General features: G+C 42.3%; 2 protein-coding genes across 8 annotated transcripts; one reads left to right on the forward strand and one right to left on the reverse strand.

Annotated features, from left to right (window-relative positions):
* Positions 1-10,257: 10,257 nt before the first annotated feature.
* ebf3b (EBF transcription factor 3b) lies at positions 10,258-79,457 on the forward strand. Of its 6 annotated transcripts, none has more exons than XM_056394620.1 (16): positions 10,258-10,990; positions 11,279-11,435; positions 11,738-11,801; positions 12,146-12,201; positions 14,139-14,212; positions 16,095-16,163; positions 50,809-50,890; positions 53,054-53,195; positions 58,009-58,142; positions 58,286-58,412; positions 69,222-69,310; positions 74,358-74,423; positions 74,659-74,830; positions 75,263-75,448; positions 75,875-76,042; positions 77,400-79,457. In XM_056394620.1, exons 1-16 carry the CDS (start codon positions 10,860-10,862, stop codon positions 77,429-77,431), a joined length of 1,749 nt encoding a protein of 582 aa, XP_056250595.1. In that variant the 5' UTR covers positions 10,258-10,859; the 3' UTR covers positions 77,432-79,457. The 6 variants fall into 6 exon arrangements, with proteins under 6 accessions (XP_056250595.1, XP_056250599.1, XP_056250597.1 ...); XM_056394624.1 differs by having other exon boundaries at positions 10,259-10,990; positions 75,875-75,964; XM_056394622.1 differs by having other exon boundaries at positions 10,259-10,990; positions 53,054-53,171.
* Positions 79,458-87,142: 7,685 nt separating this feature from the next.
* mgmt (O-6-methylguanine-DNA methyltransferase) lies at positions 87,143-107,206 on the reverse strand. Of its 2 annotated transcripts, none has more exons than XM_056394628.1 (5): positions 107,113-107,206; positions 104,383-104,528; positions 95,413-95,573; positions 90,849-90,988; positions 87,143-87,968 (listed from the first exon to the last, which is right to left on the reverse strand). In XM_056394628.1, the coding sequence occupies exons 2-5, from the start codon at positions 104,517-104,519 to the stop codon at positions 87,840-87,842; spliced, it is 567 nt and encodes a 188-aa protein (XP_056250603.1). In that variant the 5' UTR covers positions 104,520-104,528; positions 107,113-107,206; the 3' UTR covers positions 87,143-87,839. The 2 variants fall into 2 exon arrangements, with proteins under 2 accessions (XP_056250603.1, XP_056250602.1); XM_056394627.1 differs by having other exon boundaries at positions 87,144-87,968; positions 104,383-104,531; positions 107,113-107,194.
* Positions 107,207-144,179: the final 36,973 nt, after the last annotated feature.

Consider the following 144,179-nt stretch of genomic DNA (forward strand, 5'->3'; position numbering starts at 1 on the left):
TTTACACACTATCAAATGGGGTTTGCAGTGGTTTTTACTATGGCTTCAACCTCTGACTAAATGGAACAAAATGCGTATTTGTCTGATGAGGCAGTGTAGACATTACTCGCTGGATACAATAAGTACGACATACTTTTCATTTTAAAGCATTAACTTTGTGGGTACAGATGCTATTAATTGCCAGTTCGGAATAAAGGATGTGAAATGCCACTTTTTAAATTCGAGGAAATTATGAAAAGAGGCGTTTTTCAAATTTAGTTTAATTTTAATTGCATTCTAAAATGTCTTTCCTCACTACATATCATTCTTAGAAATAAGAGTAAAGAAAATGCTGTCTTGATTAATAGTGCACTACTAAAAAACAAAAGGAACTGTTTGTGTTCATTGTCACAGTGTGAAGGAGAAACATTTGACTAAAGCCTAATTTGTGATTTAATAAACTGCACAGCCTAATTGTTGTATACATTAGATTTTTCACATTTTTACAAGTTCAGTGTTGTGGCTGTGACTGTGCGTGTGTGAAAAAGAGTGTGTGTGCTGCCGTGCCGTAGCTTCATCAGGTATAAGGAGAGGTGTTGACTTTATTCCGAGCCTCCAGTAACACCACTGACTCTGATAGTTCCCCATCCCTGTGGGAATTCATTATAAGACAGCTAGAGGCTGCTTGTGGATGGTTACTGTGCTGCCCGTATGTTAACTTGTCGCTATCGCGCAAGGCAAACATGTGGTGCAGCTGCTTTCTCTGGCTGTGGGCAACCTGGAGAGATTGATTGGTGAGCCTTCTGTTTTATCCAGGATCAGGGCCACATTCAGTAGACATGGTGCCTCCGGAGAAGCAGCCATTTCCCCCAGAAAATATGGCTCATTACCAGCACAGACAAAATGAAGGTATATTGACTTTTTAACATCTTACAACACACCTATTCCTGAGCCGTTTAACAACAAGCGTTTGTTATCCTGGAAATCTTTACTTTATGTTATTCTCATGTAACTGAATACAAAGACGGGTCTGATTTTTTAACATCAGCTCATCATGTTCAAGTTTCTTTTGACAAACTCAGACACAGCTAAGTACTGATTCCATCTATTTCAGTATGAATTTACACACCGAGGAATCCACATAAATACCCATACACATGCATGCCCCCCCCCCCAGACACACAAACATACCCTTCCCCCACATTTGGTCCATCAGACAGTTTTTAACACAAACCATTGGGCAGTGGATGTGTCTGCTCTGCTCAGGGGCATAAGCTCTGTCCAGACCCTCAGTCTTAACACACACACACACACAAACAGCAAAGACAAACACAATCAATTATTCAAGACTCTTGTTTTGGCGCATGTGTTTTTTTTTTTTTCTTCTTTTTATTTCTGTTCTGTTGTTTCTATAGCATCCTCTGGCAAATTAACAGCCAGGAGGCCCGATGAGTGAGATATGAGGCCTGATGACTTGAGGTCTGTGTATGCCTTTGTAATTTAGATGGCAGAGTATAATTTGCATGCACAGCCTTCAACATTGTCTCATTGTCTGAAGGAGATTATCCTCGCGGCTCTCCACAACTGAGGGTTGTCAGAGACCTGGCTTGGAAGACAAACCTTTGCCTCCTTGTTTATTTCCCCCATGAGTGGAAATTTTCGGTGTGGTCATTCAGTGTAGTTAAACCTCACACTGAAGCACACAAGAGATGAGTGCAAATAGTACTCTATCCTTTACTTTTTTTATTATTATTTTTTCAGTTCTACCTCTTTGCTAAGGCTCTATGCCTTCATATGTGAGATGCAGTGTATAGTGTATATTTTACATACAGGGACTGTCATTCTTCAGTGTGCAAATTTGTGCACTAGATGGCACTATGGCACTTATTATTCAATGCCAACAGATAATTTCCATTTTGGAGGATAAGTGTGTGCTGCTGACACAAGGGATGATCACAGACGGCTTGTTTTCCCCGAGCTGATGTTGATGGTATCATGAAGAACTCCATATGCACTTACATTTATTAATTAACTGTTTTGACCTTTAAGCACAAAGCAATTGTTCTGACTGTCAAAGTTCCACGTGAAATATACATAAAAGAAAATCCAGAATTTTTAGCCGCATGGCTCGCCAAAGTTTTCGGCTTATCTCCGTGAACACTCCAACTTGACAGATTCTGAGAAATTTTGTTAAAAGCTCAAGCCAACATCAGAAAAGATATACCCTCACGAATCAATGAAAACTGAAAAGAACCACATTGAGGGGATATATTAGATGTGAATCCTTGCAGCGATGATGTCCTTGTAACAGATCATATTGTAAATAAGATGGGTTAAATTGCACTTGTAGCTTCCCTTCAAACATTCGGGGCTATTCTCTCGGGGGGACAAGAGAGTGCTGCAGACTCTTCCTCTAATAACGCTAGACAATGAGATCCCAGCTCATAACATAGGCCTCCACTATATAGAACAAGTATTGGGGGCTTAGCAGCTAATAAAGTGGCAAGTCTTCAAATCCATGTCAGAAGAGCAGAGTGCCACAGGGACCTTTCATAACACTTGTATGTGCAGGTTCAACTGCAGTGTAAAGGTTACACATCCACATTGTACTGATCTAACCTGATGAGTTGCCTTAAGCCTCACAAATTTCAAGGCTGTGTTTCTTATTTAAAGAATCAGAACTGAATAATTCTCCCACTCTCAAAAAGATGACAGGGGTATGGAATGAATGTTTGAGATGCCTTACAAAATCTACTGTGTATCCTCTGTGTGCGTGAAGCATTGACAAATCAGAAATCTCTCGCTCTTTTTTTTTTTTTTTTAAATCTAATTAAATTCCGATTTTGTTTTATATCTGATAAGCTTGCTTTGCCACACTTTTTGTGAAGGTAATTTTATTTTTCAAAGTGAGCGAAAAATCATAATACACATCAATTTTGTTAATTGAATCACACTGCCCTTTGAGTTCACAAAACACAGTCTCAGTAATTAGCCTTGATTGCCTAGTCTGTGTTTCATAAATGGTCTCTCCTGCTTTCTCTCTAGTGAACCTGTCCTTCACTTGAGCACAGACACTCCTCCAGCATTTCCACCCACTTTGTTTGTGAGTCTTTGATCCACAGTATTCCAGTTAAAGTTACACCCATGTGCTGCAAGTTGAAACTTTCAGCATTGTTGCTCAGGGGAACCTTATACCCGTGGCGCCTTCTGCTTTTGTCCTTCCCTTTAGCAACAGAACTCTCCTATGGTCCCGGACAAAAGACTACTCACGACACCATTTTATGATCTCTGTGATGATACCGTTTCCTTCTCCTGCTCGCATGTTACCTCGGCCCGCTCATCTAATCTGAAATGTTAATGTCAAAGAACGTCATTAAGGGCTCTCCCTCGGGACAGTTGTTGATTTGGCGCAAAGGACAGTGAAGTAAGAGAGGAGACATCCTTTATCCTGAGATGCATTTTAACTGCAAACAACATAACCAATTTAAAACAGGACTTTTTTTTCTATATGGTGCGTAACACCATAAAAGTGGAAAAAGTGCTGCCACCAAGTTTATAATTGAATCATAAAACCAAATCTCTAATTTCACTTTTTTTCCAATTATATTGATGTGCACTATCAGCGTGGACTACACTCATAATGCTCACTGTGTACAGTGGATGATTGTGTGTGTGCACATGTATACTTAATCTACATATAAATTTGTTTGTGTGTTCGTATGTGTTAGAGTTACACATGTATGTCAAGTCTAATTGAAGCAACATTAAAAACCATCTTCAACAATAACAACGTAATCTGGTGTATAAAACACTCAAAGGCAAGGACAACAAATACACTATATTAAAGTAGAGTGTAAAGTGCTGCGATGTCTTGCCTCTCCAGTCTGTCTAATCACTATGTGAGTGAAACATTCATGGTACACTAGATCAGTTCAATATTTAATTTCTCAACAAAGACTACATGATGGAACAGATGCTCAAACTTTGTATGTTTCTCAGGAGAGCAAAACTCACTTTCATGGAAGCTATTGAGTACAGAGATTCTGATTGTGTACAAGCTTTGTGTTGACTTCTCTGGGCTCTTCACCTATGCACTAAACACACAGTCATGGATAAAAAGATGTTCAAACATACTAAGTGTGCATAGTGAGTCAGTGCTCAAACCATGGACTGAATACATCAATTGTTTACATCCAGGGGCACTGAAAACTCATGTGTGGAACCACATTAGTGATGCACCAAGGTTGCCCTTTGCCTCCACGTCACATTTCAAGTGAAAATTTGACTTGGCATGTTTACATAGGATTTCTTCATCTCCCTTTTAAACCCCTATGGGCAAGCTGAAGGTGAGGGGAACTAAGATTATTATCCCCTGTTTCTCTGAGGAGCTTTTCTTTATGCACACCCTCACAGATGTCGACATTTGGTTAGGCGGTGTACATAGAAGCCCCAGATTATCTAGCGCTTCAGGAAGTCTGTTTAGCTAAAGTTAGGAGTGGTTACTTTCCTGCACCTTCCTGATTTACCCTCATGTTTTGTAACATAGAGACCCCTGTGCTTAGTCATACATCTGTATTAAAGAGTGTGGAAGAGGAATATATTGCTGTCCATTCAAAACCAAAGGTCTTAGTTGTAATGATGTTCACATCAATAGGCTCCACTTGTGCAGACGTAGACCTAGTCACAGGAAGCGTAACAGATGGTGTACTATATGTCATAATGCTATAAAATCCAACAGGAATTGACAATTGAAATCCCACCCCGGAGTTTGCCTCTTTTAGCTTTGGCATAATCTTCTCAGGATTTCAATTGCAAAGTCAAAGAGAATAGTCTAGCACATGGGGACTAGTTATCTGGGGCAAATGCGGTCTAAGGTTGACAATGCAAAGGCTATGTTTATGTGCATCACACTTGCTATACTGAATGTTTCCCAGAGTGCAAGAACATCCTCCCCTGAATTCTATTCCTCTTCCCACGTCCCAGTGCTGCCGTGGAAAGTAGGCCAAGTGAGCACCAGGGCGTTGCTTTTTTAAGATGATCAGTTTGTCAGTGTGTTTTTGTGTGTGCTCAGGACGGCTATTCATGTGGCTTGACTCTGTAGAACAAAGACCAGCATTATACAATTTGCAGCACTTCCAATAGCAAGGAAAAGGGAGAGGTTGGAAAATAGGGACAGGACAAGTGTGGATGAAACAAAGACAAAATCTGGCTTGTACTCTAATTCATTTACTTCCTCTTTTCCACCTCTTTGTTGCAGCAAAAAGGTCCCTTGCCAGTAACACTCCTCTGCAGGATCATACTGTACTCTATAGCTGGCATGGAGTATTTTTAGCTATTGCTGTGCAGCTTTCACCTTGACTCTCTCTCTGTCTTGACATCATAATTAACATTTCTGTTAATAGTAGCACAGTTCAATATTAATAAGGATCTCCGACTAAAGTCAAAACTCTGCTGTAGTTTGCACTGCGCTGCTCATATATGAGACATCTTGCCAATCACCATCGAATCTGTATCTCCTTAATGATGTGGAAGTAAATTGGAGGCACTGATGCAACATGTTGAAAATATACATTTTAATGTGAGTGGGGTGGTCTGACTATAGGTTGCCAATAGCTCCATCACAGGGGTCAACAGGCAAATTAAAGTTCTCTGGAGTGCTGAGGCAAAGGCTGCTGCCTGTTTGCTCATGCACACGCACATGCGCTCTGAAAGAACCAAGGTTAAAGCTGATGCCTCTCATTTTGGAGGCCACGTTGCCCGATGCAACATGTGCCCATATCATACTTACTGATGAGATGTTTAAACGACCTTTTAAAGTCAGATTTTTTTTTCTCCACACGTTTTCTTTTTTTTTCTGAGTGGCACAGTCCGTTTGGCATTTGAGCGCATATATTAGGGCTATAAGTTAATATGCTGCGATTTATGGCTGAATAATCAAATTTACCCCACTCCCATCAGCGCCACTGAGAAATGTGAGGCGGTGAGATAACTTTTTTTTTTAAATAAAGAATTTTAGATAGGCCTACAAAACAGTGATGGACACAATCAAGACGGGGCTGCATGAGAGCGAAGGTATCCTGGGTATTTGGTCATGTGTATTTTGGTCTAAATTTCCAGGGGATATTTTAGATGTTAATAGCCCTGAAGTGGTCTCGGTTTCTTATTTAATTTCTCTCGCCTTCTTTAAATGTAATTCGCCCACAGACTGCGCCGCGAGGCTCTAAACCGCGCAGAAACTCTCTCATCATTTCCACAGCAGAATGGAAATGCAAATTGTGCGCACGGGCAATGCCCTTGACAGAACTCACCACTGCACACAATTAACATGAGCACTCTGACAGAAGTTAGTGACGAAATGTGAGGTCACACCAGCTGTGTGCCACATACTGTGATTGTGTTTATTTGTGACAAAGCCCACATTAAACGCATCAAAAAGATGCACAAGTGGACTGTAATAAATAATAATAATAATGATAATAATAATAATAAAAAATAATAATTATAAAAGTGACAGTTTAATTTGAAGTTATTTTGCCGCCTGGAAAACACACACTCTGTTCCTTATAAATATGTATTTTATCCATATGTATTTTTTTAATCGAATTTAATTTTTTATTCTCGTGTGCACGCTGCTCAACAATCTTTTAAGAATGCTCCTGCAAAATATTATGATTATATATAATTATTTGAGATCATTTGTCCCACAAACAACATGAGAACAATTTTTCGGTCGCTCGGGTGGGGGGGCTGGAGATGTGGTGGAGGGGGGTGGGGGTGTTAGATAAACCTATGTTGAGATTTAGCTATCTTGTCACTGAGGAGCACAGCTGCCTCATATCGACACAATGATCTCAAGTGTAACCAACGAGGGGCGCTGTCCGTCTATCAGCGCTGTAACTGGGGCTTGACACGAATAGCCTCGAATGATTGATCTCATCACTCTTGGCCATTTGTGTTTTACCCCTATAATTAAAAATAACGCGTAAAGTGTGTTTTAATATGATATTTGAATATGTCATATCGAATACCGCACGTGCATTTATTATGGCACAACGTTAATAGCTCCTGGAAACAAAGTTTGCAAGGAGACATTTATTATAATGTGGAAGCACTAATTTAATTTAAGAAAATCAAACAATTATAAATATTGTCCAATGTATCCCCACAAGTGAGAAAAGTCTCAATGAATGAGAATAAAATGAAGCTGATCTTTTAAAATGCAGCCACAAGTGACAGAAAATTGAAAACAAATGGCTGTGCATCTCACTGCAAATTAGTTTGCTGTTTGTTTGTTTGTTTAATGTTTGCGCGGAATCTTGCACATGTCACATCCGCATAGATAAATAAATAACAAAATAAATAAGAAATAAATAAACAAACAAATAAATACAATTTAAGTTCTACCACATACTCAACATATTAAAAGTATAAACAATAGAAGTAACAATGTTGCAGTAAACAGCAGGCCTGAGTGGGCTGATATGGAATTTGAAATGATAACTGAGGGCGTGTTTGATTGATATTTAAAAAAAAAAAAAAAATCACTTTAAAACAGCCTCTGTGATAAAGCCGTGAGCGGACTTGCTTGGTGGGTGCTAATAAGATTTCTTCTTCTTCTTCTTTTTATTTCTCCGTTTGCCAATCAATCCATTAGGAAACAATGCAGGTGAGCATAATGAAAGTGTTGTCCCAATAAAGTGCATCGATGGACAGCTGGGCAGCGGCCGGCTGATTGACTTTGCCTTGACATCTGGGAGGCCCGCTGGCCCCTGGCACGCGTATAGGCTGATGTCGCCATTTACATGCAAATTTAAGGAGATCATGAGGGCCTCGCCCCGTAAATTCACACAAAAAAGAAGACGTCACCCTCAATACGGAGGAGGCTCGTTCCGTCGAGACGGGAGGTCTTCGAAGTCACCGTGTACATTTTTATTGGGAGCCACGCGTCCCGAGGAGTTTGGTTTTATATCAATGGTCAGGCCCAAATCTTTGGGGGTTCATTCATTGTGGCCAGTGAATAGAAGCATGAGATAACAGCCCCCCGTGTCATCAACCGGTCATTTAAACGAGCAGTCAGCCTGGCTCAGTGCGGCCAAAGATGCAGAGATCATGCAGGCAAACAGTTTGCACTTGTTTCCCTGCTTGTCACCCATCACTTACCTTCAGCGTGCTGTTGAGAAACAGCTTTTTTTTTTTTAATTCGAGAAATGATAAAATGTGACTATAAGATCCTCTAATTCCACGCCCGTGCAAAGTTTTCATGCACGCAGCCACTAAAACCAACGGGGATCAACATTTCCTTTATTTTGATGCTAACATTTCACCTAATGATGGAGAGCGCATTTTCCACGGTGTAAGCCCACCACGCAGATGATCCCACAGAATGAGCTGAGACGGATTCAGGCTCCGCGCCTCAGTGTGTGGAGCAGCTGACTCCCTCTCTCCACGTCCAGATGGCCCCTGCACACAGATTTGCATTCATTTTCCTCTAATATCTTCTGAAATAGCGGGGCAGCTGCATTTGTTGTCAAATACGGTTTAAAACTCCCTTTCAGGACAGCATCGTTACCTACGTGACGGGTGTGGAGATCCATTTTCCCTCTCCAGTCAACAGTATCAGATCTAAGAGGATTTGTCTCAAAGTCTCCTAATTTGATAATCAGATTTAAATCGCCTTGGTGCGTGTAATCAGGGGTTAAGTTCTAATAAGCGACTTGAAACTGTGCAAAAAAAGCTCAGTGAGTTCTGTGCAAAAAAGATATTTGCAATCTCGGTAGAACAGACAAAAACATTTACAACATGCGTGTCGGTTTGTTTCATCTAAGAAAAAAAAATTAACAAAGAGCCCCCCCCCCTCCCCCTTTGAGTTTCTCCTGATATTTTTTTCCACAAATTGAAACTTGGATTTCTTTTAAATAATAAAAAAGTTAAAAAAAAAACAAAAAAAAAAACCCACACCCTCATTTTGTGACTGGGCAATTTGGCAATAGATTGTGTAGAGGTGAAAGCAACAGCTTATAATTCACTTATCTTTGGCAGCAGCTATTAACCCTCAGCACCAGCTAGATAGATTGCTCAGGATATAGCACACATCTCTCTTCCTCGCACCCTCCCCTCTCTCCCTCCATCCTCTCCTCCTTTTCACCACTAATGAACCGGATTGCTTGCTTGCTCCTCTCGGACGGAGTCGGACATGTAGGCAGTTGGCTCTTTAAAAATGATTTAGATGTTTCTGATTATTACTGATTTTACGGGACGTGCATGAAATAAAGAAGACACAGAACCATGGCTTTTCCTGAAGTTTGTTTAATGTCATGAGACACGGTGGCTGTGCTTTTTTTTAGCCCATAAAAAAAGAAAGTCAGGAGGTCTGACTTTATCTCCTGCAAATGGCACAGCGACGTGACTGATTAGTTTTGACATTAATAATATGGATGCTAAGACACTATGTCTGATTTTCAAGCCTTGTTTATATTTCATGCTTCTCGCAATAAATAAAGAAACGAGCTGCATCGCGACTGACAGCCAAACAAGTGAGAGTCAATCATCTGTTGTTAAAATTCTCAATGAGAAGTTGATATAAATTAATAGATTTATAAACCATGTCTGATTCTGAGAAATCAGCCTTATGTTAATTACATTTTAATTACAATAAAATAAGCTGCAGCGTAAGAGTTAAAAGTGCACAATAAAAATATATATATATCAGTAATATGAGGAAACATGATCTGCCATTATTGAAATATGATTTATGGCCTGTACATTCAGACAGCTATTGAGATGCTTTCGATACATTAGTGAACAAACAATCTCATCAAGCCAATTTGTAATCATAATAACAAATTTAATCGAATAAATATATCAAATACTATTAATTTTAATCCAATAGGCTATAATAAAACTAATCACGGAAATTGCAATCATTAGGCCAGCTAAAACCAATAAGCAATGAATCCTGAATTTCGAGTTATTATTATGTATTATTTTCTTTTATTATTATTTTTTTTTCCTCATTATGTGTGATGGTTACACCCGGTTGAATTTTCCATATCGTTAAAAAAATCAAACTCACCACATATAGGGCCTAAGCAAGAGGAAAAGTGGAGCGAGTGAGTGTTCTCAGGCTGCTGCACTATAGGGCTGTACCCGTACAGTGGAGCGCCACTGCCTGACAGGAACCGTCAGAGCACCATATATGGTCAAAACCACGCCCCTTCAGCGTCATATTCTGACAGCGCCTCTCCCGTGGGTTTAGAGTTTTGGCTCCCGGGAAAGATTTCAGTCCTCGGGGAAAGAGGGCTTAGTTTTGCATGTTCCCATCCATCCTGCACGACGCGAAAGGGCCCCTTATCCACCTCTCCTGTGTACTAGGAACACCTCCACTGGTGATCAGCCTTTGCCTGTGTTTGTCTTGTGGAGAAGCAGCAGCACCTTTTCAGGAGTGGGTTTTTTATTCAACAAGAAGTCCTGAAGGTTTTGGATGCGGTGCTTCAGGGATGTGGGCACTTTGAGAGCAGCATCACCCACAAACACAAACAACTGCCATCGATTTTTCTGTGAATAGCACAAAAAAAAAGAGAGAGAAAAAAGAAAAAGAAAAAACAAAGAGGAACAATAGCAACACAAAAAAATCTTGTCTATTGAACAATTCACTTTTCCAGTCTGTGGATACCGCTCTAACTAAGTACAGCACTTTGAGAATTGTTCACATCGGACGGACTGAAGAGGGAGGCAAGACCTGTGGACCGGGTTTTCCCTCGCAAGTCTGAATCGGCTCTCGCTACTTATCCCGTGAAAAAAAAAACCCTGAAGGATAACACGCTTGGACGTTTATTTCCCTAATTTCGCAGGAGGCTCTTTTTTCACGCAAATTGTCCTAAATGTTTGGGATTCAGGAAACTATACCGCGGGGTGGGACGACGATGAAGGAGGAACCGCTGGGTGGACTGAACTCGGTCCGCTCCTGGATGCACACAGCTGGGGTGGTGGATGCAAACACAGCCGCCCAAAGGTACGCATGCCAAAAGCATCTGATTTTTCTCACGCATTCCCTCCTCATCATATCGACCCCTCAATCCCCTGAATACTCTGTATCAATTACGGTCTCCCAATAAATGCCCCCCCTTCGGCTTTCCCTTCTTTCATTACATGAGATTACCCATTATTGTGACAAATCAAGAAATCTCCCCCGTACTCGAGCGTGCTTCTGCATCTCCAATGTTTCCATCAGCTTCTCCATCATCTAGTATCCCCGGTGTCCGGTGCTTAACCGAGATGGTCTCTTGTTTTCTCCCCGCAGCGGTGTCGGCTTGGCACGGGCACATTATGAAAAGCAGCCCCCTTCCAACCTCAGAAAATCCAATTTTTTCCATTTCGTCCTGGCGCTGTATGACAGACAGGGTCAGCCCGTGGAGATCGAAAGGACAGCTTTTGTGGACTTTGTGGAGAAAGAAAAAGTAAGCGGTGTATTTTAGAAATACATGCACCCCCTGAACATAATCAGCACATGTATCGAAATTATGTTCTCTGAAATGGCAATGGGTTACTAAGGGGAAGTCACGTGTAATATTGATTTTTTTAAAAACTCAATTCCTTGATGACAGAGAGTCGTTTTAACAACTAAAGCTGTTTCTCTTCTTTTGCACAAAAACTATAAATATATATACACACACACATATATTTTAACACGCAGACATGTGGTGTATTGACAGGCAGTTGTTTTGTTGATGCTAATTTTCACAAACTGTTTCTTCTGCAGGAACCAACCAGTGAAAAAACTAACAATGGGATACATTACAAACTACAGTTATTGTACAGCAATGGTGAGTTCAAATGCCATTCATATTTTTGCAAACACGTGCAAACATATCAAATATGAGTTTGTCTGCCTGCATAAAACCACTCATAATAATACTTCTAATAATAACAACAGTAATAATAATAGGGTTAACAATAAGAGTGATAATGATAATATTTATAATTATAATAGTAAAAGCAGTCTGATATTTTTTTTTAATCCAGTAAGATTCTGGACTCTTTGTTTTTTCTAATGACATGTTACCAAACTTTTTTTCCGAGGGCTTTCTTCTCTCTTTTTTTTTTTCTTATTTATTGTCAACAATTCCTCAAAATTAACCAGTGCTCTTGTGTTTTCTCTCCCCTGCAGGCGTCAGAACAGAACAGGATCTTTACATACGGTTAATCGATTCCATGACGAAGCAGGTAAGAGCTGCTGTTACACTTGTGTGTCCACGCACGGTGCAACTCTTGCTGCACATCCACGGTTACACTTGTGCAAAACCTTAACACGCCATGCAAATTGTCACCCCCTGAGATAACATGCACCACAAAAAAAAAAAAAAGAAAAAAAAATTCTTGCAAAATATAGTGGTAGGCGAAAAATAAAATCAAATTACCGGTGTAACAAGAAGAGACAGTCTCCATTTGGACTGTTTATGTTTGGCCATATCATATTGCAAGACTCCAAAGTCGATTTTACTCTGCTTGAGTTAGGCTTCTTTGTAGGCTCAGTTTGTCCAACATTAAAATTTAAACGCTACGTCTGCTCCATATGATCTTATCTGGCTTTTACTGCACAGAGCCAGAGGTGACGCTCTAAAGATATTTTAAAAAATTGCATAACGTATTATATTTATAAATATTAATATTAATCTATTTTTGCTGAGGTGCATTTCACTCATCATCCTCACAAACAGCTGAGTGACTTTTCACCCAGAGCCCAGCGCAGCAAATGTTATTATTCTATGTCTGCACGCACGTTTTAAGCCAACGCAGAGGTTTGTAAACTTAATTATATTTAGGGGAATAAAATCAGGCGTCCTCACTTCAGCTCTCCAGCCCATGTTTTGTGTTGAAACGGAGGGTTTAAGGTAGAGTCTTCTGAATAGAGCCGTGAAGCCTGGGCCACTGGTCACAGACAACATTCCTGTGCGAATGATCCGAGTCAATGACGCAGAACAAGCAATTTATGGATTTCTGTTTCTACAGCTGCAAATAGCGACATAAATCAAACCAATATAGATAATCGCCCGGCTCCCAGAACAAAAAAAAAAAAAAGAAAGAAAAAACACACACACATCAGGTCAAGTAGGACAGCTTAAAAAAAAGAAAAAAAAAAAAAGACTGATGCGACCTGGTTCAGATATGTCACTTTTTCAAAGTCACTCTCTCTTATTCGCCTGAAGCGAGCCAAAAAAAAAAAAAAAAACACATAGAATTTATTCATGACAGCAAAACATAAACAAACATCACGCTGCTTATTTATTGTATTTTTTTATTTTTGTTATTTTGTATATTTATATATATATGCATATATAGGATATAGTTATATTTGTAAGTATTTTGTCAATAATGTGATGCTTTGCCTGCGTCTACACTTGGTGCCGGTTCAGTACGAGGGAGTGAAGAGTCTATCCTTAGAAATGGAAGAAGGAGGGAGGGATCGAGGGAGGGAGAGAAAGAGAAGAGCGGCAGAACTGATAGCTCCACGCCATCTGTTTCAGCCAATGCTCAAAAATTACTCAACCGTACCGCCAGACACCGCTTTTTATCCACAGAAAGATCATTGTTAGCGGCTCAAAATAAACAACAGATTGCCCATTAACACTTTCCCCCAAATATCCCCAGATTATAAGCATATTGATGACACTTCTATTGGATCTCTCCTTATGAAAATCTCTCTGTCTCTCTTTCTCTGTCTGTCTGTCTGAGCCACAGGATATTATCTAGATTAATAAAAAAAACACAATTTATTATTATTATTATCATTACTATTATTGTTACCATTCATTTTATAATTATATCTTTTATTATTACTGCCACTAAAAATATTGTTGCTACTTTTATTATTGTTGTTTCTGTCAGTTATATTTTTTTGTAATTGTTTATTTGGGTGAATGTAATAGATATTTAGATAAATTCATATGATTTATCACAGTGTGATTATCTTAACCAAAGTCTTACTCAGCCTTTGCACTCATCTAATATATTGTTTTGTCCTAACATCATGTGTGTTCCTGCCCTGATTTATTTCATAAAGTTCAAGAACAGCAGCTATGTTGGTCTAATTAGTTGTGAATTAATGTGTTTAAGAGATGACTGTGTTTTCACTTTTATTTCCATCTCATTTCCTTTCTAAGGCCATAGTTTATGAGGGCCAAGACAAGAATCCAGAAATGTGCAGAGTTCTTCTTACTCATGAAATTATGTGCAGGTAAGCATTATTATATTTATTATTATTATTTTGTTGTTGTTGTTCCTCTGTCCATTTTTGCAGATCCAATCTAACCCCCCCCCCTCCCACCCACCCCCCCCCCCCTTCGATAAGTTTTTGACACTCATGATGTGATGCAGCAATCCAGACTGTCCTGTGGTCCTTCAGCAATCACTTACACATGCACACACACACACACACACACACACACTCACACACACACAGACAGACAGACACTCACACACACACACACACACACATACACACACACACACACACACACACACACACTCACACAGAGAGAGAGAGAGAGCTGCTGTCATTTCTAACTTTGATATGATGTGATTCAACTTTGATATGAATATGAATATGACAGTGAGAACGCACTGACTGTCTTTTGCAGTGAATTGAAACTCAATGTGTAATAAACAGCCAGTGACACAGTACATAAGTTATGTTTTTAATTTTTAGTTTATTTATTTTTATATTTTAAGAATTGTATGTCATCATTTGCGTCTGCCAGAGACAATGTGTTCTCTGTTTAGTTATGCATAGACGCTGCATGCTATGTATCAGTCTTTTTTTTTTTTTTTTTTTTCTTTTTAGCACAGAGTCAGTTCTCGGTTGATCCCACCTGTCAACAATGATCAGCGAGCCTTTTAGCGTCATTTAACCACATAAATCTCCACCTCTCATATTGCGCTGCTATTCAGCGGTGTCATTGATACTAAAAGGAAAAACGCCTTTTGTTGTTATTGTTGAGCTCAGCATGAGCTTTGTGAACATTGAATTCGGATACTGTCGGTTAACCTCTCTTTTGTTGCACCGGTGCATTGTTCAAGTTACTGGTTGAGAGCAAGTGCAGCATGAGAGCTGAGAATGATTTGTCTTTTTCCATGCATAAACTCATCACTCACGCTCAATTTATACATGCATCCATCACTTATTTGTGACACGGTGAATATGCTTGTGCTCTAGAGGTAATATTTTTTTTAGTCAAGAGGAAGTGCGTTTTGCTGCTGAATGAAGAACTGCTTTAACTGCTGCCTATAATCAGATAAGTAGGTATATGTAATAAGAGCAGTTATAATAAGAATAAGCGTTTAATCTCAGCTTATTTTTTATGCTTGTAATACAGTAGTTTTGAATGATATTTTTTGCTCTAATACTTTGCAGCACCTTAGCTATAAAACACATCTTTATTATTGCTGCTAGAAAGTCATGTAAATCAGACATATTTAAATAGCGTGTGGTTGACTGACAGTAGCTTTGCACACAATCTTTGTTATTCTGTCTGCACCATATGGCATAAATCAATCCTATTCACATATGTTTATATGTTTTCATTTCACATAGAAGCTGGGATGATGTATTTGTTTATTTTTGCAGTTTTGATTCAAGTTCTAATCAAAGAAGCGAAAGGCGGCGAGCTATAGGCTTAGGGAGGAGATGGCTGAAACATGTGGTGGAAGATAGATTAGTGCTTTTGAGGCCATAATTGATAAATGCCCCGCAGAAATATTGGTTGAGGGTGGCACCTTGCATCTCCCTCAGAAATAGCAGCTTGGCAATTAGAGGTAAACAAAAGCTGAAGCTGTGAAAAGTGACTCCCCTGCCTCCTGGCCCAATCCCCACTCCCCTCCCCTCCAACACTAAGCCAAACAACACAACATGTTGTTTTCACCATTTTTATCAGCCATCAGCATCAATGGAATGGATAGATTGGGTGGAGGAAATCTCATGGCAATTTTTATCCCTGATATCAAAACCACTCCAAGGCACTTCATAAATGTATGTGCTTTTGTGTGCATTATTTATTTATTTTTATTTATTTAGCAAAGTATTGCTTGTTCTGACACACACCCTGTCTATGTTCCTATAGCCGATGCTGTGACAAGAAAAGCTGTGGAAACAGGAACGAGACCCCATCAGACCCTGTGATCATTGACAGGTAGGTTTGTGTGCAGCTCCTTCTGTGTTTGTGAACGGGAGGGAACGAGTGAGTAAATGAATGAGTGAGTGTCTGACTGACTAAATGGATGAGCAGGCACATGGATCAGCTAGTGAACAAATGAGTTCCCTCCCGGTGTGCCAGACGGCCCAGTTGGGCTGACTTGCATCTTATAGCACCACAGTGTGGGAACTGTGGGTGATTCTGTGTGAGTGGCTGAGGGGCGTCTTTCCCAGGTACCTGTGCACTGAGGGGCGGTCACCACCTGGATAGGGTTTGTTCAATCACAGGTGGCTCAATCACTAGAGGATCATGCTGGGAATACACCTAATTAGCTTAGGCAACTTCGCATTTATTTGGCTGGCTTCCTTTCTTTGTTTACGACAGTGATGCTTACACTGTCAATAGTTGTTTTTCATTGACTGTTTCCTTCTCTCAAGTTAGCTGTGAGCTAGATGCCATTAAAGTTTCGTTTTAGGAGGGATAAACGTTTTATGTCTGCTGTTTTGTTCTGCACCTTCAGGAAAGATACATCTGCCGCATTTTATATTGCCCTTTATCACTTTCTAAAGAGGGAGAATAAATGGTCTTCTTTCAGGCATTGACATTTTTCTTACACTGTGAAACTATATGTCCTGGTCAGTTTGAATATGTTTAGGTAGGTGTGTGTGTGTGTGTGTGTGTGTGTGTGTGTGTGTGTGTGTGTGTGTGTGTGTGTGTGAGAGACAGTGTGCGTGTATGTATGTGTGTGTGTGTGTGTGTGTGGTGGATATAGGGGCGAGGTAGGGGGTTTCATTTGAGCGTCGATCTCAATGTAACTCTCACCACGTAGTAGGGAGAGACAGCAATGCTAATGTTTGACTAGCCGGAATCACTGTTTGCTTAGTGGAGAATGCCTGGTATCTGACAGAGGGGACAACTCTCTTATTAGTAATCAAATAGGGCTGAGCAGTTGTTGCTGCCACTCCACTCCAGCGGCTTCTCATGCATCAGGAAGTAGGAGCTGGCTGCCCTGGGAGCCTGGATGGATTACCAGAGCTACTGCTGTCTGAACTCAAACTCACACAGACACACACGCAGATAGATGCAGATATGCACGCACAGAGGAGGACACAAGCACGCAGACAGACAGACACCCACGCACACACACACGCACGCATACACGTCCTCATATGCACGCATGCTGCTTGTATGTTGTCTTTTCTGTTGCTCTGGTTGAATGTTTATATTCTGTCTGACAGTCACGGTGCATGCCCAAGAAAAAGTACTGACGTGTTTAGGACAATGTAAGGACAGAGTTTTTTTTTTTTTTGCTGTATCTGGGACCAAGTGGATTTCTTAATTTATTAGTCAGGTGCAGGGATGATAGTGCAAACATTAACATATAACTTGAGACGTCTACTTTGCCTAATTTCTGCTGCTTTCATGTTTTGCTTTGTGTCGCTCTGCTGCCTTTTACTGCTTAGAGTTTCGCACACCATTGTTCTTCAATCTGCAGGACAAAACATGTAACATAAGTACAATAAGCAAAATGAATGCATGGAGAATTAAAGTCAAGAAGAGGGGTGGGAAAAAAAAAGAACAGGGAAAAAAGAAGCGGATGGATATTGTAAGCTCAACTGGCTCAGGGAGGGCTCGGATTTTCATTGTGATGAGTCTGAATAGGAGTAGAGTATCCCTTTCCTTGCACAATGAGCGGCTCTGTTGAAACACAAAAGCATATGTTCCTCATTAGACCCTCCCATTGTCTCCATGTCGTAACTATGAGCCCGTCAGCTCACCCTAACAGACCCACACAGGTTCCCAGTGACTGCAGGAGGCTTGCAGAGAGGGGTGCTTGTGAGAGGTTGCAGGGTTTAGCGTGAGTTACGGACATGACCAGAGCACACTGTAGGTTTCCCTACGTAAGATTATTTACTGCAATTACTTGACTATTCCCGCTGTGCATATGGGTAAGCTTTTAGTGAAAGCGTCCATGTTTTACAGCCATTTCTGTTACAGCTGTCATTTTCTCATGCACATCATTACAGGCACCTGTGCTGCGGTCGCTGCTGGCAGAAACTGATTATTTCCAATTGAGTAGAACATAGCTGAGTGACATAAACCTAGAGGAGAGGTTTGATTGTTGAATCAGGCATGTCTCATCTGTCTACAATTACAGTATGAAAACCAGCTAGCACAGCCACATTTCCTAGAGAAACAGTAGCATGGTCGAACCTTAAGAAACAGATTTGGAGTGAATCATTGATGGCGTTCATTCGCTGTAACATTTTCCCAGATGGTAAGAGGGGAAAGCGCACACAGCTAGCTGGCATCTAGCAAGACATTAACTGGCGTTCCCATGGATCTGGCATATCCAACGGAGTTTGGGAAACTTATCATTCCAAATGTGTCCTATTTTCCTGCGGTCAAGCCAGACATCTGTTTACCCTATTTTCTCTCAGAGTTTTGATACAGATTTTCACTCAGATTTTTGAAGAGGAAGGATTCTCTTAAAAAAAAAAATAGAAAAAAAAAAAAGTTGGTTAGATATAGGCCCAACAGCTGTCACAAAGTTTCAGCACTGCTTGGTCTTTAAATATTTCAGCACTTACATTTGATGCCCTTGCATTATTCAGACTCATTTTTGGATGAAGAAAGGCCCTATTTTTGTTGCATTTGGGTGGGTTTATATGTGTTGTGACTCAAATTTCATTATCTTTTGGGGAAAGTCAGTATATTATGCTTTACAAAAAAATGTATTGTCTTCAATAGTATGAGCATACCTTTTTTTTTTCTTTCTTCCAACATCTAACCAGATTAAAAATGTCAAACTCGGTTGCTGCTTACATTAAATAAAAGAAGCAGTAATTTATTTTATGATTAATTGTAGCACTGTTGCTATGACCACAGCACTTTGCAGTTTGGTGTAATCATCTCTCCCCTTTATAAATCCAGCAGTGCTACAGATATCACATTTATAAGTTAATGGTGCCTTAAAGTAAGTGGGGGTGCAGGTTTATTCAGTCGGTAATTTGAGTCTTTAGAATTATAGTGATGAGGTACCAATATCTGATTAGATGGTTTTCCCATTTACAGTGCATGTAGTGTATAGCCAAACATAACTCAATTTGCGATGACTCCCCTGGTCTGGTATCTGTCTTCACTCTCTTGCATATTGACTTTGTCTTCTCTTGTGTGAAAGATTAGATACATTGTTCAGGCTCACACATGGATTTTGTAATAAGACAGCACATGTTGTTGAAAGAGGAGAGAAAATGACTCGTTCTGTGTGCCGGGGTTCAAAGGTCACGTTTTACTCTGAGAAGCTGGAGCAATTTATGCAAGTCGAATTGAGACAGTCAGAGAGCGAGAGAGTGCGTTATCAGTGTGTATTCTACCCATATATGAATTTCGAATTTAATGTATGTTCATACAGTTTAACATCCTGTGTCAATTTACGCTGCCATTCAGAAACAGATTCTGGACCAGAGCTAAACATGTCAGCTCCATTTATTCCAGCGGCCACGGCACTCCCTTTTACTTCCTGTCGCAAAGGTCAAAGAGCACTGACCTTTGGAGTGCAGCCCAGCCACTGAATAATTCATGACATTGACTTGTATTTCCCCTTATTTTTTTCCCCTTGTCTCTTTTTTTGGTCAGCACACATGGTTGTGCTGTGGGAGGCTTTTATTCATTTAGCTCATTTATAAAGGCCTCCCCGCACCTGTTCGTGTGTTAATGCAATTAAATTTTGGCCTAATGTAAATTTTGCTTAGCTTTCCGTTATGTCCCTCATTAGTGAGCCTGTATTTTCTAAATGACTTTGCGTTATCGTTCATTTGTGGAACACCTACGAGGTCATTTCCCAGAGTGCACTTGACTTGTTGTCAAGTTGTTTACCAGAAACAAAGGGCTGCAGTCTTAGAACGTCTCACATGTGGTTCCCTCGGCCTTCTAAGAAACAAATCGGAAAATTTGTGTGCTCCCATCTGGTTTTTGCAAAACCGTGATTACCTCCAAAAGCTGAACAAATGCCAGTATTTATAAGGTCAGCCCTTTATGTGGAAATGTGATGTAAATGAGAATCAGCGAAAGGGGACATTAAACAAAATTAAATTCATTGTCTCCTTTAATGTCATTTACATTTTTGGCTAAGCCCTGGACTGTCAAAGAGGATTTCTAAAACCATTTTAATTGCACATCAGCATTGGAAAAGAGGGTGTGTTTTCACTGAGCGGCTGTCTTGAAAACCTGCAAAGAGAAGTCTGTTTATGAAGTACCTAAATGACATGTTTTCACTGCATCTGCAGAGGGGCAATTAAGATGGCACTCAGTAGGTAGTGTTAATCTAGCATTGTGTTCGCACCATCCATAATGAAAATGATGCAGTGGATGGGGTCACTGTTGTTGTGATTGAGAGTTGATTGCTGCAGGTGTTCCTTCTGGATTTTTTGCATTATGCCACTGAGCTCTGGGACCTGCGCTGCGGTGTTTCTCGAGACTTTACAGTGAGTCATTTAAAGCTGTTAACTTGTATAGGAAATGCTTTTTGTCTACATTTACACACGCGTGCACACACCTTTTATTTGTGGCTTAACAACATATCCACAGTGGTGTTTTATTTATGGCTGCGTTTGGTGTAATTCATGTGACAGATGTGGGTTTTTGACGCCCATGGAGAAATGGGAGAATAAACTGGCCACCCCTGCCTAAGTCGACATGATGTTTGAGTGAAGCCTGTCTCCTCCTGAGCCAGAGTAGGAAGAGCAGGAAGTGTTGAGAGCGAAAGCTGTACTTGGCAGCTCTCCTTTGGCTTGCACTTGCCGAAAAATGAAACCCAGACCCTCTCTGCAGCCTCAGAGCCAGAACCTCCTTCCCAGTGCTCCAACATCCAGGATTGGGTAATACTGTTCACTAAGCAAAACATTACCTCAAATTATTCTCGCCCTGTTTTCTATTCCCTCCTCCCTCATGTCGGTTTTATCGCAGTTTGTAAATGTCAAGACACGTACAAAGACGCACAGTATAAATGATATTTTCCAAATTATGCTCACATGTTTGGGTTCACATGAGTGGCGGCTGAACGTAACGTGGTGCCTGACGTTCCCGAGGGAGACCCACCTCACTAGGGTAGGATTCCCCAGTGGCATCAGCTAATGGCAAGACTTGACAACAGCAGAGAAGCCGGGGGTGTTGTGTTTTACTAGCGCTGAGCAGGGGTGATGACTTTAACATGTGTGCAGAGAAAGACGGAGATGTTTGTGTGGTGTGTGTGTGTGTGTGTGTGTGTGTGCGCGCGCGCGCGTGTGTCTCTGTGCGTGCATGCACTCGCATGCATGTGTGTGCTACCGCACTTATGTGTGTGTGTGTGTGTGTGCTGTGCTAAAGAGAGAGGTGTGCAGTACGAAAGAGTGGTGCGGGCCAACAGAGCGACGGATTCGGCTCCAGCTTGACGGCAGTGAAAGACGAAACATGGTTCCACATGTGTTGAGAAAGAGCAGTCCATCTGTCCATGGAGACAACCCCTCCCCCCTTCACCACCCCCTTCTCTTTCCCTCTTTCCTTCTCTTCCTCTCCTTCTCTCGCTCTCCCTCTCCCCCCACTCTTTTACTCCCCTGGTTCACTGCTGACAGAAACAAGGCCAGAGCTGGGGTGATGGGATGAATGCTGGGCCAAGAGCAACACTGGACCTTGTATACACACACGGTTACACACACACGGTTACACACACACACACACACACACACACGGTTACACACACACACACACACACATCCTGAAGAGAAATAAGAAAGGGTTATCAAAGATTTTTTTTTTGGTGTACCTTTTTATATGTTAAAGTTTACTATCTTCAGTTGCATTCACTGACTTGGTTTAGCGCTGCATTAATGCAACTGAAATGCAGCTGTGGGGAAATGCAAGTGATTTATTTTGATATTAGGAAAGAAAAACCGTCTATTAAGATTTGTTCACTTTTCCCTGACACTCTGCTGCAATAAGCCACCACGGTGAAAATCTTACATTATTGAAATTAAATCTGAAGTAAATAAAACATGCCACTCTTTCTCAAATATTTAGCAGCTCTCCTTTATAATTAAACTTCGTGGCTGTTTTGAAGATGTTGTTTGGTTTCTTAAAGCATTAATGACGCAAGAGCTTTGTCAAACAGCTCCCGATTCTGTGAATCACATTTAGGTCACTCAGGCCAATGTTTTTTTAGCCATTTTTTCTTTTGAAAAAGGGTCTCCTTTCTTTCTCTTGGCATGTTCTCACTCCCATTCAATCCTTATTAGGTTTCCCCTAATTGTCAAACAAACTGTTGGGTCAACCTCAGTCGTATCTGGCCGTAAAACAGCACATTAGGCCCTGGTGAGGGATATATGTGGTATTTCATCGGAGACGGAGTAATGCTGGGGTTTTATGGTTAAGTACCAGTTCACGCCCACGCCATTTGTTTCGCATTAGAGTGGAGGTTTTGTAAATCAGATCAATATGTTCGCTGAGATGTGATTCCTTGTCGGGATCTCCCGAGTCGTTCTTTCCTCAAGTATTTTTCTTAGGGGACTGGTTGTCGATGCACTCTCTTCCACTCCCCTTCCTATCCTTCCCTTTTTTCCCTACCTCTGTCAGTCCCTCCCTCCATCTCCACCCTCAATCTATTTCCATTTTCTGAATGTAGCAATTTGTAGTGTGACACGGGCAAGATTAGGATGGGAAGCAGTCTGAAGATTTCATCGGACATGGTCCTGCTCCCGCTGGTGTGAGGTCACAGGACAAAGATGGGGGAATTCAGGGATAGGGTCATCAGTTACCTCGGGGAAACGAGCTGGTCTGCTGGCTGCTCTGTTGGCCCCAGGGGTGCCTGGGATGTATCGGAGGAGAAGCCCCAGAGAAAGAGCCCTGAACCAGTGTCATTTATTAAAAGTGACAAGTTATTTCTAACTATAGCTCTGTTTTTATTGTTTTACAATGCTGTCATTTGGAACAGTGCCCCTCTGTTCAGGAATCACAAACAAATGATGAATGAACGAGGCGACCTGCTTTTTTAACATATACACATGCTGGATGCACTTTGGCGACACGTGTGCCGTTAAATTATATTATGAATTTTGTCGGAGGTGCTTGAATTAAACAAATGTGCAAGTTTAATAAAGATCGACTGTACGATAAGTGTAATACAAATATTTCACCATTCACCAGTTTTCTCCAGGACATTTGTTCAGTAAATTAATAACAGCTTACAGTATGAATCTCAAGCTGACCTCCGCATAATCAGTTCCAGAAGTCCCACAGAACATGACCACGCTGTGGTGCATGTGTGCACAGAGAGTAGAGGCTCAGCGTCTATTTTAGTGGTTGAGTTGGTTTGACTTTTTTTTCATTCCGGAGTTTCAGTATAAAAAAACATAAGATTCATGCTAATAATGGAGTATTTATTCAATGTTTGACCAATGCTCTTCATTGAGGGTCACTAAGGTACTCTGCTCCCCCTCTTTTTTTTTACTGCCTGCCCCAACTGCGTTAATGATATATGACAGAAATTTCCTTGTGCTGGTTCAGTGGCAAGAAAGGTCCTGGCTAGTCTATATCAATCCATCTGACTTATGTTCCCATGTCTTGAATTACCGCTTGATGGAAACCTGCTGCGGGCTTCTTTTGCCAATTGAAATCAGATCTCCTCCACAGCCTGGTGTGATATTGATCCATATTCAACACCCAGGCTGCCGATCGATCAGTATTGATTTACAATAAAAAACACTCCTCTGCTTGTTCAGCACTGCGATCGATACTTTAAAGCAAAAGAAAAAAAAATAAATGTAAAAAGAAGAAAAACAGGATTGTGCTTTTTTTTCACCATGCAGTGACCAGCTGGAATATATAAAAATGTGAGGAGATGCTTCATTTCATTAGAGGTGTATGACTTTAAGTGACCAAACCTTGACCACACCGGCAACCAGCAACGACGTCTCGTCTGCAGTGAACAATGATCCGCTCCCGCCATGTGAGACAAACCAATAAAAATGGTTTAACGGGATGACACTTCTATAAGGACTCATTTATTGAAGGAGGTGTGTCTGTTTCTGAATTAGTGGCACATCTGCACTGCAATGGGGAGTGCTAAAACTGTCATATCAAATCTATCTGAAAATTGAAATGGAATGCTAAAAGTGGTGGTTCAAGCCCGAGCACTTTAGCTTGATTTCAGCGTGTTAACACGATGACATGATTTCCTGTGGTTTTGATATTAATTCGTGTCTCATTCTCCATCCCGCCCGCACACACATGCCGGGCCTCTGCCTCCCACACGGTCATTATTAGGGCTCGGTACAATCCTGAACACACTGAAACACAATAAGGTGACCAATTCAGGTCCTGTCCAGATCCACTTTTCTCCCTGTCACATCTTAGTCTTAATCTCTCGGACTTCCTCCCCTTTGCCAAGTAAGCGTTCCCATCCAGCAGGTCCCACCGCTGGCCCGGGCTGCCAACATCTGAAAGTTATTATCCCCAATCTCTGACATCCAGGAGTTTACAGTTATATAATGATGGGGAAAACCACACGTCCCCAGAGGCAGAGAACATTTTTGAGATGCCTCCCCATCTGTTTTGGGGGAGCTGCCCATTTTGGGCCAAACTCAGAATGGCAGGCAGGCCGATTTTTTTGTAATCTTTTATTTTCTACCACTGGAACAGGCCAGTCTGGGAGTCATTATATGGGGTGATAAAGCAAATCCAATTGGGTCAGGTTCCCCTCCACACAGTGCTGGTGGCACCAGCTCTCCCTGCCTCGCTGCTCGTCCCTGACTGTGTAAGTGGTGGTTGTTTGTTTGTCCTAGAGAGGCTGGGCTGGGGGACTAATGCAAGCCCGGGGGCCAGCCAGGTCGGAGGCGACGGTAAACCCGAGCTGCCTGGTGTAGCAGTGCTCCCTCGCTGCTGGCTTGGCCTTGTTTGGACTGCAGCTCCGGTTTGCTTTCTTAGAGGGAAGCTGAGCCTCCGTAATCATTGAGCCTTTCGCTCGGGTGGGGAGCACCGCCGAGACCAGAGGGAGTGATGACATAGGTCCGCAGAGGCCTGGCCCGGTCCACCCCTGCTGCTCTTAGCATATTTATTTTCTCTTCTCATTGTATGGTTTAAGTCACACCATATTATGTTCGGACCCTATGCACGTGCATAGGCACCCAGATGTGATGAGGTGCACGGCGTAAAGCTGTAGGCTTTGTTTTTACTAATAACGCCGGGGATTAGTGACTTGCTGACCTCAGTGTAATCTTTATTAGTCTGTTAACCATATACTCTAGTTATGAATAACTGATGTTAGAGCAGTGACACAGACATGCAGTTCGCGACAACACTAAGGGGGAGCCAAATTGCACGCTGTTATTAAATCATTATGCGACAGATTATTTTATGTTACGTCTAGATAAATGTATGTTTCTGCTAAAGTGTTCCAAAGTCTTCCAGATTTAGATAATTTAAGACACCCATTTTGCCCCCTGGGCACTCCTCAAAAATGTTTTATTCAACATCACCACTCTGTTCTGTTTTGTTACGTTATTGAAATGGGTTGTCGATTCGAATAGAGTCAACCTGGTGGGCCAATCTCATTGTAGCCAGTGGAGAGTGAAAGCCATCTCTGCAGTATAGGCTCACCAGAACACACACAGAGATTGGACGAGGGGGGCAGTGAGAGCGAGAGTGCCTTCTCCAGATGGAGATCCCAGATATGGGGGAAAATGTCCGGGCCATTTTCCAGGGTTTCCATAATGGGAATCTACCCCTTGCTTGCTTATTAAGTTGTGCACACAAGGAGGAGTGAGGAGAGAGATGGAGAAGAGGGGAGATAAGGGCAGGCGAGGCGAGAGATGGACAACCTGCGCGCCGTCACCTCTCTGTTGTAAGTGTCAAGCAGACCCTGTCGGAGAAATCACAGGTCATGTGGATAGATGATTGTCAAAGCACCACATTGATATAAGGGCTTTCCTTTTTTTTCTTTGAGCCGCGGAGGCGCATGATAAGATTTGTTTTTGTTTTCCGTTGGAGAGGGAGAAAGTATGACATTCAGGTCAGGAAGGTCGGCGCTGAGGGTCACAGGGTCGCAGCCTTTTTGGTACCTGAGTAACCTCACATGGCTAAGCCATTTCTCAGGCTCCCTGAAATGATGGTGGGGTGTGTAGAGGAGGGGGGGTTGAAGGGGTAGGCAGGAGAGTGATCTATCAGCGGCAGCCGCAGACATGCAGACAGCATGGCAGCTACTGCAGCTAAACAGAGTGAGACAGATAGGCAGAAGTCTCTCATACGTAACACCAGGAGCTTTAAGAAGACAGTTCTGAGTGTTATGGATGCTTGACATTGACCTCTTAGAGAGAGATGGTGTATTTATCAAGGTTGTAGGACAATGGTGTATTTGTTTGTAAATTATTTAGTTCACTGGGTGAAATGCTGCTTTCCTCACATAACACTTGCCACTTTTGTAAGATAAGAACAATCTGTTTCTACTCTGCCTTTTGTGCTTCTTGTCAGCTGTTTTCTACAAGGCTTAGAATTTAGGTGATCATATTTTTGAGCACTGTCAGTTCTATGAAGTCAAATCTCCTTTAAAAAGAGAAGAGGAAAAAAGCTCTGAAGCTTACATTTTTCTCGAAGAGAAATATTTGTGTACAGATAGGCCTGTCATTCTGTGAAACAACATTCATGATTCTTTTATTGGTGCTCAGCCATCACCCCCTCTCTTCCTCTGTGGAAAAAAAGGGCTAGTCTACAAAGTGGCTTTTTGTCGTTTGAGAGAAGTAAACTTCATCAGGTCGACGGCGAGGTGTGCTTCACATGTCACTCAGTCGAGCTCCCTCCTAATGAAATGCTGCATACAGATTTCTGCCTGCGGGCTCAGGGGGATAAGACCGTGGTAACAGAATGAAACAAACCCCTTCCCATTCCCTTCACTCACACAGACACACAAACACACACATATGCAAAAACATACACACACATTCACACAGCCACACACACACACACACACACACACACACAACACACACACACACACACACACACACACACATGCACACACACACATGCACACACACATGCACTCTTGCTGGAGAGCATCCATGTGAGGAGATCCAAATCTGCAATTTATTCAAATATTGATATTTCTACTTGTCAGGAGAAAGGTGCCTTGAAATTTCCTCTGAGTACTCCTGTCAAAAAAATAGCAGGAAATATGTCAGATAATTCATAAATGGAGTTCAGCGCTGCAAAGTCAGTTGGGAACAGCAAAAATATATATGCTTGTCAATGAAGAATAGGAGCAATATTACAGAGCCTGCTGCTCATTCTTCCATCATGTCAAGCAAACAGCTTTTGCAAACCCATAAGTGTATGTTTCTCAGTCTGTGTATTTGTGTATATGCATGTATATTTGTATATGTCCCTGTGTATGTACATGTGTATGTATATTTATGCATGTGAATGTGTGTGTGTGTGTGTGTGTGTGTGTGTGTGTGTGTGTGCTTTGGCAATGTTGTGACTCCTACTTAGATGTGTTTGTTATCTTTTTCCATCAAGACACCCCATTTCCCATCCTGAAGCAGCCAATGGGAATGTGTCTTTTTTTTTTTTTTTTTTGCAGAGGTCCGTAACCGGACGCTGGCCTCCATGTGGTTTGAATTAGGGCCCCCGAAACTGTGAAGGACGCCTCGAATGACGTGAGGCACTTGCAGACCAAATTCCATTCTGCTGAATGGTGGAGAAAAGAGTTCTCCGGAATCCTCCGAGATTTTTTGGCTCTGGCCCGCCAGCGATTAAAACAGGGCGGAAACCAATAACTCAATGAATCATGGGGCAACGTCCCATGAAATCTCTTACCCCTCTGTCACACCCTCATGCAAACCCAAATCAACTCAAACTGTGCTGATTAGTCTTTTTCCAAAGTGAAAAAAAAAGGAAATCAGACAAAAGTCTTGTTCTTTTCTCCTGTTTATTGAGCAGAACTTTCAACACATTGAGCAGAAAAGGCGCTCTTTCCCCTGCCTCGCCGCCCTGTTATTTACCTTCATTTTGACAAAGTGTGGGCTCCCTGATGATGCATTGCTTGACCATGTTGTGCCAAGGCAAGACAGAATAGGGCTCCACATATCTCCTGCGGTCATGTGATGCCATAGTTCATAGCAGTTGATGAGATGTAGTTTGGCACAGCTTGGGACCCATCTGGGAGATGCAGATACGCAGACAGGAGAAGTATTTTACAGCAATGCATCTGCACGCTTGAAGAGCTATTTAGCATATGCTGCTATATGAGAGAATTTGCGTTGCTGTTGCCAGCTGCAGATTAGTCTTCATTTCTCAAAAACCTGACAGAACAGCTGATCCGTAGTCGAAAACCGGCTAGAATTGTCCAAAATATGTTTTATGTCACTGCTGCGTGTTATTGAATATTTGACTTCATTACTTCTGCATTACGTTGAATTATTTTTGTTAAATAATACAGTGAAAAAAACACTGTGTAATTCCATTTTTTCTTGTACCACAATAACAATGTCAAGCAGCGCAGTAGTGCTGCTGCCAGCACTGGCCGGTTTGTTTCTCTTAGCTCTAGCAGAAGTCAAAGCCCATGCTGCTGCTCTAACTCAAGTGGCTGATGTGTTAGGCCATCTAGGGCATGGTAGGCGGTTGACAGTCCATGCAGCCTGTCTACCCACAGGACATCTCCACATAGTGTGTCCACAGTGGGGCCAGTGCTGTCATCTGGGCCCACTATGGACCACTGCTCTGCTGACAGTGAGAGGGTAAACGTTTACCACCTCAATCCCCCATTAACTCGGTGAAGGCGCTTCGATCCTCTGTGAAAATAATGATATTGATTGGAGCTTGGCTCTACAAACGAAACGGTTGCAACTAAAAGAGGGATGGGCCCTTGCATTAGAATATGGGATTTTCGAGGATAAAAGAGTGTTTGGATCTTGTTATATTTTTCCTCTCCTCCATCTCCCTCTAGCTTTCCCCCACCTCCTTGTCTCCTCTCTTTCTGCATTTTTATGTGTGTGCATGTAGTGTGAGAGCCTGCGTGTCTCCTAAGATTACCCTCCGCTATCCCCGCAATCAAACAACAAATGACAACATCATTGCTCAGGCCTTTCAAAATACGACACAAAAAGTGTGTTGTAGCTACATTAACTTGCAACAACCCCCTAATAGACCCTTGTGGGTTTTGTATCTCTCCCCCTTCTCTCGCCTCTCTTCTCTCTGCTAGGCTGTCACATATCCACCCCCCTCACAGTGCGAGCCTCCGAGCCTCGGTGGAGATCAGGAGCTCCCTGTCGGAGGTGCTTTGTCACGTAGCCCAGGGAGCGTGGAACTCACCCAGAGCTGTTGAACAAACACAAGCACAGGGGCTGTCAATAGCAGCTCCGCAAACTAATTGCCTGTCAAATGAACCACCCTCGTTAAGCTGCCCTCACACACACACACACACTCACACGTGCGTGCGTGCACTGTGACATTCATACGCTCACACACAGGCACGCACACCCACACGCAGAGCCGATTTGATTCAAAGAGTAGTGATACCTTGTTAGAAGAAAAGACACACGAGTGGCACTTCTCTGTTTGCCGTCTTGTTTCTGCGATCGTTACCGGCGTGTGTAGTGCAGCCACCGTGAGATTGCCTTTTTGTTATTATTAAGGGGAACATAGCATTGTATAGTATAGCTGATGTAATCCAAACACATCCCACGCACCCTACAGTATATCAGCTGGCGTAATATTTCAGTTTTTAAAACCACTCATTAGATGGTAGCAGAGCTCCATACGCCAAATGTTATTGTTTTTGTGTTTGTTTTGCTTTTTTTTTCTGTAGTCATTAGGCGGTAGCAGTGGAGTGCCCAGCGCCTTGTCTGGGTGCCTGTAACAGTGCTGTCGGATTGACACAGCTGGGGAGAGCAGCTTGAGGCTGCACGCTCAGGAATACACAGGGGTGTTCAAAGCCCCTCTCTGAATCCTGATCAGAGCGCTGCCCCGGCCAACTGATGGCCTATTAAATATACATGCGCAGAGGTCAGAGCTGGAGGTCCCGGCTTCCTCCCAGCCATGTGCACTTAAGCGGAAGGGCTGGGCAACAATAAAACCTCCTCTCGCTCCAGCGAGCTCTCCCCTGACACCCTCACCTCCAGTGTGTACGTCAAGTACAGTGCTCACCTAGCGCTATATTACAACTGCCTTTGTGAAAAGGCCAAATGATGCATTTTTTACATGGTTATTATATATTTATATTCAATAACACCAAGGACCACTCTTGCGTCTGTCTGTCTCCCGTTTTTTTTTCTATTGTCACTGATAAATAGCCTTGCTCGACACGAGCGTACACCGAGTTTGAAGTGAGTCCACATCCGTCGTCTTTGTAGTTCGCCAGAGATTGAGACAAGAAGGTAGAGGGAAGAGCCCCATAATGGCCAGTCATGATTAACATATTCAGAGTGACACTCTCTCTGTGTTCGTTCGTTAAGCCCGGTCTGTCTGACTAATGAAGTGGAGCGGCAGTTTATCAATTAACCCAGCACTGAGCCATTTGTGCTGGGGATAACGTTCGCGCTGGGTGTCACGGTGATCCAGTTTGGTGCCCTTTAACCTCAGCGAGTGTCCAACAAGGCAGGACTGTGTGACAGTGACAGCAAGACACACAAGTCCACAACTGGAGATCCTCTAAACAGGATTTGTGCCTGCTGTTCACTGGCAAAATGCAGAGAGAAGGGTGTGGATTGATTGGGTAATAGGATCACGAAAAAAGATCTGTTCAAACTAACATTGGGGGTTTTCAGCATTCTCAGACTTCGCATAGATCATAGCAAACAACTTAGTGCTGTCTCTATTAAAACAAGCCCTCCCCTGCCATTATCTTTCCCCCCACTGCTCCTTCCTCCATTTCACATTGTTTGTGTTCATTAAGACATGGGCGACCTGCCTTATCCACACATCAGACCTAGCTCTCAAGAGTAATTGCGATGGTCTCGCAGAGGATAATGTGGTTTAAACTCAGTATAGCCTGTCTATTAGGAGAGACATGATGGCAACCACAAATAATAAAGAACTATTTATTCCTCTCTCTGTGACGCTAACTAGGTAACATATCAAGCCAGCACCGCTAAGGGTCTCTCTTACTGTCAGATGTGGCACCCTTCATCCATTCCCAATGGCCCTTGCCTCAACATCTCTGCTCTTCATTTTCTACATGAGCTTGGTCATAAATGCACACACACCTCATATATATTTGATAGTTAATATTTATCCTCGCTAGGGAAGTGCACTTTACATGTGGTAACATACGATTACCTGCAATTCTTATAGCAAAGAAACAAAATCGATATGGATATATAATTCATGACGGAGGGGCTATCAGTTTTTATGGCTCTCTATCCAGGCTCATTAAAGTTTTATCGTAATTGACTGCAAGCAAGAGTTTTTAAGGCATGTTTCTCCCTCACTTTCTACCTTTAATAATTAAGTAAAGTTTAATTGGTTGTATTTTGAATCACCTAGTGGATGATAGGAGTCTCCCAAATTCAGGACCATGAATTATATAGTGATATGTTATGCATTAACCTGTCAGTTTGTTCGTTTGTTAAGGCAGAAAAGTATGGTCCCGGCCCCACCCCCAAATCACATCCAGAAATCGACTAACTGGCCGGGCCCTTCAAAAAATTCCTTTTTATGTCTTTCATTGCCGTGTTAATGTAGTGACATGACGCTGTCACTCACAATGCTCCCATCAACCGCCAGCCCCGAATCGACTCTGCTGATTGGTGGTCAACTTGTTCTCTTGAAGGGAGATTGACAGACGGAAAATTGCACTCTCAGATTTCACCCTTCATTCGTTGCAGTTGTTCTTCCACTCGTCAACTCTCCGCCATGCCTGAGACAGACAGAGGCTTTATCCATTAGCTGTTGGCTTGGCGGGTGGGTGGGCAGATTGAGGCGGGATGGAGGAGGAGATGGGGGTAGGAAGACAATCCTACATTTGAGCACTCTGAGGGAAAATCAATCATGTCATCATAAGTGAGAAGTATGGATGAATTTCATCAGCTGGTTCCTGTCCTGTTCACGCCGCTGGCTTTCTGACTGGCCTGTCCCTCTGATTGGCTTTCTCAATGACCCTTAAATCCGAAAAGGGAGAAGATTTTGAAAACACTTTAATAAGAGAAATCGGACAGTAGTTTCAGGGTTACTATTTCCCACTTTGCCTGCTGCTACACTGTGGGAAACCTCAAGTGGTTTCTCTTGACAAAGTGGTAATAGATTTACCATATGATTTTGCGCCAAACCAGCATCAGGCAGTTTTGTAAGAAAATGTTTCTCAACTATTTTCCGTCCACTGCAGATATGATGAAGTGTTATAAAGGGCAGCAGCACTCTGCCACTGAAAATTTATTTTATAATTTTCCCCATCATCTCACAAGGTCACCGATGAGCACTAAAAGCATCATAGGTATAGGGTGTGAAGCAATCAAAAATGGATGAAAGTGAAGACATGGAAATCACAGATGAGAAATTGACAGCCGTTTACAGCCTTGTTGTTGATGTGAGTGACAGAGTGAGGGAGAAAGTGAGAGGGGAACGAGTGAGAAGGAGAAGGGGAAAAAAAGGCAGAGTTAAAGTGGTGATAAATTTAATGGAAAAATCAAATACAAAACAGATTCATTCCTCTAAACTTGATGCTTCAGTCGTTCTTTTCTTGGCCTGTGCTAAGCCTTAGAATAAACTGTCACTCCTTATCGATCGCATCTGAATTGTTACCGAGATTTCTGAAAAGTAGTCTTGACACACACCCCGCGAATAGTAATCTTGGGAGATGAGAACATCCAGACTGAAAAGCTAACACCCCTGACTTAAAATAAAAGAGGATTTTCTTTTCTCCCCCTTTCAAATCCAAGCTAATACACTTTGGTGAATTACAAATTCAGTGATAAATATGTTGCAGTGAAAGACGTTGCCCTTGTTGGATTTTATTGTCTTTGCTAGTAACTGTGAATGAAGGGGGGTGGGGGTGGGGGGGTGGGGGCTTACTATTTTGTCATGGGGAATGTTTATAAACAGCAACTGAGCATGAAATGTTTGTACACGATTTGTTTGCCATTTGTGATGGAGATGACATGATCAAAAAATCAATTCACTTCACATTTGATTTCCAGCAAGCTGTAAAATGACTGCTGTCGACAGCACCCACCGAAATTCATGTATCATGGTATGGTTCATTATATTCCGATGGTGTATTAATTATGGCTATAGATAGAGAGCTCTGCTGTGAGCGGTAGCCTAGCTGCTGTGTGCCAGGGGGAGCTAGCCTGAGGAGGAAAGCTCTGCCTGTATCCACTCATCCCTCAGCTGACAGACCTGCTCCAGGAGAAAAGGATTTCTCCGGATTGAGTGCCATTTTCTCTTCTTTAACAAGGAAATTAGTGTGTAAAGGAGATCTGTCAGGATAAAGTGCAGCTTGACTGCTGCCGCCCTCCCCTCCTCTCTGTCTTTCTTTCCCGCCCTTCCCTCCTTTCCCTATCCTGTAACTCGCTCTCCTCCTCTCTCTTGCTTTCTCTCCCTCAACCTGCCTTTCTCTTTCCTCTCTCTTTCTTTCCCCTTTCTCCCCCACTCAATGGCTCCCTCAGGGGATCTTCCTTGAGCATTAGCAGAACACATCCAATGTCCCAGCTACATGATTTCATGATATGATTTGTACCGGGGATTTGCAATAATCCGCAAATAAAGTTGAAAGTGAATGACTCTCAATAAGAGACGCAGACAAGCAAAACCAAACCTTTTAAGATTTTCTTTATCTTTAATGGCATGAAAAATGAATTTGTTTTGCATTAGATCACAACAATTTAGCAATGGCCTGAGTATGTTGTTTTGTCGTTGGCTTTTATGATCATGATTAATTCCTGCACAGGAACCTCAGTGATATACATAATGCATCATTCGCTCATTTAAATGTTCAGTTCCTCTGCAGTTGCAGAGAGCTTGGTAGCTCATTACACATTACCCATGTGTGCCTGGGAGTTGGAGTGTGCCAGCTACTCACTTGTAGTCAAAGATACAGTATCTGCTGCTTTAGCAGGATGTCATGAATTGACGATGCGATTAAAGTCAGGTGTCAAATCCACCACTCCAGCGTCATTCACCTCATGTTGGTCCCTTTATTTTGTCTCAACATTAGTGAGAACTAACTTTTTACTTTTTTTTTTACTTCATGTAGATGGACAGGGATGAGCCCCACCGGCACATTTTAATAAGTCGGCTTCAAAGGTGTAGGGTGAGAAAAAAAAATCAAAACATCCTTGGTTAATTTGAAATGTACTCTGCATCTGTGATGGGAAACAGCCTCGCAGGTAAGTAAGGGAGACAATTAGGGAATATCCGTAAGTGCAGGAGCTGCATACTAAAAAACGCAAATCACTATTTCCCCATCTGGCCCCTACAGTGCCGAGAACTGCAGCTGAGGTCCGATTTCACCCGTCAATCACGGCCGCCTCGCTGTGGGGTGTGTGTCCTGGTGAGAGAGCCTACCCCCAAGTCATTAGCACACACAGTCAAACTGTACTGAGAACTGCCCCGCACCGCTCTGCTCTGCACCACGGTTTAAATATCCCCAGCCTGTGACAGGATCAGTTTAGCGATCTGTAGGATTGATCTCCTCTTTAAAGTTTTGCCTGAGGCGACTCTAATTGGGAACGAGGCTGCCTCCCACTCCCCTCACTCCCTTAACTGTCAGTCTTGGCTTTGTTTACTGAGGACATGCCCAAACCTATTTACTCAATAATGAGGAGACGTGGTGGGGATGCTGCTGATCACATTGAGGCCCCCAGCGGGACTTCTGCATGCTGGGAAGGGCGGGAACATCATTTTAGACTTTTTGAGCTGGTGAAAGTTAGCCTACGCCGTCGCTATAATGTGGAGTACTGGATATTTTTTCTCCTTGTTTTCTCATATGGCTTTCATTCCTTGATTTGCAGAGCACTTGTCTACATCAGGGAATTTATTGTTTTTTCTCTGTCATACCACGCAGTTAGCCAACATCTAAAATAGAACAGCAGTTAAAAGATAAAGCACATAAGTAGGACCATTTTACACTTGTAAAATACCTTCCATATGTCTTATACCATCTAGGAAGAATTACAGCAGAGCAAAGTGCCACTCCGAACATGTGAGGGTATCTCCATCGCCTCGCTGTGGAGTGGACCATTCATGCCTGGAGTGCCTGGGCCTGTTGGGCCATTTCCTTCTCTCTTTTAGTGAATTCCTCAGATTCTCTCTCTCATTTAGGTTGTTTTCATTTGCACTGAATGACAAAGCCTTTGGTGTGGATGGCGAGGCTATAGAGTCCATTGATGCCCATTGGGATTATGAATGATGAAGTGGAGAAGCTGCCGCTATCAGAGGGACACAACACTGCTCTTAATAGAAAAGCATTTAGAAAGGCAGCGGGGAGGAGGTGGTGGTGCTGGGGGCTCTCTGACACTCGACTGATAAGAGGCAGCTCTTCAGAGGTGGTAGTGTGTACAATGAAACACGCTGATGGGGACACAATGACACACATGTTGCGTCTGACAGGCGGTGATTTAGACGTGGGGTAAAAAAAAAAAGGAAAAAAAACAAAACAAAACAAACCTGGGCCACACAACAGCGGCGTGGAATTTTCTTGTGAGGCCGCCTGTGCATGTTTCTACTTATTGGTTTGATTTGAGGGAAAATGCATTGTCATTACTCATATTTGGCCTTGACAGATTGGAGGGGGACTCGGAAAAGGGAGAGAGAGAGGAGTTAGTAGTGTAGTGGCACGGGAGTGAAAGAGAGATATGCAGAAAGGGAGAGCTGTCAGTTTGAGGAATGAGTCTGATAAGAGGAAGGGACTCGGCAGATGGGCAGAAGAAACCGGCAGCACACTTCTCAATTAAACATGTAAATACCAAAAGCAGGCAGCGATGGAGATGAGAAAGTTAAATAAACACAGCACCGTGCTGTGATTACAAGCTCAAAACACCACCACCTTTGCCACTTTTTTTTTTTTTTTTAATTCCTACAACTCCAATGAACTCTTTAATCCACCTAAACTTCGGCTTTACCATATTATATATTTCTCCCTTTTTTTTTCTTTGTTTTTTTATCATCTCCTGCGGCTCAACTGATTCATGCAGAGTCAGATTCTTTGGGAAGTCACACGCCCACCAGGAAATATTGTTATACATCTAATTGAGCTATTCATCCATTCACTTTGTCCTTTTGTTGTAATTTCTCTATTTTAATATTTTTTTGTAAAAAAACTGTTGTCCATCATTTTTACATACGTGCCCCCCCTCCTCAGTCACCCTGCTGTGAACTACAGGGAGTATCTTAAATACTTCTGTAGGCAGTGTCCCTGACATTAATAACAATGAGCTTGGCATAACCACAGTACATTCTTAGGGAAGATTCACAGTTTGACATTCAGCCCAGATGCTATCGCGGAGCCTCAGTGTTTAAGACCGCGGAGAAGACAGACATCTGTCACTTGTTACCTTTGAAGTGAATAAGAGAGGGACGCAGAAAAACACAGTGGACAAAAGGCCATTCTGACCACAGACCCTCAGTGTTTACAAACGGAAAGAGAGAGTGACAGGAGAAACTCAAGATGAATGGATCACTGCTGTTGATCTCTCCTCCTCATTCCATGTGCTAAGTTATTCCGTGGCTGCTACCCCAGTGGGGGGTGTAGGGAAACAGGAAGTTGAGAGAGGCAGGCAGAGGCAGACAGAACGCCTCAAGGACTCTGGAGGAGTAGAGCACTGCAGCCTGCATGGGAAAAAAAAAAAAAACTCCCTTACAACTTACTGTACACTTCTCTAACCTGAGGTACCAAACATTACAAATGTGAACATAATCCACATTTTAATGAGTAGATGATGCTATATTAAGGCAATATTTGCAATAGTGTTGATTTGTCATGTTGAAATAAGACCATCTATTGCATTAGCTCCTATTTGTGTAGAGTGTAGATGAAGAGTAAGCGTAAAGAAGTGTATTTTGATATAATTATTAGAACAATGGCCGTATTCATTTATCTTCTGTCATGTCTCCTCAGACCTGGTTCTATTTCAGGTTGCACGTCAAGTGAGAGCAGCTATATCTGGCTGGCAATTAAGCTGGTCCTGCCTCCCCTTGATGCTTGATTAGTCCGATTGATGGAGGAGGCCATATGTGGCGGTGTCAAAACTTGGCAGCCAGGCTCCATCCTCTCAAATGAGAGGCAGGCAATAAAGAGGCAGGCTGCCCAGAGTGGGTGCACGTATGCGAGGCCTACAGCGCCATGATTTGGGCTCCCTGATATGTTGCATTTTCTCTGGGGGTCTCCGGGGCACTGACCACTGCAGCCAAGTTCTCGTCGGGGCAGAGGTGGCCACCGGCTAGGGGTGTCACTGTACTGAGCCCTCTGGGGCACAAGCTCCAGGCAAGGCGTGGAGGGGGTGGGTGGGTGATTGGGGGGTGGGGGGTGTTGTGTGTGTGTGTGTCTGGGGGGGTGTTGGAGCGGTAGATGGGGGGTTGGGAGGTTTAGAAAGCTGAAAGATATGGCCCCCTTCCCAATCTCGCTCGGAGACAACAAAAAGGGAATGCTTGAGAAGGGGAAGCAGCGGGAGGAGAGCACAAAGACAAAGGCGCGGGCAAGGTCAGTCTAGCTAATGGGCCTGAGCCGTAGGCTGCCTGGGGCTAGGCACACTTCTGTTCTCTCTCACACACTGGGCCTTCAAAGACCCTTCAGTCCACCCCTCTCCTTCTTTCCTCTCTTCCTCCATCTCTTCCATTCCTCTTTTACTCCTTTCCCCACTTCCACTGGTGACACTTCCTCCCTTCAAACGGTTCTGCACAGGTGCCTTTAAAAACATATTTTCCCATTAAACACCTCCCAAATACTCACTTGCATCAACAATTGTGATGTTAATGAATGACATTTCTCCAAACGCAAATTATTCCACGCAGCATTTCCAAAAATGACGGAGAAGACATTTTCTTTTTGAAACTGAGAGGATGCAGAATGCTTCAGGTTTATCTGCTGTCACCGACCATCATTAGGTCCAAGGTGGGTCCCTGGAAGTGCTAAGAGGAACTGTTGGAAATGAGGAGGAGGTGGAGTGTTGTTGTCAGGTTGGCTGGCTGGCGTTGCTTGGCTCCACTCGAGGGCTCCTTTAATGTGCAGCGGAGTAGAATAAGTGAGTGGCTGTGGGCACCAGCTGAGCTCACTCTCGTCTTCGCCTGGTAGCTGAGGGGTGAGCCGCTGCCACCTGACACTGGGCACACGGCTCAGGGCTCCTCTTGGCAACGTGGCACAGCACACATGTCCCCTCATTTGGATGGAGATTCAGACACAACACACAAAAGCTTTACCCCCCCCACACACACACACACCCCACCCCCCCTGGTCCTCCTCCTCCTCCCTTTCCTCCCTCACTCACTCTCTCAGTCTCTGTTTTCCCCCTCCTGTTTTTTTTTTTTTTTTCTCTCCTTCCTTTAGTTTTTGACGGCATCATAATAATCTGGGTATCTTCTTGATCATGCCCCATGTCTTTTTTTTTCCTTTTTTACCTCATCTTCTTGGAGACGAGTTTGAAATTGCCTGCGTCAGGACTTTGCTAATTAAAGTCATACTTTCAAAAATGCCATAATAACTGTTAATTAGCTTGATGCTATTTTCAGCATAATTTGCTAATTAGTGGAAAACCTGTACAGCGTTTCTCTCTAATTACAGTATGGCTCCGCACGGCGCATCTGTGCCTTGACTCCAAATGATACCATTACAAAGTCCCGTATTACGCATTCTCTCAAAACAGTTAATTGCCTCCACAGATAGTGAGATACTTCAGTCAGCTGATTTTTATGGTAATAAATGGACAGGCACAGACACAAACCTCCCTGGTTCATATTTATGAAATATGAAAAAGGAAAACAACCTCCTTATGAGATGCATGGAGTTAGTTTGGAATATAATCTGGTTGGTTCTGTGATAATTTTGTGTGCTCATGCGTTGAACTGCTGAGACTTTTAATGAAGTTTGAATTTATTCTATGTTATAACCTTGTGAGTGAGTAAGCCGTAACGCTGTAATTAACGCAAAAGACGTCGACAGTAACGACATCAACCTTATAAAAAGGTAAAGGCGAGGCTCTGATGGATTGTATGTTCTGGGGGTGGGTGCCATGTAAATACAAGTAGCAACATAATGTGGCCGTGCCACAGCTTATTACTGAGAATGTAACCACCTTGTCGCCCCTCCAGTTATTTTCATGTAGTCTAGCAAGGGGAGAGAATTATGGACATGACCACAGGTTGACCCTAATACATGTGTATACTAGACACAAATTATGAGTCATTAAGTGTGGTGAGGAGCATGATTGGCATGACCTCTGACCTCAGGACGTCAGCTGTGCCCATCCTCCGCTTTGCCCCGCTTTTGACAGCCACCAGTCTGACAGGGCTAGCATCGGCGCTGGCTAATTAATGCACCACTTCAGAGACCCTTTCATTTATGGCTTCTGAAAGGCATTATTAAATTAATTAAACCACCAAGAGTTAGTCATTATGAAATCAGGAGGTTTACATGGATGACAGCGTTTATGAATTAAACATCCCCAAAGTTCCTCGCAGGAGATACCCCGAGCTGCGTGCGGGTACCTAGTGCGACAGATGTTTGCCCCCCCCTTCCTCAAGCTAACCTGTATTGCAAGCGATTTAGGTCTCATTTGGGGGTTTGAAAACTGAAAGCAGGAGAGAAAGAGGTTCAGGATAGCTAATGAGCAGAGAAAGAGAGGGGAAAAGGAGGTCACTAGCTCTGTTCATCTGTAGACAGTACAGATGGTTCTGTTTTATACAGTACAACAATGGCGTACATCAATTTGTTGATCGCTAATAGATAGCTATTCTCAGATGAATTGCAGACTGGGATCAGTTGTCTGTGGATTTTAGCTGAGAACTCTACATTTATAGCCTCGAAACATTTAGAAAAGCTGTGTGCTGTTTTTAACTCATCATGTGATGTGAAAACTACAAATGGTTCACAAGATAAATCCCATAAACTTGGGCTTAGCTGGAGAGCAGAGGGCAGAGATGAGTAGCTCACTCAGGAGCCTTGACGATAGACTCCTTTTCATCTGCGGACTGAGATTCACAGATTATCTCAAGAGGCTCTCTATCTCTGTCCTCGTCTCCATTTCTCTTTTTCTGTTTCTCCACCCTCCCTTTCTCGCCCCTCGATTCAGGAAGTTTGCCAGCTACTGTCTTTGTTTACAATGCCAAGGGAAAATGTCAGAGCCGTTGAGAAAAATATCCTTAGAATCATTTTTTTCATCTTCTTAATCTAACAGTTTACTGAACTTGATAAGTGTCCTATCAACATGCTAATCAAATTACTTCGGAACCAAAATTGACAGTTTTCATTAATTATACAAGATTATTCTAATTGCAATTCAAATTTATTCATTCCGAACAGAAGGTATTCAGTAATATTTTACAAAATTTGCATATTAAATGGAGGGAGTTGTGCATTATGCATGGTAATGTATGCACAGTTTCTTATTTTTAACTTCACGGCCATATGTGGTGTCGTTGTAGGAGCAGGTGAAAAGTCTAAGTGTGTTTAATTTGCTTGACAAACATTCGGCTGGAGCTTGTCAAGGGGAGTATTGTGAATGCCAATCTTTATTCCCTCTTTATTGATTACCCCAAACTCTAAACATCTGGAGGTAAATGGCACTGAGAGAGATGAACTGAATCATGGGATTAGTACCTTCAATGACTGAATCACTATCAATTACTTCAATAGCATAATTCAAGTGTACTGCATAAAAGCTACAGTACCTTGGTTTGAGCCAGGATTAATATTGCAATTTAACGTAACAATGGAAGCATGGGAATGATATGGATGGCGTCCAACTTTTTCACATTGATGTCATAAAGCTAATGCCGTTATCTAAATACGAATGTATTTAATTCCTAATTTAGGCTTTGTTTGTAAAATGAAAAGGCTCAACGCATTAGGCACATGTTTTAAAAGGTAATGGATTCTGTGAGTAAAACAACCTTATTTATTCACTCAGACGCAAAACCCCCAATTTGCTCTTTGTTTTTATTTCCTAGAGCGGGCAGTGAAGTGCAAACAGCTTACTGGGAAGCTGTTTACTACTGTATACGACAAAGGGCGGGCATGCGTGCGTGCGGGTGCGCGAGTGTATGTGTGTGTTTATGGGGAAGGGGGCGGCTCTTCCAGCTCCACAGGCAAGGTCTTGTGTTGTAATGTAAGCGTAATAATTATCAAACAGCATCGGGGGCTCTGGGTATGGGCTTTAACAGGGGGAGAGCATGTTTGATATGTAGAATCAGCCCATAGTGCATCCACAGAGGGTGACTAAATCGCACGGTTCATGGATCACATTAGTATTGCTCTGCATCCACCCTCACACTATAGGTGATTTCCATTTAGACACACATTTCCACATGAAGATAAATATGACTTGAATCGTAATTTCCCTGAAGTAAATATAATACAAATACAACATAATACAGTGTCAGGCCAGGCAGGCTAATAGATTACTAGCGTGTTTTCCATTTGTATGGTAAGTGGTGAACCTAGGTGGTAGTCTGGCGAGTAACAAATTGAATGTTTAATCCATCTCAGTGCAGATTGAGGGTATCAGAAAGATCGGTAGTCGTATGAGTTCTCTTGTGACTGGTAGTATATTAGATATTTTTACTCTTTAGGGGTTTAAGGAATGTTGTTGGATTAACAGGAGGTGCAAAGTGGTAGATAAATGCAATGTCTTATCTTTTCTGAAGTTGTCTGTTATTTTTCAAATAGGTATTTGGCTTTGACGTGCAGCATTTCCAGTCACTCAGTGGTGTTATCTCTGATGTTGGATTACAATAACATAAGCTCTCTCTAAGTTAGCTAGTCATACACTAATTTATGACTTTTAATTATAGAATTTTTTATTGTATTTTATATTATAATATTGAATTATTAACTCGACTCTCTCTCTCACCAATTACACACGTGTAAGTCATTACGCTCACTTCATTATGTTTTCTCAGGTTTCTACCTTATATGTTAGAGCTATCATTGTGGAGAAACCATGACAAATATGCAAAAGACACTGTATGCATCCTTACTGTTACCAAACATTCTCTAAGTACATATTTAATTCTTTAATAAATGTTTGCTGTGGCATTTTGGAGAAGCAAGATTAGCGTCAACTGCACAGCATCTCATATAAAGTGTGACAAATTGATATTTTTATATAGCTTAATCTGTTTACTATGATGTTTATGCGAGGAATTATTACAAACTAATTAAAGAAATCACTTTGATATAATTAGTCAGATTTCAGGAAGCTCATTAGTAGTAATTTGCATGAAAAATAAGCCCTGTAGTGGTGCTTAGACCCAGCTATTCGATCTGTGTTTTATCTGGTTACACATCAACCCCCATTGTTTGTTGTTTGAGGCTGTCTGAAGTGGCCCACAATATTTTCAGTCATTGCCCTGAGAAGCGGTGGGGTGTCTTTCAACAAATTCCTCCCCTAAAGCAAGTCAACCTGTATGTGGAAGCAGACACACGCCTCTGTGTACATAAGGCAGGAGGAGTGAGCGGCAAAACACTGTCTATTTATCTGTCAGGTTCCTGACAAAGAACTGAGCTGACAAGTAAGGGTTTCCCTCAGCAGAGCAGGGGGGCTTTATTCACCGTACTTACATGCCCAGTCTATGCCCAGAGACTCATGTTATTTGCAAATCACACTCTTTGAAAACTCACAAACGGGGCGAGACATGCCACGCTATGGGTTTGTCAGCTGCCTTCACAACAGCTAGCTACATCGCTAACAGTGTGCACTTCGGTAAGGAAGCAGCTTTCTCTTAGCATTTGCCTTGCTGTCACTTTTTCCAACACATGCGATCTGTGTCTTCATGCTTGGGGTCTTCTCCTCCCTCAGAGGGTTGCCATCTTCCCTTTGGACTGACAAATAAAACGCCTACACTCCCGCTGAAATAAAAAAAAAAAAAAAGGAGAAAAAAAAAAAGATTCTCCTGGAATTACATCAGTCTCTGCTGAAGCAATTCTTCCAGAAACTGATATATATATGTTGTATTCAAATATTAAGATAAAAGTAATGGTGATGATTTCAAATAAAACAGCAATTTTAAAAGCATTTTTTTTTCTCAGGATACCCCTGTCTTAGGTAGAGGGGTTCGATAAGCTGGTACAAAAAAAACAGGACCTGTTTATTCTCTATACCCGTTTCCCACCATGGACGAAATCCTTCCCTAAACATCCGGACAGAGAAGCACTTGTGTGGCGCTGATGTCACAGACCTACCTGGCCTCCCTCTCACAAAAGCTAAGGTATCATTAGCTAGGCCCACACAATGGCCATTCAACCAAGCCACAGCGCTCCTCAGGACTTGGGAACAATGTTATTTTTTGTCTCAGAATTATAAAGACAGAGTTTTGCAGGAAACCTGACAGACAAAACCCTTTAGAGGTAAATGCTCCAGGCGGCTTTTGGGTTTAATCTTTTCCCATTAGCATTTTGCTCCCCCCCCCCCCCTTGCTCACACACAAAGACCATATTTACAGGGTCAAAAGTAAAGGCTCTGAGTCTCTGGAGACTGCTTTTTGTGTAGATCTTTACTATATATTGACAACACTTATTTCTATTTTCTGCTGATGTGTTTCCTATGGTCTACTCAATAGTTTATCAGGAGCTATGCAGGTGTATTTGTTCGTTGTTCCAAATATTGTTTTTTTTTTGTTTTTTTTCACAACAGAATAACAAAGCTGAACAAGACATCTACCACACTCCCTCAGCCTTGACCAAATATTGGGAGAAATCACACATGCAAGCATATTAAAAATTATTAACCCACATGCAGGGGTTTATATAATATAATAGTTATATTGTCAACAATACAACAGCAATGCTAAGGGTTCATATGTGCTACCTTTGTGTGTGTTTGGGTGCATGTGTGCACACATTCACTTATGCTTGTGTGTGCACGTGCGTGTGCGTGTGAGTGTGTATGTGTGTGTGACTCCATGTGTGTGATTCATTCCAGGGCAGTTTTAGTCCTTATAAAATATTCATTTTGGTTGTGCAGGGCCCTGTAATTGCCATCTCTCACCCTGAATTATTTATACCTCGCACAGACTGACAAAGCTTTGCCATACGGCCCCAGATGAATCAGAAAGCAGCCATCTCTGCTGCCAACAGCACTGGGCTTTCACACAAATATGGCAGCCACGTCTCTCTGCCTGGCCTCTCTTAATTTGACATTTTCTTTTTCCCCCTGCCTTTGTCCTAGGTGCACAGAAAGGTTACCTGTTAGCTTTAAGCACCGACCCGCTCTCTGTCTTTCTGTCTCTATCCCTCCTGCCTACATGACAGTCCACAGTGGGTGTTTTTTTTTTTGTTTTTTTTCCCCCTCTTCTGAGAACACGTTAATGTGGCGGCCATGTCAGAGTGGCTGCCTCATGTTTTATGATGACTGACCAGTCCTGACAGCCACTTTAGATGTATGTATTATACATTAGTAATAATATGATGTAGAAATACACTCGTATACGTTTGAGCATGCATGGACAGACAGCTAAACCACCGACCTACATGTAACACACACACACACACACACACACACACACACATGCAAATAAGCCTCCACTGGCCTGCTGGATCCAGCATGGCTGTCTGTAAACGGTCAAAGCCCCCCTGCTGGCCTTCCCTGTACAGCTGCGTTCCTTTGCGTCTTGCCTGGGTCTGATCACTCCAAGGTGCCACAGGAGTGAGACGGCGCTGTATGGCTCTCATTGTAGACTGGCTCTGGGGCCTTCCAGAACCCCACGTCCAACACCCTAAATACTACTATTCACCCAGGCCAGCTACTCCAACATGTGCTTATCTTCCATCTCACTAGTGCAGGGAGGTGCTGACTGGTATTTCCTCAAGGCCCCGAGCTCCATTGCTGACCAGTAATCAAAGCACCATATTTCTCCCCCTGCGCAAAAATAACCTGGAGATACCTCTCTGCCGTCCAGCTGGTGAGCAGAGTAAATATCCCTGAGAACTGTATTGTTGATGTACGTGATTATTTTTGTAATGTCAGCAACCTCATGACTGACATTGCTGAGACTGTCATAGTCATTATCAGCAATCATCATCATGTGAGTTTTATGGTTTGCAGGTGATGATTCGATAATATTTATGAACTCCAGTTTGGATGTAGATGATGTTGGCTCTACAGCAGCAACCCGTGTTTGATTCGTTTTTTGTGTTTTTTACAACAGGGCTGCGCAAGACAAAACAACGCAGAATTATTTATGTTTTGTGTCTTATTATATTGTGTTCAAAGTCCTGGTAGAGAAAAGCCGTATTCAGAGTAAAACAAAGAACAGCGTGCAACAGTACACAGCCTCAGCAGTATCTGGATGCGAGGGGATGGGAGAGGCAGAGAGAAAGCTCGGGGCTAAACATGCAGTATGTGGCGGGCTGGAGCTAAAAGCTGCATAAAGCACACAGCCTTAGTCCACTGTTAGCAAGTGATGGATAGTTAGCAGGAGCTTGGAGTCTTCGTCTAATCTGTTACAGTAAACCTGTGCCAAAGCCTGAAGGGAATCAGTGGGGGCTAGCTAGGAGTGGGTTTGACGTGAAACCATTTGTGAAGACGAGCGATTCTCTTAAGTAAGAAACTAACAGTGTCCGGAGAGAGAGAGAGAGAGAGAAGGAGGTAGGGAGAGAGAGAGCCGTGGAGCAAGCGAGACAGGAGGTGAGGGGAATGAGTGAGAGCACGAGAGAGAGAGAGAAGGAGGAAGAGATACCATAATGAGTCCTGTAGCCATGGAGTAAATGAAGAGGGATTGACAGAGTGAGGGATCCTCAAGTGAAATAATGTCAATGCCACTCTGCCCATTAGAGAGAAAGGGGGATGGTGGAGGAGAGGGTAAAGAGGGATGAATGGAGGGACACAGCTACATCTTAGGGTGCAGAGGAAGCACATAAATTATTTGTGACACCCGTGCAACACACACACCACTAACAAAAATATGAAATATGAAACAACGAAATGAACTGACAATAGCAGCTGAAAAAATATATAAAAAAAATAAAAATAAAAACAGAATATAGGCCTTGGAAATACTCAATAAATTCTCAGAGACATGTAGTTGGGATATTTGATGTCGAACAATAATAATCACAGTGACATCTGCCTTGCTGCTCTCGGAGGAAATAGGCAGAAGTCTGTGAGTGGAAGGGGTTAATCTCCCAAACCCAATAAGGTTGGATAGTGAGGCACTTGTTCCCTGATAAAGAAGTGATAGGATCTGTGGGTCTGGTCCCTTGGCGCTTGTACAGGGGTAGAGCAAATATTGTTAATGTGCTGTGGTTTACTTCAGCTAAGGCGAGAAAAACAGCTCTGCTTGACGAGAGAAGACAGCGGCGAACCAGAATACGACAGAAATGGCCACGCAGCTCTGCACGGCCTCCCAGGGACTTAACTGGCATATATATCCAAGCCCACTCAGTTGCATAAATAAGTGTTCGGGAAGATTAAGATCTATAAGTGTCTCTATTTCTCGTTTTACCTGCTCCGCCTTGTCACAACAGGGATCTGAATGCAGTTCAGTGGAGTGCCTAATAACTGGAGCAGTAGGTAGGGAAGGCAGGAGGCTTGACATTAAGACCCTGGCGTTTTGGAAATCCGATACGCTATTGACCCGTGTACTACTATCTCAGCGTAGAGATCTGGTGTCAGCAGATTGTAGTCTGGTGTTGGGAGCCGTTTCTTACAGGGCTCCTGTAACAGGGGCCCATTGAGTCTGGGAGGCAGCTGGGGCCTGATGGGCTGGAGCTGGGTGGTGATCGATACTCACCGCCCTGCAACGGATGACCTCACTGTCATGGCTGCCGGCTGTGGACACTGCATGCTAGTCATTAGTGCCGGGGCACCAATCAGGAGCTTAGAGTTGTCAATACCTGACTCTTACAGATACTGTGGCCATCTGTCAGTGTATTGTGTAACGGCCTAAACAAATGTAGGGAAGCTCTTTGGTACAATAAGAACAAGGTGTACTATTAAGGGGGGGAAAAAAATCAGTCTCGTGGACGTAATTTAAGAAACCAGCACGTGAAAGTAATTTCAAATAGCTCAGACTTAACTTTTAATTTTTTACAAGTCATTAAAAATAATAAAAATCTGAAAATGGATGGATAAAAAAAAATGAATGAAATTGACAGGATAGCTTGCCTCCACTGTCGGTGGAGCCTTCTTAATAATACAACATTATCCTTATTTGCCCTCTTCACTCAAATCAAAGGGATGGACATTTATGCATGAGTGACATCAACCCGGCAATTAAGTTGGCCATTTAAATGAGAGAAGGCCTTCCTCACCTCGCCTGTTTGTTTTTTTCCCTCTCTCTCTTCCTTTTTTTCTATTCCCCCTCTGTTTGATGATGGGAGAGGGTGAGCTAGAATTAGGGCGATGGGTCTTCCTTTGAGTGTCAGCCTAAAATGATCAGAGTAAAGATAAGAGGGTCTAGCAGCCCTCAAATCAGTCAAAGTGCCAAAGTCGGCCTTTTTCTCCTCAATTACCGGGTCTGTGAAGCCAGGGAGTGGAAGGCGCAGAGCCTGCTGCATTACTAAAGAGACAATCTATTTCCCCTTTGACCAGAGGGAGAGAAATCATTATGGCATGATTAGTAGCTTCGGCAGTGGGCGAGCATGGAGGTACTACAGGAGAATCGTATTAATTGCCTTAGACCAAGGCATGAGCAGGATTGTTTTAACGTTGATTTGTGGACCTGTATGACTAGCTGTCGAGGATAAAAGCTGATGTCAGGTCTTAGTTATACTGGCAGACTTCAGGCATGCAGACAGAAAGAGTTGATGTGAAAATGAGCTTCCTTGGCTGCCCTGGAAGTCTTTCTCTATATGCCTGTCGATGTCTTCCTCTTTGTCTTTCTTCACACTTCATAGTTTTCCTTTACGCCTCCCACTATCCCTCCCTCTACTCCCCCCCCTTCCCTCAGATGGACTACACCCCACCCCTTCCCGCACTCCCTTTCTCTCTCTCCTCCAACTGATAGCTGCCTTGGCCGATTATTTCATCCAGTGCGGTCCGCTGAGAGCCTCCTCTCCCGGCTTTGGAAGAGCTTTAATTAGCCATGTTAATATCCCCTTCATTGGCCTTAATATCACTCAACACCTTCCTCCATCTCAGCGGCCACCAGGGTCCCCCTGTCCTGTCAGAACAGCTGATTATTGAGAAGGATAGCTTTAATCAAACCTAATTGCAGTTCATTCTTTCTCTCTATCCCCCTTTGCCCTCCATTGCCAACATCTAATGGCAGCGACGACTTGATATCCCATTAAAAAACAATTAAACAACCTCCTTTTGTCTCTGTGCGTGCCAAAACACCAGCACAAACTTCTGTAGATATTTAAGAAGTAAAACAGAGAGAGAGGGGCCTTGTCTTAATTGCTCTCCTTTTCACCAAGGACCAATTTGCACTGTGCTCATGGAGAATCTTAACCAACTCAAATGTAATGGATGCTATAGCGCTGCCACTGCTGTGGACTATGAAAATTAAGCTTATCTTTTTAGCAGAGAAATTGTGCTTAATTGCCTTCATAACAGTAAACATAAAGGAGCCACTTTATGATAGCGTGGGCACTCAGTTTCTTGTGTTTATTGTTTCTTAACTTTTGCTTTCACTCTAGTAGAAACAGTATGTAAAAGCTTCAGAGTATCCAAGAGAAGAGACGAGACTAACGCTGAAAGTAATGTGTTTCTTTTATGAAGTCAATGTATTGCCTGGGAAATGTATTCTATCTCTTTCTCTGACATAAATTGTCTACCAACGGGTGATGCATGTACACGCACAGGTTCACGCACACATACGCGTGTGTGGACGTGCGTGTCCACACACACATGCGCGCGCGTGCACGCTCGCACACGCACAAACACACACACTGGCCTTACCCAATCTGTATGAGAGGCGACAGACAAATAAAAGTCGTATTTCAGGTCTGCTTTCCGCAGATGTCTGCTGCTCTACATTATGACTCTTTGGGGAAATAAAAACAGGGTCAGGGAATTAGAGTACATAATGGTCATTTTGATGATCAGCCAACAGATGCAACCCGAAAACACAGTGAACACAATCAAGCGAAATGCACTAATGACAAGTCAGGTTTTTTATGGCCTCACCACACACCGACAGGCAATCAGCATTCTGGCATGGGTTAAAACGCCTTTTATTGATGTCCAAGCCAAAGCTACTTGGATGTGGAGTGAAAATATTTTCTCACCTCTCCTCTCCCTCCTGGGCCCTCAGTGAAGCACAAGGTATAGGAGTCTATCGAAGAACGCTTCTAAATGACCAGTGCATGTGTTAATGTGGCCAGGGTTAGAGGGGTCATTTCAGACTCTGATTTATGGCCTGGCCGGGATCCCACTGGGCGAACGAGAAGTCTTAAGTGTTGTGAAAGCGTCCTCACAGGCCACACAAGCCACTGTATTTAGCTGAATGAAATGGCCATGCAATCTATGGTGCAATCTATGGTAATCCAATGAGCGGCTGTGATTCAGCGAGCCAAGTTAGTATTACAATGGAAACCACAGTATTGCATATAGTAATGCTAGTGCAATGTGATGAAAAATAAATATCACGGCATGGTATTTATAATGAATCGGAGAAAGCAAAGGCACAATCAGTCATGATTCTGTGGGGAGAATTTGCAGAAACAACAAGTCAATTTCATTGTTTATTCTGCATGGTTGTGTAAGATTTTTACACAATAGGCTACATATGAGACAGTCTTCTTTTTTTTTTGGGCCTTGTTGTTCATCTTCCTCTATTTAACTGTTCTACGTCTGTGAGGCCACATCTTATACATGGCTCTCAGTATGAGGTTGCATCTGTAAATTCAGCGAGACCTGAGAGAAAGCGGCAGAGGAAGGCAGCTTACAAACTAACCAAGCCCAGATCTCACTCAGACGTGACATTTGTTCAGAGACGATTAGCCAGGTTGTAATTTGTGGCATAATTGCCTCACCCACCCACAAGTGCATGGGTGTGTGTATGCGTTATGCGTGTGTGTGTGTGTGTGTGTGTGTGTGTGTGTGTGTGTGGCATACGGTGGTCCCAGGAGTGTCCGCCTAATTGCCTGACAGGACTATAAGTTTTGTGGCGCGCTCTCACCTTGTTAGGTCCTTTATCCCTGATGCTCTTCAAACAAGACCTGGTCACAGGTGGGCCTCATTTGCTTCCCTATTGAACAGGAGAACTTTAATTGCACAGGGGGTGTCCTGGGATTAAAGAGGTGGGTGGAATATCAAGTGACTTCCTGTATGTTAGTGGCAGATGGGTGTTGGGAAAGACCCATGAACTCAGGTGAGGGGATGCGATGACAAAGAGACTGATGCTCTTGATTTTGAGGGAATATTAAACACTGCGACTTCCCATGCTGAAACAGTGTAGTGTCACGTTTGTTTCTGACTCGCCGGATGAATGGATCAGACGTGGGAGTGTTTGAGAAATCTTATTCAAATATTCGATCTATTATTAATAGTTTTTCGCCTCTTTTTTTTTGTGTGCTCTCTTTCAGATTCTTCCTTAAGTTCTTTCTCAAGTGCAATCAGAACTGTCTGAAGAATGCAGGGAACCCACGAGACATGCGCAGATTCCAGGTAACTGAAATCCATTTCACACATATGCTCTGTCTATTTCTGTCTCTCGCTGTCTATCTCCCTTTGTGCACACACACACGCACACAGGTGTTCAGATGCACAACTGCACTACACTAAGTCATCTCAACACACGTCCACATATGTATACAATTCTATTATTGGCACTGAAGGAGGCAAAACCCGGGGAAAGTGAGAGAGCGGTGGGATTTTGTGTCCTGTGCGCTCTGGACAGAATATTTATTAGGGAGTACCACCTGACACAAATAAGGATATAGGATTTAAGAGTGCCATCAATTGTGTTCCTGACAGCTTTCTGAGCCTCAGCGCAGAGGGGAGGACGATCCGACCACATGTAACAACAGTGTTAACTCAGGATCTGTCTGGCAGCGGAAACGCATACCTTCTTATACACACATAGGCGCAAGCACACACACACACACACACACATATGGATGCATGCACATACACGCTAGGAGCGCATATATTTGCTTTCTTTATTTCCCTCTCTCATTCTAACCCGCATATGCATACACTTAAAGTCACACATATGCGATTCTTTATGTAGCCAGTGAAAACCATCTGAAAACCATCATTACTGCAGGCTGACAAAATGCTGCGATTTACATTAAAATGACATGACCGTTGAGCACTTTTATTGCTTCCTTAACCCTCTCGCTTCTAATGTGTCAAGAAGTTGAGCCTTGAAATTATTGACCCCCCCACCCCCCACCCCCACCCCTCCTAGCTGATCCATTTATCCAACCATCCATCCATCCTACTCAGACTTTTTCACCACAAGCAGCCCCACTAGGTCAAGGTGAGCGAGTGAGAGTTTAGTGTGATTTGTCCTATCAGGATAACGACAAACTACAGGAGGGCGTCCGTCACTGACAGCACTGTTCTGTGATAGACACACAAGCCAGCATCCTCCAGGAGGAAGCCCCAGACATGAAACAGACAAGACAGGGTGTCCCCTCCTGATGTCACCACCATCAGACCTCCCCTGCCTCCTCAAATCTTCCCTCAGGGTGAATGTGGACTGATGCATGACAGCCACCAGGGGCTTTCACCTCTCACTCCTATGTGTCAAAAGGAATGCAGGAACTAAGTTGCAGCCTCTCATTTTTTGTGAAATTAAAATGTTAACGTTAAGTCTAAAACAACAAGAGTTTGGATTTTTTTTTTTTTTTTTTTTTTCAATTTGCTGATGTTCATCCCTTGTCTTCACTCCAAGAGTTAGAGTGTCATTTTTCCCCCCAAATATATTTCCCAGATGCTCCAGCATAGGTGTTTCTCTGGCCAAAGTTGTGTATGCTGCATGCCTTCCACTCCACTTATTACCCCCAAAAACCAGCTGGAGGCCAGAGAGGGCCCAATCCATCATTCTCAGCTTGGCCCAGCTCTGAACCTGCTCACAAGAATGGAGCTCTTTCACTTCCCCATCTCTCCCCCTACACCCCCCACCCTTCCCAAACCAACCCAAAAAAAAAAAAAAAAAAAAGAGAGAAAAAAGAAAAAGCTACCCCCCTAAATTCCACTGCTACACCGAGGTCACTTACCGGCGAAGCAAACCTGAGAGGGGCTCTCTGTTTCCGGCTCAGGAACACTTTGGCCATTCACACGCGGCTCACTGTTTGGAGATGTGGTAGCCAAAAAACAACAACAAAAATAAGCATTATGAAATATGGAGTGTGGCTTGGAATCTGATCCTGGTAAAATGTTTGTTGAGTGATGGGATGGAGTACGGTTCAGCTGGTAATGACTCCAGTAATATTTTAAAAGGGAGGCCTTCCGTCCTCAAATAGATGGACAAGCTGATCAATAATTCTGAGCTTCGCCTATGATGACAGTTGGTAGAGTGGGTGAACGGAAATGGTATTTTAGTGATTGAAAAGTCAATTAGCCGTACACAAATGCAAGACTCTAAAAACCAAAAACAAAATGGCTGCGAAGCCAAGGAAACTGTAACGTGATACGTCCAAAGAGAACGACAGCTTCAAGAGGTTTGACAATAGTAATCAATACCACACACGCATGTACGTGGACACAACAGTATTTCTCAAGCATTCATGTATCCTCTGTACTCCAGAAGAATTCTCTGTTTGTATTTTCCTTTTCCACAATAATGCTATATTACATGTTTCACCTTCACTCCTGTTGCAGGTTGTCGTATCGACGACCGTCAATGTGGACGGCCATGTCTTGGCTGTCTCTGACAACATGTTCGTACACAACAATTCCAAGCATGGGCGAAGGGCTCGCAGACTCGACCCTTCAGAAGGTACGCCTCCTTATCTGGAGAATGGTAGGCACATTTTTACATCTTATAATTTGCTACGCTCCTTTTTTCCTTTTAGTTTCTATTCAGACATCCTCCCATTTTACAAACCACACACCTACTGTAGCTGCTTCTAGTTCCTTAGAACCTTTTGTTCCTCCATCACTTTCATTTTTTTTTTAAGTTGCTTTTTTGCCTCCCTCATACCTACTGTTATTTCTTCACTGGAAATAGCATGCATTACTAAGTGTATTCATCATTTTAATATCACTAATGATGATGATAATACTCAGACAAATTCAAGATTTAAAAATGTTACACTACTTCCAGTCTCCTAATGCACCTACATTTGTCCTAAAAGCGTATGTGAAACATGATCAAATTGCTTAAGAATTTGGCTGTGAGGTCAATTTCCTGTCATTGGGCTCTGCAGATTTAGCTGTGTGTGTGTGAAAGAGAGAGAGAGAGAGAGCTGAAACAGGGGGAGGAAGGAGAAAGAGAGAGAGGAAGGGGGGGGTTGGAAGGGTGGGCTGATGGTGTGTGTGTGTGTGTGTGTGTGTGGGGAGGAGGTGGGGTGGGGGGTGGCCTATGAGAAAAACAGAACTTACTGTTTTTCCTCCAACTGATTCCATATGATAGACTGATTGCCTGCTCAGCCAAAAAGAGAGAAAAGAAGGACCACCAAACCATGGGAAATCCAAAAAGTAAAACGCACTAAACATAACCTTGTGACCCTCATGGCCTCCACTCGCAGATGGGAGCACACGCAGCTGAAAGATTGTAAGAAAAAAAAAAAAAAAACTGACTTGGGCCAATTGTGCAAATTGCTTATCTTCAGATTTCAAGAGCCAATTATGGCTGGGCAAACAGTTTATATACACCACTGACTAAAACAAGCTTCTCTACACATTAATGGGCATTAATGGTTCTATCACCAAAAGCAAATGTAATGTTTAATACAACAACGACTAATAAAAAAATTAAAAAAAAAAAAAAAAAAAAAAGACTAGACAATTAATATATCTCAGTGCTCTCCAGTCCTAGTGGGGGAAAAGCTAATCTATTTGTTTTTGTCTTTATTAATGACTCCTCTACTGGAGAACAAAATCAAATAATTAAAGTCCTGCCCGGAGCACCAAAGTCATTATGTTCGCTGACGTTCTGTTTGTGTGTTTCACGTTTATGACACGATAGGTGTGGATCGCCTAGCAACCAGTTTCTTAATGAGGAGAGCAATTAAAGAGGTTGAGCCCTCGCCTCCATGTTCCCCCACTCCCACGGGACCCTCTGTGTTTTGTGTGTGTGTGTGTGTGTGTGTGCGTGTGTGTGTGTGCTTGTGTTCTTTACAGGTTACCCCAACCCATCCTTTTCTTCCTCTCTTCTCCACACTCTTCAAAGCAGCAGAGTGACGCCCCGTAAAGCAAGAAAAGAAGCTATTGTCAACCGCCCAGTTGAACATGTCTTTGTCTAATAACTTTAATACACCTTGCTTAACCGTGTGTGCTCCCACAAGTTAAGATTTTTTTTTTTTTTTTTTTTTTCCCTCTTCTCTCGCTCCCAGACTCAGCTCCAAAACAAACTAATTTAACATGCATCAACAACGCTCGCTTGCTTTGTTTAAGTCACCTTTAACAAACAGAGATGTGACACATGAGGAAAGGAGACCCGGTCATAAAATGTAATTCCAGCCTTACCCTCCATAGTGCTCTGACAACTAGCAGGCAGACAGAGAGCGTGCTTTAAATTAGCAACACATTCTTCCTCTGGAGTTCACTGGGCGAGAAGCCTCAGATATGTGGCCGGCTGGCTGCCTGTCTGACTGACTGACTGACTGACTGTGTGGCTGAAACAGAGAGGCATCCTTCCTCTCAGCTCACATTGCACTTTGCAAACCCACCGCCTCGCATTGATCAAGACGTGCTGCCCCCTATTGGCACAGAGATGGGATAGCCCGCAGATGACAGACTGAATCTCACCATGTGACATTTTTGTTCACTTGTGTGGACTGTCACACAACAAGCATATTATGCATTCAGACACGAATGTGCTTTGTGGCTGCCTGTCACTCAAACATGTATAGATTCAGGCTCAAAGGTGCATAAACATGCTCACAAATAGCTGAGTCTTTCACACACAGCATCACCCCCCCCCCCCCGCTCACACACACACACACACACACACACATACACAAACAGCACAGCACTGACACGAATATCTGTCTCTTTTTCTCACTCACACACACACACGCGCGCGCACACACACACACGTTCCTTAGCTCAGTTCCACCATTATAGAGCCCCAGACAATATAGGAGACTCAGCATAGAGCCTGCAGCGCCTGCCTCATTTGCATGCCAAGTGGCTGTAATGCTGTTAGGGTTTATGCAATAAAGACAAGTGAATCCAGACTGCTGGGCCTAAGAGGAAGAAAGAGAGGGAGAAAAGAAGGGGGGAAAAAGGAGAGGAGGAAAGGAGAAAGAGAAGGAGAGAGTATGAGAGAGAGAGGTTCAGAGTGAGAGAGAGGCAGAGGGAGAGAGAGGGAGAGAGAGGGAGAGAGAGTCAAAGGGAACAGATGGCCCAGGGAGAGGTAAAAGGTATAATCCCATCAGCTGCACTATCAACCGACCATCTGGACATCCCACAGCACAATTACAACACATTTCAGCAGGCAGAACAAAGGACGGCTTCGCGGGGCCACATTAGACCTGTTTGAGTGTCACAATACTAGAGCAGGGACCTCCTCCGCTCAGATCTCGGATCAGTTTTGACGTCCTCTACAGCCAAACCCTAACCAGCGAGGAAAAAGATTAGGATAGATCATAGATCGGCTGCCTGCGGTCATTTCACGGTATACTGGATCTTGAAATAAATTCAAGTAACAATTCAGCACAAAAAAAACAAAACAAACAAACCCCAAAACAAGTGATGACATATGAATTCAAATCACATGAATTTCCTCTACTGTAGCCCAAAGTTTGCAAAGACTTAGTGATGCAACACTCACACCGGCAGGCCGGCTCTTTGCATCCTCATCCGTCCACTCCTCATGATGCCTATCATCTGCTGAGGGGGCATTGTGCGTGTCTGTCATCAGATCGCCTGCGCTGACTGTGTAATCCACTTCGCCACGGTCCCCATTCAGCACATGCTCCCCTCTCTGTCTGTGCATTGAGACATATGCAAATTTTTAGGCAGAAGGGTGGACGGCTTAGGGCCTCAGTCGCTGCCTCTCCATGGGTCCTACTGTGTGTGGGAGGGGGCACTGGGATTTCCGAGGTGGTGCGCCTGTGTTTGTGTGTGCGTGCGTGTGTGTGTGTGTGTGTGTGTGTGTGTGTGTGTGTGTGTGTGTGTGTGTGTGTGTGTGTGTGTGTGTGCATACGCGCACGACTGTGGATGCCTGTCGTAGGTTTTTGAGGCTGCAGCTGCCCCCCAACAGTCACCGTCACCATCAGGCCCTCTTCTTGCCTCCTCCTCCTTCCCTCCCCCCCCTCTCATCCCCAAAGTCAATTTGTTTACAGTAATTTTGAAGGGTGAATTATTTGCTGTAATCGTCCGCACTGATGAAGGTCAGGCCCTTAGAGGGGGCCCAGCATGCCCATAGAGGGTTGGTCCTCTTTCAGACGCTCCGCTTCGCAATTAAGGAAAGCAAATGTCACTCCTCCAGCCCTCACAAATGAAAATCTGTACGAGGTGATTAGCATGAAGTCAACAGCGCCTGTTAAAGTCAGATTCCCTGTAGTACCAATGTGTGTGTGTGCACTTTATGGGCAGGGAGAGAGAGCAAACATGACCTGAACAGACCCAACAGCAAGGCAAACAAAGGGAGATGTCTTGTCTGAGGTGATTCATACAACAATGGCCGACTGTGATTTACTTACTGGATGGAAAGGATAATAGAGGTTTAGAGCTGAGCTTGTAAAGTAAGAAGGAACTTGCTGAAATAGTTTCTCACATTTTGAGGAGTAGGAAAAACATGCACAATTCATAGTGTATTAAAAGATATTGATGGAAATAGATTAAATTTGATATTGCTATTTTATGGCTAGCTGTCATGCTATTCCTGTTGTAAACACGGTGTTGTGCTGAACACCATATTAAGGTAATGCATCAAATGACAGTGAATGTGAGGCACCAGATCACTCAAATTAGATTATAATAACAACCCAGACTGTTGATGAATGGCAGAGCTACGTAGCAGAAGTCATGCCAGATGAAAAGCATTGTAATAAACAATATGAAATGGATTGAATCGATCACAAAAAGAAAGAAAAAAAAACTCAATCTGAATAATTCATGAGTGCATTTCACGTTATGAAACCTGAAACTACACTCCATGTGTCTGCACTGTACTGCATATGCAGAACAAAGGTAATGAAATAACATGAACCAGCAAAGCTTTAGCTTGTCATTTCCACTTTAACAGCCTGTATTCTTGACTCATTTGAGATGTGTTCAACTTTGAAATTTTACTGTACATGCGAGTGCATGCTTAATCAATTCTGATAGCTACATTTGCCCTGACACATAATTTGCTCCATCAAATCATTTTCCTGGCGAGCCCGGCGTTTAGCCTTTGTGAAGTGGACCATTTGAAGGGTCTGCTTAACTACACCACTCCAGCGCGCTGATAAATGATTTTGATTCTCATGCCTTAAAGGACAAATCCATCATTTTTTTTTTTTTTTTTTACCAGGGGCAATTTCCATGATATGTCTTTGTGAGAGAGACATGGAGGGCTGAACGTAGAGGTGATGCAGTAATGTGTCTGTGTGGAAAGAGACATGGGCCCCCACTGCTGAAGTCTAGGTGCTGAATTTGCTCTTCTCTTTGTCTTGGATAAGCAGCCACCCCGTGCATCAAGGCTATCAGCCCCAGTGAGGGATGGACCACTGGAGGAGCCACTGTCATCATCATAGGGGACAACTTCTTTGATGGCCTACAAGTCGTGTTCGGCACCATGCTCGTATGGAGTGAGGTATGATGTCTTTGCTACTGAAATTCAGTCCGAATATTACAAATTCAAAAAGCTGTCAAAAACTTTCTAGCCAACACTGATAACAGCACATACTCTGTGGTTCATTATTGCAGAGGGCTCATTGTTTCTTTTCACTTCCTCAGCTGATAACTCCCCACGCCATCCGCGTCCAGACTCCACCTCGGCACATCCCCGGTGTTGTGGAAGTCACGCTGTCCTACAAGTCCAAGCAGTTCTGCAAAGGCGCCCCTGGGAGATTTGTCTATACTGGTGAGTCGAACCCCTCTCTCCCTCTCTTCCTACAGGCCTCTCCTGTGCCTCTGCTCCCTCTCCTACCTCTGTCTGGATGGAGCCCTCTGCTCCATGTCCAGGCGCTATTAATGGACTAACCAGGGCCCTGCTCGCTGAATGTTAAATGTGTGAGATCTGCCCCGCTAGCGAAAAGGTGTTTTCGTGGAGGGGCTCCTACAAGTGCAACTCGATCCCCCTCTGACCTGCCATCATACAAGGGCGCTGCCAAGCCCTGTTAAACTCAAGCTGTCAGGATGACTCATTCTGCCAGTTTGCTTAATCTACCCTGTTGTGAGACTGATAATGCTTTCTGCTAATTTGCTGATTTCATAAGGCAAAATGTGATTTCATGTTTTTTTATGAATCAGGTTAGAGAAGCAATATCTAGGTTAAGTGCGTGAGTGTGCCTGAAGTTATTCTGTGAATTCATGCATGGGAGAGAAAGTGTGCACAGAGAGACGACACGGATGTGTATGTTGGAGAGAAAGGGTGTGTGTGTCACACTATAAGTAAGGGATCTGATTATCTTGGCTAACAGAAGGAAGTGGTGGTCTTATCTGTCATCATTGGTGAGGAGACAGAGGTTGCGGGGGTCAGAACCTGTCTGACCTGGAAGCCTCTGTCTGTTCCAACTCTGATGGGCAGAATGAAACAGGGGCGCGTCAAAGCCACTCTCACTTCCCCCAGCACCCCCAGGCCTCCAGCACAGCCCTGGCCTTGAGCAGAGCAGAATTGCAAAGTGAGGGCTGGTCTCCCCCCCCCCCCCCCCCCCCCCCCACACACACACACACACACACACACACACATACGCACCCACCCCTCCAAAACCCCCGTCCAGACCCCTCCATCCTGGGGCAGCTGTTTCTCATCAAGTCCCCCCCCCCCCTCCTTCTCTTGCTCCCCAAACCTCCACCACTTCAACCCCCAGCCATCCGTCCCCTTCTCCTCCAACCGTGCAGTCTGGCCCAGCTCTCCTGCATTTAACCTCCCTAGCAGGAGCGGAGCAGAGGCCAACAAGGCACCGGGATAATGGAACAGGAGTGTAGTGTGGCTGCGTGAGTGTATGTGTGTCTGTTTGTGTGAGCAAGCGAGCAGCGAGAAAGTGTGTGTGTGTCCGTGTGTACATGTGTTACTGCACAGCCCTGAGAAGGTGTATAAGTTAAGACATTAATGGCTTCTATAGCACCCTGGTGAAAGTGCCAGGTCCCTTAAGAACAGACCCCATTAGTCACAGAGGCTAAGCGGATTGGGATGATTACCATCAGGTTTTACTGGGGAAACGTGTCCCCCTTCTTTCTATCTTTGTTGATCCCCCTCCCCATTCTTCCTCTCTGTCTTCCCTGGGTTCCTACTCACTTCCAGTTAGTATAAAGATACAATTACCCCTTGAGGCAATGGTGGTACAATTGATTAGTGCGGTGAATTAAAAGAGAAAGTCACCAATAGACAGGTCCAGCTCCTCTCCACTGCTCTGCTATTCCCTGTGTGGCTCACCCTGATTGTACAAGGGTTGACGCTTGAGAGAATGAAACCGTTAAAGAGAGCGGGATGCATAACGCCAGAATGAGGTATCACTGATTCCATATGTACAGTAATTGCCAGGTGAAAGGATGTTAGCTACTTCTCTCAGACATTAAAGTGTGAATGGGTTGATGCGTTGAGTGCAGGAGAGTGGATCATGTATTTAAGGGTGAAACAGCTCATTTCAAAACCGTAGCGTTTCTTTCTGTGATACAGCACTTGAACAAATGACACTACACAAGCAAATAGATTTGAAATGACCCAGGGTTACAATAGCAAATTACATGGGCTGAGAAGGGCATGTAGTGAAACAGTGCTGTCTGAAAGGCACAGAGTGTTCCGGTGTCATATTGGAGAGCAACATGTGCATATCAAAGGTCTAGTTATCAAAGCATATGGCTTCAAGCGTGACTTCAGAGCACGGCTTGAGAGGAGTGCCTTTTTAGTCATTTTTTTTTTCATGTTGACTCTTCTTGCACCACCACCCTAATTGTGGAGATTTAACTCGCTCAATTTAAGAAATTATCACAAATTACCAAGAGTCAACACAGAGGAGACTGCAGTCAATTCGAACAGCAGAGGGACACGTCCTCACTCGGGTTAGTACCCTGGAACGGCTCCAAAACTCACAATCCATTCTCAGAAAGAGAGCACCCTGTAGTGTATGTCAAATAATCCTGTTGGCATTGACTATTGAATGTTTAAAACACTAATGAGACAAACAGACATACTATATAAAAGTTTAGTAGGCTGTAGTTTACTGACTGCTTCAAGGAGCTTATATCTGTACTTTAATTGCCACATTTTTAAAGCAATGACATGTTAGCTATTTTTGCTATTTTACAGTCTATACCTTTTACCTTCTAACAAAGTGTTGTCCCTTGGCGGTTGCTTGCTTGTCCTCTGTCTAATCCATGTATTGGTTATCCATTGGTCCGGACAGGACTAGTAGAACCAACTGTCAGCAAGGTTGTAGAAAATCAAAAGGAGAAAGTCCTGGCTGTACCTGAGTCAATACTTTATTATACTTTACACTTTATTAAGCGCTGCAAACAGTACATGCTGGTTTGATCAGATATTTTTTAAAGGAAAAGTCTCCATTTTCAGCCTCATTTGCAGCATCTTAACCTTTTTACTGCATACTTACAGTACTGTATGAAAGAGTAAATCATAAATAAAAACTTTGACCGTACAATTTATCCAATTTAAGCTCCTAATTGCATCAGAGCTTTTGGTTTTCTATCTTGGCCAAGTTTCCATGCGAGCTCCCCTCCAGGGGCAACGATGCAGGCCCTTGGTAATATGGTTCTGCAAGCAGTCCTAACACACTCAGCCACTATTTATCCTAATCAGTGACATCCACATAACCAGGATTGCTTAAAATGAACCCCTTCCGCGCCCCAGAAAACGCACATTTACCGGGACCCCATTTGTCATGGGTAAATTGAGGGTCAGTAAACTTCGCCTGTATCCTCCAGTGGGGATCCAGGACATGCATCATAACGTTAGGAGAGAATGATTGGCGAAGGCGAGCTGTCACACATTTGTCAGGGGGAAGGGAACATTATTTGCTAATTTCCCAAGCTGGGCACTGACAGGGTGCTTCGTCTTCAGACCTTTGGTGACCAGCATGGCTTCTCAGCTATTAGTACAAGTCAAGTGTTTTTTCTTTTTTTTTTCTTCCTCACCGTAAAGCGGCAGTAATAAGAGCCATTCCTTCGACCTCACAAGATCGCAGCACACTGGGTGAAGGATTTTGGATGGAGCAGATGCCCCATACAGTGAGCTGCTCTTGCCAGGTCTTAGTTGAGGCCAGACAGCCTTGAGGGCTGATGGATCACAAAGTTTCCTCGTCAAGGTGACGCTATCGACTCCACTGCACCAAAATCTGACAAAATGGGTATGAGGCAGTCATTCATCAACATAAGGACAAAGGGGTCATGTGTGCTTCACTCAATACTGGTGGAGATCAAGAAATGTCAGTCCTGCAAGGGATGGAAAAGGAAGATGTTGATAGTGCAGGAGTCAGATCTCTTTTTAATTAAGCTTCAACTGCAATTTATGAATGTAAAAGAAAAAAATCACAATTTCTGTCTTTACGTGCATGAACAATTAACTCCACCAAAACTAAACCGGCAGCCTTCTTGTTCAGCAAGCCAGAGATATAAATAGTGATATCCAGTGCTCCAATCCAAAATTAAACTCACTTCCTGTTCCACTCTTAGAAAGAGGAACAAAATGTTATGTAGTTTTGGACCCCCCCCCAAAAAAAAAAGAAAAAAAAGAAAAAAAAATTAAATAAACAAACACTCTTTATCGGAGCATATCAGATAGGGCACTATTCAGCCTGTGAGTCGGGCTATCCTTACGTCTCCTCTCCGCCCTGCCGTCACTTTGAAGTCCCAGACTCAGACGCTGATCAGATGGAGAGCTTCCTTTTCATTTCCTGTCCTGCAGCGTTGGGTGTGGTACTCCACTGGTTGCTGGTCAGTGATGGGGTGTGGCCTACAGCAAAGATATGCTATAATCAAAGGCATTCAAGGAGGTATGTAAACAGATCAGAGGAGGACATGCTAAAAAACTGTATATAATCATTGTATAGTTAAAATCCCTAAATCTACTACAAGCAGCGTTTCAGATTTGAGATAATTTTAATATATCTGCAGTTTTTTTTTTTTTAAATTCACCCTGCAGTATGAAGTGCTACAATGAAAAGGGACGACATAGGCATTTATAAATGTCATCGCCACAGTCAAGTGGGTTGTAACCAGTTGGCACAACAGTTTTAGCATGTGTCAAAGCATGTTATCCACTAGCCATATCCCCATACCTGCCTGTCTCATTACAACTCTGGTATTTAGCACTAGCTCCACAGGAGTGAGGCAGACACTCGTTGCCAAGTTAGATGGGCCTGGTTTGAAGGCCTTGTGAGCTTGTGTGGAGCGCGACAAGGTTCCACGGAGGAAGGTCCTTGTGTCCAATTAGAGGGCTGACGTGACACGTGCTCGCACTCCCCCACTGTCAGGCAGCTTGTCAGGTAGGCTTTGAGAAGCACACTGTGGCATTATTCCACAGCGTGTTATCAGCAAGTGACCTGTGAAATCCAGCTCCAGGAAATTGATTGAAATAAGTACTTGCAGTTGGGCATGTATTTTCTCCCACTACATCTCTCTGTGAAATGCATTGTGGGTATCTTTCAAGAGAAAAATGAAAGTATGGGCGTGTGTTTTTCCTCCCAGTAAGGATGGTATTCATTGATTTAATTTTAATTGGAGCCACTTTTTGTCCCACAGTATTGTTAGAGGTCTGTTTTGTAATGGCTCTTAAAATGGATTGTCCTCACTAAGTCACAGCATCAGTCCTCTGCCACAGGAAAGATAGACAGAGGAGGCAGGGAAGGGGGGGGGGGACTCTTGATAGACGAGGATCTTTCCCCTCCTCCTCTTTTCTCTTCCTCCTCTTCTTGCCCCATTTTCAGTATGATCCACACCCAACGGGCTTGAAAAGAATTCCACCCCCCCCACATACACACACACACACACACTGCCGCATTTTGATTGAAATTCATCGGCAAGTTTATTGAGAAATGAATGAGGGAGGCAGCACGGTATTGACTTTGAGAGGAAAACACAACTCATCTTGAATGAGGGGGAAAACGCGGCCGTAATTTAGCCGTCATCGATCTGCGCCCCGTCCATGTATTGATCTTCATTTTACAATATTAATTTGCGCTTGCAATCAGCTGTGAAGGGAACCCATTTGATTTCTGTTGGCTGGTAATGTGTGAAAGTCCGCCGACGTCCTTCGAGAAGTGGCACACATACTTTAGATGTCATCTAACAGGATTGAACAGGTGTCTTTGGCCCTTTCTAATAATACAACCGATATGAAGGGAGTCTGAAATTATGGATCTGCAATCTGTAACATTGCTCCCTTTTAACCGTGTTAATTACATTTTATCTGTTGCAGGAGCAATATCTGCTGGAGACTGTAACTGTCTAGGTTTTTTCATCTGTATTGGCTCAAAGTTCATGAAATTTCAATGATCATTGATCTGTCTCCATTGATTTATCTTAACTGCAGATCTTTGAAATTTTAATTTCCTGTTCATCTTGAGACTGCTGGAGATGGAATCACTCAGTGATAACTGGCTGCAGTGGATGGAGATGATATGGTCAGTGTTAAAACAGATGAGGTTTGCTTTGCGTGGGTTTGCTGTGGAAATTCCAATTTGGTTTGGTTTGTTTTTTCGTTTTTTTTTTTTTTTAAGATGGTCCCTACGTCTGCATGTGTGTTTTCCATTCTCTCAACACTGGAATATTTCTATACTGTGCAGCAGCATGACTTCCGAGTATCCTACCTCTGTATGCACAGTATTCATTTTTAACTCCTTACAGTAACACTGAGAAGATATTCACTCTTTCTGTGTCTCTACTGTAGACTACACTGAGCATCAGCCAGACGAGGTCATTATGTGTGCTGATGCTGTTCTGAACTGCATCCATCTAACAGACTGCAGGTGCCTAGAAGGCTTCAGTTAGACTGTTTGATAAGTCACAAATGCAATAACACTTGAATGAACTTCTGCCTGTGCTGTTTATCTGTCTCCCCCTTTCCAACTCCCACTCCACCTCTAATTTGTGTTAAGGGGAAAGAAAAAAAATAACTGCTCAATGGTGTAGGAGGAGTGGAGATAAGCTCGAAGCAGTTAAGTATAATTAGCGAAAGTAATAGCTGGCAAATGGCAACAAGGCTAGGTTTTTATCTCCTGGAAAGATAGAGTTATCGTAATAAGCTGTAATGGCTGGCAGGAATGCTAGTACTCTGTGCAAGCTTCCATTCAGGCTCATAGACTTAACAAGGAACAATTTCCCTTAAATTTACTGCTTTGCTCAAACATTTCCCTATGTTTATACCCCGATACTGTAAGTCAATACATGTGTTCAATCCCCTTCCATATAGACCGAGGGCACACAGTGGTGTATTGCCATGTAAGCACTTCTGGCTGCCAACGTCGGCCATGTTACACTGTTCCTGTAGAGCGGTTACTCATGTCCTATTTCTAGAGAACATGGAGAAGGAGCAGCAGACCACACTCAGATGCCATGTACACGCCATCCACTCTACATTTTAAGTAAAGTGGCTAGACTGAGGCGGCTAGAGGGGCTCTCAGAGAAAATGTGTTAGTGGCATGAAAGGACAGGCAGATTAAGGCGTCAGATCAAAATAAGATTGGGGAAGTGCACATTCCAGCCAGAGGAATTCCACTGAAGCCCTGCCATGAATGCTTGTGCGCATGCGTGATATTCAAAATTGGAAATGATATGGTCACAGCTGCACACCGAGTCATGCATTCCATCTCTTCATATTCTGAAACACGATCGTTGGCCCTCCTGAGTGAGAAAAATTACTGAAATATTCATAAAAAAGAATTCTTCCATACGTGGATGAAAAAGACGCAGAATCTTTTAGTCATCTTATCGTGTTGATTTTTACTCATACGTGGAAATAATTCTTTTGCTGTTAAATTTCAAACGTATTTGCTGTCACTTTTGCTGTCTCATTGCTTTTGTTAAATTCTAATCATCTCTGAAATTAAACCATGGAAACAAATCTATGAACAATTATATCTCTCTGTAAATGTAACACAAGCAGGGAAAAAGATATAAGCCATGTAATTGAACAAAACATGCAACCTGTCTAAATCTGAGCAGAAGATGAGAGAAAATGAAAATTCTATTAGTCCATAATGTTCCCTCTGCCCCCCGCCCCCCCTCCCATGTGCTCTTCATCTCTCCTGCAAAGTATTCAAATGCAAGCCCTGCCTTACCTCCCTGTGTCTCTTTTTCTCTAATTATCCATGAGGTCAGTAAGCAAAATGGGGAAGAAGCCAGGAGATCAATACAAATTATCCCTGAGCAAACCAGTGCTGACAGTTTGAATTGCAGCATATGTTTACCCAAAATCAGGCAATTTATCTTAATATCAGGCGAGTAATGCAGCAGGGGTGAGAGGTCACACAATCTCTCCACCTCATAATTACCCGCCTCTAAAACAGGAAAGTGGTATTGATTGGCCGCGGGCCGGGAAGCGGGCGTGACTGGAACGTGCCAGCGACCCCCCACCCCACCCTCCCACCCCCATCGTACCTCCTCCCAGTTTCCCCCACCTTCCCTCCTCCCCTCGGCTAGACTCCCCACCCAGTGCAGGATTTATGGGATGTGTGTGGAGGGTTTCATGTTTCCTTGCAGCGACTGAGAACCCTTACAGGAGGGGTAATGCGGGGTGGGGGGGTGGGGGTATGCACTTCCACACCCTCAGCCCCCCCGTTCCTTCACCATATTGTGTTGGAAGGACGAGGAGGGCCAAACTGATTTTGGCATGCATGGAGTCATGCGAGGGCATCGCAGAGCTAGATTTGCCCATTATATCTTTAGAGGAGAGTAAAGTTTACGACAGAGTGTGAAGTTGGAACATAATGATGTGCCAAGGATTAAAAAAGACACGGGGTGAGGAGGTGGGAGTAAAAGGGGAGGAAAAGGTCGCCGTCAATGTGTGTGGTGTGAGAAAAAGTAAGAGGAGCAGTCCCGATGATTCTTGTAAAAGCTCAGCAGATGAAAGAAAATCTTTCCTGGGAAGAAAAAATGTGCGGAGCAACGCGATGAATACACACATAACACATTTATTGTCCAGATTGAATATAAGTGCTCAGTATATATCATCAGCAGCTCTTACAGGATTATTGACATTGTCTGTGTCTGTCTGCACCAGTGTACATGCTATGACTACAAAACTGTCAACTCATCAACTGACAGCACCGTTTAGCGCTAATGCAAGTCTCCATCAGCTGTCAAAAGCATTTGCATGAAATCAATAGCAGATGGCGGTCTGTGTCACCAATTTCATTACGCTGGGGTTGTTACAAAGATCATCTCCATGATAGATGAGACGGCGACATGTCGACATGTGGAGATCATGCCTGACGCTTAACTGCAACTGCAGAACACTGAGCCATGTTTTAAACCCGGGCTGAGACAAGTGTAAATAACAGTTTTGATTCCATACTTGATTCCCCGTATGAAAGCATTTAATACTGTACATAAACTTTTTAAAAAAACTGTTCTTTCAGACTACAGGATACCCTCCAAATCACATTCATAATCTTAGGTCTGCTTTTACAGTAAGGCGTCATTATCATTGGAAAGGAACATCAAACAGAACACCTCGCCCAACCTAGGTCTTGTCCTGTACTGTACGTCTCTCCGGCTGTGTTCCCAGCATGCCTGGCGGGTTGTGTAGGCCCCAGCTGAGGCAGAGGACAGGAGAGCGTGATGTATCACCCTGAGAGAGCCCACTGACAGCCTCTGATGATGGATGGCCTGATTATGGAGTGCTTTTTACACATACACAATTTACATCACACTGAGCAGCGGGGTCTGGCAGGGCTGACATGCACATACACTCTCTCAGCCGGGCACGTGCAGTCACACACACACACACAACACACACACACACACACACACACACACACAACACACACGCCAATATGCATGCTCCTGTGTGTACACATGTACACATGTATGAGACCGCCAGAGTGCATAGATAAGAAAGGGGGTGGAAATAACAAAAGAAAGGGGGCAAATTCCTCGCTACAGCCTTGTCATGTACGATCAATACCGCAGATCAATCCTTTATTAAGGAGAAGATGGCGTTCCCCGACATTCCAAAGCAGACCCTTGTCGTTTCAGGACGCATGATGACATGTCAAATCAGATTTCCAGCAGTGTATGTTGTCGTGGCGTGTGGGTTTATTCAGGTGTGCCCGGGCAGCAGAGGCTGAATACCACTGTATTTGCAAGCTAGATCCTTGCTATCGATTAGCACCCTGCATTGTCCATGCTTGAACACATAATTGCTCCGTTTGATCACGGTCGAGCTGGCAATTACTGTATTCAGGTTTTGGCAGAAGTGGCGCATGTGTGTGAGTACATGACTGCTGTATGTATGCATGAGTAGATAGAGGATGTGTGTGTGTGTTGTGTGTGTGTTTGCGTGTAGGTTGTGTGTAAGCATGCTTGCATGTGTACATATATGAGAGGGAACAAAAGAAAGAGTAAGAAACATAAATGTTCAGTTTCCTGCCGTGACTGCCTGGATTGTGCTTCAGTGGCCCTGCCTGCCTGCGTCTGTGTGTGTGTGTGTGTGTGTGTGTGTGTGTGTATGGGGGGGCGATCGCTTGCTTTCACATTCTCTGGTGTTCAGCAGGTTCAGCGAGCTGTGCGGTGTTAATGCTGAAATTACATGCTGAGTAATGAGTGATGGGCCAAATTACAGGCTGAACAATGAATAGAGGCAGGCAGCTCTTATTAGTCTCCATAGAAAGCCATTGATTTATGAAGCGCCTTGCTCGGCGGAGTTACTCTCCTGAAAATGATATCTACATTGAGAAGTGATGTTCTCTATTAAGTCGTTCCTTCCCCCTTTTACACTGCTCTCCTCCTTTCCTCCCCTCCTCCCCTCCTCCCCTCCTTCTCTCCTCTGCCCTCCCTCCCTCGCCTTGTCCTGCCTATGAGTGTACACATGATTGTTTAGAATCAGGCGGAGCTGTAAGGAAGCCTTCAATTACCCATTAGGACTGTCAGACATAAAACGCCCTGCTCTCACCAAAGTCTGGGTTATGATTCATTTACTTTGTGCCTCTGATTCATCGCCCAATATGCCTCATGCCCCAGATTACTATTTGAGGGGTGGGAGAGATTAATGGCTGCATGGGATCTGCTGCCGTATTTCATGGGCCCAGTGTTGCAGTACAGTTGGTGCAGAAGGGTGAAATGACAGCAACCTACACTAGATCAATGTGTGGACAGCCTTTCACAGATTATTAAAGCTCTGTTAGATTAAAAGACCCCCGCTATGTAGTTTGCTGTAGTCAATATTCTCAAGCAGATAAAAAGGGGGAGGGTCTCCTCGGAAGGATTCTCAGACTGATGTAGGGCATCATGGCTGTTAATGGAATAACACTTGGTGACACAAGTGTCGGAGGAACCCTTGTCATTTTCCTTCACTTGCCCCCCCCCCCCCCCCCCCGGAGCCGCTGATGATTCATAAAACATCCCCTCACCCCTGAGGTTTCTTTGAAATTAGGCATTCTGAAATGACTTTTGTACTGTAAACTCTAACAGATTTCTCAATTTGTTTTTTTCCTCTCTCTGGCAAAATTAGTCCTGAAATGGTTCTCATTTTCAACCTTCCTTTTCTCTCTTTCAGCCCTGAATGAGCCAACCATCGACTATGGTTTCCAGAGGCTGCAGAAGGTCATCCCCAGACACCCCGGCGATCCTGAGAGGTTACCAAAGGTCAGTACGGTGTCCCTGCAGCATAAATTTTTTTTTTTTTTAAATACAGCAAACAGCAAAAGAGACAGAGCTGTCTGGGTTATAGGGCCTTAATACTTTGAATGTGACAAATAAACAAAACAACATTACCATCAAAGCAGAGCACTGTGACCCCAAACCGTAACAGCTTTGCTTCACATATGTGGCTTACCCACTAACCAGCGTGGTAATGGTATTGGTTTTGTGTGTGGAGAGAGGCGTAAACTCTCTGTGTGGTAAAATAGCTCAATCAGGCGTTTTCCTCTCCAGTAGTCTGTGGAGATGGTAATCTGGTCAGAAACGACGTCTGCACCCTCATTACCCCACTCATGTTTTCCTTTCATTTTCTGCAGCTCGATTTGGTTTAATCTTTTGTTTACAGAACCCTGTGCCGTAAACCCCCTAGTCTTACTGCAGCTAATAGACAAAGACTGCATGTTATTATGCTTTGGCTTTCTTATTGTTTTCTTTTGAACCTGGGTGAAGGAGTTGAAAGCCTCATCAGTTTTAGACACAGTGGTGTGGCACACAAATAGGCTGCCATATTGAAAGACTTGAGCATGAAAACTAAGGTGCACAGGTTTTTTTTTTTCCTCCCCTGCAGAAACTCTTTGATTCTTTTATTCTTTTCATTCCCTTTGATTCTCTTACTCTTTCCATTTCCTATTGATAAAATCTATCTGTGTGTTTTCACTAATTGCTACCCTGCCAGTAACCATTTTTGTGACTGACGTTCCAGATGTGTCAAGTGTAATAATATGACTGATTAGTACATTCAGAACCCCTCGGCATGCGGTGAAGTGGTGGCCACCTCAGAGTTTTAATAATACTGTAAAACCTTTAAAGACCTTATCTATTAAATCCCAGCATGCAACACAGCAATATCATTAACGTCCAACGGACAATTTAATAAAGAACAGACTGTGTGGTAGCTATAGACGTTTGACCAAGGCAATGTGAAGAAATGGAACATCACAGCTAGTCCCTGGTTCAGTATATGAAGTGTTTCAATTAGACTCGGTCCCTGTGGAGACAGGAAACAACACCCAGACATGAAATGTTACTCTAATTTCAACTGTAAACGTAGACTAAAAGGTAAAGTACACTTACCTTTAATATCCACATGGCTCTCTCTGTCTCCTCCAGCGTCACCGGTCAATCTAGGCGCTCACTGTTTCTATGTTATAAAGTCACAGTGTCTTTGCAAAGTCCACATCTTTTGAACAAAGAGAGCAACAATGTTAAACACAGCGTTATTACAGAGAAACCTTACTTCGTTCCTTGGATACAAAGCGTCGTTGGCTGTGAGACAGGTTTTGACACTGAACCCAAGATTAGTTTCCTGGGTGTGCGTATACTTAATATAGCACGGTCTCCCAGCCTTTGCATGAAACAATCACAGAGTGAGATGAAACCCTGCACTTCCAATAAACAACATAAATATTTGATTTGCTCTCTAATGGACCCAAATATGGGGTTCAGGGGGCATGTAAATGATCCCACCAAGTGATTCGTCATTGTTAAGCTTGCCATCTGAGGGTCAGCTCTCGGGGTCAAAAGCACATTCCCAATAAAACAGCCCGCGGCGTGCTGTGGCTGGCATGTACATTTGGAATGAGAACAGAAACGGCATATAGAGAACAGCCATTACAGGGTGCAGGTGAGGTAGGGAGACTCTATAAAAAGAAGATAAAGCTGGAGGACGCGCGGTGTGCATTAGCGGAAAGGCAAATCGACACCAAGCCCACTCACCGCCTCTACCCCCCCACCCCACCCCCCCTTCCCATGACTTCACCCTCCAGTTGATAATATTACTGCGCTATTGATTTCCACCAGCCTTCTCCCTGGGACCAGTAAGACACGTGGTAATTGTAAGGAGACAGAAAGCCAATATGGGAGTGCTCATGGATAGCAAGGGATGCACGCTAATATTGTTGCTACACAGAGAAAAAAAGGGGGGAAGCTGCCTCTGATTGAAGTTTACCTCGTAATTCTAAGACAACATCGTAGATGACAGTCTGACCCTGTGGGAGGAGTGGAGATATAAAAATTCAATGCAAAGTCCAGGGTGAATATGAAAGTAATAAGTGTGAGCAGTCAAGTGATGAGAAAGGAGATTGGTTTGCGGGCATCGCGTTAAGTGAAGAGAGACTTTGGAATTCACCCTCCTTTTTAAGATCTTGTTATAAAACAATTTTCTATTCATAATATAAAAAAGACAATTTATAATACCATTTTGTGCCCTCTGGCAGTAATGGACAAATAGACTGGATATCACATTATATCACACTCAATTTCTCTCTTCTGTAACAAATTAGATTCATTATGAAATTAAAAGTGGAAACTCAATATTGTTTTATTATTAAGCTGATTGCTTTGGATTCTTTTCTTTCCTCCCAAAATGAGCATAAGCCCATTCTTTTCCAATTCTTTGTGTAATCCACAAGGAGAAAATATTACAAATGTGTTCATGTCAAGCAATTACCCATGTATTTAAATGAATCTCTCTTCCTGTGCTCTTTGAAGTACCTTCATCTAATGGCCCTATGCTTCTAAATGCATTCATTACCTCAGGCTAGAGCTAACAGAGTAATTGCCTTACAGTTTTATAATGGCATTAGCACTCCAAGCTACATAACCTAGGCCCTCTTTTATTAACTGTGATAATATAAATACAACATCCATGTTAATCTAGTGCTTGAAGAATCACATTCCGGCTGTTTTAGACCACGTCGTCTTATTGTTAGATATTTTTTATAACACATCATTTGTTATGGCTTTCTCAAATTTTTTTCTCTTTCTTTTTTTTTTTTTTTCTTTGCTCTGCAATAATGTAAAACAGCTTCTAAATCTTAGGTGATCTGTCATCTGAGCAGCCCCATTTAAGCAGTTGTTGAACACGAGACCTTTATGCAAAGCAAGGCAAACAATAGCAGAAATCTGTCACGCATTTGTCACAGAACAACAGAAATCATTTGAGGCCTTTAATTGTTTCAATTTAACATGGTGTGTTCTGATATGTCTCCATGACAAGAAAGCCAATTACACTTATGCTGGAGTAGTATTGAGATTTACATGGAAATGCCCTCAGAACACTATTCCGTGTTAATCGTATTCACAGCGTGAGCTGATACGCATGAAAGCGTCTCGTCAGAAGAAAACAAACTTCTTCCTTGATTGGGTGCAGCACTTCTCATCATCCTCGGATATGACTAGGTTGCCACTTAAGCATAGCCTTGCGAGCGAGCTTGGTTAGTTAAGACACCACGCGGTAAACGACAGATTAAGGATGAGAGGCAATATCGTTTTCTCTCTTTTTTCCAAGCTGTCCTTATGTCACTGCTGCAAAGTACCATATGGACAAGGAGGAGAGGACGTTTTAAAGAGAATGAAACATGGCTTGCGAACGCGACAGTCTTAATTGCTTTAATTGTTGTTTAAAATTGAGAGCCATGTAGGAGATCTTGAAATATGATAGAATAGATTATTGGTAATTATTAACTGCAGACAAAAAGAAAGAAAACCACTTTATCTCACTCAGCAAGAGAGAGAGAAATCTGTTCTGCCTGATGAGAACACATCAAGACAGCTGGTCCTCTCATTTAGTCTACCTGCCTCACGACAACCATAATTCTTTATTTGTATGCAAACTAGATGCATGCAACGTTGAGCATACACACCAATTTCAGAGGTAAATGCCCATTCTAAGAGCCACCCATCCGGTAACGTGGGGTGGATTAAGCGATATGTTTCTATAAGAGAGCATGGCATACGCTGGAAGTGGCTTCTACAGTGATTCATCTTGATAAATCAAGGACTGTGGTAGATATGCTCCTCAGGATGAAAGGGCCCATACACACACTCCGAGCACACTACATACGCTGTGCCTTGGAAATGCAGGCCAAGTCTTGGAGGCCGCTGTTTGAAGGCGCGAAGGCTGTGTTTACATTCATTTACGGCAGCTGCCGTCTTAATCCCACACTGCTATTGCCAAGTGATGGAACACTTCAGACAAATTACCGAGGCCCGCAAAAGAAAACATAGCGAATGTGGGAAGAAAACAAGCACCATCTGAGATGTTTCTGGTGACAGATTTGCATTGCTTTTAACCAGGGTTCTAACAGCACAGTCGACAAATCTCTGCTCTACAGCAGGTGACAACAAGCGAGCATTTTAAAAACACACGCAACAGCCATGTCTGCAACTTGCCTTTGTCAGATTAAATGCACTCTAAAAGGAGGAGAGGGTTTTCATAGAGCATATTGCCTTCTGTATTATAGAAAACAAAGAGAGCAGTCTGGTTGCTTGAGAGGGATTTAATTGTAAGTGCTGAATTCAAAGAGCAGATAAAGACACACAAACGGGCCAAACCCCACCTAGCTGAAAGCCCAAAACAGAGTGGGGGGAACAGGATCCGGGGCCAACTCATTTTCAGTGTTAAGAGCCAAAGCAACACAGCTAATCCGCATTGTCAAGCGGGGGCAAGCATGCAGACATGGATAAGACCACATCCTGAGCATCCGTGTCCCCAAGGCACAAGCACCCAGCTCTTGCTGGATGGGAAGTCATTTGTGAAGTCCTTTGCAACAGCCAGTCAAAGAGGTTAATTGAAAAATTCCTTAATGTCATTACAACAGAACTAGATTAACCCAGAGCTAATTCACTTTATTGTTCTGAAGAGAGGGGACTCGGCGCTGAACTCCGGAGCAAACGTGAAGCCCAGAATCAGGGGTGAGGTGTTGTTTTTAAAGGAGTATGCCAGTTTAATTAAGATAGGGAACATTATTCACTGCTCTGCATGGTTGGAAGGAGCAAAGTGGTAGTGCTGTATAAATGCAGCACTCGTGCCTCTTAAATCAGGGTGGCGTTTATTTAGGCGGTTGAATATGTAAACATTTCTAAGTATCTCCACGACCCTGCTGTGTAATGTTGTTTGTGATATTGTTTGTTACTGTAAGAAGCAACTGGGGTCAACTCGCACATAATCTGCCCGGCTCTTAACATTTACTCTTCCTGTTTTCCTCATCAGGAGGTGTTACTGAAGAGGGCGGCTGATCTCGTTGAAGCCCTGTATGGAATGCCCCACAACAATCAGGTCTGTATCCGCGCAGCCGCTCCTGCGTGCTTATAGCTCTGCTAAATAAGAAACCATTGAAAATTTTGTATAGTATCACCAAAGGGTATTTTCACCACTATATCTGGAACAATGTAGGCTACATGCGTTGTGAGTTAACCATATAGCCATGAACCGTGCATCAAAGCAAAAGCAAAGCTATAAAAAAAAAAAAAAACATAAATAACAAAACCTCTGCCTTCTCTTTGCTTCTCAGGAGATCATTCTGAAGAGGGCAGCTGACATCGCTGAGGCCCTGTACAGCGTTCCCCGCAACCACAACCAGATCCCCTCTCTCGCTAACACAGCCTCCCACGGCATGATGGGAGTCAACTCCTTCAGCAGCCAGCTAGCAGTCAATGTGTCTGAGTCACAAGGGAATGACCAAGGTATGTGATTTAGGGTACAGCTCCATAACTCAGTGGTTCTCAAAAGTGGGGTCCAGGGAGCCGTCGGGGTCCTTGAGGGAATTCCAAAGGGGGGAGTTTGCAGCATGAGAAATAGTTAAATTTCAGTTTGTTTGTTTTTTTCATTCATTAAAATGAAAAGAAAAAAAAAAAAAAAAAAATTGTTTTTGAACGCCAGGATCTCTGCCCCCATCCTCGCTAACAATACAGGGAGCTAAAGGGTCCAATTAAGAGCCAAATTCTTTTCTTAATAAACTGGCATCTGCAGGATGTGCTGATATAAAAATGTTTGATTGCAGCAGCAAATTTCCATTATCATTTACTGTAATCAGTGAACATTTCCCTGGTAAACACTGTACAGAAGGGAAGGAATGAATGAATTTCCCCTCTCCATCCTCCACCTGTGTTATTCAGTGGGCTACAGCCGGAACACCAGCAGCGTGTCCCCCCGGGGCTACATCTCCAGCAGCACCCCGCAGCAGTCGAGCTACAACACCGTCAGCAACAGCATGAATGGCTACGGCAATGCCGGTATGAACCTGGGAGTGCCAAGCTCCCCTGGGTTCCTCAACGGATCCTCTGCCAACTCCCCATATGGAAGTGAGTAGCTTGCCACTATCACACGCTGTAGTAGCACTAAGCTGCTGTTGATTTAATTCCAGCTCCCACATTCGTTTTCACTTCTATGAATCACTTCTGACAGGGTTATAACATTATTGATGGTGATAATATATTACTATTCATTCACGGAGGCTTGTTTAGCTTTAGTACTTCGGAGAACACACATGTAGCTCAGAACAGGAGAAATACTCATTTTTATGTGTATTTCGCCGTATGCCACCTGTATTTGTTCAACCGGACAAGATGTTGATGGTAGGGGCCTGTGAGTACTGATCGTGTATCCCCCCTGGCAGAAATACTATCCCAGCCTTACCTTAACTGCCCTTTCCCTCTCGAGCACTACTCACAGCACGTTCTCACTCTCACCCTCCCCTCCTCTCTTTTCCTCCCCTATCGTCTCTGCAGTTAAACAAAAGAGCGCCTTCGCCCCTGTGGTCCGACCCCAGGCCTCCCCACCCCCCTCCTGCACCAGCGCCAACGGCAACGGACTGCAAGGTGAGCCCCCCTCACCCCCTCATCCCTTCCCTACGGACTACTGGTCAGATACCGCTGCTCAGGCCTCTGTCCGGTTTGGTGAGGGATTAATCATTACAAATATATGCATTTTGACAGGCCAATTTACACCTTTCAGTTCACACTCAAACACACACACACACACACACACACACACACACACACACACACACACACAAACACACACAGAGCATCTCTTTACGCACACACAGAAACGCAAGTATAGGACTGCAAGCGCCGTCTCACATCTGTGCGCACATACATGCAAACATACATCCTTGTTGCCCTTTCATACAAATGATCTCCTCTGATGTCGCAGGAAAAGACCTTCCCAGAATTGTTTTAGTAATTATGTTTATTAGGTTTTGTGCATGTGTCATGACCAACATGATTGCTTTGAAAACAAGCTTAGCCGTAGTGTGTGCCCCAAGATTAATAACATTGGGCTTAATGAAGTGGGAAATTAAAGTTCATCTTGCTACACGTTCATACTTATTAATACATGTTGTGCAGAAATTAATGAGCAATGCCTTGCCATCATCTGCGCTGGCAAACTTAAAAGCATTTCAACCATGACTCTACAAATATACTCAGAGCAATATAATAATATATCATCCCAGCACTTCACTAGTTGCCTAATTGTTAAAACGTGTGAAAATACTGAATATATAAACTCTCAGGGTGAGGTACAGTTGCTAATGATATCCTAAGCAGATGGTCCTGGTAAAATAACGGAAGCTACCTTTGATCTTGCCTAATCTCTCTTGGATAATGACGCAGAGGCACGACTTGGGGAATGTGGAAATGCAGGAACTAATGCGATGTAGAGTGTTGGGAGAGTTGAGGATAAAGAGATGAGGGGAGGAGAGGAAGTGATAGAAGGAATCTGAGGGGAGTCTGAGGAGTGTCTAGTACTGTAGCATTGTGGCATTGTGGGAAGTGACCGTGTTGTTGCTCTGCCGTCACCACGGCCGCGTCTCCTGGGAGTCTGGGCCACTGTTTGCCATTACCCCAACGCCAGGAGAAATATCACACATAGCAAGACTGGCGTGCTGGGGGCTGAAATGTCAGAGCAGGAGGGAGGTTTTCAAACTCTCCCTGTTAGGAGGACGTGCAGCAGCAGGCTGGTGGACACGGCAAACACTCACAGGCACATACGCAAACAGGCACATTAAGGCATACATTCACACACTTGTGCACCGTCAGATGGCTGGCTGGACACACACACACACACACACACACACACACACACACACACACACACACACACACACACACACACGCACATGCATATACACATGCATACATGCACACACAGTAAATTACAACATTTTAATAATTTTTCATATTTATATCCATGCCTGTTTTAGCCCCAATAAATTAATCTTTTTTTCCTCTCTGTCTCCGTTTTCTCCAGCCATGTCCGGCCTGGTTGTCCCTCCAATGTAAATGCACTTTCATCATCTCAAGCACCAGTCTACACACTACCACTTCAGAGGACCCCCCACCCCCCTCTCTCTCTCTCTCTCCCTCAGCACACCGCAAAACGCTGGTGTAATGTATAGTCAACCGCTTGTTCTGTTTTTAAAGATGAAGAAAAAAAAAAGAAAAAGAAAGAAATGATTTTTTTTTCTTTTAAATGACTTTCACCAACCTACAGAAAAAAAGGATTTCACAAGGAACAATATTTTTTTTCTGTGGGGATTTTTTTTTTCTTTTGTTTATTTTTTTTCTCTCCATTTTATCACCCTTGAAGAGGACACGGGATGATGGAGGGTTTATTTTGTATACCTGTCGGGTTGTGCGTCGGCCTCGGATATGTCCAATCAACCACACATTCAATACTGGAAGGGACTCTGTGGACTCACCATCTGGTTGTAAAGTAAAAACACTGATGTACAGTACATTTGCCAATGAACTTGTTTGCCTCAGAAATTGTTTTTTCTGTTTCAACTCTCTTTTAATAGATTCACAACAGTTGTGTGTCTTTATAATGTGACTTTTTTGTATTTTTATGTGTGAGAAAAATACACAGGGGCCAAGACAGTTTGAATTTCAACTGGAAAATATATGAGATATATAATGTAGAAAATTGATCATAAAAGTACAACAAATACGAGTAAAAGGGGCGGGGCTGGGTGGGTAAGGATGTATCATGTTTCATTCCTGCATTTTAACTTAAATTTTGTAATTTATTGTAGCTAGAAATCATCTTCAAAAGTAAAAAAAAAAATCCTCTTCGATTCAACAAGCACACTGACGTGTACAAAACACTGCTCTGTTGATGAATATGATGTACTTCCATGTCTAGAGCTTCCTTTTAAGCAAGTGTGTTTTGCCATGTTTTTCAACTTTTTTGCTAGCACTGTATATTAATGCATTCCTAGGCTACTGTGAAGTCTGTTTCTTGTTGATGAGGAGCAGTCTCCCCCCTCTAGCTCCAACTCCCTTATGTGTTTTATATGTGGTTAAAAATTGTAGACTATTGTGATATTGCCAAACTTGTGCTAAATATTTATACATCTGTCTTTTTCATGTTCTTTTAGATCAACAAAAAAACATTTAAAAAAACAAAATTAAAATCCATTGAGAATGTAGGAGTATAGTAGTTCATTGTCATATTTCTGTTCAAACACACACTTGCGCTCACTGAGGGAAATTTTGTAACATATCAACTATAAATAATGTATTTATCTCTGAAATTTTGTATATTGCTTTTCATTATGTATGTATTAATCGTCATGCCCTTAATATAGTGATGCAGCACAGATAATTCAGCCAAGAACTGTTGCCTTCATTTGTTTTCTTTTTGTATTTGATGAAATGCAATGTGCATATATTTCATGTGTATCCTCAAAAATTTGTGTTACTCCGTCAAGACTCTCTGTCCATTTTTTAAAGGGGAAGTCAAACTTCATTGTTTATTTTTATATTGATTTTAAATTATCTATACAGACCATTTTGGAGAAAACTTTGTTGGTTGTATTGTCAAATAAATTGTTTGTGACCCATATGATAGTTGTTAAGATCCAATAGAGACTAATGTGCATGAGGGACAACCTTGGAGATAAAAAAAACACTCCATCTGTGGTTGTATTTTTTTCTGTTTTGTAGAATGTATAGAAGTCATTTTTACTCACCACTTATGACTCTGCCACATAGCTTACATGTGTTTACAGGGAAGAAAATTTAAAAATGTCAACATTTGGAATGGAAACAGAAATGAATAAGTGATGTTTTATTAAAATTTTCAGTAAAAACACAATAGCTCCTCAACTGTGGACTTCTTCAGTTTTAAGTACAGTTTGGCTGGCAGACAAACTGACAATCAGGACAAAGAAAAAAAGACAGTAGAAACCTCTGAGGACAAACCTGTGATTCGTCTGTAAGTTGTAGTGTTTGCCATGACTTTGCCATAGAGATAATTGTTTGAAACCTGTGGAAAAGTGTAACATCCATAAAAGATGAAAACAGCTCTTTACTCATATTATTTCAGCACAGCACTCTGACATTGTTGCATATTCCTACTGGTCTTTGTATCAGCGTATCCTGCATCTGTGGTGCTTCAAAGGTTCATTATAGTCATTCATAAACAGTGCGAGCTTTTTATTCAAAGCACCCCAAATGGGGCTCATTCAAATCCCTCATTTTATTGCATTAAGCCACCTAGTTAATAAAGAATCAATACATTGAAAGAGCAAGGTTATCCTTTGTCTATAAGGGCTGGTATCGTTTTGAACCTCTTATAGTTTGAGCGCTGAAAGGGGGGCCACTGTGAAATCTATACTCATCAAGTGGGTCAAACAGAAGGATAGAAGTGTTTGAGGGAAGAATAGTGGTTCTCCTTAAAAACAACTGAGCATCTTATCTGGCATCCTGAGCAGGTCACAAAATGTCAATTTCTCATCAAGGCAACATTGTCCGAAGCCACCCCTGCCTTTAATGCACAATTAAACGACGGCAGCCTGAGTGGCAATCAGCATATCACAGCTTATTATGTCAACCAGCATGCACAGATCTCGCGGCACGGCCGATAGTCCAGGAGCTGCTGATAGCGCAAAGGACAGATACACTCAAAAGAGCGATTTAATTTTCAGCTGCGATCGCCCTGCGCTCCAAATCATTCCCTCGATAATCCAACGTGTCTGATAACAATAGCCACACATCTGCTTCCTGACATTGCATTATCTGTTTCAGATACACATACACAGGTTTGGATCTATCGCCTTGCTCGCTGCGCTCTCTGTTATTCCATGGCAAAATCTTGCACAAACTGTATGTTTATTTAGTCTTAACTGCCCTATTAATGAAACGAAGGAAACTGTCCGTCATCACAAAAACAACAACCGACAGAACATAAACAGACACTGTGAAAAATAATTCTGAGGGTAAAAGTAAGATTAAAAAAAAAAAAAAGAAAAGAAATAAAGACAAGTTTGCTCAGTTGTTGCAAGTTTTACGAGCTCCGGAGCCTGGCAGGAAGGCTGGAGGTACAGTATATTGTCTCAGCAAGTTTCACTGTACCCAGCAACCAGCCACTAGCTCTGCCACACCACTCAATCATCGTGAGAGCCTCTTTATTGGAGAACTCTAATGGCCACCCTCCACCATGATCTTAATGTGTGCATTAAATATTTATAAATCCTGGGTCAATAATGCCCCATAACCAGAGCCTGACAGACCCCCACCATACCATGTGCTGCCTCCCTCTCAAACACAGGCAAAGGTCACGGGGTCACGCAATCAAAAGAGAGCGAGGCTCGCCACATCCATATGTTGCCACTCTTATCAAGACTTTCCTCGGGTACTGGTTATCTGTCAAAGGAAAGAAATATTGAAAGCAATATCGATCTTAACTAGCCTTGTGTTGCCGAGGGCCACGCTTCAAACATCTGCTCGCGCATTGTTATATTTCAAAAAACCTCCTCTCAATAATATAAGCCTGAGTGTTAATATTGAACATCTCCTAGCCTGAGCATGAGTAATATCCACCTTATTAACAAGCATCACCGGAGATTTAAAAAAAAAAAAGAAAAAAAAAAAAGTTGATATACATGTAATAAATATTTCTTCATTAGTGCCGTGTTAATTGTGCAGCCTGGCATCTACACGGGTGACTCAGTAGCTTTTACGTGACCATGTCCAGGCTGTGCTCCTGTGCTGTTCAGGTGAAAGATTGTGCTCCGGTGATAGCGCACACAAAAGAGCGGCCGGACAATGAGCCAGTCAATGGAGAGCTCCAGTTGAAAGAGCCACAATGGCCGTGCATGCTGGGAATTGGGCTGGATGATATAAAGGAATGAAACCTTCATTGAGGCCATGGAGGACAAGCATTCAGAAAAGAGGTTTTGTTTGCTCTTTATCAATCTGCCGTTTCCCATGAGAAAAAACAATTCAAACTGACCTTAAAAAGAGAATATTACCTTACGCATCCACTCCCTATGTAACTCTTATTGAAGGGCTTATACATTCACTTTTATTGGATGTTTATGTGATAATACGTTTGTGCCAACATGTGTACAGTATCGAGACAGGCCATAAACCTAAAAGGTGGACAGTCGTTTATCTTCTGCACTGGATGGGCAGTGCTGAGAAGTACTTTTTAAGGATTTGCTCTTGGACAGACAGGATTTGTGTAACTGCTGAGTGATGTGTTTTGTGCAGAGGAAAGAAAAAGCAGCTGCAACTCTCCAGAAGTTTATACATGAGTAGGATACTGCTGCTGTGACTCATAAAAACTGCACTAGCAACTCGAGTTCATAACTTTTGAGATCACAATGAATCAAAATAGGGAATCTGACCTTTTTTGAACAATTTCACATTTGAATCAAAACAGGGAATCTGACCCTTTTTTTTTTTTTTCAAATAGTCCCACATTAGCACAGTCTCCTGTCTGTGAATTGGTACATCAGATAAGACACTGCTCCCCTGCTACTGTACACTGGGAGTCAGCTTTGCTAGGAAAACTCAAGATCCTTGCAAAGATTTCCACTTCACTCACTGCAGTCGTGAAGGATGAGCAAAGTATCCCAGTGCTTCAAAATCCATTAAACTTGTATTTGGGTGTCATTTGATACTTCATCAATGTTTCAGTGCATTTCAAACCCACAAATGCAGGATTTACCCCTGGTAGAAATACAGTATTCACCATATTTTCCTTCTATGAACTTCACTTAGTCCAAAAATTACACTGTAAAGATTGCCTGGTCAGGGAGTGTTAGGCTACAGTGATAAAATAATATCACTTGAACTGTATTTTCTGCCACAGTCTCCACCACATAGAGCTCCTTTCATAGCACCCCTCTGTAGTGCTTTGTCCAGTAGTTCTGGATATGATATCATCTATTAATAATGTATTGGCAATGGATTACATAAAAAGGGAGCAGAAATAACATCCAATATTCATGCCCCCTGAGCTTGACTGTGTCCAATCCGTTTGGCCCATAAAACCTTAGCCCCATTTCCATATCCGCTGTGGGTCACGACAGGTCTGCCGCACAAAGGCTCACAGAACAGCTCAACTCAGGAAAAGGGCAGTAAAAAATCGGGTGGATTTCTGAACCCTTATGAAACAGCCCCCCTTCGGAAAAAAAAAGTGAAAAAGCCCTTTTCCGATTTCAGCGCCTGTGAAAAACCTGGTACTGTATTTCCCTCTTTAATTGTGCCACTTGAGAAATTGACGTGCCTCTGAAACATGGCATGAATCTCACAGTTATTGCAGTCCCCTTGGCAGGGAATGTTGATACAACATCTGCATGCTATAGAAAGTAATGGAAGTAGCAGAGGTGGCAGCTGCAACTCTACAGGAAGTGTGCCATTTTCAGGCAGTGCTGCTGTGAGAACCACTAACTGCCAGCCTGGTCTTGCAGGCAGCTCTGATTGCCAGGACACTATGACAAACACGCAGGGGCTGGGAGTGTTGCATCCTGGGGGATGACAGCTTCTGTTTGATTGTCAATAAGGCTCATTAGCAGAAAAAATGGAGAATGTGAAAAGAGATTAAATAGCTTGAGACAGGGTCCCCCTCATGTTTCATTACAGAGGATTTATCAGAGCCTTTATTTCATCAATTCCACCAAAAAGAAAAAAAAAAAAATCACTTATTGCCTCCCCACCCCCCTCAAAAAAAAAGTGAAGGCTGCAGCTAAATTCACATTTAAAAATGTCTACACATTCCATCAAAACCGAATCAACAAATGCTAATCAGGCCCTTTAAACATCATCCACACCTTACATAAACCTCTCTGCTCCTCCTCGGAGCGACTCTCATCTTAAGAACAGTGGCGGATGTTTCCCTCCATCTTAGGGAGGAACGGCCAACAAAGCAGCGTGTAAGGGCCTTTCCCTGAAGAGTCCTTGTCACGCCGCGCCAAACCTCTGTGATTATCGTTGTTTTTGCAGAGAGTGTCCATGCCTGCCAATACCGCTGTTCCATAAATGAATTTGGCCCCTCGTCAACGAATTACCTAACACGCAGAACTGTGTATGTGTCACATCCAATTCCAACTCACCGGCTTTGCTGGTGTGTGTCAGCTGGAGGACTTAATCATCAATCGTCAATCATAATAAGCGAAGCACATTGATAGGGCTCCTTTTTTTTTTTTTCTCCTACACAGTTAAATAAAGTGTAAAGGGAGAAGTTAAGACTGACCTTGTTAAATTGGGACCACAATTTATATTCCTAATTTAGTGTATGGATTAATTAGTCTTGGCAAGTGTGTGTATCAGTTTCCATGTGGTAGAGCTTCGGAGTTATATCCACTTGATCAAATCATTGCTTGCTTTCATAAGGAAACTCTGGAATGATATCTGTCAGTCTAATCTTGATGTTTTTGCTCAGACCAGGCTTTGCATATTTTTAGCTGCACACTTTTAATTAGTGCCTAATTGGAGAGTTTATAGAGAGGACTCTTCCAACGTTAGTCGCTAATCAATAACCCCCATCTCTCATCATACAAAATTAATCACTATGACCTGTTATCAGGCTTTAATACAACCATACACACACATACACGCGCACACACGCAACATGCTAACTGGCAAAGCATGCATTTTGCACAAGGCTGAGGAATCTGGCTCATATTTTCCCTCTCCCTGATCCAATCCACTCCTCTCCCCCGTCATATAGATCGGAGTCTGCGGGGGCCAGAGGCGCTGACAGAGCCCAGATGCTCCCAGTCTGTCTGGGGGACTGGGGAGACTGGTGCCATGGGGTCCTGGAGCCTCTGAAGTGCCGCCCCTCCGTCAACATGACCAAGGCTAGACCTGCACTTTCTCCAGGCTGAGACACTCTCCTTACCACGCTGACAACCACGCTACATAGTCACAGATTGATACATGCAGGGATACACGCTCACAGGCACCCGCTCCCACGTAATGTATGGCCGTTCATCAGCCGTTCCTAATTAGAGACCCCCAGACCAGCACTTGAGTTCATAAGGTTACAATGACACACTGATACAAGGTTGCTAAAGCACACACACTCACATGCTGATACCTCTCAGGGTTTTCTTTTACTTTCTCATTTAATCCTGCTCTGTCTCATCGCCACTGTCCTAAACTTGTTCATGTGGAGGAGGGGGGGGGGGGTCTCTTTGTTCTAAAGAAACAAAACAAAAATGAGGCACCATACGAACCCTCCATCCTCCCGCTCTTTCTCTCAAAACACAAAGATCATTACAAGAGCATCAAAGTATGCCATGATTGAAATGATATTTCTCTTTGTAGTTGTGGCGTAGCGTGGAGTGTGCTGGTATTAGATGCTGCTGTGGCAGCTGTCGCGGCTGGCTGCGTGGTGCCTCGGTGTCAGGGCCTCTGAGGCCAGGCTGTCCCGGCAGAGAGACAGAGGGGGAGGAAACCTGATAGTGCAGCCAAGCCCCACTCTAATGTCTGTCTATCCAGCTATCTATCCCTGTGTCTATCTGTCTGACGGACTGTTGGACGCTGCCTATCTGCATGCCGGATACTCCTTTGCCTTCCCAGCAGCCGTGCACTGCTTGCAGCTGAGTTAATATGCTCCAAAAAGTTTCACTCAGATTTTTTTTTTTTTTTTTTTGGAAGTGTACAAACTTTTTTTTAGGAAGAATAAAAGCAGCTATTTATGAATCACTGATGTGGCTGCAGGATTAACTTCTGCAGGGTCCCCACTAAGCTTGTGACTTGTACCAAGGGGTGCAGGTTATGATAACAGTAGAATTATGAGCCGGCATGTATGAAGAGCAAGAGATTGAAGCTCAGAGAGTGTTTGTATTTGATGTGGGGGCAGAAAATTGTTCTATAATGAGGAGGGGTGCCAGGATATGAGATGGGAAGTGGGGAGCTGGAGACAGGATATAACTTATGAGAAGGAAACTAATGTTAGGAAATGCAGAGGTTGTTGTTGTGGCTGTATAAGCTAAAATGTATCTTACTACTCTCCTCTATGATTAATACAGCCAAGCCAGGTCAAAACCGTGCACTAACGCTACGGATGCCACCAACCACATCCTCGCGCTTTCTGGGGCTCAAATGAGTGTGTATCATACGTGTGAGAAAGTGTGTGTGTGTGTGTGTGTTTGAGGGGGTTAATAAATGTTGAATCAAACGCCGCACGAGACACTCACACTCCTTAAGGGTTGCCCATTAGCGGTGTGTGGGTGCATGGGGAGTTTATCAGTGTCTGGGTGATTTATGAAGTCAGACTCAATATCATCCACTTCACCCACACACATATGGACATACACATGTGCACACACCAACACGCATGGCCACATGCTCACATACACACACACACACGCACGCGCAGAAGGGAACACGCACGCGCACCGGTGTACTCGTGTACTCCCTCTCCCTGAAATGGAGGCAGATATTAGGCCAAAATTAAAGGTTTCACAGAGATTAACAGTGCGGATGATGAGATCGCCTCAGCCTCTTTTAATCTAATTCCTTTTTATCTCAGAGCCAGCATGGTACGGAAGTAGTACACATGGTAAAATTACAACCACAAAATAATACAGACATAATAATAACACTGCGACTAATACTGATAAATACTACAATACTATCAAAATGTAAGAATGGAGAAAATAAAAGGTGTAAATTATTTCAAAGAGTTTCTGAGGGTACCTAGACAATTACATGGTCAATTACTGGCAGCATCTCTGAGGCTTTGATGCTGAACTTTTTTTTTTTTTTTTTTTTTACATCATCTGCAGAACTCTACAGATATCAGTGTCTCTGGTTGCTAAATTCATAGCATTCCATAGAATTTACTTAGCCACAAGCAAAAAAGGAGGGTGCTTACAGTGCACTTCAGAGTGCGCCTGGCTTAAATGGGACCCCTTGTGGCTGTGTCACAGCTCCCTTCGTTAGGGGGCTGACTGTAGCCTGTAGTCACCACAGGCATCATTAGCCCTCTGTGAAACCACAGACTGAGTCTCATTCTTCATCTGCCTGTCTGCTGCCTCAACATCTACGCTGCGATGGTGCTCCAATGGCAGAGTAAGTGAGTCCAGCAGCACGGCAAGACAGCCGCACGGAGCTGATCGGATAAGAAATTCAAAAATGCAGCAAAGTTCAAATGTATTCAGCGAGTGGGCCACTTGAATTGGTTTTGTAAAGGTTAGAGCTGAGGTTATTTTTGGAGGGTGGATTATTAGGCTACCTGGGCCGAACAGAGGAGGAATAACTATGGCCAAGTAAGGGTCACTCTGGAGCTGCAGTAGACAGTGAGGAGAATTGAGGATTTAGGGGGGGAAAAAAGACTAAACTGTCATTTTTACACCAGATCTTTGTGAGGGAATGTAGAAAATAAAAGTACAGGACATATTCAATTAAAGCAACTGATTTTTTATAAACACACACCACCACTGCTGCCCTCTCCATATGGTCTCTTTAAGAACGAATGATTTATCCCAAAGGGATTGGAAGGAGGTTGTGATGAAAATAAAATAACATAATAAACATTTAAGTTACAGATTAAATGTGCAAGATGAATTCAAGGTTGAAATGTTGATTTCTGTTTCCCGTTCTGTACTGCCCTCTAATGGAAAACACCTCTCAGAAATAAAAGAAGGAGCTCTGACATACAGAGCTGCAGCGGGTAGAGAAGACATACAGCATAATTAATTATGAGCTGAACTGAGTGAACGCTACATGAAATCAATTTTTAAATTAAATACAATTAAAATGATGAAAAGGCAGGGTTTGTCATTTTGAGACGTATTTATTTAAACATGTCTAATGTAACATAAGTACAGTATATAATGCATAAGGCATCTCTTCTCTAGGTGGATTATAAGGCGAGAGCAAACAATGAGATCTAAATGAAGACAAAACAAATGCTTCACTACAAAGCTTTGTAGCAGTAAAATTCAGAGCCTTTATCACTGGATGTTGAACAAAGCATTCACTTGGCAGGAAATTAAAAAAACAACGAGAGGTACAAAGACTAATTCTGCTTAGGAAAAAAAAAAACAACAACAACAACAACAATGCAAGAGACATATTTTTAAGGGAATAATAATTCTTTAGAAAAACCATTCCAGCACTATCTGGCAAACGCAACGGAGACCCACGGGAGCATATGTTTGTAATTCCTACTGTTCTCTGTTTAAGTTATTTTTGTACATTCTAATTCTGCAACAACTCTGTATCACATTAACTATGCAGCATCTCTATTCTTAGATTTAAAAAAGGAGTATAAACTGAATATTTACAAGTAGCTCCAGTTGTTCCACAGTGTGTGCCAAGCACGCTAAACTTTATGGCCCTGTTTTGTGTTCTTTAAAAAAAAAAAATCCTGGCCTGTGTGTGTGTGTGTGTGTGTGTGTGTGTGTGTGTGTGTACTGAGCGAAGGACAGTTGGCCTCTGTCATGCTTTAGCCTTCCCCTCTCTGCCTCTCATGGGTGAGCAGCCATTGTTTGAGATGGTCGCCCTTGCCGCTCATGTACGGCCCGCTCTGTCCACTGCTCGAAATGACTCGGTGGCAGGGAATGAGGAGAGGAACCTGGCACGCACACAGACAGAGGAAATGAACACGTGCAACTTCTGCAAATATTATGCAAGAACATTTTCACATGCAAACAGAGACACTTTAAAATGTTTGCTTCTGCTTTGTCTTCAAATAAACAGTGATTTTATTCTTTCATTAAGATGGTTGCAAAAAGCATATTTTCAGCAGACAAGTTTTTCAAACTTTAAGAATAATAATTCAATGATCTGTTACCAGGGAACTATGATGCCTTAGTACTTAAATAATATTTGAATAAAAGGAGATGTACAGATTGGAGCTTTAAAAATCAAATGTTTTCTTATTCTCCGGTTGACTTTAATTGTCACAGCAACACAACAGTTGGAGGTGTTGGTAGCAGATATGTATTATATATGAAAGAATCTCTGATTTAACACATAAACGGTGTGACTTAAAAGTAACCAACATGCAGAAAATATGAATCTGCACTTTTTCTTTTTTTTTTTTGCTCTTTTTTTTCATTGCTTTTTATGTGCATGCACCGCATGAAAACAAAGTGCCACACCAGAAGTGTCTGGTTTGATCCTGCACAAATCCACATTCAGGGTGATGGCTCAGTCTTTGGGTATAAATGTTTTTTACTCTTTAATAGTGTAAAGCAAAGAAGCAATCAAAAATTAATGGGCAAAAACACCAGCAGGATGAATATTCAATCGAGAGGGTGTCAACATTAAGATCTGATAACCCTGTGATCATTAAAAAGAGGAAGTCGGTGGAGCGTTTACTCTTGTTGCAGACGACTGCCAGGGGGGTCCCGAGTTCTTTGTAAACTAAATGGCTGGAGAAAGATTAAACAAGCAAGTCTAAAACACTTCGATCATTGTGAATTCAGAACAAGGAGAGAGGCAATGGTTGGAGTGAATCACAGCAATTATTTCTTTTAAATTTTTCTTAATGCTGCCCTTGTTTTGTTCCTGCTGCATTGTGACGATCTCTCTCCAATTGAACCCTGTTATCCTGACTTGATGGCTGCACCTCCAGCCTTTTATATAAAAAGTTGGACATGCAGTGCGTTTCAGTTCAAATCCATCATTAAGCCCGCTCCCATATCAACAGCAATAAAACTTTCCGAGCCCCAGATTAACCTTGCAGACAGAGAAATACTGCTCCAGTATTCAGATCAATACTGTTCCCCGGGTTTGGAGGGAGAGCAGGGTACCCTCAAGGCCTTCGGATCTGCCTCTTCACTTGGGGGGAAAAGAGCACTACACCAGGCTTATCAATACTCAAATCCTGGTGAAGAAGAAGTGCCACAGAGAGGCGAGAATCGATTGAACACACTGAGCTTTTCACAGCTGAAGCCTGAGTGGAGCAGCGCTACTGACAAGTAATTGACACTGACAATCTGACTCTGGATCTGTATCAGGAGCTGAGGGCTCAGGCTCCCAGCCTCCCTGACGAAAGGGAAGAAATGTCTGTAAAACATGAGACTGAGAAGTATTATACAGCCATCCAGAAGCAATGCCACTGGCTAATGTAATGTATAAAGTAGTGCATTGTATTAAACAGAAAAAAATGCTATTTTTTTTATAGTTTATTTGCATCTATCCTGTGTTATAAAATGCTTTCATTATAAATTACTTCCCCACTTTAATCACAAAACAGCATCAGATGAAAAACACAGGACCGAGATGAGGATGCACACAAGATATTTCACAGCACATATGAGGGAGAACATCTCACTGGCTGCATTTCTGTACAAGAAGTGTTCTCTGCCTCACAGAGCACACCGGTGGTGCCCACAGCACTACATGGGCAGAGCTAAACGGGCTTTGATCAAAGGGTTTGATCAAAAGAAGACACACCACTTGCCCTCTAGCCCTCCATTTTGTACACAGTGGATTCATGGGCAAAATGATGCGGGCCAGGTTTCCTACAAGAATCGGAGATTTGCAGCGAACATCTACAGTAAAGACTTGAGAGGATGGGAACAAAAGGTGTGGGCTTAAAATCGTGCTGGAGGTAGAGTTTTACTTCTAAGCGGGAGGTGTTTATTTCGCCATCACGCACTTGAAAACACCTACAGTTTAGATTACATATACTGCATCAGGGAAGACTTTTTGAATTCATTTTACTGGAGAACTCCAGTGGTGCACACAATTTGTCTTTTGTTGGTAGGGCTGTATCACTATTTATGTATTTTCAATGTTATTATTTGATCATTTATGTTTAAGTGTACAGACAGTATAGGTTTCATATCTATTTATTAATTTGTTTCTGTGCCTGTTTATTTACTTATTAATTAATTCACCATTTCATTCATTCATTAACCTTATATGCAATTACAGTATAAAATATTGATGAACAACCTTTAAATCTAGTGCAACTTATGTGTGGTGGTTTTAAATGATGCAAATTACAGGAACATTTTATTACAGTCACAGCTGATGATTATTTTCACAATCGATTTACTGCCGTTTATTTTCTTGATTAAATGTTAAGTCTATAAAATGTCAGAAGATGGTGAAAAATATCCATCATTTTCCACAATGTCTGACTTTTCACAACTAATAGTCCAAAACCAAAAGACATTCTGTTTACATTTGTATAAGAAAAGAGAAAAGCAGCAAATCCTCACATTTCAGAAGCTACATCCAGAGGATGACTGGATTGACTCAAATTATTAATAGAAAATATTGAAGTGATGTCATAGTGTCTCCAGTGCTGCTTATCAAATTCCTTATTTATTACCCATATAAAATGACTAATTAACAGCTGTAGATTTTGTCCACACAACAGATTCAGATGCTCTAATCATTAATAATCAAATAAAACTAAAACAGAGTGACTTTTCTCTATTTGACTGAGTAAGGCACGTAAGAGAGAAGCCCGTCAATCAATGTCATCCACACTCACCGGGTTCCTCCTCATGGCCCCTCCCACCGCTCGCACCGCTCTGGGGTTTCCCGCCATCTCAGCGAGGCGTTTGTACGACACCGTCTCTCCAAACTTCACATCCTTCAGAAGTACGTGCAGCACGCGGCTGGTGAACGCGTCTTCGCCACAGAGCAGAGGACAGAGAGGGAGAGCGAGAGACAGCAGGAGAGAGCAGGGAAAGCGAGAGTCCCTCATTTAATCTATCAAACTGAGACAGCTGAGTGACGAGAGCCTAGCACAACGTGGATTCGACTCTTCTGAAATAAACTAGTGTTTTCACTTTAAATCAAAAGTTTGACACGTCACTACATTTTTGATTCACTTAATAGTTTTTCATAATGTCCAACCTTGTCTTTGAGGTCCGGTGCTTCTTTAAAGGTGGTCTGGATCAGTCCCTTTTTTTTTTTCCTTTACAATACTCATTAAACAACCAAATACATTGAAGTCCCTCAATTTGACCTTAGAACTTGTATTAGCATGCTACAGAAGATGATGTGAGAAAATTATTTCTACGGCAGAAAAATCTAGGTTATGCTTTGAAAGGTCACAGCTAAAATTAAAAAAGTTCGCTCCTTCATTTAAAAGGATTAAGAGAGGCCAAAAAGACGGCAAATCTGCTCCAGATTTTTAATAATAATAATTTGAATGTTGCACACCATTTGTGGCAGTGGGATGACTTTGAGGTTAATCAGACCAATTTGTCCTTTTAATTGCTTTCTATTCAGAGTAGATTCATTATATCATCTTCACTTAAATGGCGGAATTCTTCAAATCATCCGCAGCTTAACCGACCACATTAACGGCTTTGATTTCATTAGCACTTTAGCAGTAGCATTATCTTTTTTCTGGATTACCAGGCAGTGACTGAGAGGCATGTTTGTCTAGCTCTGATTGCTAAAGAAAAGGGGAAAAAGTATTGAGAAGCATCTCCAAACCTTGAGACACTGATGCTCTGAGCTTGTGTAGCAAGCGAACAACACTTTCCACTGCACAGAGAACAAGATGAGGAACAATAGTCTCGTTATCAAGAGGGGGTGAAATTCTTCTAGTATATACATGTACTCAGTCATGAAAATTCAATTAGTGATCTCCCATTCTCTCTCATTTATATGGTCTAAGAGAGCACATGACAAGTGATCTATGAGAAATCCCTCTAAATTGGCATTGTGTGAAAACATGTCACACCCCTGTCTCTCTTCTACAGAGTGAACATCCTTTGCTCCCCAGGCTCCCTCGCTACCTTATAGTCACTCTCCGCTACACAAAGCCACGCGAACAAGGCAATTTGCCTAAACTGGGGGGAATAAGTGTAAAACCTAAAGGGGATACATTTGATTGATGCGCACCCATGTGAGTTCTTTGTCTTGAACAAGGCCCGTAGGTACTGTTTAATAATTTTTCAGGTAATAATCACGCTGTCAACGAGATGACGGGCTCTTACGCAGACAGACTTAATGTTATGAGGAGATAAGATACACCCCTGAAATTTCTTTTATGCATTATTCTCCCTCATAAAGCTCGGATTTGGCCACATGATGTGCGTGGTACATATTGATATCGCTTTGTCACCGGTGGGTAGATGACAACTTGCCCAGACTATGGCTATGACAAATCCCTTTTGATGCGAACGTTATTGACAAACAACCAATGTCAGTGTCACGCCAGCAGATGCTGCTGAGCACTTTTGCCTACAAGTAGACCAAGCAACAAGCTACGGCTCTGTTTACACCTTTTACAAATCCTGAGCAGCTGTTTTTTTTTTCCTACCAGAAGCTTTCACATCTTCCAACAGTTCTGGACAAAAACAACTGTCTGTGCTTTTATCTCCTGCTACAAAGGTTAAAGAACTTTGCCCTCATCAGTGTTAGTGACAGAGACTTCATGCGGGTCACCTGGGGTGACCAGCAATGATTTGGAGAGCAGTCCCCTAGCCCCATACTTCATAAAGAGCCTAATATGGTGTGTCTGGGGTCAGGACCCTCTTTAGATCGGGGTGCAGTGATGTCAATTGTTTAAATAAAAGTTGAGAGGACCCACTTACATGTTTACAGACATCCCATAATTATGTCACAGGTCATTACCTACCATGAGGCCAGGTGATAGGGCCACTGCACAGGCAGAGATATTGACCCAGAGTAAAATCGAACAGATTTAGTGATTATGAAGATATTGACATTTATGATTGATTTGCTCATAACTTTGTATTTGAGAGCAATTTGAGAGAAAAAAAACAATAAACTGAATTCCATCAGCTGTTAATAATAGATTTGGAAAGATGACTTCCAGCTGACAGTCACCTCATACATGGTTGTGAGAGTAAAAAGACAATAGTGGAAATGCAGCTACCTCATTATCCTTTGTGTCTAATGGGAGGGAAGACTTTGACTCCCAGTCAAAGTGTCTCTTGAGTCTTGAGGGATCCATACTTTTGAAGGCTGACGGGGTGCTGATGATTCTCTGATTATTCGATATTCTGAAAACGTTCATTTCCCTAATTCCTCTCCACATCACAGGGGCGAGTCCTGGTGAGTGTCTCATCTCGCCCTGCGCTGTGCACAGGGGGAGGTTCAGGCTCCTGCAGGAACACAGTCATTTGGGCTTTGAAGAGCGCCCTTCCCCCCCTTTGCCTGGCCCCCTCCCCGCACACTCCCTGTGCCGCTTACCGAGACTAAGATCCTCTCGTCTGTTACATATGGATGTATAATTAATGAGATAAGAATATGCATCGTTTTAAGAACCCACGATGGTGTCTGTGTTTTTCTGAGGGGGGCGAACGCAAGTGCGTACACACACACACACATACATACACATGTTCATTGAGCACGACACTCGCCATTCTTCTACCCGTCGACCAAACTTGCGTGTGATGTTGCGCAAGACAATCAGTCAGACAGTATAGAAAACTGCACCTCGAGTCTCCTTTCATGTCACCTCTGTTGCTCAGGTATATCGTGACAGCTAATATGAAAAGTGGCTTGTTTTGTCAGAAATGTGTAAATAAACATGGCAACACTTCAAGTGAAGGTCACAACTCAATATTACATGACAAGTGCTGCGAGAGCGCTGTCGCGTTCAGGTTCTCCCACAAGATAACTGAGCAAACAAAAGTTGGTTGTCACAGATTGTAATGACCTGATTAAACTTGTATTTTTTTCCCAGGCAGGCTGCAGCTGCATGACTGGATCGAGTAGGAATTTGTACAGAAAAAAAACAAAAAAACTAATCCTTCATATTTGTGAATCAACAAGCAAAAATAAAGAAAAAAAAAAGAAACCCTCTATTTTCCTCCCTCAAAAGACAAATACTCTTGATGCTCACATTTAACATTTTTATACTGGCATGGCCTATGGTTCTGACTACTGAGAGCAATCCAAGCCTAAACCCTGTATTTACTGAGCCACAAAACAACAGGCGAGGGAGAGAGGTGGAACACAGCACAATCACCTATTCAGATCAGGTACTAATGAAGAATTCCATCTATCCTGAAATTTAATTAAAACCCCAAAGACTTCAGATGAGATGCGATTTGAAAGAGCCTGGGGCTGGTACACAAGCACTTGGTGGCGAAGGGAATCACACTGAAAGTTGATATCGTAATTGGTCCTGATGTATTTCTGCATTGCCTTTGCGGGAGCGTGGGACTCATAGCTGTATACAGGGTCTCGATGGAGTACCTGCTCATTGAAAATGCCATCACTCAAGCACTGCAGATCTGCATGAAATTAGAGAGCAACTAAGGCCTGATTGCAGGGGAAGAGAGGCACAATTGTTAAATGCATATATTAGAGTTATTTTTTTTCCTGTGTAGGTGTGCTTCTGACTCTAAATGAGCACTTCTGAAAATCTTTAAGTTAAAATGCAATGAACGTCTCAGCGTGACAAAGAAATAGCCTGTAATTGTTTTGGAAGCGGCCACGAGCGAGAGAAGTTTCTGATTTCAAAAATGAGTTGTCAGGCTGCAACTATTGTTTGTTTCCTTGAAACAAAAAAAAAAAAAAAAAACTCCAGGGATAATTAATTCCTCATTTCTTTCCTTACCACCCTCAATCATTCGCTCCACAGTCACAGCAACCAGTTGAAAGGACACTAATTGTCCATTTTTGGGGTGCTTTCATTTTACTCGCCCTAGGTGACTGGTCAAGCCAACAATAAGCTCATTCAAACTTTACCACCATTCACATGTTCTCATTAAAAAAAAAAAAAAGCTTCCTGTCTGAAAATGTCAAGAGTGGAATTCGATCAGTTTCAAAGAATGTGCCAAGAATCATGGAAAAGCTTGCCAAGACTAACACGCGTGGTAAGAGCTGCCACAGATTACTGAACCAAGTTACAGCTCTGTGTTCTGTTCTCTCTCCTTCACTCACCCACTCACTCGCTTCTCCTCTGCTCTCGCTCTCTCTCTCCCTCACCCTCTCTCTCTCTCTCAGCCATAAAATACTTCATTATAACACAGTGAGCCAGTGAGTGTAAGTGATGTAACTGACAATTAAGAGTGAAAGCCTGATCCCAGTCATGGCTCTGCAAATATTTATCCATGACAGACCTCCTTGCAGGGCGGGGTGGTGAAAGGCAGGGAGCGGGAGACTCCCAGCGGTCTGCGGCTCACTGAAGTACGCCTGGAGCCATTCAACGCAGCGCTGCAACTCGGGGCTCGTTTCTGCCGGGCTATCGTTGACCACACAGCTCAGGGGGGCCCCGCTGCTCCTGTGAGGGATATAAGGCAGGACGGGGAGGTGAGGTGGGGATCAGAGGAGCAATCATAGTACCCAATTCTTGGTTGAACAGTGCTAAAATATGTCACAGGAGTATAATAACACGCCACGGGTGACACAGATGCAAGATGACATAATTTGCAGAGTGAAACAAAAGTTGTTCATCAAGACGTGCTTAAAATCTAAAGTTCTGCGCACGCGTCACTCAGCAGTGACAAATATCAGAGCAGTGAAAGACAGAGAGAAGCTCAAGAAAATAGAGAGACAGTAATCCTGACATTTGTTACAGTAGATATATATTTATATGAGGTGCCGTGTGATAGAGTATGAAAGAAAACATTGTCAGGTCATAAGGAACAGCGCTAACACATTATTTCAAACAACTTCAGCAGAACCAGTTTCTGGAAGGAAAAAAAAAAAAAGGAGAGTTTTCAAAAGTCTTGCAGCTGTTATGAAAAAAAAAAGTTAAGAGCAGAGCGTTAACAACAGTTTCAACTCTGCTTGGGTCTAGTTTATAGTTCATGACAAGAATAAATGGATTTTTTGGCCAGAGCGGTGCTGGCCAGCAAAGCACCGCACTTGGACGTGCATCTTAGCATGAGTAGATGCTTGGAGGAATTTGCCGATGGTTGAGTTGGCATCACTTAACAGCTGAATTTCTCTCCGCTGCTGACCACCCCCCAGGTCAATGCAAGCAGACTGACCCATATTTGACACTTAAAGACCCTACTGGGAAGGTCCTCTCTTAGCATGTGCATTACTGCAAAGTGGACCTCAAGCTGTGTTGTGGATCTAAAGCAGGCCGCCAATTCCATTAACTGGTGTACAGGACTTATAAATAAATAATATCACCATTTAAGTGCCCCTTTTTCAAAATTGGCTTATCCTGTATGGTATTAATAATAGACATTTACTTTGTTAAACACACAGACCGTCTCTCTCCTGCCCGCCGTAACAACACGGCCCTAAAGTGTTTTTACACTTCTGCAGGTCACAGTTTGAGCAACGTTTTATATTGGACATGTGAAGCTGAGGTTTACTGGAGTGTTATGACTGAGCAGGTCAGTTTTCAGAGAACCGCTCTGCCTGCTAGTTTGTGGCTGTGCGATGGAAATCTCCTGGGTGCCGTTTAACAGTGGGTGTAAATACAGTAAAAGGTGTAAATACCCTCATTTCTAAATAAACCACACAGCAGTTTATAGTTGAGTGGTGAAAACTCGGAAACCCACTGGCGGGTCCTGTGCTGAGACCCGCTCAAACAATGGCCATGGCTCATGGCAATCTCTGTCGGCATGGGTGAGTGCCCAGCCAGCCCCTACTTGTCATTGTCTCTCCTTTCTATCCCTCCCCTCCCCTTCCTCCCCAACTCTCCCTCCTCATTTCCCCCCTCTCTATTTCTCTATCCTCTCACTCCAGCTCTTTTGGCTCCCCACCACCTACACCCCGACACACACCCACCATCCCCCCACCCCTCTTTCTCTCAGCAAGGATCTTCAGGCCACTGTTCCTTCTCTACAGCACCCCCCCACCCCCTCCTCCTCCCCCTCCTCCTCCCACCACCACCACCACCACCACCACCACCTCCTTTACCCCTCCACACCCCCCCTTTCTCTCTGAGAGGATGTTCCAGCCGCTGCACACTGACAGCTCGGGGATATTGTGTGTGGAAATGTTCCTGTTGGACCCGCAGGCCCTTACAATCTACCGGACAAAGGCTAGAGCACCTTTGCTTAAGGCTTGGCACCTTTGACCTCCAGCTCACACTTCAGACTTGTCACCGTGGCTAATTTTCCTCTCCCCTCAGCCCTCCGATATGGATGCGCTTGCTTTAAAGGTGTTTTGAGTGATACAACATTGACAGTAGTAAAAGTTAATGCAATGCAGTACATGTTATGGCCGGTAAACAACACCAAAATAAATAAATAAAAGTGGAACAACATCAGTCGAGCTGAAGTCTGTCACCTCTGGGTGCGATGGGGGATTGTTTTTAAAGAGCATGTGGGCAGTGGAGATGTAGCTCCTGCACAGGCAACATTTCCAGTCGCTTCAGGCTTCAGTGAATCACAAATCAAGCAGCATCATATGATCTTTACAGAGTCCACACTGGCACATTAGAAACTGTGCCCTTCAAATGAGAGATTAGAGATGTGTAATAAATGTCGGGCTAATTACAAAGAAACTCTCAAAGGAGGAGCGATCTCTATACTGTCTTAAAGTAACTGCCCTGTATAAAAACGAAGTATTATAATTAGCAGTGATTACAAACAGTATTTCAATAACTATGTTTAACAAGTGTGTTTAAGTTTGAACAAAAAAAAAATTCTCATTTGGTCAAAGCAAATGTTGTTATTTATTATCTCTCCACCACTTAAAATCATATTTTTTTTCATTGTCCTTCAGGCGTTTACTATTTCATCACAGGTAAGGAAATAAGAAACTAATTCCAAACTAGCCAGGACCTGCTGCACTAAAAAGAATATTTCCCTTGATAGAAGATTGTGATTTGAGAAAATTTCTAATATTGTGCTCCTGTCACAATCAATTTCCAATTACCATAAATCATTGCTGCGTAAAGTGGGAGTCATTTGGAGTCCTTCCTATTTTCCAACTCTAATATAAAGAATGAATTGAGCATTTATATAATGTTGGAGGTTATTTCATTCAACCTGGAGGAAACATTCAAAGGAGACAAAGGCAAAAAAAAACAATAGCTGACATTAAATTTGTCAATTTCCCTTAACATATTCTGTATCTCTCGTTGCACAAGACTTCAGTAAGACTTTTTCTATCGGCTGCAGACATAAGAATGAAACAGGTTAACCACAGGATCTAATTGAAAGGAATCTGGCGAAGGGTGTAATGGTATATTGCACAAAAAAGGGGAAAAACTCAGAACTCATGCCTCCATCCTGTGAAGCGTGATGGCGCTCATCCTGACTCGATCGGCTGTCACTTTTGACACAGCCTGCCAGAGTTCTCCTTCACCGATCATGGGTAACATGGCGGGTCAGAGGATGAAATAGAAAAGGCCAAGAGCAGTCCAATATTTTCCTCAGCCTTATAGCTCCAGATACTTAACTCACAGACGTCAAAGACTCAAGAGAGCATGAAAAAAGCCTAAAATGACTGTCTAAAAAGGGAAAAAAATACAGCATGTCTCTATGAATGTCAAGATCCTGATGGTCTCTGAGCCAAAGGCTGTGATACAATTGTAAGCCACTTGCTCAATGCAAGTTGTTCAACCATTTGAAGATCATTCAGATGCCTATCTAGCTACTGCAGCAGTAAAGTCGGGAGCTTTCCGAGTGGTGTGCTGTAAGGAATGCCTCTTACTCTGTTGTGGGCCGCACGTTTTGTGCTCTGCCGTTTCAAAATAAAAACAGCTGGGCTGGATAAACTGCTCTCTAGATATACAACAACTCTTATTAGCGAATGTCCACCAAAGAGGCTGCAACACTCGCTCCAATACATAAAGGTGGTAGTAAAATACTGCAGAGTCGGCAACAAAGCACACAACAATTAGGTCTTCTCCCAACTGGCTAGCCACAGGAGTCAGTGAAGGCATGTATTACCAGAGCCTTAACTCTTACTCCATTATGTAGTGTATCCACACCCCGACGCAGCAATGTTTATCTACAACAGACTACTGAGCAGTTTCAAATAGCGTTTTTAGCCTCTATTCTCAAGTGCCACAGTAAGAGATTCCAATTACCCGAATGGTAAGGAGCCAGTGAGGGAGGCATAAAGTACATTAGGGATCCCCTGTAACTGCAGGGACCTTTTAGAGCCTCAACTGAAGAGGGCCGAGAGACTGGGGGGACAGTGACCCTGCATGGATAGCCTCTGTCAAAATTTGACCACGTCAAGCACAAAGGCATTATGGGAATCCAGTGTCACCAAGTCCTAATTACTGTCTGTGTTCAGAGCAAATTACTGCCTTGTTCCTCTGATTAGCGAGGAGGCTAATCTTCACCTGTGTACGCCAGCACTGCTGAGGGCCCTTGAGTGTTAGCGCTTCGTCTTCTGTAATTTATTTTTAAATCAGTGCCCGCTCCCAGGAGTTTTGAGTGTTTTGTTGTGAACCGCTTACCATGATCCCCACCACCGCCCCCTCACCCCTAAATCCTTGACTAAATCCTTGTTTGGTGCCGCAGGAAGATAAGCAAGAACAACACTTGGGCATAATTGACTCGTACTCCTCTCCAAGATGTCAGAGCGGAATCATCTCTCTGCATATTGCGTTAGTATGTCACACACTGTACACTTCTGCATGTTGCAGATATAGAATCCAATCAAGTTCTAAAACAAACTAGCGCAACCCTCGTGCCGGGAAAACTTCACGGTCGACAACAGGGGGGTAAGAAAAAAAAAAACAACAACAACAACAACAACTGCAGGAGCTGCTTTTGGCTGCATCTCTTCACTGAGAGGTAACTCTCGCTCGGCTCCCGTCCTCACCCTGGAGGGTCCGCTTTAGAAACCACAACATTTGCAGATTTTCATCTGAGTGAATGTCAGTGTCTCGTCTACATGGGCGGTTTACAGGTAGTGTGTTACACAGGTGTTGGTTTACACAGGAAATGGCACATGCAGCCTGATTGGGACAGTCCCGGGAGACAGAGGCATAAACATAGAGCACAGATGGGTCCAAGGGCCAGTGGGAGCAGCACCTTAATGAATACGCAGCTGAGTACTACACTTCACAACATGCAAAACAATATTCTAAGGCTGCAGTAAAAAATAGAACAAAAATCATCTGAATATCATTACACAATGAATTATTCATACCATTTCTAAAGGGACTACGTCAAAACGTCTCCCCCCTGCTTTATCGATGATTTCATTCAATATCTCAGCAGATCACTGTTTGTATGACAAAGCATTTTAGTTACAAATGTAAGCAGTTTCTTTAGCACACAGTTGTGTCTATATAGCTGGCGCAATAATAATTTAAATTGATTAAAATTATATGTTAGACTAAATATAACAGACCCAGAGAGAGAAAGAGAGAGAAAGGGCGACAGAGAGGAAGAGAGAAGAGAATTTACAGTGGGGAAAAAAATAAAAGTTGTTTGCTATGTTTCCCGGTGTGTGAGCACATCGTGTAAACAGGCCCCAAACACGGAACACATTTACCATACTGCTATTCAGTGTGAACCAGGACATTGATTCACAACAGAACACGAGTGTGAGAAAAACGATAAATGCATCACCTCAGATATTTCACACTAGCATTGGTAGTGTGTAAAAGCTGTTGTGACAGCTTGGGTATTAGGGCTAGATATATGGAAAATGTCTGGCTGCTTATGAATGCCAATGTGACTGGGGGTGACAGGTTTGACACAAAAACACTCCACCTCAGAACAATTAGGCTGTTCTCAGGCCCCGTCCAGTGTTGTCAGTGATAATGGAAAGCTGTGAGGATAACTGGTGATAAATAGACTTTAACACCCTCCTCCTTAAGAGCAATACAGTCCTGCAGTCCTCTCATATGCTTAACTAATCATGACCATGGCCAGCAAATTCATACAAAAGACTAATTACTGTTGTACTTCACTTCAGTCTCAAAGGCCTCTTATATAAGGACTTGGGGGTTCTCTTGCCTCTTTTCTCCTCTTGATGGGTATTTTTTTTACAAGTAGGCCTCATGCTAGACAAAAGCGTTTAAAAATTGGTGATTGCTTTCATCCGCTTTAATTACATTCAGAAATGGCATTTCTGCCACATAATACACCCCTATTGTTTCAGAATTATCTGGCTTGGGGAGTAAAATCTACAATATTTGACGATGCTCCCGAGCTAAATCGCCTCTTGAAATTGAAATATGCTGCCGAAATACAAAATAAAAAGCCAGCCTTTGCTGCTGATATACTGGAAGCTCCTTGGCTTTCTGCAGAATGCTATTATTATGCATATCCAGGTAGAAAGTTAATTAACCCAAAGCTTAAGCTAATTATGGTAGCAGAATGCTATCAACCAAACGCTTTCAGTCAGACAGCTGTCCAGAATTTCATTTGCTAATCATTTGTCTTTTGCCGGAGCATATGGTACATTTCCCCGCTATCACAGCAACAACAAACAGATGAAAATCATTAACTAAAAACAATGTGCAATGTGAAAAATCAGACACAGATTTATAAGGCTTTGTGTCAGAGAAAAAAGCCGGATTTATGGCCTGGGAAATATAAAGATAATTTTTGGTTTTAGCCACTTAGGATTTTAGGCAGATCATGTGACTCGAGTGTGCTGGGAATTCAGATGCACAAATATATTGTTTATATCTATATGCAAATGAGACAGAATGTTTATCCGTGTAAAATTAATTACAATTTTCTATAGGAGCGTATGCAAAGAGTCTGTTCTTAACCATTTTTAGCTTCTAGCACATTTTGTGCCTGTTTTTTTTATTTATTTTTTTTATTTTCCAACACAATATTTTTGTGTTGTTAAAAGTAGAAATCCCTCAGCTCTGAATTAAATCAATTATTTTCCAAGAAATGCTTCATGCATTTTTTTTTTTCTTTTCATAAAAACACATCACACTGGCTGTTAAAGGGTGATTGATATCAGCATTGCCTTGCGACATTATCAGGCAATAAAGGCTACTCAGGTTCTAATGCAACATGTCATACACAGGCTCCTGTAGTACATTTCTATTGAGGACCTCACAAGCTAAATTGCTTTTTTCCTGCTCCCCCACATCTCAGCCAGCTTGACAGACAAATTGATCAAAGCATTGTAAAATAATATGCTCACAAAATGTCTCGGGGCAGGAGTCCAGCCCTTTTTTCATTTTTCACCCTAATAAAAAAGTGCTCTATGATTTCCTCTGTATTATGTGTCTGTGCTCTGTGTGAAAGAGGCAAGAAGCATCATATTTCAGATAATAGTAATCTCCTGTAAACAAAATGCGTATCATTTTTCTGTGAACGTTGAGGCCATGCTAAAAACTAAAGGGGAGAAAAGCTGGTTAACAGGGAGGCTGGTGCGTAGGGCCCCAACAGGGGTTGTTGAGATGTAATGAATTTGTTCATCTGATGGTGCCTTCAGGGCTGTCGTTAGACTGGCAGAGGAGGTTGATTTCAGGAAATGTTCCTAAGATCAGTTAGGAAGCAAAAGGGGCTTGAGACGTTTCTATTAGAAAGAGCTGACGGTCATGGTGTGTAAGCAATACTTCAAGGGCGTTTATGTAGCTATAATGGCATTTATCAATAACTATCTATCAATGCCACAAATGCTTTTGTTGCTGCTTTGGCTGTTCAGCACCAACCAATAGTGAATTCTGGAAAACAAACACACTCATATAAGCCTTCAAAGCTTTGACTCGCTCACAAATATCTACTGTAGGTCTCCCTTTATGTTATGCATGGACGTTATCTATTTCCCTTATCCAAAATACGCTCTTAGAGATCATTTATCACACTGACTTCCTAAGCCTGCACCACACCACATCCAAAGCTGGAAAGAGCCTTGTTTAGTATGTCATAAATAAATCAATGGAAATGGCTGATCTGAACTATTACTGCTACAGGCAGGCTTTTGTGAGATCTACATGTAAAGCCGGTTGCAAAGATAAGCCTATATTTTGTCACTTTATCTCGCCTCCCTTAATGCCTGTTTACATTGCGTTACTCCATATATCTGAGGTGGCTCTAGTTCCCCTGTCCTATGACAATAACCTTGTATTCAACTAGTCGTGATAAAATCTAAACATCTGGTTTAGTGATTTCTTGCTCACACCTTTGAGAACGTACAGACAGTGATGTGATCGAAGCTTCATTTATGACCGACATAGCAAATGATATTAAACTGAGAAATGATCTAGTGATGCGAATCATTAAATTCATTTGCATATTCCTACTGAACCTGAACACACAAATTAAACCCTGTTCACAAGGAGACGGAGAAAGGTGCTTGCGCATGGTTACAGGACATCTTCCATAATCAAAATTCCATATTATTAATTTTCTCACTTCAACTCATTAACAACAAGTGGAATGTTTTTACTGCTTGATGAATTTTAGGAAATAGCAGACAGTCGAGAAGGAAACACATGTTGAGGTATAATATACAAGGTTATTAATGGGTTTCCATAAATTAGAATTTGAACATACATTTTCAAAAGGATAACTTCCTATCTGGGTGCATTTGAAAATGGTTTAATTTCCCAAACCATTCAAGTTTATCAAATGCGAATCTGCGATACATGGATATTTAATTTCAATCTAATCAAAACTAATCTGAGATGTAGGATGTGGACCTGTAAAAATAAGGAATAAGTACTTATTAACGCAGAGTTTAATCAGTTTCGGGAAGACCGTCAACATTACAACAATTTTGAGGGATGGGTACGGCATGAAATGCAATCACATATTACATTTCTGAGTGTCAGTTGACACTCAAAACTACTGCATTCAACTTGGAGGAAACATAAATAAACAGGAGCGAGCAGTCCATGCTCCCCATGGCCTTTGCTGACCCTACAGACATCAGCTCTAATCAACTCCCCTGTGGCTAATAAACAAGTTATTTTTCTGAAATTTCAAATATACTGCGGGAAGAATCACAACCACATGCCATCAGAAATCTAATTTCAAGCCCAACTGTATTCTAGTGCCCCTCATATTTCTAGTGCCTGCTCATATTTGCCCAACTTTCTCCAGGATATTTCTTGTGGGATCTACAAAAATGCCCTGCTTCCAATGAGGAATGGTGGCACTCCATCACAGGAGTGGATTCTGTCTGCCTGTAAATTTCACACCTTTGTTTATCACGTCACCAGCCCGGCTGTTGTACAGTACCTTTCAGCAGGTGCGACATCCATTAGGATCTGGATGGTGTGCACACCATTCTCACATCCACTGACTTGGATCGTCCCCAGGGGGCTCAGCAAGGAGATGGTCTTCTGAGTGCACTGGCTCTCCCTCTGCTTCTTCATCTCGCTGCCCTGCTAAAGAAGCACAAATTACACTGCGTTCATTGACATATTCATGTGGCAACTTTCACAATTTCCCACACATATTTGCATTGAATGATCTATTGAAAACCTAGCGGGCCACCAACGGATGATGACTTACATATTTGAACACCTAGCCTCCAAACAATGTCATGATGTGACTTGATCCCTACATTACTATCCAATATTTCTTTTGTGCATGGAAAAGAATACGCCTATCTAACCAATAAATCGCCCATTTTTTCCCCTCTTTCTGTTCTATATATCACATAAATGAGAAAAACAATGCAGTCTGTTCCCTTGTCTGGTGGGGGATTCCCAAGATAGCTCGACATTATTTTCAATCCGTCATTTTTGGTTGATGGCCGGGATGTTTTTCTAGCATTAAATTTGTTCCTTAGGGTGCAACTCCGATGGGATTCTGGTTTCCAGCCCTTAACAACAGCAAAAACGTGCAGCTTTTCTGACGACTGAGATGGATACTGGCAATAACCAGACAGCAGTTCCTTTTTTATTTTTACTTTGAGGGAAGGAGAGATGATTGACTATGTTATATGTGAGTTTTTGAGAGATGGGGGTTATAATAAATAAAGGTCACATTGATTGTAAGAGTTCCAACCAAGGAAACCTTTCCTTCTTGGAACCTTGATCTGAAAAGTGTCTAAAGGGTACAAACACAATATCTCTTTTCTCTTCTTTTTTTTTATTTCTAATAGTGCTTGTAATACACATTCATGAATTTTTAACACGTTTATATATTAATTGAGACATATGCAGAGCCACAACTAACCATTATTTTCATTATTAATTAATCTGCAAATTGTTTTCTCGATTAATCATTTAATCCTTTACTGTATAAAATATCTGAAAATAGTGAGACATGTCCATCAAAGTTTCCCAGACTCTAAGGTGATCTTTCAAATACCTTATGTCAGACAAATAAAACATATTCAGTTTACTATGATAGAAAAACAGAGAAAAGTAGCAAATTCTTTAATTTGGCGAGCTGTACCCAGAGAATGACTTCAGCTTTTGCTTACAAAAGTGACTCAGATGAATAATTACTTATCAAAATAGTAGTAATTTTCTGTTCATTGACTAAACAATTAATTGACTATTCATTGCAGCTCCAATATATCAACAGACTAAGCACTCTCTGATGGAGAATTTCCTCACCAATGATGACATTTTATACCTAAAAGATTTTTTTGTCATCATTAGGTGCTATCGGCAAAACAAACACTTCTGAAACAAATGGAAAATGCACTTTAAACTTTTAGCACTCATTAGATGCAGCCCTGTAGACAAGGTACAAGCAACAAAGGCAAAGTACAGCTGAAACAATTATTCAATGAATCGCAACAGGCAACTATTCTAGTGATCAATTAATCACTTTACTAAAAATATGAAACAGTCCCTAGTTCCAGCTTTGCAAACTGGATTTGCTGTCATTCTTTGTCTCATGTGATAGTAAAGGATATTTTTTTGGACACGTATATATATATACTCTTATATTATATATGACAATAGACAATTAAAAACAATTACATTAATAATTAGTTGTAGGCCTAACACAAACAATAAATAAAAATAAAAATGCTCCACTGCTCAATGCAGCCTGTACTTTTAATTTAACAATGGATAAATTTATTTTTAGATTAAACAAAGGTTATATGATATAAAAAGTAGTCATGCATTTGCAGTGTTTCATTTATACTTTCAGTTGCCCCCCTCCCACCCTCCCCACCTCTTCACACACACCACCACCACATCTGTCATGGTATGCGATCACAAATGCGTCTCCTTCAACTTTCTTGTTTCTAGTCTTGCAGCTCTCTCACTGTATTCATCGGGGGTTTGCCTGAACTGACAATAAAGGCGAGAAATTTCTGAGCCAAACAATGGTACAGTGCACTTTGGATAAGCGCTGAACACACTGCCTGCCATTTAGCAAGCTGGTAATGGACTCATAGATAGAATAATGGACTTTGGCAATAATGGCCTTGGCTAATAGTCTACACTGATTAAAAATAATGCTATCATGTTTATTTTGTGCCGTTTTCGGTGCAGTAGACTAGTCTAAGTGACTACTTGCCTACTTGAATGTTTACCCAGCTCTTCACGGTGAGGAACAACAAACAATAAGCAGCTTGTGTTGTTAAAAATCACTGGCAGCCTCCTCGTGCTCGTCAATCATCTGACTCGTTTCTCATTAGACTAGTTCCCGGTCAAACCTGCGTGATTAATTGAGTAGAAACGCAGTGTGACTGCGCAGGTGTGAAAATGCAACATGTGTCCTTAGTGTGCGATTTTAGATTTTAGAAATTCATGCCGAAACGCAGACAAACTTCGCCGCAATTCTTGGAAGGTGTACGCGTGTTACAAGTTGTTTACATTAAGTTTTAATATTAAGTTTGCACTTTAAATGGCGAAAAGATAAGCAGGGGTTCGTACCTGAAGGCCCACACTAGATAGCCCTCGGTAGTACAAGATAATACGGATAGTTTCTGAACTGCAGATAATGACAAGCTTTGTTAAAGGAAGTTTAACACCGTAAAGTAGCCCTGTATCTTACAATAAAGCCATTTGCATCCGTGCGGTGTCTGTGCGATGCCCGCTTTTCTTCCTTCTGCAAAACAAACGTGACAGAAAGTCTCTTCCTGTTTCTAGACACAGCGTGGTCGAGCCGGCCAATCACAAGAGGGAAAAGTCCGCTCTCGCTCTGTTATTGGTCGGTATAAAGTCTCCGCTCCTCCCCTGCCAGGGACAGACACAGAAGGCTTGTCTAATGGGTCTCAAGTTGGGATTTGGGGTCCTTCAGGGGGTCCCCAGTACACCGAAGACTAGTAATGGTAGTGATTTAGGTATTTGATTTATTTGATATTCTACAGCAGGAAAAAAAAATATGATAACGCATATTTTGAGCATTAATTTCAAACACTGTTATCTTTTCACTTATAGTTGGGACATTTATCCAATTCCTCCAGTGAGAGCTTCTTAGTGAGGACTTTAGGGTCCCAGGCATAAAAAAAAAAAAACATCTTTGTGACTGCAACATCTTATGTATTACCAAATAATAAAGTAAGGATGTTATTATGAACAACACATAAGGCAGAGCACAATGCTTTCATTAGAGTTCTATACTGTTTAAAGGACAGGGAGTTGCCTTATGTTGCCTTGAGCTGTCATACATTTAGTTGAAGCACATATTTCAGTCATTATGACCAAGTGTGTGGCATCAGTCATGTATTGTTTAAAAATGTCTGTTGTCCTCTGCAGCTTTATTTTTATTTCTGTGGTGCCTTCAGCTCTCTGCATGCCTCCGTTTGGAATGTGTAGGCCGGCGTGGGCCTGTGGCCCACACCCCATCTCAGCGGTGAGGGTGGGAGCGGGGGAGAAAACGCCACCCCTGCAGAGACCATTTTGAAATCTGTGAGGATTTCCGTGCCATCTGGACCCGCTGCCAGTCTGCCCCAGATAGTAAGGGTTGGCAACGGTACCCGACGGTGCAATATGGCTCTCTCTTTAATGAACTACTAACTGTCCCCCGTTTTAATTGATGTGACATTTGAGCCATTTATCTCTGACATTTCAATGAAGGATGATTCTCAGCCTTGCCATTTACTTTTTTGTGCTATTTTCTAAGAGTCATTTGCATTTTTCTGCTCTAAACCTGCTTTTTGTCTCTCATTAGCTAATTAGAGAGCAACATGCACAATTAATAAAAATGAACATAACCTAGTTTGATATAGGCTTGATGAGGGATAATCAGAAAATCACTGTTTTCTTAATATTCATCAAAAATGATGTGAAGGGCTACCTGTGGTAAAAGGTGACTTCGATAAAGCCTTGTAACCTTTACCCACATACCAACATGTAGCCTACAGTGTGGGACAACTTATGTTCGCAGCATGGGGAGAATCAAGCTCAATTAATCAGCATATGATTGCAGTAAGCAGCCCCCTCTGCTGGATCTTCTGAGCCATACTGTTTGAAATCATTTAATGCTGCATTCAGTGGCCAGACAATTATCATATGTGGCAGTCACATTGGATGTTTTTGTGTTTGCTTTATTACATTTACAAAAAAAAAATGCCTCAAATGTGCAACTTTAATTAATTTAAAGACAGCTTTTGCTTTTTGTAATGCTATTTTTTTACCGGATATTAATTTTAATTACTGCTGGCACATCAAGGCTGTTTTGCGCATTTTACATTTTGTTTGTACAGTCATATATATTTATTCTGATGAGCGAAAATAACTTATTTTAAAAACAGGAAATACTTTAGCCATGCTGTGTTGAAATAAACAGCCTCAAGTGCGTGTGAGTGACATAACTTGCTATACTAAAGGTTCCACACTCAATTGTTTTCCATAATGACACATATTTTCAATCTTTTTAAGATATCCTTTAAAAACACGGCTCCACTGATGACGACTGTTCCTTTGATTGTGAGCGGCATCATTGCCAAGGTGTGGTGCCCTGTCTGTGTTGGCAGCCGGGCTGATATCTTTTGTTTGAGACTCAAAGAGCTCTTTTTCCTGTTCAGTTTCCCTCATAATTTTTGTTTGTGTGAGGTGTTGATAGACTTATATGTTGCACGGCTTCCTTTTAGTGTACAGCACCAGATGTTTGTGAGAATAACAACCCTAACCTTTTTTGTCATAGTGACAGAAATTGTTTATTAGCAGTTTTGTCCATCCTGTAATGTATGATTGTCATAGCTCAGTCATATACTGCCTGTCTGTGTCTTGCTCTCTTTTCCTGTGTTCGCAGTCTCACTCACATGTTGGCGTGGGAGGAGTTGAAGTCATTTATGATATCAGATATTCTCTAGGAGAGCAGGAAAGTCCTGACAGACTGAACAACCACCATCCTCTCACACAGTGGTGTGTGTGAGTGTGCATTTTAATCAGGAGAAATGGCTCTGTGGGCCTCACATTGCACATTGAGGAGGTCTGGGTGTTCTCATTGTGTATACCCAGTGTACAGTAGATGTTATGTCTGTTCCTCTAAATCAAACCATGAAGCAGGCATGAAAAAAGCAACCTGTTATTTAGTTCTTTTTACTCTGACACTTTGTTATTCCACTCCTCTCAAAAGAATTAGCTTGATCATCATATAAGCAATACCGTAACCACAAAGACGTGACAAAATTTCTCTATACCCTCTAGTGCCCACTTATTTAGTGTGCCTCTGTGCCTCTGTCCCTCCATCTCTGATATGATGTGGCTTCTCTATTTTACTGTTGACATAGTGCTATGAATGTCTGAGCACTTTGCAAATGAAGAGGCTTGAACTCCTGACAGGCAGTGTCGCCGGCACCATGACACACTGGCCCGCACATGCTGTGCGGCATAATGATGACATTAGGATCCAGTGATAATATCAGGACGCACTTCAGATAAATGACTGATAAACCAGGGGTTGTGCCTCTCGTATTACACGCTTGACAGAGCAGCTAATCAGTGTCCAAGTGACTGCTATTACATAAATCATGAGCTCGACTTTGATGCATATTCGATCGGTGTTCCCTATTCATCACGTCATCTGGGGGAGACTCTCTGGATGACTGGCTGCCGGGCCAACACACATTTTAAGAGCACATTATGTTTTCATTAGAATTTGATATGATCCATTCCAGTGTTGATTTGATTTTGCGTGCTCGGGTCATTTGATAGGAAACTACCAAGGAGCGGGAGTGTATTGTTACACTGTGTTTGAGGTGTCATTTCACTCTCATTATAGCCACATTTACAGTAAAGATGCTTGTTGATAAACAGCGTTGTTTCTTCATATATAAATAATAATTACATTTTAATTAAATTGTTAAAATAGATTTTGTGTTTTTTTATTTTATTTATTTAATTACATTCAATCCACATTCTTGGTGAATTCAGATTTCAGCAATGAGAAGCTGAGCAGTGTATTATTGTTTTATTTTATTTTATTTATTTTTATTTAGCAATAAAATCAAATGCATACACAGATGAAGTTGGAAGGGAGATGTGGGGTGTTGAAGTGAGTCACCATGTATGTTTTATTCTCCAGTATTGGGGTCACAGGATGTGAAGGTGGGGGTGTTAATTTAATCCCCATTCTTACCCAGAGCATGGCCACACTCTCTAAGGAGCTTTATCTCTGACAACTGTGTCAAATTAGAGAGACCACGAGCCCCTCATAAAGAATATGTCTGTCAGACTACATTGTTCCTGGCCTCTGAAATATACGGCCGAGAGAGACAAAAATAGAAGATAACACCGTAGTCCCACAGTTGGACTTGAACATGATGAAATAATTTTCAAGCCATGTGATCCTGTCAGTGAGACAAACCACTAATAAAACTGACAACCACGTATTATTCTGTACCTTTTGTGCTTTGCTATTCATGGATTTCAATAAGCATTGTTGTATTCAGAAAGCCAACCTGTTCACGGCATTCCTCCTCGTATCTGTGTGGTCTAATTATTTTTTTTATTTTTCATGCTAATAAAATGCTTGAACAGAATTATTTAGAAAACTTTACTGGACATTAATTCATTGTAATTCAGCCTGGCTGTGTATAATTGATGGGAGTGTTACATTCCATTAGCCATGGTACATAACTCTAGGTCAGTCCAGTCTGATAAGTGCCCATCATTTATCTCCCTGGTATCATCGCTGTCCCACAGTCAAACATGTAAAACAACTCTTAATGTTCTCCCGAGTCCCCTATGGGTGTTTCTCCCTGTTATCATCATTGCCTCTATTCTAGGGGGACTTCCTCGGGAGACAACATTTTCATAGACCTTTGACCTAAACCATATTTTCCATTTGAATGGTCTGACTAGTGAATATTTACAAGCATGTTTAATGTATAATAGATCTCATCTGTGAGTATCAGGAGCCATTTTCTGCTCAGTCAGGTTCTGGTGTTGGCCTTGGCCCCTTTGCTTGAGGTAATATTGACCCCTCTTAAAAAGAAAATGACCTGTGCTGCATTTAGGGCAAGTAGTATGCATACGTATTGTACAAGTCCTAAGGGCATACATGTTTATAACAAGGAAAGCTAGCGGTCTCGAATGTAAACATCTTAGCACTGTAATATTATTGTATCAGTAAAGTCCCAGAAGGTGGTAGATTTAATAATGTGGGTGGATTATATAAGAGAGAGAAATAAAGCAGTAATTTGAAATTGTTTGGGGACCTTTTGTGTCAATGGTTATGGAGGCTAAGGGACAATTCCATTCCCTCAGGCCACTGTTAAAAAGGCAATGACTTTTCTTGTACATGCACAGCATTTTGGAATCTACATGCATTACTAGCACCACAGGCTTTTATCATGTGATTAGTAATACATAATACATTTGATTCTATTATCATGCATGGAAAAAAAATGAATGAAGGGGGTGAGAGGAAGAACACGTTGATGATGAACGACGTCTGAAGTGAAGTGCTTGAATATACATTTAATAGTGAAACAGATCTCGGTTTGCTTCTCGGGCGCTTATACAACCACAGGGTTTTTAATCTCTTTCTTGCCGATGAAAGTCCCAGTAATTGCTATATTTCCCTTTTTGTTTCAAGGACCTTTGATGATCCCTTGGCTTGCATCAGAGGGCAAAGTCATTAGTGGAGAAATGAGCTCAAGTGAAGAGAAAGAGATTGCGGGGCTCCCAGCATGATTGGAAACTTTGCCTCACATTGCATCCTAATTTGAATTCAATTTTCAATGTATATGTGATAGGTAAGGACAATTAAAAATATGTACTTAGAAAAACTGGTGATTTTTAGCGCCCTATTTAGCATCTATAAGCAGTATATACTCAATGAATATAAAACACTATTATGTCGTCGAAACAACATATCAGGACATTTTAAAAAATGTTTTTGAATGTACAGTATTTTCCTGCAATTATAACTTCCTCTATGAAGACAAATTTTATATTATTACAACAGAATCCACCTAAGGTGCAGAAGAGTTACTGTTGATGACATAATATATAGGCTATATTTGAAATATGTACTATATGTAATTTTAAAAAAAAGTTATATATAGTTATATATTTTCATATCCGCTTTAAACTAAATTGTACACACACAAGCAATGTATACATATATACTTTGTGTATATATATATATATATATATATACATATATATATATATGTTTGTGTGTGTGTGTGTGTGTGTGTGTATATATGTATAGTTGCATTTCTCAGTAGCTAAACTGACAATATGTTCTATGTTATAATGCTGCAATCATCATCAAGTTGTTCAGGGAGGGAGTAGGGGGTGCAGGGACATGTGAAATATGAAATCCTGTCAATCAAACTGTGGTACACAACACTCTGTTGCGGTTGGGTGACAGTGGTTCTTTCATGTAAATCACAGACATTAGAAATAAAAGACAGGCCTGTTGACTTGTTTCATGCTGGGAATCGGTGGCCCAGCATGTGTTGCTCTGTCTGTGCTTCACTCTCCTGTGGAACCGCTGTCCCCTGGGTCCTAGCACTGCTCCCTGGGGTGCACTGCATATAATTACCCACAATCCACCCTGAAACAGCTCTCATTTACAGTAATCAACAGTCTGCACTTCAAAGGATTCATGTGGCATCAGACACCAAGAGCCAGCGTGTGTTATTACAAATTATTATTATTGCCTCACAGTTACCTATATATACTGAAGCTGATGACTGTGTTAACTAAGGAGATTCCTGCATTTATTTTTGCCCATTAAGGCCTGATGAGGGCAAAGATGATATACTATATGCTGTTAACAACTTCAAAAGCAGCCTTAGTTCAATATAAGGTCTGAACAACAGCAGCAAAAGCATCAGATGTCTAATATTATACAGGAGGGTGTGAGGAGAAACGGGGGGTAAGCTTCATCAAGGGCTTAAATTTACATGACTAACGAATTCAGACTGCAAGTAAGAAATGCAAGATCATTTGATCATTTGGCAGACATGATGGTGGTCTGTGTGATAATGGTCATTATCATAAACTGGAGCCATCATTAGGCTTGATTTCAGATAATGGTCAGTGTGGAAACCATTTTATACAAAGAAAAGCCTCTCCCCATTAAAGACATATTAAGTGAATTAACTCACATCATGAGTAGGAAACCACTGTGTGGTATTGCCTGGAACATAATGTGCTTATAATGTGAAGTGATTTCTCCTGACTGGAGACAAGTCTGCCAGTTTACATTCATAATAATTTGCTTTAACCCTGCACCATGCAGCCCCTCACTGCAGAAAAAAATATTACATTTTTGTGTATCAATATAAATCCATAAGAATCATATTTGTTATACGATGCATAATATTTGAACCTCTAATATTGTTTTGATAAAGGGAAACAATTACCCATTTAAACTATATTCATATAACTATTTATATGATTTGTTAAACATACATGCAGCCTTTTTGTTTTTTCTCAAATTTTAATTTCTGATTTTATATGATCCTGCAGTGTTTGTTTATAGAAAGTCTCCCATGTTATGTTTTGCACATGGCCTGAATATATGCTACTAAACTAGCATAAAGCAAATTGGGTAAATTTAATGTTGTCTTAAATCAGTATTAAATTGGCCACAGTCATGCAAAACAAAATATGTAAACATTGCACGTTTCTGTATTTCACATTTACAATGTATGATTCTTGCAGATTTTGTTTTTAATGTGGATAATTTATATCTATGTACAATGTGCGCATGCAAATATACAGAACATACCTCAGTAATTCAGTAATTCAAAGAGTCTTCTCCCATTTACCTCTTGGCAAAATGGCTGCTGTGCGTCTAGAGAGACCACCTTCAGACATGACATCCTCTGCTCTCTAGTGGGAAGAGCAGCGTCCTCCACAGAAGCTGCCTCTGACCCTCTGGCACTGCTGGGCCTCATCATTGCCGGTCCATTAGGGATGCTGGAGCAGGTCTCCAAACGGGCACGGCTGCACCACATTACTCCTACCCCTCACTGCTGGCAGGTCCCCTAGTGGCCAGGTCATGTCATGGCATGGGTGCCCTGTGAGTGAGCTTGTACCAGGTCTGCCCTTGACATGCCACCCCCTCCCTCCCCCTACTCCTCCTCCGCCTCCTCCTCCACGGAGAAGGGAGAGCAGACCGTCCGGATGGGGCACTGGGGGTGCCAGCTGGTGCCAGCTGCGAGGGGAGATATCCAAGGTGGCGGACACCTGTCCTAACTCGCGCCCCCCAGCTCCCACAATGCATCTGGTGCGGCCCCGCAGACCCATCGTGGGGAAATGAGGCGCTAACCTTGAGGAGAAATGCTCCCAGCGTCGCATTAAGAGAGGCCCTAATTGCTGAGTGCTAGCACTGCCAAATGACATTAGGAAGTGCTGTCGTTTACTTTAACATAATGGCTCAGCGTGTTTTTTGGCTAAACTTCCTTTGCTTCTCTGAGGTGTTTCACCACAGTGGCCATTTTGGCCCTGTCATGACCAATCAGTAGAAGACTTGAAGATGATAGCAATTCTTGAGGACAATAATTCTAAAGACATTTGAGATTTGGGCATTAAAATGTAAAACTGAGTTCCATAGTGGGGAAAAAACACAGCAGAGGGCCACATGACTACTCCATACTATGAACTCACTATACCATGTAAATGGCTGCCATTTGTGAAATAGCAAGTGCATTAACTGTACAAGCAGGGTGAGTGATTGTATTATTTATTCCCTTTTTTATCAAACCACATGCTTGTATGGCTTTGTCGTTTCAAAGAAATACTAACACAGTCCACTCAGTGTGATTAAATTAAACAAGCATGCTCATTACATTATGCATACTGTAATAAGAATAGCCCTGACCGGTCTGTAGCAGTATAGCAGGCTCCACAGAGAATGATCACATGTTCCGCTGCTGTACTAGATTTTTGGGGCACCCATTAGCAGAACAAAAATCACCTTTGATTTAATGAAAGGTCCTCATTTGCTTACCGGCTCCCCTCACTTACGGGCACATGGTTAAATTAAGCACCACCACCACCACCCCACCCCCCATCCTTGCCTCCATTCGAAGGAGACACCGTCCCCTCTCCTGCAGTATAATGCTGTGATGATTCTATGATCTGGTGTTTCAAGTCTGCAGGAGTGTCAGAAATCCACTGCAAGGTGCTTCTAATTGCAGATACACCTCAGCACTTGAAAGTAATGAATGTGAGCATGGTGAAACCTCTAAGGATCAAACGCTAGTAATACATCATCAGTTCTGAAAAGGGTAATTCGTTTCCCTTCGCCAAGCAAAATATTAGAAGTTCAGATAGGGTGTTTTATTATTAATTTATTCTTCCCCCAATACATGATTTTGTAATTGAAGTGCTATGAATAAAGTAACCCATATATCTTAGCGAGCCACTATGCATCCGTTGACTAGATGTGGGATTTGAGTGTGTAAATATTGTCGCAACAAGGATGATTCTTCCTCAAACACACTTTGGTGATATGTTTGATTGGATTTTGAGCCATGTATTTCCCAAGATCATAACAAATCATTCTTTATTGTGTCTCATCTTAGATCTATAGTGTTATTTACTGTACTTCAAGCAAGCTTAACTCCATGATTTTGTTTGAGGTTTTGTTCAGATAAAGGCTTGTAGCGTTGGCAGGTCTTTATAATTGTTTTAGTCTTAAATTGCACAGACTTCTTTTCAATTCAAGAAGGTATTTGTAGCATTTTGCGTTTGAATACACGAAGAAATGCGCATGCATACAATCCAAATGTTATTTCTAAACTTTGCTTCACCTGATCCCTCCGAAGAGTATCACCTCCAGTCGCCATGGGGTAATCGTGCCACAGGGACCCAGTCAAAACAAGTCCGGCAGTTCACTAGAAGACGGCCTCTTACTGCTGGTTGACCCTTGTGGCCACCAAGCTGTTGACCCCAGGAACGCAGGGGTAAGAAGTTCAAAGCCCAGCTGTCCGTGCGTGATCTCTTCGTCTAGGCCACAGTCGTGCTCTGCGGGGCCACTTCCCCTGCTGCCTGAAAACTGGTCTTCACTCAAACAAAATCAGGATATGCTATGCTCCTTCAATGGTGCTCTAAACTGCCGAAACTCAGTTGAGCGCAGAGTGTTTGTGTGTTCGCGGGATGTAATTTACGGCCTCGTGCTGAATGCGAGCTACCAACCTTGTGCAGGGACCAGTGTTGCGGCTGCTCATGGCATCTGCTCAGACGGCCACTGAGGAACAAGCATAACAATGTGCCATTCACGGGCCAGATGATGTCCAACTGCGAAGAAGAGCTTGGACAGGAAGGGCAGGAGAAGGGCAAAAAAGACAGGAGAGGTTGATGGACTTTATGAGAAAAACAAAAAAACCCGAAAAAATGTATATATATATATATATATATATATATATATGTATGTATATATATAGATATATAGATATATAGATAAAGATGCTGGATATATCTAAGAGAAATCACAGTAACTAGAGTGCAGTTCATTTCATATTTATCGCATACTTACTGCTGTATAGCCTGTCACTAGATTACTTACATAATCAATTCCTTGTTATTTCAATGGGAAGACAAATCAGAGTTGTGGTCTGCAGTTAAAGCCGGGTCTCAGCGACCTGTCATCTGTGGTGTACAGTTAGGAGGTGGCTAACCCCTAGGGGAGGAGAGAAAGTGCTGGGGGGTCTGAGGTGTAAAAACCAAGGAATTTCAGGGGCTGATAAATGAGGCTCTTCCTAACTGCATATGGTATGTGTTTTAAACTGACTCCCCCTCGGCCCTCCTCGTAGCCAGCCATCCTTCATGAAGAGTTCAGGGGCCCTCTGCTGTACATGGGGGCCCTGTTTTGTTGCCAAGACAGGCCCCCTGCATAGGCTGCATATGGGACTGTATGACGTGTGGCTTGGCCGGCTTTCATGGATTGTTATGGTGGTGTTCCGAAGGCTTCACATTGGGTCATTGTTAATTTACACTGACTTTGAAAGCTATTAGTTTTACAAAGAAAACGGTTTGTCACTCATGATATACACCTGCTACCTGAGAATAACAGAAGTCAAATTACAATCATTCGAAAAGAAAAACAGTAAAAAGGCATTAGAATGAAATGACATCCGTCTGACGGCTTCTTAATGTGATCTTGAAGCAACGAGAGACATGAAAACCGCTTTAACACCACCTCCCTTTCAATTGACTCCACATATCCAAGTGTGTAGCCATTCTCTACACAAAAGGCAGAACATGAACATGACACTGTGATGTTTCACAGCATCCACAGCAGCACGTGTAAATTTTAACTGGTGACAATACCGTGACCTTTTTGGTGCAATGAGCACTTAGTATTGGCCATTTCTGCACATTATAGCCGACTATTGGCCACGGTGGTTGCTCACTGCCCTGTTCAGTAGTCTTTTAACCAGCCAGCCGGACACATATGCCCCCTGGTTATTCCACCGGACCTTTACCTCCTCTCTTATAATAGCACCCTACTCTCTCAGTCTTTCCAATGTATTCTACTCATTGTTTACTGTACATGCGGGTCCAGAGTAATAATAAATAAGGAGCGTGTGTGCCGTGCCAACATGATTGATTACGACAGGGAGGCAAGGTCAGGATGGAGGAACAGGCTAGGGCTGTCCGACTCATTGAGTTAACACTGTATCCGTATTGTATGAATGTCACCAGCGATCCTGTGATTTATTACTACAGCCACTGCTCAATTCTCCTTTTCTACCTCCCCCCTTCTTTTGGTACCTGACCGAGATACAGGATATGAACACAAGTGTAGACAAAATTCACTATGTCAGTGAACGGGTTACGTCTGTGTAGGTATATCTTGCTTATTTTTTATTTAAATATCTTTCTAGAATAAGTGTTGAAAAATTAATTGGGATAAGCAACAACTTTGATTTCCCCCTCCCTTTTCAAACATATGTTAATTTATATTTTATACACATCTATTTCACAATTTGAATTATTATCATATTATTATTATTATTATTATTATTATGAATAATAAATTCAAACGGGATATTCCCTCAGTAAACTCAATCTGCCTTTCGAATCAAAACAAGAAAATACACACAAACAAATACCTGCACACTCTGGTCCATGCACAATAACAACAACAACAAAATCTGAAAGGACTGACTGAATTGTTTATTTGCTTGAATAACACACCAAAAAAAAAGTCATTGTCACTTTCAACAATATATACTGAACTACTCTTTCTTTTCAGAGGATCTAACCTTTCGTCTTGGACTGAATACACAATGCCCCTCTGGACCTCTGGACTGCTCACTCTTTAGTGCATGTCAAGAAGACACCAGTCTGGACTATTTCCTCTGGGAGGTGGGTAAGCAAGCGCCACGCTCTGTCAGTTAGCGTAAAATGTTTCAGACTGAAGATGGATGGAGACGACGTGTCACTATGGCTCAACCGGGCTTTCACTGCTGCCATGGCCATGTCCTGGTCACATCAACCCAAGCGACCGAATCGCTAGGACCTGTCCTTCCTTTTGAGTTAGCATATACACTACATGACAGAGCTTGTGGCCTTCACTCACTCAGGGCAACCCAAAAAAAAAAAGGGAAAAAAAAAGGCTCTTTTGGTACGGTAAGTTGTCTGGATGAAACAGAATCCATTGATTTGTTTTGTTTTAGCACTGTTTTGATATTAAAGGAGGCACTGCAGCATGTCAACAAGAACTTATTTAAATTTCAACATTTCAGGTGAGAGTGGTGCACCATGTGCTGACATCGCTGATATTATTGCACGGCTTGATTTCCAATCACAGAACATCACAATTAAAACAAACCAGCCGAACTAGAAAAACTTGAAGGGTCTGATGAGAGAGGACCTTGACATGGAAAGTCTTGGAGTGCTGACCTCTGCGTTTGACCTCCCCCGATATGTTTCCACAGGCAATTCCATAACTCTCCAGCCAACATTTAAATGCTTCCTGTTTGACAGGAAGTTCCACATCACTCTGTGGGACCAGGGCTAGTGCTCAACTGTGCGAAACGGCAGCGCGCAGAACCCAGAGTTAATTTATATCATGTCTCATCACCTTTTTGTGGAAGACTGCACTCACACATGTACACAATCAGGCAGAAGACAAACATTTAGAGCATGGGACTTTTTGGTCATGCATGCTTGTGTGCAAACACATATACACACACGCACACACACATACACACACACTCTCTCTCTCTCTGGACTGGTAATGTACCCCCCATTTGAGTCAAAGGTACAGTACGTAGTGGCCATACACACTCGCTGAAGTAAAAGTCTGTGTATGACAAGATATTTTTCTCACACTTTTACTCTCTCTCCTTCCATACCTTTCTCCCTCTCTGTGTCTCTTACTCACTCACTCACTATTTCACAGTGTTGTTATTGGAATGTGTGTGTGTGCTGGTGCGGACTGTGAAACTGATGAATGACCAGCCATGGCAGATTCATAGTCCGGATCCTGGTGCAGCTGGAGAGGAAACTAATGGCAAGCTGGGACTATGGAGGTCTCAGAGCTAATACCTGTCTCTTCCATCAGGAGACCTGGGGGCATTTTTTTACACCCAGCCAAATAAGAGCCACCCCCCACCACCACCAGCACTCCTACTTTTAACACCTTCCAACTCCTCGCTGCCACTCCCCCCCCCCCCCCCCCCCAACATAAACCCCCTTTCTCGAGCACATACATACACATGCATGCAGGCGGCACGCATGCACGCACTCGCAAGCAGTCAAGCCGACAAGCATGCAGCCACACACAGATGGACACACACCCCTGCCGAGCCCCCAAACTGTCCAAACTGTGGGGTGCTGGGGGAAGACTTTAATAGTGAATGGGTGGCCTTACAGGTACCAGGCATCAGCTGTCTGAGAGTAAATGTGCGGCAAAAAGACAAGGATGGGCACTTTACTGGACATTGGCTTTTGCCCCCTGCTGATCAGCCACACTATGGAACGCTGCTCCTCTTTCGTACGGGAGGTTCAGTCGTGCAGCTTCAAGTCGTACCCATGGAAATGTTGTGGCTGTACTCATTTCCCCAGCAACCAGGTTTAATATTGAACCCATGTCTCGATACATATATTAATGTTTGCAGTCGTACGCCTCCCAATGTTATCCTCATTAGTGCTCTATACTATGCTCATCCTGAGAGCAGGCTGTGAAATAGAATCAGAGCGCTAGTGGAAGTCATTAGTCAGTTTTGAGTGTGCATATGTTCAATTGACCTGCAGTATGTAAATTCCTGCAATGCTGGCCTTGCATATGGGCCGAGTGCCTCACTGGAGGCCCGTCCAGCATGGTGCCTCATTACAGAGCGGCTTTCCAGAGTCCTCTCTGTTAATTAGAGAGCCTTTGTCTGTCACGTGACTCTGCTGGTCTGACACTCTGAGGTCACAGTAAGGACTTATGGATCTTCTTCCTGCAAAGTCCGTTTGTCTATCTGTCTACTTGCACTGCACTGCAAGTGTGTTGGCTTTCACATTTTTCATTTTTCATTTTTTCTTCTTTTTTTTTTGGGGGGGGGGGGTGCGCGTATTTTGGACAGTTCTTCGATTGAACGTTGAACTCATACATCAACTTTCATGGTCAAAGGCTTAAAATAATTCAGCAACTTCCAAAGTCAATGTTTTGGTTAATTAAGTCTGTATTTCTCTAATCTACAGTGTAAAAGAGCCAGACCAGTCTTGTTTTCTTCTTATATTCCTATCTGGGAAAATGTAAAAAAAAAAAATCTTTTTTCTACCTTTTCACCTGCTTGTCAGACTTGCAAGGCACTCTGTGAAATTATCTCCAGGGCAACAACAAAGCACTGTCAAGATACCCAGCATCCTGCGGCTTAATTGTTATTAATTTACTGCAATTAAAATGTGTCTCTCTGTCTGTTTTTTTTTTTTCATGCCTTGACAAGCATGGATATTGTTTACACGCAAAGAGAAACTGTTGAAGAACATTTCCAAGCAATGTCACTGTCTATGCATAGCTCTAAGCAATTCCGGCACACATCGCGATAAAGCCCATATTTGAATAGGAGCGGATATCAAACACATTCATTAGGTTACATGCTTCACTTGATTAATTATATCTGAAGAAAATTGCGGGCACTTCGGATCTTAGTCTGGTAGTATCGCCATGTGCCACGGATCCCTAATTTCCAAAAGAAAAGGGAGGGGGGCTGAAGGGGATTTTTTTTTTTTTCTCCCAGTCTATCCCGGACAGCCTGCCTCTATCCCTAAGGAAATGAACGTATTCAAATGTATCTCCATCAATGAGCACAGTAATTATGAATTCAGCACTAATTAGTAGATACACTACTTTCCTTGCATATTTGATTTCCACTGTGAGATGTTAATAAGGGAAGTGCCCATTTTTGTCCTATCTCATAAAAATTCCAGAGTGTTGGAGAGGGGGGGGTGTGTGGGTGGGGAGGGGGGTGGGGGGTAGTGGAGGGGTGGGGTGAGGGAGGGAGGGCATTGGGGGAGGAGGTGCAAGGGGGGGGCAGATGGCGAGAGGGAAACAGGGGATGCATTAAGTATGCATGGAAGTCGAAAAAAATAAGTTTACAGATAATTGGCGTGGTTACTGAGGGGCTAAAACAACACTGCTTACCTTAGTTAACATTCTGCTGGCTAAACATGCCTTTTAAAAGACATACATGCATTGTATTAGTCTTCTCTCGTTTACAAGACAAATAAAGGCTTTCCAGCAGGAAAAAAAAGGGACCCCAAATACAATAATAACGTGTTGAATTACTAATGTCACACCCTTTTCAGGGAGTACACATTAGCATATGAATAATAGACAACCACTGATATTTTTTTTTCTTCAAATTTTATATCTTTGTTCAAATGTCATGAAAAAGTAAAACCCGAAACAGTTTTGCTCTCTTACAACGCCAAGGGGTAATTACAATATTTTCCCTGAGAGAGAGAAATAAGAGAAACCCTCCCCTTCTTTGATAATGTTGCTGAAACATATTTACAGTGCACCACTGCTTGTGATTTATTAATATTAGAAGACAGCTTTTGTTGCAATGTTTCCATAGCTAGTGATTAGCACAGCCAGCTACACTGAATAAATTCATAAGTGGATTAAATTATCAAAGTGGAATAAATCTAATAATATAAATGTTCATTGGAAGTGAAGGACTTCATATTTCCAGCGCTGTCAGATTAGGGAGCAGATGGTCACCCTTATGCCAGTGTTACTGTGTGAATGCTCAAGTCAGAGGCCATACCTTTACCAATAACATGAACATATTTCTGGACAACACACAATTGCATTGGATACAGTGGATTTATCTAATTAATCCAATCATCTCTTTTGAATGGGGATTTCTGTGCCCATTGGTCTCCTCCTTTTTGACTGAGATTGGCGTCTTTGTGCCAGGCTGCCAGGCTGCCAGCCTAAGAGGCTGGTCCCCTTCTCAAGGAGACTGTTATGACCATGTGGTGTTCGTGCCAACCTCTGGCTGTGGCGGGGAGATAGGGAGCGCAAAAAAAAAAAAAAGAAAAAAAAAGAAAGAAAAAAAAAACAAACACACACACAAACAGAGGCAGAAATGAGAACACATTAAAACACATAACTAAACAACAATACACACATATTCTCACAAATGCACTTGTAACATTGATGTATACACAGATATAAATACTCTTTCTCACACACACACACACACACACACACACACACACACACACACACGGACTCATGGCGGACGGCGCTGCCACTCTACAATCTACTTAATCTGTGATCAGATAAACTACAATAAAGGCAAGCCTGGCAATAGAGGGCATGGGCTATTATGAATGATCTGTATGTCACTCAACCACACACACATGCATGTACACACACACACACACACACACACACACACACACACACACACACACACACACACACAGAGTAACAAACAGGAGGACAGCCATACAAACACACACACACACACACTCACACACACACATACAAAGGCAGCCCCCTCACACTCTTATTTGACTTTGTGTGTGCTTCGCTGGGTTTATTATGACAGGCTGAGCGGCGGGGAGGGAATTAAACTGTTAAGCAGACATCAGAGGCAGTCTAATGTTTAATGCAGGAGCCGGGGCATGTGCTGACTGATAATGAATACAAACAGGCCAACGTCTTATTTGTTGTGCTTTTCATTGGGAACGACTGGGGTGCTTGACATCCACAGCTAATGTACTGTACGGGGCTATTGTTCTAACCCCCCTCTCATCCTTCCTCCATATCTTTCTCCGTCTCACTCTCTTTTTTCATTTCACTTGTCTCTCTTTATTGTGCTGATTCTTCAAAGCTGGGCTGTCACTGCCATCACACAACAAGCCTGTCTTGGGCTCGATGTGACAGGATAATGTTGTAATTCTCGTGGAATCACAATCTCCATCATGATAATGTGTTGATGGGATGTGGTAATAGTTGTTAAAAGGTCACCCAGTGTGCTGTAATTGGCTCTTTCATACTTCACTACGTTTACTACGACAGAAGGCATGACCTCGCTGGCAGAGACGGTAAATATGCCATCTTGAGAGTGTAATTATACAAGCCAAGCCTTCTTGGATCTCTTTCTCCCGCCTCCTTTGCCCTCTCTTGCCACTCGTTTCCTTACAGTCTCACTTTAGATGTCCAAATGTAACTGTAAGTTGGCATGATAAATGAAGCAAAGCTGCAGCACAATACTGTACGTATGCCATGATTGGCAACTGTACAGTATTGTTAAGAACAGGAAATTGTAAAATGAAGATCTAATTTGAAGAGGCATCCATTTTAGAAGATATTCATATTCATCATCTCACTGAAAGGCTTTGTCCTCGTAATACAAAAGTAAATAAATGATAAACTGACTGCTGTCACAAATGATCTGAACAATATAGCACTATAACTGACGACTTCATAACTGGAAAAAATATATAAATGTAAACTTAAGCATGTACAAACAGTTTAATCACATTAGAATTGCACTGTGACAGCCCAGGGAATAAATAATAAATAACAATCCTACATATTTATTTTTTCAAAGACAGCAGCCTCAGCTCTGCTCTTAATTAGCTCAAACACACAATTAAGTGGAAAATATGATTTATGTTTTTTGGGCATTAGGTGTTAAGTTGAATCAATACTGTAATTAATACAGTGATACAATGAGGGACTACGCATAAAAGGCATAATTGGACTAATCACACAGAGAAAGTAAACACAAGCATATGAGAGGAGAAATCTTCCAGGTAACTCAGCAGCTTGTGTAGCAGCTTTTTAAATGTGCAGTATTTCAATGTAAACTCTTTATCATTTAGAGAAATGACTTTAAGATGCATATTCTTATTTTTCTGTTTAATTTTGAGACCTTACAGGAAATTCTCAAACTAACCTTTTACTATTCTTTTTTGTCTTCTATGTGAAATAACAAAAAATATTATTGTCTCAAGGACATAAAGCATTCATTTTTAATATTGTGGGAAAAATGGTAATTATGTTCAGCTGTTATGTTGTTCTTTGTCATGTACTAAGAGTATTTTGAATAATTTAAAATCTATCTATCTATCTATCTATTTATTATTTGCTGTTGTTAATTTAGTTTATTATCTTTTAATAATTAATAATTTTACCTCATGTCAAACATCCCTTTCTGTAATTTCACAATAAGGGTTGGAAGCTTTTTATTTTTCATTCTACCCCTAAATAATTCCCCGCTTTATATTATATGGTTGTTATTGTTTATTGTTAGAATGTGTTATAGGTAAAACTGATCTCGCAGATGTTGAAAGTGGTGTTACAAATTTGGTAGTGCGAGTATTAAAGTACATGTGCTGCATGTAATAGGGGATACAGATCCATAGCACCTCCCTGTGGTGCTGACCATCTTATTGTGTGTGGTGTGAATTGGTTCCACTCTCAATACCTTATATCTCTTCTACTTATAGTCACTTTTATCTACCTAGTGAGAATTTCCTTTCCATTTTAAGATTACCCAGTTAAATTACAGCATCATGAAACATTAAAAAGGAGTGCGTCTTTTGCAAAACTTATCATCCAGTCTGACAATATGCATCATTCAGTTTAGGCGGCTATTGAAAACTGCTGCCATCATTGTAACATTGTTATGGTAACTGCTTGAGTGAAGTCACCAAATCTTATTGTAAAATCTCCTACAATATCATAATAACACTTGGAAGCGGGGGCAGCAGAGTTTGACAATAATATATCTGTGGAAATCTTTCCCCCTCTCTCCAGATCCTCAGTGAGAGGCACATCAGAGGAGACATTTGCGCTTTATGAAGTGCATTCATTTGGCCATTTGCCATGTTTCCTCACCAGAGGACTGCTATGATGAATGAGAGAAGAGAAGAAGCAGATTTTCTCTCCCACCTCTCGGCTCTCCCCTGTGATTACTAATACAGAGCCCTGCAACCTCCCACACTATATGAAAACTGTAGGCTTGCTCTCATATCCTGGGTAATCCTCAATTTCCCAGAATCATTAAACTGAGACTAGCATCTCTGATGGCTGGAGATACTTGACATATTATGATTATTATCATATGAATACCTTGTTGTTACCTAGGAAGTGGCGAGGTTGCCTTTAAATCGATGTGGAAGACTGGCATAATAGCCTTTCTAGGTTGTTGCGTTTGAGAATAAAAGCCGCTTTTTATATGTATAAAATAAATCACTGGGTCCACTGATGTTGTCATGATGGACAAAGCAAACATCCGGGAAGGATTGGATGCAACAACTGAAAAGTTTTAACTTCAGAGGCGAACTTTTTAAGCACCTCTGCATTCAGCTTTACAGTAACAATTTAATTTTATTGTAGTTCCATCTGCCAAACATCATGGCTTGTTTCACAGGGTCGTTCGTGCAACCACCTGGAATCTAAGCCCATGTCTCTGACCATAACTATCCGGAGGTGGATACTCCCTAACTAGCAGAACCACCACGGGCTTGTGGTATGGAAAACACTAAAACTTTCAAATGCATCATTTACTGTACATATAAACTCACATTTCTGATTATAAATGCTACCCTTAGGTGAAAGGGATGAAATTTATAAAGTCGAAATGCTGAATCCAGAGAATTGAAGTCGGCTGCTACGGCGTTGGGGAGGAGGACTCTGCTGTGGAGGGTGGACCAGGGAAATTTATGTGGGAGAAAAATGTATGTTCAGCGGATCGGCTCCAAACCAAACATATTATCTTTTGGTATGCCCTCCTCTTCATAGCCTCAATCAGTTGTTCACAGTGTGTAATTTGCTGACATGTTCACCATGCAGAGACTTAGGAGAACATGCTCTCTCTCTCTCTCTACCTCTGAGGGGAAGGATACGGAGCTGAGACTGTAGCTAACCTGGCACCTCTTCAAAGATTCAACACAGTTTACTCATGGAAGAGGATTTTTTTTGTTTTTAAAGGTAACAAAAAATGTCAGAAACAAAACTGAATTGTGTTTTTGTGCTTCACTACATACCCACTCGGTCCACAATGTACAGAGTGGAAGGTTTTTAAGACTTTAGGCGCTGTCCTCTGCAAGTTAATGACTAAAAATGTCCAGGAGCATTGAGAAAGTGGAAGCGAGCAAGAAAAACAGTGTAGCCCCTGAGGGCTAGATTAGCAGATCTCTGCTCTGTCTTCTGCATGAGTTCTAGTGACAATTTTGGAGGATGGGTCAGATGAAAGACAACAGAAGGAAAGCAGGATCAAAAGCCACATGCTTTCCTGTATCCCTGCTTGTTCTAAGGGGCATACATAGTGCATTGGATTCATATCAAGGTCTTTGTACAGGGAGAGTCGGCCAACATGCAGTGGCCTTATTATTCTTTACTTCAATAACAAACCCACGTCTTCCCCTCTCGCCATCAAAGGCGCAGCTCTCCAGAAGTGAAAATACACATCATATATGAGTCATTCGTCTTCCTTGAAATTTAAATAACTCCTTTGAACATTGTCTTTGGTAAGTTGTGGCCAAATATGTAATTCCGCATGCACTGCAATGTACAACATTCGTCTAAGACAATTCGGTGGCTGCCAGACTCACCCCCCTCCCCGTCATTGTGAACGCTGTGTAAGAAATGTGGCTTACTTTTCTCACACTGCGAAACTACACCACATAACTTTTCATACCTTTCAATCGACTCCCATTCGCAACCCAGTAACGACATTCACTCCCTCGCCCTGAGTGACAATAACTAAGTTGTCCACATCCATTCCACGCAGTTATCCGCCCGTAGCCTATAAAACAGAAATAACGTGGAGGTTTACTCACAGTGAGGGGTTACTCTCAGACCGGACCTGGGCAGCCATTTGAAGTGACAGGGCCGCCCATCATGCGCCTCTAACGGGGTCAGGGGGCCTTATGGGGACTTGATCCAGAGCGAGGCCAAGGGGACCGGGCCTTTAGAGAGGATGGATGGAGCCGTGGTAAGAAGGAAGGACGGGCTGATTACATCATTTTTCAGACCCACCAAAAGGCCCTGTAAGGACCTTTGGGCAGCTGGATTGACAGTTGGCCTCTCTGCTAATACATTTTGGAGTGATTTGTCAAAAGGAAGAAATTGTTCTTGCTGACCTATCTCGCTCAGCTGTGAGTGACTCAGTTGGTGAGACTTGATGAGATGAGCGACATATTGCTCATGCTTACAGTGGCTCATGTTGAATATATGAGAGCCGGAGTCATAACAAAGCATTCATCATCATGAAAACCTCTGCACTACTTTTTCTCAAAAAAAAAAAAAAAAAATCAGAGGAAATGACATTAGGGGAAACATGTCAGGAGCAGAGTTAATCACCTCCTCAGTCTGTGTTGTACTGTAGGTGGCGTTCGCTTCTGTCGGAGGGAAATGTTTTGTTTTTGTGCATTTCCTGAATATCTACAAATATTCCCTGAAGGCACGCTGCAGTGCGATGTTGCGCCACCTGTTTTCAAGGCGCAGTCGTTCCCCGGGGCCCCTCAACAAATCATCTTCCTTGTTTCTCCTGCGGGGAAAGAGACACCGTCACTCCTGGGTTTTGGGTGTCATATCATGCTGAAAGATGCTAGAGCAAATTCGACATTTCCGTCTGTCCCAACAGGTAAAGTGAGAATCAAAAAGGCAAGTGATTGTGAAATTATAGAAGAGGTTGGAAATTCTAAGCAGGAGTTTTCCTTTTTAGAAATACGGCAGGCTGAAAAGCGGCAGCTTTTTTTCTTTGAAAATTTACAGATAACTAAATTTGGTGTTTTTTTTACCTTTCTTTTTCAGTGTTTAACAAAAAGGGATGTATTCTTCACTTTCCGTCCTTTTTTTTTTTTTTACTTTAATGCATAAAATGGCCTCACCACACCCTCAGCTTAGTCCTGTATCTTTGTCTCAGCAGTGTAGACATAATGACTGACCTGGATTCATACTACTGTTTTCAATCACCATCTCCCTCCAAGGTTATTGGCTAAAATCCAAAGGTTGTTCTGGGATTCCACTTTATCAGAGGCAAAGGCAGAGCAGCATGCGGAGTTAATAATAATTTGGTCTGTGTTTTACAGCTGTTACACAATGGACACTGTGTAAACCTGTTACGACACTGGGGCCTCAGAGCTTCCTATTTTAGAACCCGATCAGTCTCTGTAAGACAGTCAATGACAGACAAATAACAGAGAGACATTAGAGCAAAGAAAAGAACAAGACAATGTAATTGGTGGTGATCTATAATGCAAACAGTGTGTTACATTATGTTCTTTTGGAGGCAGTAATTGTGAAGAAAATATTCCCCTAATAGCGTTAGTGTGAAACTTTCTATAGATTTTCATTACACTCTCTTCATGTGGTGCGAGGAAGCAGAGAGCGAGGGACGACAGCGGGTAGGTGCTGCCACGCTGAACATCTGCTTCCTCCATTACAAGCCGAGCTAGAGAGCACATTAAACGCTACAGGTAAGCTTTAATGCAGCGCTCCTTGGCAAAGCTGGTACTGTTGTAAGCTTGCACATTCAATATAGATTAAGCCAACATTATGATAACTAGGTTTATCCAGGCAGCAAACATTGTTAAAAATTGAAATTCTGAAGTTTCACGCATTTTCCTGCAGAAAATAAAAGGAGTTTACTTATTTACTGCCTGCCTCGGAACACATCTAATGATGAAACATGACGTCTGTCAACAATGCCTCTTTTATTTTTTATTTTTTATTTTTTTTGAGGAATAATGAATATATTTACAATGTAATTCAGAACTCCAGTTGCCTCTAGACAGTTGAGCTTCCCCTTCACGCACCTCTGTATTTTATTCAAAGCAGAACCTCACCAAAGGAAAATCTTCTATTATCCAGCCTAACACTGCAGCCTGAGGAGAAACACTGGGTAAAACAGTGACTTAATATTTCATATTGGTTAGATTATTCATCCACACAAAGACATTTCCCTTTTTTCCTCCCTCACATCGCAACGTCCTCATTAAAAATGGGACACTGCACATTGAAACTTTTTAAAAATTCAAATATTTTCTTTCAATCTTTAAAGAGCTTATATCTAATGAACTAAGATTTAATTTGGCATGGCTTAACATCCATTTGCACTGTTCATAATTAGGAATGCAGACCTCGGTATTAAAATGAAGGGGCAAAGCCCTCAGTAAGTTCCCAAGTGAAACAAGAATTGGTTCCACTTTAAGTATTAATTGATTGGCTTTGCAGTATCCCTTACAGGAGAGGAGTACACACACACACACACACACACACACACACACACACATATCCACTACACCCACCCACCCACGCACACACACACACACACACACACACACACACACACACACACACACACACACACACACACACACATACATACACACACACACACATACATACACACACACACACACATACACACACACACACACACACACACACACACACACACACACACACACACACACATACATACACACACACACACACATACACACACAACCACACACACACACACACACACACACACACACACACACACACACACACACAATTTACAGAGCACTCATTTCTCATCAATCTGGTGCTGCTTCATTTGCCTGTCTCTCAGTCCCCCAGAGAGGGACAACCTATCTGCTAGCGGAGCTTAGCATTTGATCATGAGTGTCAATATCAAACTGCAAAGCAGGATTACACACTGCTGTCGTCAATAGGCGTAATGGTTTTACATGTGTTAAGGTTAACTCAGCCATTTAATGTGCATAGTACCTTAGAGATAATCACTCAAAAAGGACTTAAAAATGTCACACAAACCTCAACAGACCTGGGCTTCTGCAATGATCACACACTATACTCAGAGGGTCTTGTTGCATTTTTCTCTTTTCTAAGATTTGACAGCTTATGACTATGGAGTAGACAATTTCTACTGTATGAAACTAGTCTTCAAGGTATTTGATTCAAATTTCTTACAAGGAATATCTTCTGTGATGTATGATCAGACTGTCTGCAAAGTCACCAGAGATGCTATTATTGATCATAGGCCGACCTAATATAAATTCTGTTAAGTGTTTATTAAGGAAGAGCTTTAGTCCTGCACAAAGAGTATTCATTGTTGATCTTTTTATTTCACTGTGGCCCACACTTCTGATGACTTTAGAAGCAAAAAATAATTTCTGCTCTCACTTTTGCTCTTTACCAGTCAAAATTTAACAAAATGTCTCCCTTCACTTTTGTGGTTCTTCATTTTTGTGTCTTGAGTGTGAGGCGTTATGTGTGTCCATGTGTAGCCGTGCGCAGGAGTCTCTTACATTTATTTTCACAAAACATAACACTCTCCCACTGTAAACCTCTGCCCGTGCAAGTGACAGCTAAAAATCCCCCACAATGCTGTGAATTAAGAACCGGTCTATTAGACACATGATCACATGATGTGGGATTAGTGGACTGGAGTCTTCAAAGCTGCTATTACAACTCCTGAGATGTGATACAGGCTCCCCCACTGCTCTCTGCAGGGGCGTGTGGCTCTTCCTCAGAGAATTACCTGACACCGTCGTGTCTGCGCTCTGGGAGACAAGTGCTGTGGCTCGGAGTGGAACAGCCAACATCAGTCGGAAATGCTCCCTCCATGCTGCGCTGAGCCAACAAACCCTGCATTTAATCCCATGTGTGAGCTGCCATCATGGCTACATGAGTTGACATCAGAGAAAAGGAGTTAGGGTGCTAAGGCTGGAATGATGGGTGATAAAGTGGATTACAGATGGGCAAATACCGTCATGCTTGAATAGTATGTCAGACCCAAAATATTAATAATAGCGATTCGCTTTTTGGTGATCACACTTGTATAATATGGAGATAATGTCAGCTTGTTGAAATAAGGGGTGGACACATTTCACTGTTCATTAGGTGAAAAGTTTAATTGTACAATAATGTATAAACTGTGAAATTACCTTTTGTTTCGGAAGGTGAATTCCACACCCAGTTAAAAAATATAATGACATTTTAATTTTCAGACAAGACATCTGGTTTAAAGCACTTGCAGGGGACGAATTTTATGATTCGCTCTGCATGCAAGAATTTTTTATCTTGAACAAGTTTATAGTGTTGTTATTATTGTATATGCTGGATCACAACAAAGAACAAAAATGGAAGAAAGTGAAAAAAACATAATTTGCAGAAGAAAAAAAAAAGTGGTTGTATTCTGAACTTCAAGTTACCTTTTCTAAAGCTGAACACTGGGAATTTGGACCTCCCAGCGCAAACATTAACAGGCTGAAATGCAGCTCTGGATGTAACAAAGGAAACAATACCAGGGAAGAGAGCCAAGAAGGCAGAGCTGGCACGCCTGTTCCTGGGACCATGGGAATTTGGCTCCCAGAAATAATGGGGTTGAACAGGGCCCAGCACCACTGCTACTGTAGCTGGGAAAATGGTGCACCGCAAGCCAGGCTCCATCCAGGGAGACTTAAAACAGGGGAGGGAGGGGGAAAAAAAGAAAGAAATGAAATATACAGTATGGGTTGCACCTCACAGTGTGAAGTGAGATGAGTAAAATAATGGAGGAAGGGGAAGCCTGTCTTATGTTTGTCCTGAGCAAGTGATTGTAAATCAGAAACACTGCCCAGCTTAGTGGCTGGATGTGAGCTGACATAATACACTGCATGGACAAACTGCTACCTGGGCAGAAAAGGGGAAAGACAATAAAATAATAATTACAGATCTAAAGCTCAGGACATAAAGGGTCGCTCATGTGAGTGTTAAGTTGTGTGGTCAAAAGTTGAGCTTAACTGTTCTGCTGTATGTTCAGCATATGTACAATATTGGTAGTGCTAATGCTAGCAACCCCTCTCCAGCCTAATTAGGACAATAAAGGGTTATGGGCTAATGTATGACTGCCATGCCAAAGCTAATGAACGCCTGGTATACCTTGTTTCCTCCCAAGCGTCCTTGGACTGTCATCTCCAACCTTTTGATGTTGTATCTGATTATCCAGGCAGCGATTAATCATGATTAAGTAAGCACCAAGTCTCTGAGAGAGAAAGCAAAAGCAGAGAGGGTGGGTGGACAGCAGGAAAGTTGCCCAGGTTCAGGCCTTAATTCTGGGCAGCACAGTCTCCGGCTTCTGCCAAGTGGACACTGGTAATGAGACAGCAAAGTAAAAATCATGGTGCTTTTTTAAGTGTTGTTAAAGGAAAGATTCATTATCCAAGCCAGGCTTTATCCAAGCCATAGTTGAGGCTTCCAAAGAAACGCCTCTTGCCTTCTGTGGTAACCATCAACTTGGACACCAGTGCACGTTTTCACATGCCCAGTGCTATTTGACAGCCATTTTTGCATGTTTTGTTGATACACAGACATTTCAATATACCTCTCCGCTCTTGGCTTTTCCTCCTCTCCAAAAACATTTTCCTGCTTTGATATCAGTTGATGGAATATAAATGGGTTGGAGCAGACCTAAGGTAACCACCTATTGGCCTTCATGCATTTCTAATGTAACCCGTTCTGCCCATGCTCGCAGAGTAGGGCTGGCTTCATTACTCCAAGGTGCTGAGTCTTTTGCCAGAACCCTGCCTTTTCAGCGAATAGATCACCCTTGTGACCAGGGTCTCTGATACTGTATGCACCACCTGAAAGCTGTAGCTGTTTGCCCAGGTGCCAAAATAATCAAGTTCAGCTCGCATGGCAGGTTATGAAAGAATATTAACTGTGGGAATAACCCGGCTTGACATGCGTCGCCCGCATGCATGATCAAACAAGAGCCCTCTCAGAAAAGGAGTTTTCCAGGTAGGCCTACTGGCAGGGAAGTCTGGGCCTGTGATGACACCAACTCAATCATTGTTACTTTGAAGTCAGAGGGGTCAGTGTTGTAATGGGTTTGGACAAAGGTACAATGATTCTCTCTTTTTGCTTTCCGACCTTTTTCTGTTAATGCATTTAGCATTCGGCATCTGTAATGGCTTTCCCAGAGAAGAGGGAGAGTGGAAGCTGTTGTTGAAACACGTTTAATGACGTACCGAAGGACGTAGAGCAGAGGTCCACATTATTGCCACTATCAATAATACAACTGTTTAAGTGGTCCACTTGGAGTATAGGCAAATAATACTTCCCTTTCTACCACCCTGCTGTAGCTCACTGTGAAAAGTATTTTCTCCAATGAGGTCCGATGTGAAGGAATTTGTTTTGAGTGCTCACTCCGAAAACCGCAATACTGTGTCATGGTTTTCCTGTCAGAGATTGTTTCTGTTAAATAGACCTAAAATTTGATTTTACTTAGAGGATTTAAGGTTCCACCTTCATGTTTTTACTTCACTGCTTTCCATCAATCTCTCTGTTTTCCTCCCTAAAACCAGTATTTCAAGCTTAAATTATGGCAAATGATGTGTGTTCAGGGTGTTGTGAGGGAAAACAAAAAAACCCCTTATGACTGCACTGTAACTTAACATCTCCCTCACAGGCTAATGTTTAAGTGGAAAACTTCCCGACCACAAAGGCATAAATCAACCACACTCTCCTGTACCTTTCATTATAGAAATGTTAAATCATATTTCAGAGCCTATATGGAAACATAGAAAAATAAGGAAGCATGAAGTGCCCATCAAACACAAAGAGAAATCGAGGAGATCACCGTATAATTGGTTAGAGTGTGTGTACACATGTCTCCTTCCAGTTCCAGCACAGTCCTCCAGTTCAACACAGGCTTTGAAATGTGGATTCAAAGCTAGCGGACTTCCCTGAATCACTGAAAACCCTCAGGACATGGTTTGGCCTTTGCGGAGGTGGAAGCCAAATATGAGTCTGAGAAGATGAAGCACCCTGGCCTATCGTCTGTTCCTGGTAGGTGTTCACTCCCGATAAATATTTCATTTTGGTACAAAACAAATAACTTGACATAATTCCTCCCCCCTCTCTTCTGAGTAGAATGACAGAGTGGCTGATTTACGCATGGCGAGAGGTGTAAAAAGCATAGAGGCATGCCGCTCTTCTCTATCCACCATCTAATGGATGCAACCCGACAGGCTAACAACTGTTTGCCTTTTTTTTTTTTTTTTTCCAGATAACTGTGAAGTGAGGACACACTTGGATTCATATGAATTGCTGACTGTGATTTTTGAAGAGCTCTCTGACACCATAACAGTCGGCTAATGTTGCACTGAATATATCTGAGCGTACGGCTGCTATTAAAAAATATAGTTATAAAACCCATTTATATTTTAACTACACTTAGAAAAAGACATTATAAAAGTCTTAATTACTCCTGCAGAGGCAGTTTAGTGTGTTCCTTCAAGAGGATACAGGGGCTAAATAGTTTGACCCAAGCCAAAGTTACATTTGAGACACGAAAGGACAAGCGATTTAAACTTTAAATCCACTGTGAAAGTGCATTAACCACTTAACTATTTTTCTCATTTCTTTCTTCATGAATGCTTGAGGCTGTCTCTGCTTTGTTGCATTTGTCAATCACTGTAATTTGGGCTCCATTTCCAAAAATAATTATCAGGTGAGTGGCAGCCCTTTGCCTGGAGTGCCAACTTGGAAGCGACGTGCCCAAGAGTATTAATTATGCCGCTCAAAATATGAAGTCTTTTAATAGAGAGGCTGACGTGACATCATTGTTTAGAGTCTTTCTTCCCCTACAAACATGACAATCACGGCTGTCCCTCTGGTCATCAGCAAAGATGAGGAGGAATTGTCAGAGGAAGTTATTAACAAGCTGTGTACCATGTGATAAAGTCAGTCAGACTCTCACTGGTACCATGTCTGTTGATTCGCATAGAGGAGAAGCAGAGAGCGCATGAGGAGTAAGTCAACAACTTCAGTACAGCTATGAGAGATACAGAGCGAGGTGGAAATATGCAGAGCAACGGCTGAGGGGGAGGTATTATGAGCAAAAAGCCTCAAATCTTTCAAATCCATGTACTAAAATTATTGCTGAATGTAACTGTTGACGCTGTACTCAGAGGACCATCCAGTTCCATACAGTCGCCAGCTTAAATCTCTCTCTGTCTCTCTCTCTCTCTCTCTCTCTCTCTCTCTCTCTCTCTCTCTCCCTCTCTGCCAATCAAGTGCTCACAAACAGCGCTGCACTGTAGTTGTGGTTCACATTCAGCAGTTGCTTCTGTGAAACCCTAAGAGGGAGAGACAGCTTCCAGGTCTCATTAGCATCCAGTAGCGGCTAATGCTGCCTCCCTATTACTGTCTGAGGAGCTGAAATTCAGTTGGAGATGAGCACAGCCCAGGGGGCTTAGGGTTGCCAGTTTAATTAGTGCCTGATAATTTCAATAATGAGTGACAATTCATTGGGGCTTTTTAGGTTGGCCCACTGTTTGAGTGCAAATCGATAATCCTCTGTTTCTTCCCCCACTCTCACGAGTAGATAAAGGGCGAACGTGGGGTTGGTTGAGGGGGGGTGGGGGGGCTGTGGGGGGTGGGGGTGGGGGTGGGGTGGGGGGGGCTCTATCCCTTTGCAGGAATTAAATGAAAAGAATCAACTTAGAGAATGTCCCTTTGAAACCAAGAAAGGGAAGCCTATGTGATTTGATTTGCTGTTATTGGATGAGCAGGTGGGTCTTTAGTTGCTGTCGTGGGGTCCAGAGTAAAAACAATTTGCCTGGAGTGATATGGGGTAAGTGAGTGGAGGTTGAGAGGTTTACACTTGTTGTTTTTCTACTCATCCAAACGATGCTCTTGTGTTGAGATCAAAGTAGGAAAAATACCCTCACCTGTGATCAGGAGGATGGGAGACATTTGTTGAGGTAATATGGAAACAATGCCCTCCAGAGCCAAAGATCTGTAAGAGAAAGAAACCCAAATTCTATATTTCTTCCAATATGCACAGCTATTTAACATACAGTAGTATACCAGCATAATGAAATGATGAAGAATGGTAATTCATTCAATTGCCCCTAGGCTCAAAAAACATGTTTACCTTGGTTACTTGAGAAAGGTGTTTGAACCTTCTGTAATTCAGTGACAGGCAACACAGTCTTGTTGATGCTTTGCCAGAATTCCTCTGTTTTGTTCTGGAAGCTATTTCACAGCTCTGCATGCAGAGGAATAGGTGAGGGTGAATAAAGTTTAAACAGGCACTTTTCATATTCACAGAAATAATTATGCAAGGTAGCACGCTGTTTTACAGTGTTATTGAAAATGAAGAATCAATTTTAGGTGTTGCAGGTAGTGCATTAAAATACCAATTAACCACATAACACCCAACCTCATACCTGACACTTGGATCATAATGATTGTGGAAAAAGGAAGTAGGAGCCCATTATTCCCTAATACACCTCTTGTGTCTTGAAGAAAGAAAAATCTCTGATGTATGCAAAAACAAATTATCAGTCAAGTATTCAGTGGAAAAAAAACGGAAGTCGACAAATCACTCAAAAAGCAGCAGCTTGGCATCACACCTGCCAATAGAGAGTTCAGAGCTCTCAGCCTGTGCAGCGATGATAATGGTATGGCTTTATTGCCCTTTGCGACGTGTCTGCATTTGACACGGTATATGTTCCACAATATCCTGATACAATACTGAGTCAGCACATGGGCTGCCTCTATATTCAGACCTCGCCATACAGCGACGGAGTGAAAGTGCAGTGAGAGCATGCAGCATTTCCTCAGTCAGTTAGCCTGACATATTGTGAAGGACAGTAGCCTAATTATTCTCTGGCAGTGGCACAGGCCTGCCAGTCCCTTCAGATTGACTTGAACCACAGAGGCTGGAGTTTGATTCCTGAGTGCCTGCTATGTTTTGAGTCAGATAGGATCATGTCCACCGGAGATTTAATTTGGACATTCAGTGGTGTGAACCCAAGCCTTATTACTTTAGCCCCCTCATCACCCTGACCTGTAGTCTTCCTCTATTACAAGCCCAAGAAAAACAGCAATCATCACGTTAATACAGAGAACATCAAGAGACTATTGATTGTGGTTACTTGCCGAATATTCCCTCCATGACATGCGGTTCAGTGCCCCCTTCGTGCTCATCTGTGGCAGTCTTTTTAAATATTCATGACGAGGTTGCCTTATGGTTCTGCAGCTGAATTTCTAATTGGGCCGTCAAAAGAGATACAACATGCCCTTAAGCAGGACCGTAACAGCGGTCAGCTCAAACAGAAATTGTGTGATTCAGCCACAGGGCTAATTAGCGATTAGCATTCACTGTTTACAAGGGTTTTTACCTGTGGGCCGGGGAATGGCTGAATTGAGCTTAAATCACTCCATCCTGCCTTTGAAGCTTCAAGAGCTGCCTGTCCATATCATAATGACTGGGAGGAGAGAGGGAAGCGCTTCTACTGTGTAACAACATAATCATCAATTAAGGCAGGGAAATGGCAAGAAGTGGGGATTTTAGCTCATTAAAAAAAGCCCAGAAGAAAAAGTATCTCTGGATTTATATATATTTTCACTCTGTCGCTCCTCTGTCAATGTCTGCTATCTTTTGAATTCAAATGATTTTGTCTTTCAAGATGAGTCGAAATCCAAGAGATGTAATTCAGAGACTCGGAAGCAGACATCCCTAATAAGGGTTAAAATATGAATGACATTTGCTCCAAGAAGAAGCTGAATGGAAATGGGATTGCCACTGATTTGGTCCCCGTCTTTAAATTATGCTTCATGCATTTTTCACAGCGAATACCACCAAGGTTAATGTCACTAAATAGCAACCAGAATCTCTAAAAAATATTGTGGTTATGCCAACTTATAACTAAAGTATCAGCCTTACTACAACTCATACATACTGCATAGCCTCAAGTCATAGTTTCTACAGCAAAACTATGGCATTCATACAGCGGTATATCTGTAATATTGTAGGTGCAGCCAGTTAATGTTGCACACACGCTCCCACAGTAGGAGCCAAGACCACGTTTTAAATAAAAATATGAAACATCTGTGACAAATTCCACAATGACGCCACAGTTTAGTTGCTAACAAGCTGCTAATTCCATATTTCATCCATTTCCCTCTTAAACAATAGGAAGGAGCTTTTATTTAGTCCAATATGTCACTTCTATTTGATATTTGGGGATACCCGGTAGCCAACCTGGACCCGTGTAATGTATCATCACGGTGGAACCACTACAAGGACATACAGTAGCTCATGTCTTCAACAGCTTTCCAGACATTAAAAAGAATACCAGATTCCCCCAACTTCTTTGAGGATGTACTGCCTTTGAGAGAGGACTTCTTTTGAGCATATCCAAACGTTTTCATCCCTCTCATTTTTTTAAATCTATTTTTTGCCACAAAGTAGGGACTCAACACAAACTAATTCAGCGTGATAAAAACTGCTAGAGTGAATTTCCTGCCTAACAAAGTACAAAGATGGCTGATAAAGGGCTTATTAGAGAACCATCATTACTCTCACTTTGGGTTGAAAACGTTGACTGAGAAGCACCATTATGTCCTGAATTTTTCGCTGATGTGGCTACAAGCTGAGGTGATGCTGAGGCTTTCCCCTACTGTCTGAGGGTTAGTTGAGCGGACCTGTCAATGGTGATATCCAGACAGCAGGAACAGTGCAAACTCAGGGATAAGAGTCAACAGTAATTAGAGTCTATCTGGGGAGGTGGGAACACACACACACACACACACACACACACGCATACACACATACATACACACACACACACACACACACACACACACACACACTCTGCATATGAGATCTTTATGGGCTCATGTGTACAAACATTGCTCATATGCACAGTCTAGTACGTGTTTATATTAAAAAAAACAGCAAAAATTTCATATATTCACAAAAATGAGTAAATACATGTGCACCTACACATGCGTCTACACATCCACACACAATCATGAGGATTCATCAAAGACATGTCCTTTAGTATGGAGATTCTGGCTGTATACTCCCCTTTTCCGTAATTGCTCATTAATGAGATGGAAATATATTTCTGCCACAAAGTTTGAAAAAGATGCACTCATTGAGAAAGCCATAAATCTAAACATTTGAAAAGGAATTAGTAACGGGAGCCTCCCATTCTTGTTCTCTGAAAAATTAATGCAGCGCATGTTATATTTATTACAAGGCCGACTGTCATTCATTTTACCCGAACTAACAGAAATTAAAAGTGACAGCAACCTCATCAAGAATGAATGCCATTGTATTCTACACGGAGCAGAAAAGACATGGAAAAAAAAAAAAAATCTGATAATAAAACACAGGCTTTCCACAGTGCATGTGTAACAGGGAAAAGCAAAGCTCAGAGAAATGCTGTGAATGAAGGAATGGGGGCAAAAGAAATAATAAAATACAGCACAAAATACAGCTTTCAAACTTTTATTTCACTTTTTGTTTTTACTGCAATTTTGACGTTAAACCGGGATTAAGAATCTCACAAAGCAGCCATAGAGAAATCACAATAATTGACATGCGCAGAATAATTAAAATAAACAAAATAAAATACTAACAGTGACTTGCATACTGAAATATTTTGCATGGCTACTTCAGATCTATTTTCAAATGTTTTCCAAGCTGTGTATAATTGCTGGCTTCACTCATTAAAGGAGAGGGGTTCTGATCTGAGTGTGCTGCAGCTAAATGGTCAGGTTCCCATGTGAGGAAAATAAATGAAATATTAGTTTATTACATATTTAAATCTCTCTCCCCAGGCTGTCTTCCACTCTTTTTTTTTTTTCTTTCCTGGGTTGGTTTGCATTATAATGTTCACCAAACAGTTTTCCCAACTAATGGCTTGCAACAACGTGGTCCTGCTTTTCCCCTCTGCTTTTGGTCTAGATTTTCATAACAAATTACTGTGGTACGCCGAGGGAAGGGAGAGGGCTCCAACTTCCTGAGGAGGCAAAGGGGAAAAATTCATCTTTAAGCGGTACAAAGTTGAGCATTGCCTGTGGAACGTTTTCACAGTGTGTGTCCGTTAAACATTGAGTAGACAGTCAACTGCAGATAATAAGTCAACGTTGTCAGGAAGCTGACAGCAACATTTGGAAATAGAAAATCCATATTGCATGCTGCTTCTTGGGAAAAGCTTTTTCACCAAAGAGCGCGGGATTTGGATGCACTTTTCTCTGACAAACAATGCTTTTATTATTCTTATTGGCATATTAAGTCCAAGGTCACGTTTAAAATTCCAGACTGCTTTGTAAGTTCATAATCTAAGTCCTATCCATCAAAATGCTGATGTATCAAAACAAACAGAGGGCTGAGAGCCGGAGAGATACAGCATGGGATGGGCCCTCTGAATAATCGTTAAGGGCAGCCCCCTCGCTCTCCCTATCTCAGGTGTGTGATTAAAATCAATTAAATCACTCCTCTAGTGTCAACCGCCCCAAATCTCCTGACAAATGAAACGGTGCTTTAGGAAGACGAGGATGTTCCTGGTCCTGTCGTGGCTCGGCTCATATTCACAAATGAGATTAAGATTGGGCTGCTGAGGGATTTCAAAGGCCTGTTTTCCATAAGAGCATGAAACAGCCTGTGAAGCCCGTGTAGGCTACATTAAGTAGACTTGAAAGTGTCTGGAGCAGAGATCAGCTCCCAGCCCACAGTGAGAGTAACTAGCTGGAAAAAAAAAACAAAAAAAACGGAGAGATTATTTACCTGCATCTACAGAATGAGAGTTTAATGATTGGAAGTTGGGACTGTATCACAGTACTGTTCAGGAAAATAGCCCAATATTCCATAAATTCTTAAAAGCCCTCAATCTATTTATGACACAGTATTATGGTTTGTCTGATGCATTCATTAATGAGTTTTTCATCTAATATTAATATGTATTAAATCATGTGTTTTGAGTCAATACAGTTTTCACCACAGCACTGCCTTTGCTGTGTGTCTTCAGACAAATTAAGCCATTTACAGAGCATCAATATGGAATCATTAAATGCCCTTTGTGTATTGTTCTCTATGGTCTATGGACCACCCCTCTTTCCCTCTCTCGCTCTCTCTCTCTCACTCACTCTCTCATACACGTATGCTAGCTTGCCTCGTGCATCAGATGTGAGTCAAGGTTTGAGCCCTCCGCAGGCTTCTTTATGACGACAGTCGGTGAGATCTGCTGATCCCATCTCCAGTGGGCCTCTGTAACCCCCCTTTGTAACATTAGGCAAAAGCGCTAAATCAAAGTGTGGAGTCAGCCCAGTGTGTGTGTTTAACGTCCCCCTGCTCTTGTCACCAATGACCAGGGGCGGGCCGCCACGTGTCCTTGCCCTATCCCCCGGTGTCCTATCACTCCTTTATCTGTCCACAGGGCATGGCCGCTCTCCCAAAGACAACCACACATGCATGCTCAAGAAGGGCCTTTTTTATTCATCTCAACACCCACAGAGAAAATCAGACGTCCCAAATTGTTCCCTTACAGCAGTTGTTTTATTCATGGTTGCATTTGAGATTTTTTTTTTTTTTTCTTTTTCCCACCCTCATGCTTAAACGTATATCTATAAGAATGATCATTATTTACATTGAGCAGGGAGATTTTTTTTAAGCAGGTTTTTATATCTAAAGAAAACACAATATAAATTCTGAAATTTAGCAGAAAAACACAAACTCACACTTTAAATACGCTGTAGAAATGTTTTCGAACCTGCAGCAAACTTATGTAGGACACTGACCTGTATTTCATTTTGAAGAGCAAAAGAAAAAAATATACTTTTTTAACTCTGAGGTTCTTATGGGAAAACAATAACAGACAGTATGTTTATTTGCGATGAAGCTACACAGCACAAAGAAAGAGCAACCATACCAAGGGATTTTCTTGACTCTTGAGAAGGGTACAACCAATATTCCCAAACCCATGCCAGGACTTGTGATTCTGCTGTATACTTTTTTTTTTCTTCTTTATGAAGGATGATCAAATCAAGCATGGAAGAATGTTTCATCAGTCTGTTAGAGGGTAAAGAGAGACTTTCAAAATAATCCCTTAAGTAGATGAAGCTTTTTTTTTATGTATTGCTTTTTATTGTAAGATGCAGCGTGATTCCAGATAGCAGAGGAAACGACAATTATGTTGAGATACTATCTTCATGAATGGCAGGACCTTTTTTCTGGAACCATGTGCAATACTGTATCGCGTGTCCACACATCTGATCTAGTGGTGTTATTATTCAGTCTCTTGACAGGTCATATTTTGTCAAATGAAATGCTGAATTGCTTCATACTCGGCACGGAAGCTGAAGTGATACATGTAAGTAGAATTAAATTACTCTATAGCATATTACAGCCTCAGTGGGATTGTGGCTGTTCCTCCATTTTTAATAAGTGCTTATTTCCCAGGGGGCCTTGTTGGGCACCGTGGGTCAACAGTGTCCAAGAGGGCAAAGCTTGTTCACCACATTCTAGAGCCCTTTAATTGCTTGAGGTTATGTGTGCTATTATCTTCCTTTTTCTCTTTCATTATGGAGGTGCAGAGGTTCGGATTGACCCATCCTCTCAATTTTGAAAGCACTCGCCGCGTTTAGCGCACTTCAATTAAGTGTGCAGAGGAGTGCTGTGATGAGATTTATTTAATTAATTATTCCAGTTCTGCTTCGGCCCATGCATATATTCTTTTTAAATCTTTCCTTGGGTGTCCCGGGTCCACTCTTATTTATTCTGTTGTGATAATGTTACAACTGTAACAGCAATATTTTCGGTGCTCCCAGGAGTGTTTGGTCTGACTCAAACATAATAACCCACGGCAGTGTCTGTCTGACTCTCAGCCATTCTCATTCCTGCTTGCAGCTGATGCCGTAACCCCGGCCCCTTCCCTGCAGGCGCTGCTGACGGCTGGCTCAGAGAAGCCACACATGCACTTGCACACACGCGCACACACACACACACACACACACACAAACACACACACACACAGAGAAACACAGAGAAACACACACACACACACATAGAAAAAGACCTGTAGAACTGCATTTGCATGGACACAAATGTTCACATGCAAATATATGCAAAAACACACATGTGCACATGCCAATGTAAGCACTAACAACCTAAACGTGCACATGTCTCTGCTGTGTCTTTTATTCCACTCCATATGTACTCTCATTTTCTTGATTCCCCTCCTCTGTGTCTCAGTTGTTTGAAATTAAAGAAGCGCACTATGGTACACTGTAGGAGCCGTAAATGCTGATTAGTGGAAGCAACAAAAGTTGTTGCAAAGTTGCGTTAGGAGACCAGTTCAATGGTGGAAATTGTTTTGGTGCCCATTTAACTCCAAAGCGTAGCACTTGCGGGCAAACATTGTTCCCGAGTAGAGGATTTCACAGTA

Source organism: Seriola aureovittata, chromosome 14, assembly GCF_021018895.1.
Source record: "Seriola aureovittata isolate HTS-2021-v1 ecotype China chromosome 14, ASM2101889v1, whole genome shotgun sequence".
Lineage (NCBI taxonomy): Eukaryota > Metazoa > Chordata > Actinopteri > Carangiformes > Carangidae > Seriola > Seriola aureovittata.

Bases quoted from the DNA above. Each gene is read 5' to 3' on its own strand.
- ebf3b (XM_056394620.1), top strand. From the start codon at position 10,860: ATGTTTGGGATTCAGGAAACTATACCGCGGGGTGGGACGACGATGAAG. The intron at 53,196-58,008 runs GTAGGCACATTT...GTCTTGGATAAG, and splicing joins GCCTCCTTATCTGGAGAATG to CAGCCACCCCGTGCATCAAG. The intron at 74,424-74,658 runs GTCTGTATCCGC...TTTGCTTCTCAG, and splicing joins GAATGCCCCACAACAATCAG to GAGATCATTCTGAAGAGGGC.
- mgmt (XM_056394628.1), bottom strand. From the start codon at position 104,519: ATGAAGAAGCAGAGGGAGAGCCAGTGCACTCAGAAGACCATCTCCTTG. The intron at 95,574-104,382 runs GTACTGTACAAC...TATCCCTCACAG, and splicing joins GATGTCGCACCTGCTGAAAG to GAGCAGCGGGGCCCCCCTGA. The intron at 87,969-90,848 runs GTGAGTGTGGAT...TGTGCGTGCCAG, and splicing joins GGGCCATGAGGAGGAACCCG to GTTCCTCTCCTCATTCCCTG.